The sequence below is a fragment of the Ciconia boyciana genome, chromosome 27, assembly GCF_034638445.1.
Source record: "Ciconia boyciana chromosome 27, ASM3463844v1, whole genome shotgun sequence".
Lineage (NCBI taxonomy): Eukaryota > Metazoa > Chordata > Aves > Ciconiiformes > Ciconiidae > Ciconia > Ciconia boyciana.
The window spans coordinates 1,693,596-1,828,812 of NC_132960.1; the positions used below are offsets into that span (position 1 = coordinate 1,693,596).

Below are 135,217 nucleotides of genomic sequence, written 5' to 3' on the forward strand. Positions count from 1 at the left end.
GCTTGTCACCACCCACGGCCCCGCGCTGCTGCCAGCCCCCGCCCCGTGCCACCTCCCGCCGTGTCCCAGGCCTGCCATGGGGACAACGGTGCCTGCAGAGGCGCTGGCACCCCGCAGCCCCCCAGGGTGGCACCAGCGTCCCCGGGGACACCCCACACCCACAGAAGGGTTCAGGGTTGGCCTCGGGGTGCAGCCAGCGCTGGGGACCCCCCCAGGACTGACACTGCAGCCCCATGCACACCCATGGGTGCCCCGACCCCCCCTCAGCTCCCTCCCCCAGGGTCCCCCGTCCCTGCTGATCCCCACCCCGGGGACCTGCCACCAGTCCCCAGCGCTCGAGGGACCAGGATCCTGCACCCCAGGGACACCTCGCTGCCCCCCTCTCCGTCACCCCAGCTGGGAGCTGGGGACGGTCCCCAGGTCCCCGCTGTCCCCTCGGTGCTGGCAGGGAGGGGGGGACCGGGGGGGGCGGGGGGGGGCACAGGCACGGCGCAGGCAGGGACCCCCCGGCCCCCCGCTCGCCCCCGCAGCGGGGGCGGCTGCCAGCAATTTCGGGGAGGGGAAGGAGCGGGAGCACGACGCAGCCCACGCGCTCGCACACCTGCGCGTGCACACGCTCCCCGGCGCACGCTCAGGTGCGCACCGGCACGCAGGTGTGCACGCCGCGCTCCCGCGGGCGCTCGCTTGCTCCTGTTGCGCGCACACGCGCCGGCACCCCTGCTCCCGCCCGCGCTGGTGTGCTCGCACGCACCTCCGCACACGCGTGTGCACGCTCCCACCGGGCGCTTGCACACCCACAGCAACGCGCGCAGCCGGTTGCACGCTCAGGCTCGCACGCGCGCCCCGAGAGCTCTGGCACCGACGCTTCATGCCCCGGCTGAGTCCTGCCCTGGCCTCGGGCTCGCGTGAAACACGCTCAGCAGCTCGGCTCGCCGGTGAGCGTGCAACACGGGCACCCGGCCCCGCGTCCCCCCTGTCACACCGGAGCCGTGCACACCCCTGCCGGCGCGCACCCGCGCACGAGCGCGCCTTCGCCGGCCACCACGTGCAGGTCGGCCCCGCGCACGTGTGCGCACGCGGCCGCGCACGCCCCTTGCACGCCCACGCCTGCACCCGCTGCACGAGGACGCACACGAGCGCACGTGCCGCAGGTTCACGAGGGGGCACGCGCGCACGTGAGCCCACGCGTGAGCACGACTGCACGCCGGGCGAGGGGTTGGCACCCCCAGGGCCACCGAGAACCCCCCAGCAAGGAGGGGGGCACAGGGTAGCACCCTGGGGTGTCACCCCCTCCCCGGGGCCAGCCAGCACCCTGGCACCCGCTCTGCCCCCCAGATTTGGGGGCACCCCAGCCTTCTGCCCACCCCACGGTGCCACCCGGGGCGAGGGGTGTTGGGGGCTGTGCTGGGGGGGTCCCCTCCCAGCACCCCCAGAGCTGCCCCATCAGACCCACCCCAAGCTTATGGGTGCCCCCAGCCCAAGGGGGTCCCAGTGCCCCCACCCCGAGGGGGTGCAATGCGTGCAGGGGGGTCCCAAGGGTGACGGGGGGTCCTGCATGGGGGTGTGGGGGCAGCACATGGACGGGATGGGGGACACCTGGGGGCCCCCAGGGGCAAAGGGCTCCAGGGGGACCCCGGGGGTCCCACCAGGAGTGGGAGGACACAGGGTGGGGGCACCGGGGGCTTTTAGAGCAGGACGGGGGTCCCCAAAGGGGGTGTCATGGGTTCAGAGGGGTGTGACGCTCAGGTGAGCTTGGGGGTCCCAGTTCGGGGGTCCCAGTTTGAGGGTGGGGGTTCCCCGGTTCGGAGGTCCCAGCTTGAGGGTGGGGGGTCCCCGGTTTGGGGGTCCCAGTTTGAGGGTGGGGGTCCCGGTTCGGGGTCCCAGCTTGAGGGTGGGGGTTCCCCGGTTCGGAGGTCCCAGCTTGAGGGTGGGGGGTCCCGGTTCGGGGGTCCCAGCTTGAGGGTGGGGGTCCCTCGGTTCGGGGGTCCCAGTTCGGGGGTGGGGGAGTCCCGGTTCGGGGGTCCCAGTTTGGGGATGGGGGGTCCCGGTTTGGGGGGGCCGGGGGGGTCACTCACAGCGCCCGGAGCTTGACCCAGATCTTCTTGCTGGGGGCGGACTTGATCTCCAGCGGGGACGGGCAGCCGCCGGCCGGGTCCAGCGCTTCGCGGTCAGGCTCCAGCCCCGGGAGGCTCCGCGGCGGCTCCATGGCCCCTGCGGCGGCGGGGACGCGCCCTCAGCCCCGCGGCCGGTCCCGGGGCCCGGCGGGCCGCACCGAGCAGCCGCCGGTACCGCCCCGCATCCCCGGTAGCAGCCTCCCTCCCCGCCCGGTACCCGGCGGCTGCGCAGGCAGCACCGGCCCGGGCGGCGGAGCTAAGATGGCATCCCGGGCACCGGGGGTGGGAGCACCGGGAGGGGAGGCACCGAGATGGGGGGCACCGGGGATGGGGAGAAGCGGGGATGGGGGAGAAGCGGGGATGGGGGAGAAGCGGGGATGGGGAGAAGCGGGGATGGGGAGAAGCGGGGATGGGGAGAACCGGGGATGGGGGAGAAGCGGGGATGGGGAGAACCGGGGATGGGAGAGAACCGGGGATGGGGAAGCACCGGCGTGCGGCAGGAGGGGACCGGGGATGCTGCGCGCTCCTACCCGGGGATGCTCGGCCGGGAAGCGCCGGTCCTGCCGTGCTCCGGTGCTGCCTGTACCACCCGTGCAGCTGATGCCGCTGTGCCCCGGTCCTGCCGTGCCCCGGTGCCGCCGTGCCCCGGTCCTCCCGCTGCTGCTGGCTCTGCCTCCGCCGACCGGGGCTCGCCGCAACTTTCCCCGAGCCGGCACCGGCGGGAGGGCGGGGAGGGGCGGGGGGAGCCGGGGGAGGGGGCCGGGAACCGGGGCCCGCCCAGCCCCACCGCCCCGCTCAGCCCCGGCGCTGGGGGGCGGGCGCCCCGGGACCCCCACGGGGCGATGGGGAGCGGGGGGAGATGCCCCGGGACCCCCCATATGGGGCTGGGGGGGGGGGCAGGTGCCCCGGGACCCCCATGGGGAGAGAGGTGTCCAGGACCCCCATAAGGGCCGTGCGAGGGGAAGGTCCCCCAGGACCCTATGGGGGTACCCCAGGACCCTATGGGGCTACAGGGGTGGTACCCCAGGACCCCTATGGAGTTGGGGGGTGCAGGTACCCCAGGACCCCCGTAGGGCTATGGGGGTGGTACCCCAGGACCCCTGGGGGGTACCCCAGGACCCTATGGGGCCATAGGGGTTGTACCCCAGGACCTCTGGGGGGTACCCCAGGACCCCTATGGAGCTATGGGGGTGTTACCCCAGGGACCCCTATGGAGCTGGGGGAGTGCAGGTACCCCAGGACCCCCATGGGGCTATGGGGGGTGTCACTGGGTTTGCAGGCCGGGAAGGGGCCAGAGCCCCCGGCCCAGTGCCCCCCACGGAGGGGCCGTGGCCTCCCATGTGCCACGCAGGGGGTCTGCTCCGAGGAGCGGGTTGGGGCGGGGGGCAACACGACCCCCACCTCCCCCAGCCCCTCTCCCTGCCGAGACCTGCCCCGTTCATCACACGTCACCGAGGCCGGTGACACGGACACCAGGGACTGTCCCCACCAACCGGCTGTGGCAGTGGCAGCCCCCAACTTACTGTAGGACCTACCCAAACCCTGGGGGGCTGCTTGGGCCTATTCGGGCTTCTCCCCCCTGGGCTGGGGGATATGGGGGGGGTTGCAAGCAGCCTGAGCTTGAGGGGACCCCATCCTGTGGGCTCACGGACACCCCATCCCCTGCCCCACGGCCCCTGCACCCCATGGCCCCTGCACCCCCTGCCCCACACACACCTTGTCCCCCACCCTGTGGTCCCCCACCCGTGTCCCACCGGGAAACCTCGGGGTGCAGGGGCCAGTGACGAGGACCCGGGGGGGCTCCAGGCACATACACAGGGGGATATCGGGGTGCCAGAGCCCCGAGTGGGTCCCAGCGAGCTGGGGGGGCACGGCAGCACCCACGCTGCCTCCCGCGGCACGCGCCGAGCCCGCAGCCCCCGGGGAATATTAATAAGCCCTTATGTAACGCCGTAGGTGTGCACAGCACCCACCGCCGCGGCACCGGCACCGGGGGGCCAGGTGGGGACCCCCCCTCGGGGCACCATCCCCGAGCCCCCACCTTGGTCCATCGTCCCCGGTGGCTCAGCCAGGTCCCTGCCCACTGGGCCATGTCACCTCCTGGCCTTTGCCGGCTAGCACCCATGGGTGCTGCCCGGGCATGCATCCGTTTAGCCTCCAAAAGGGGGGCTGTGCCCCTTTCCATGGGGGTCCCCCGCTTTGGTGGGGTGTCCCGTGGGTGCAGGGGGCACCCACGGGACCCCCACCTGCATGCCGGGGTCAGCAGGGTGGGCTGCCAGCCCCCGGCACATGGCGTGGGAGCTCCCATACCCCACGCTGGGGACATTTTGGGGTCCCCAAACTTTTGGGGGACTCAGAGCCAGGCTGGGGGCAGCAACTTGAACAAGGGGGGGGGACCCCATGGTGCGGAGGGGGACGCAGGGGGCGGCGGGCACGGGAGAGGCCGTGGGCAGGGATGCGCGCGAGACAAAGCCGTGCTGCCGGCGGGGAGCCTCGGCAGCTCGTTACGGCTTAATATCGTGATTGATGAGCGCGAAAATAGACTTTTGCAGCAATCTGGAATAATCAGCAGGTTCTGGGCGTTAATTCGGGGGAGTTCAGCCCCCCGGGAGCGCAGCCGGAGGGGAGCAGCGGGGGAGTCCAGCCCGCTCCGGAGCGGTTTTTCCCCCCGGGATGAAATAATAAAGCAATTAGTGCCGGACGAGGCGGCCGCACGCTTGGGTTTGGCCACGCGATCGCGGCTGCGGTTCGGTTTGGCTGCCGGGGTGGCACGCTCGGCCTCCCCCAGCCCCGGTACCACCGGGCCCTGCCGAGGGGGTTCTGCCGAGGGGGGCTCACGGCCACGGCAGCCGCCGTCCCCCCCTCCCCGCACGGCCGGTGACTCATCCCGGAGCAGCCGGCCGTGAGCGGAATGGCAACGGCCGCCCTGCCACCTCCTTCCCTCGCCCCATTAATTTTCCCCCAAGATGCTGCACGGGAGAAAAATAAACACCCTGAGACGGGGGAAAGGAGGAGGGGGGAAACGTGACTTGAAACATCCCCAGCCGGGCTGGAGAAGGGAAACTGAGGCACGGGGCCAGCCGGGATCATTGCCACAAAAAGCGGCAGCTTTAATTTAAGCTGGTAAATCCTGCCGGAAGCTCCGGTGCTTCTGTGTCCCAGCCCCCCAAGGCCGCCGGCACCCCCAGACCCTCCCGAACGCCCATGGGGGACCCACAGGAGGTTATTCCTGCTGGAGACACAGGGCTAGGCACCCACCCTGGGGTGCTGGGGCAGAGCCAGCCCCAAATATTACCCGCGTGCCCCCCAGCCATGAGTTGGACACAGCCGTTGGGGGGGAAAAGTGGTTTACTGAAGGCGGCGATGGCCGGAGATGGCCATCGGTGCCCCGCGCAGGATGGGGACAGCTGGGGACACCATGGTGGCATCCAGCAGTCAAGGGAGGACCCAGGGGTCCTGGCATGGGGTGGTTTGAGGGATTTGAGGAGAGGGGGTGACACGGGGGCTGGGCTCAGTGCGAGGGGACCCTGCTGAGCAGGTTTTCCCGGCACACCTCACGGTAGGCGTTGCGGAGCAGGACGTAGGGGAAGCAGGTCTCCAGCATGTCCACCGTCAGGAAGGACGACTCCGCCACGATCTGAAAGCGGGGTCACACAGCGTCAGCAGCCCCCCTACCTCAGTTTCACCCCCGTCGTCGGAGAGGGGAGCTGGACCCCAGCCCCTCCCCAGCAGTGCTGGGTGCTCCCTCCCCAACGGCTCCTGTGCCCCAGCTCCAGATTGAAATATTTGCATTTAAATTGCTTTGCAGCAAGGGCAAGCGCTCCCTGAATATCAATCCCCAGTGATGGGTGCATGGCCCCCACCCAGTCAGCCCAGCCTCTCCCTGGGGGTGTCGGAGCTGGATGTGGCCCCCCACGTTCAACCGGAGCTGGGCAAGGGCTGAGCACCCAGAGCTGGCTGCCGTCTGGGGGCTGGAGCAGCCTGGGCAGAGCTGGAGCCTGGCGGAGACACGGAGCTGGGATGTGCCCACTCAGGACCACCCCACAGCCCACCCAGGGGCACCCCACAGCCCACCCAGCAGCACCCCGGGGCCTTCCTGTCACTCACCAGCTGCATGAGCAGGGAGATGGAGTCGCGGTTCCTGGCACGCAGCTTGTCCGTCTCCTGGCCCAGCTGCAGGAGGCTGACGGAGGCCAGCTGAGGGACAGATCCTGATCAGCACTGGGGACCGTGCCCACCCCAGGAGGGTGCCCACCCCCGGCCAGGCACAGCTGTGACCCCCGTCCTCTCTCACCAGCAGGAACTCCTTGAGGTGGGTCTCGATGTTCTTGTTGTGGACGGTGAAGAGGGCGGCCGACACGTGGATGATGGCCTTGGCCAGGCAGTGGATGTTGTTGTTGTAGCCTGGGGACGCAGGTAGGTTGGGGACACCGGTAGGTTGGGGACACCGGTAGATTGGGGACAGAGGTAGGTTGGGGAGAGCACAGGGTCCCCGCTGTGCCCACCTCCCTCGGCTGCGGTTACGGGGCACTAGCCCTGCCAGTCCTGGGGTCCTGCTGTTCCCACCAACCCTCAGCTGCGGCTATGGGGCACCGATGACCTGGGGGGTCCCAGCACACACAAGGTGTGACACAGGGGAACTGTGGGGTCAGGGTTATGGGGACACAGCCAGGACTGGGGACACAGGGACAAAGCTGCCAGGGACACGGCTAAGCCTCACCGTCCACCTCGGTGTTGTAGATGGATGCCGGGTCGGAGGCCAGCAGGGGCAGAGACACGGCCACAAAGACGAGGAGCAGGCAAGCCACCTTGTAGTCCTCCTCCGGGGATGAGCCGTCTGCCAGGGAGGGAGGTGACACTAGACAGGGGTCCAAGAGGGGACCCCGGGGGTCCCAGGGAGGTGACACAGGGTAGGGGAAGGTGAGCGGGGCTGGGGGTCTGTGGCAGGGTCACGGATCTCAGGGACAGCCCCCCGCGGCCCCAGCAGACCCCCACGGTACCCATCTTGCTGCCAGCGAGGACGTTCACCAGCGCGGGGTCGACCTCACAGGGGATCCCCGCGGCCGAGGCCAGCTCAAAGATGCTCAGGGTGACCTGGGGGAACGGGGACGCGCAGGCTCAGGGCTGGGGACGCGGGGTGCAGCCAGGGGACCGTGCAATGCCACGCAATGCCACACGGTGCCATACAATGCCACGCAGTGCCCCGTAGCACCGTGCAGTGCAGCGGGTACAGGACAGCAGCAACCAGCCCTGCCTGGGGACAGCTGTCCCAAGCACCAGGGGTGCCACCCTGTCCCTGTCCCCCTCCATGCCCACCTGGATGTCGGTGTCAGGGGTGACAACGTCCGTCAGACACTCGATGGGGCCCATCAGGAAGGGGCAGTGGTGGGAGAAGACCTGCAGAGAGAAGGAGCTCACGGGGCTCCTGCTGACCCCTTGGGCTGTGGGGCCTGTGGGTGGGGGTCCCATGCGGTGGGGGACCCGTGGGGTGGGGGGCACCCACCTCCCGCAGGCCCTGCTGGGCCATGGCGCGGAAGCTCAGGATCTCCCCGATGATGGTCATGCGCTTCAGGACGTTTTCAGCCGCTGCGGGAGGAGAAGGGTCAGCGGGGACACGCGTGTGTGTGTGCACACGTACGTGCGTGCGTGCACACCCGCATGTGCCAGCCCCACGCCCCCCCCTCCGTGTCCCCAGTACCCCCAAACTCACAGGTCAGCCGGGGCAGCAGAGCTGCCATCTGCTCGGGCTTGCAGGAGCTGGAGCGCAGCTGGACCAGCGTGTCCATGTTCTCGTTGACCAGCTTCTGCAGGGGACGTGAGGCTCATGGCACCGGGGACACGGCGAGCCCGCAGCTGGCCAGGAGGGACCCGGGCATCCCGGCCCCTCTGCCTCCCCTCCACGCTGGCCGGAAAGCCCAAGGGACAGGCGGGGGACTGGGATGATCCCCGGGGTGGCCCTGCCTGCCCTGTCACACCGTGCTCCAGAACCCGCTCCCAGCAGCCCGACACCGGTCCCCTGATCCTGTTCTTGGTCCCCCAGGCCCGGTCCCAGTCCCCAGCCCTACCTTCAGCTCGGTGACCTGGGAGCCCACGTGCCACATGAGGTTGTCGCTCAGGAACTTCATGCCGTACGGCCCGATGAGCTCGGCCAGCGCCCGCATCTCTGCAGGGAGGGGGACAAGGATGGGGACATGAGCGGGTCGGGGGCGTGATGATTCCCCCCTGCAGCATCCCTGCGTCCCTCACCTGAGACGTCGGAGAACTCGGCGGCACTGAAGGGGGGCTCGCCCTCCCGGGGCACCGTGGTGAAAGCCTGCAGGACGGGGGCCAAGATGATGGCCCCCGTGCTGGCCTGCCGCAGCAGAGCCTCCAGGTACCTGCGGACACCGAGCTGCTGCCACTGCCTGGCACGGCAACCCACGGCACCGCGACCCACGGCATCGCGGGACCACCTCCCACGAGGGAGGGAGAGTGCCAGTCCCATCGTGGCACCCACCAGTTGGTGTAGATGGTGGTGAGCGTCTGCTCGCCGGCGGCGTCGCGGGGTTGCGTCTGCTGCAGGAGGACGCTGCGGATGATGCGCCCTGTGTCCAAGCCCACGAATTGTCCCAGCGACTGGATGAAGGTCGTGTAGGCGTTCAGCCCCACCAGCACCTCCGAGGGCCGGGCCACCTCCTGCGTGGCCTGGCTGTAGCCCGCCATGGCCACAATGGCTCTGCGGGGACAGGAAGGGGCTGTCTGGAGGGCCGTGGCCGAGTGTCCCCTCCCCTGCAGCGCCCACAGCCCACCCTGGCCCCGCCATGTCCCACGTCCCCGGTGGGGTCCCTACTTGGTGAAGCGTGTCTCCAGGTGGCTGCTGAGGTACTCGGCCGGCGTCACCGTGTGCTCAAAGACGGTGAAGTTGGGCACGTGGTTGAGGCTCAGGGACAGCTCGGCCAGCGTCAGGTGCAGCTTGTCCATGCTGGGGTGGGGGGGACAGGTGCCATTAGCCACACCGCAGCCCCATGGGGACAACCCCACGGTCACGCCGTGCCCTCACGTCACACCATGCTCACACTTGACGTCTGGTGGCCACCGCTCCCCGCTAGCCCCCTGCCCACCCTCGCCAGCCCCGGGGTGGCTCTCACTTGGTGGTCAGGGTCCGGTCCTTCCTCTGGCTCTCGGCCCCTGGCTTGTCCCGCTCAGGCTCCCCCTTCTTGGCCGGCTGCTTCAGGGTCTTCTTGTTGCGGGCTTTGCTGACGGTGGAGGCACAGTGCTTGGGCAGCAGCTGCCGGACACGGGCAGCAGGTTACCACAGGCCACGGCACCAAGGGCAGCCCAGCTGGGGCCTCCAGGACCAGAGGTCACCATCCCCAAGGTTGAATTGGGGACATGCCCTGCCAGGTCTTCCCCCCATGGCCTCTGCTGTCCCAGGGCTTTGGAGAACATGGAGGCCATGGAGGTTCTGGAGACCCCGGAGGCTGTGGAGGTCCCAGGGGACAAAGACACCACAGAGATCCTGGAGGCCATGGATACCCCAAAGGCCATGGAGACCCTGGAAGCCACAAAGGCCATGGAGACCACAGAGACCCCAAAGGCCACACAGACCCTGGAGGCCACAGAGGCCATGGAGACCCCAAAGACCACAGAGATCCTGGAGACCATAGAGACCCCAAAGACCCCAGAGATCCTGAAAGTGATGGAGACCTCAAAGGTCATGGAGACCTCGGAGGCCCTGGAGACCCCAAAGGCCACAGATATCCTGAAGGTGATGGAGACCCCAAAGGCCACAGAGACCTTGGAGGCCCTGGAGATGCAACCCTCACCTGCTCGCTGAGGTTGTGCTGCTCGGCGCAGGCATCCATGACACAGGCGCTGGCCTGCCGGGCCATCTCCTCCAGGAACTTGTTGCACAGCCCCAACGCTATGGCCTTCAGGTGGGGATACTGCGGGGAGAAAGCCACGGCACCGTCACGGCACGTGGCATGCAGGTCACGGCCACATCTGCGGCATGCCGCCAGCTTCCTCGAGGCCATGGGGCTGCCATTGTCCCCTACCCACATATGCCTGCCCCAGCCCCTCCATAGCTGGCCGGGCAGCAGCCAGCCACAGTGTCCCTGTGTCCCCTGTGTCCCCCTGGGCAGCAGGACTCACCTCCTCCGGGCACATGGGGTGGACGCAGCAGGAGAAGTGGCTGCAGAGCAGAGGGAAGGCGATGCTGTAGCGCAGCATGGAGGGCTCATCCATTGTCGCCACAAACATCTTCTCCATGGGGCGAGGGTAGAAACTGCAGGGGTGGGGGCAGAGGGGCAGAAGAAGGGGGCAGGGAGGGCAGGAGAGAGGGGCAGGGAGGGCAGGAGAGGAGATTTGTCTTTCTGGACACGCTGCTCCTGTGCCACATGTGTATTGTCCCTGTCCCCATGTCCACGTGTCACCTAACCTTGCCCAACCTCTCCCATGGGTGACATGTCCCCCACGGCCACCTCCGTCCCTTCCCAAACCTGTCACCCAGCACACGTGGGCACCTTTCTATGCGTGCTGGGGTGCAGGACATGGCTCGAAGACCCCCAGCCAGGGTGACCCCCCGTGACTGTGGGGAAACTGAGGCAGAGCGGGTGCTCACCACAGGTCGGAGAGGTCGGAGGCCTCGGCTAGCAGCTCCTCCAGGGAGTCGAGCAGTTTGGTGTGGAAGACGATGAGGTTCATGACGCGACCCACGTCGGGATTGGAGCCCAGCGGCAGCGAGGCCTTGGCCACGCTGGTGTAGGCCTGGGGGGACAGTAGGCTCAGGGGCACAGCAGGGCAGGGGAAGAGGACGAGGACAAGGACAGGGATGGGCACAGTAGCAGGGAAGGGGATGGGAACAAGGATGGAGATTGGGATGGGGACAGGGACAAGGACAGGGACAGCACCTGCAGCCGGAACCAGTCCAGGCGGAGCGGTGTGAAATCAAACTGCTCCTTGTCATCAACTGTGGGGAAGTAGAAACGGGGGGAGATGAGGCCGTGGGGAGGGGGGTGGGGGGAGTATCAGGCTGGGGGTGCTAATCTGGAGGTACTGGTCCTGGGGGTGCCAGTCTGGGGTGGCAGCGCCCACCCCACGGACCCCCAGGAGCTGCCGTCTCCCCATTGCCCCCCAAGCCCATGCCCGGGTGCCCAGCACGGTCCAGGGCTGCTGCAGGGCTCCCGGGGCAGGGGGGACATCGGTCCCCAGGCAGTGCCAGGGACGTGACGGGGGGGACGCTGACCATACCTTCCTTGACAGAGAGAGCTGAGAGGGAGCTGACAAAGGACGACAGGATGATGGACTCCTCTTCAGGGCACACGGAGAGGTTCTGCGGGGCCGGGGATGGGGACAGGGTCAGGGACAGCCAGGATAGGGCACAGGTGACAGGGACAACCCCAACGGGGTCAGAGATCAGCCCCTGCCAGTGCCCCGTGGTACCTGGATGACTTCGCTGAGCACCAGGGCGTCGAAGCGGGCCAGGTACTGGACATGGTAGCGCTGCAGCACCCCGACCTGCCGCCGCACCAGGCTCCGCAGCTGCTCCATGAGAAACAGCAGCTCCGCGACGTGGCTGTCGCCGGAGCCGCCGATCAGAGCCTGTCCCCGTCTAACCGCCCCAGTGCCAGCCGTGCCCACGGCACCCCGGTGTTGCCCCACGGCAAACCCCACCACAAGACCAGCCTGCCCACAGCTGGGGGTGCCCCCCGTAGGCACGGATCCCTGCCCCGCACAGAGCCGGTGCCTGCACACCGTGCCTACCTGTCAGCAAAGTCCTCAGGCGTCTTGGTCTTGGTGACGTGCTCGGCGTGCCGCACCAGCCAGCTCACCTCGTCCCGGCAGAAGGAGAGCGCCATGAAGACGAAGAGGGCCTGGGGAGAGCCGGGGGTTAGAGGGCACCAGGCATGGGGTGCTGCCACCAGGCACTGCCACCAGGCTGGCACCGATGGCCCTGGGCACTGCCACCGCATGGCACCGGCAGTACCCCACCCACAGACCCCACCCGCACCCATTGCACACCCCCATGCACGTGCAGAGCCGCAGCACCCGGCCCCTCGCACCCAAACCCTGCACCCATGCACCCCCTGCACCCAAAACATGCATGCACACATCCCCTGTACCCCAAACCCTGCACCCACGCACCCCTGTACCCCAAACCCTGCTCACCTTGGGTCCCAGCAGCCCGGGCTGGTCCTCCAGCAGCGCCTCCAGCTCCCGCACAGCCCCGCGCAGGTATGCCCGTCGGCCCCGGTGCAGGGAGGCACTGAAGGGGAGGTCGGGGTGGGGGTCAGGGTGGGGGTCAAGGCCGCCCAACCACCCCCCCCAGCCACCCTTCTCACCCAGTGGGGACATCGCAGGCACCACGTGGCAAAGGTGGGTGCTGTGGCATGGGACCAGTGTGGACCCAATTGGGGCACCCCCATCCCCCCCCAGGGTGCTGGCACCTCCAGGAGCCCCTGGGATCCCTCCAACTCCCATGGGACCCCCAGGACCGCCCAATCCTTTGGGACACCCTGGGGCCTCCCAGCTCCCCAAGATCCCTGGGACCTTCCCCAGCCCCCCCAGCCCCACTGTCCCCCCGTCAAGTCCCCAACCTGTGAGCCACGGCGTGTTCCTTGCACTCCTTGAGATCAGCCACCCGCTTCCCATACCTGTGAGAGGGTCACGGCCGGGCAGTGCCAGGCACAGCACCCGGCACAGCACCCAGGAGAACCCCAGGCACCCCACAGAGCCCCTGGCCCGTGGCACCCAGCACAACCCCCTGGCACCCAGCACAATCCCCTGGCACCCAAAACAACCTCCTGGCACCCTGTGAAATCTCCTGGCACCCAATAGAGCCCCTGGCACCCAGCACAATCCCCTGGCACCCAAAACAACCTCCTGGCACCCTGTGAAGTCTCCTGGCACCCAGCACAGCCCCCGGCACCCAGCAGGGCTGCTGGCAGAGCCCCCAGCCCCTGGCACCCACCGCGGCACACCCCTGGCACTCTCCACGGTCCCGGCGCTGGCACGGCCGTTACCCCTTGAGGCTGCTGAGCAGCTCCTCGGTGACCTTATGGACCTGGAGGGCCTCGTCACGGAGGAGGGTGATGTAGAGCGAGCCCTGCAGCGCCAGCCGCCACAGCTCCAGGCACTGCGGGGACGAGCCCAGCGCGCCCGGGCACACCAGGAACCCCACTGCGGGCACAGCCGTCAGGCGGGCAAGGGGCTGCCCGCGCTGCCGGCCCCGCAGCAGGCAGGGGGACAGCCCGAAATGGGGAGCCAGGCTGCCCGCGTGGGGCTGGGGACCCTGTGCCCACGTGGGGCTGGGGACCCGCGGGCACCACAGGGACTCACTGAGGATCCAGCGCTCCATCACCTCCAGGGACAGGTACTCACAGGCCATCTGGGGACACAGGCGTCACCGTGTCACTGCCCTCAGCCCTCCTGCAGCCTCCCCCGGGCCCTGTCCTGGTCCCCACGGTGCGGTGGTACTCACGGTGTCGGAGCTGGCAGGGCTGAGCATGGTGCCGGCGGTGCCGAGCAGGCTGAGGAGCTGGTCGCTGCGCCATTGCTCTGCTCCCTGGTTCCTCCGGGCAAAGAGGAAATGGAGGGACAGGAGGGCGCCGGTGACAGCCTGGGGGACAGGGGGACATCATGGGGGGGCCGTGGGATGGATCGGGGCAGGACGTGGCCCCGCTGGTTGGGGGGACCCCCATCCCACCTTGGTGTGCAGCCCAAATTCCTCCGTCAGCTTCTTGAGGGGGTGGTCGTACTCCAGCACCATCTGTCCCAGGCGGGCGAAGCTGGGGTCACTGCGGGGACAGTGGCACAGGGGTCGGGGACGGTCCTCAGGGCCAGCCCCAAGTGGGGACAGTCCGTGGGGACAGTCCCGGTGGGGACAGCCGACCCACCTGGTGCCATGGCTCATCTCATGGGCACAGTGGTACATGCCGATGAGCAGCCGGCGGTCCTCGATGCGGGCCAGCAGCAGGACGAGGGACACGTAGGTGACAACCAGGTCCAGGTAGCTCTTGGTGAAGTCGTAGTTGATGTGCTGGGGAGGGGACAGCCGTGAGTGCGTGGGCACGGCCGTGGCACCCCCAAAGTACCTCCCGGGCACCCCTTGCACCCCACTCACGATGTTGAAGAAGCACTGGCTGGCATCGATGGTGTTCAGCAGCTCGTAGACATGGTCCTGGAAGGGAGGGGACAGGGACCATGTCACTGCTGTCCCCCCAGGGCTGAAATGCCAGTGCTGCCCCCCAAAACCCTGCTTTGCCCCCCTCCATGTGCCCCAGCTCACCCTGAACTCCAGGACATCCAGGAAGGAGTGGTAGAAGGGTCCCAGCGCCCGGGCAATGTCCCCCTTGTCCTTGTGCACCGGCCCCAGGTGTTGCTGCAAAGGGACAGTGGGGACACCCGGGGTGGGGTGACACAGTGGGGACACCCGGGGAGGGGTGACACAGGGGGGACACCCAGGGAGGGGTGACATGGGGAAGGGGGTGGCAGGATGACCAAGAGAGGGGGATGGAGAGGAAGCCAGGTGGTGGTGACACGAAGTGGGGTGACACGGACCAGGGTGACACGTGGGGGACAATGTGGACACTGGATGGGGGCAACAAGGGGTGGGGATGGTGAGGACACTGGGGGTGGGGTGACACAGGGTGGGGGGCAGGTTGGGCTGGCATGGGGTGGGGGAGACAGGGGGTTGGGGACAGAGGGGACACCCCGGTCCCTCACCGTGCTGCTCCGCACGTCCAGGTGAGGAAACTTCTTGTTGATGAACTTGACGGAGGGCTCCATGGCCTTGTCACCGAGGAATGGTGGCCGTGTCTTGGGGTCGGAGCAGGTCTGCAGGGCCCCCCCAGCATCAGATCCCCCCAAAACCCCTTCCTGGCCTCAGACTCCCCCATCAGACCCCCCTGCCCCAGCGATCCCCCCACCCCCTGTTTCTTCACGACCCTCGTTCCAGGCCGAACGCGGGCTCTTCCCCGTTAGATCGGGGGGTGCACCCCGACGTCCTGTACCCCAACGCGTCCCCCCCCAGGGGACCCAGGCATCTGGGCCCCACCCCGCACCCACCTTCTTGATGTTGTAGATGCGGACGAGGATGCCCCGTCCCCGGTCGTTGAGGATCGTCAGCTTCTCGGCGAACTTGTTCTGGTAGACGGAGGACAGCGACATGGCGGCGATGTGCTTGGGGGGGGGGTTGGCCACCCTGTGTCCCCCGCGTCCCCCGATCGTCCCTGCGGCCCCAACACCCAACTTCCCCTTCCTGGGTTTCCTGGGCTGGGCCCTGAGCTGGGGCCACCGCCACGTGACACCGCCACCGTCCTGTGACACTGCCGTTGCCTGACGCCATGGCTGCGTGACACCACCGATGCCTGATGCCACCATGGCTGTGTGACACCACCACCACGTAGGTCCGGCCGTGGCCATGTCACGCCGCCCGTGGCCCAGTGACACCGTCCACGGCCATAGGACACCAGCTGTGGCAGGTGACACTGCTGACAGCCGGGCAGTGCTGGCTACAGCCATATAACACCAGTCCCAGCTGTGCTATGCTGACCAGGACCGTATAGCATCGCCATGTGACACTGGCCACAGCCATGTCACACCTGCCAGGGCCATGTGGCACCGGCCATGGCCTGACAACAGCACCCAGGGTCCATATAAGACCATCCAGGCCCATATACCACCACCAGGGCACATATACAACTCCTTGGCCCATATAACACCATTCAGAGCCCATATAACACGGCCCAGGCCCATTTAATGCTGCCCAGAGCTCCTATAGCACGGCCCAGGGCCCATATAACATCACCTGGGCTCCTATAGCACGGCCCAGGGCCCATATAACATCACCTGGGCTCATATAGCACAGCCCAGGGCTCCTATAGCACAGCCCAGGGCCCATATAACATCACCTGGGCTCATATAGCACTGCCCAGGGCTCCTATAGCACAGCCCAGGGTCCATATAACGTCACCTGGGTTCATATAGCACTGCTCAGGGCTCCTATAGCACTGTGGCCCACGGCCCATACAACATCACCTGGGCTCATATAGCACTGCCCAGGGCTCCTATAGCACAGCCAAGGGCCCATATAACATCACCAGGGCTCCTATAGCACAGCCCAGGGCCCATATAGCACAGCCCAGGGCCCATATAACATCACCAGGGCTCCTATAGCACTGCCCAGGGCCCATATAACATCACCTGGGCTCCTATAGCACAGCCCAGGGCTCCTATAGCACTGCCCAGGGCCCATATAACATCACCTGGGCTCATATAGCACTGCCCAGGGCTCCTATAGCACAGCCCAGGGCTCCTATAGCACAGCCCAGGGCCCATATAACATCAACAGGGCTCCTATAGCACTGCCCAGGGCCCATATAACATCACCTGGGTTCATATAGCACAGCCCAGGGCTCCTATAGCACAGCCCAGGGCCCATATAACATCACCTGGGCTCATATAGCACTGCCCAGGGCTCCTATAGCACAGCCCAGGGCCCATATATCATCACTTGGGCTCCTATAGCACGGCCCAGGGCCCATATAACATCACCTGGGCTCATATAGCACTGCCCAGGGCTCCTATAGCACAGCCCAGGGCCCATATAACGTCACCTGGGCTCATATAGCACTGCCCAGGGTTCCTATAGCACAGCCCAGGGCCCATATAACATCACCAGGGCTCCTATAGCACTGCCCAGGGCTCCTATAGCACAGCCCAGGGTCCATATAACGTCACCTGGGTTCATATAGCACTGCTCAGGGCTCCTATAGCACTGTGGCCCACGGCCCATACAACACCACCTGGGCTCATATAGCACTGCCCAGGGCTCCTATAGCACAGCCAAGGGCCCATATAACATCACTTGGGCTCATATAGCACAGCCCAGGGCCCATATAACATCACCTGGGCTCCTATAGCACAGCCCAGGGCTCCTATAGCACTGCCCAGGGCCCATATAACATCACCTGGGCTCATATAGCACTGCCCAGGGCTCCTATAGCACAACCCAGGGCTCCTATAGCACAGCCCAGGGCCCATATAACATCACCAGGGCTCCTATAGCACGGCCCAGGGCCCATATAACATCACCTGGGCTCATATAGCACAGCCCAGGGCTCCTATAGCACAGCCCAGGGCTCCTATAGCACAGCACAGGGCCCATATAACATCACCAGGGCTCCTATAGCACGGCCCAGGGCCCAGATAACATCACCTGGGCTCATATAGCACAGCCCAGGGCTCCTATAGCACTGCCCAGGGCCCATATAACGTCACCTGGGCTCCTATAGCACTGCCCAGGGCTCCTATAGCACAGCCCAGGGTCCATATAACGTCACCTGGGTTCATATAGCACTGCCCAGGGCTCCTATAGCACAGCCCAGGGCCCATATAACGTCACCTGGGCTCCTATAGCACAGCCCAGGACTCCTATAGCACTGCCCAGGGCCCATATAACATCACTTGGGCTCCTATAGCACGGCCCAGGGCCCATATAACATCACCTGGGCTCATATAGCACTGCCCAGGGCTCCTATAGCACAGCCCAGGGCCCATATAACGTCACCTGGGCTCATATAGCACAGCCCAGGGCTCCTATAGCACAGCCCAGGGCCCATATAACATCACCAGGGCTCCTATAGCACTGCCCAGGGCTCCTATAGCACAGCCCAGGGTCCATATAACGTCACCTGGGTTCATATAGCACTGCTCAGGGCTCCTATAGCACAGTGGCCCACGGCCCATACAACATCACCTGGGCTCATATAGCACTGCCCAGGGCTCCTATAGCACAGCCCAGGGCCCATATAACGTCACCAGGGCTCCTATAGCACAGCCCAGGGCCCATATAGCACAGCCCAGGGCCCATATAACATCAACAGGGCTCATATAGCACTGCCCAGGACTCCTATAGCACAGCCCAGGGCTCCTATAGCACAGCCCAGGGCCCATATAACATCAACAGGGCTCCTATAGCACGGCCCAGGGCCCATATAACATCACCTGGGCTCATATAGCACAGCCCAGGGCTCCTATAGCACAGCCCAGGGCCCATATAACATCACCTGGGCTCATATAGCACTGCCCAGGGCTCCTATAGCACAGCCCAGGGCCCATATAACGTCACCTGGGCTCATATAGCACTGCCCAGGGTTCCTATAGCACAGCCCAGGGCCCATATAACGTCACCAGGGCTCCTATAGCACTGCCCAGGGCTCCTATAGCACAGCCCAGGGTCCATATAACGTCACCTGGGTTCATATAGCACTGCTCAGGGCTCCTATAGCACTGTGGCCCACGGCCCATACAACACCACCTGGGCTCATATAGCACTGCCCAGGGCTCCTATAGCACAGCCGAGGGCCCATATAACATCACCAGGGCTCCTATAGCACAGCCCAGGGCCCATATAACATCACCAGGGCTCCTATAGCACTGCCCAGGGCCCATATAACATCACCTGGGCTCCTATAGCACAGCCCAGGGCTCCTATAGCACTGCCCAGGGCCCATATAACATCACCTGGGCTCATATAGCACTGCCCAGGGCTCCTATAGCACAACCCAGGGCTCCTATAGCACAGCCCAGGGCCCATATAACATCACCAGGGCTCCTATAGCACGGCCCAGGGCCCATATAACATCACCTGGGCTCATATAGCACAGCCCAGGGCTCCTATAGCACAGCCCAGGGCCCATATAACATCACCAGGGCTCCTATAGCACTGCCCAGGGCTCCTATAGCACAGCCCAGGGTCCATATAACGTCACCTGGCTTCATATAGCACTGCTCAGGGCTCCTATAGCACAGTGGCCCACGGCCCATACAACATCACCTGGGCTCATATAGCACTGCCCAGGGCTCCTATAGCACAGCCAAGGGCCCATATAACGTCACCAGGGCTCCTATAGCACAGCCCAGGGCCCATATAGCACAGCCCAGGGCCCATATAACATCACCAGGGCTCCTATAGCATGGCCCAGGGCCCATATAACATCACCTGGGCTCATATAGCACTGCCCAGGCCTCCTATAGCACAGCCCAGGGCCCATATAACGTCACCAGGGCTCATATAGCACAGCCCCGGGCCCATATAACATCACCAGGGCTCCTATAGCTCAGTCCAGGGCCCATATAGCACAGCCCAGGGCCCATATAACATCACCTGGGCTCCTATAGCACAGCCCAGGGCCCATATAACATCACCTGTGCTCCTATAGCACTGCCCAGGGCTCCTATAGCACAGCCCAGGGCCCATATAACGTCACCTGGGCTCATATAGCACAGCCCAGGGCTCCTATAGCACAGCCCAGGGCCCATATAACATCACCAGGGCTCCTATAGCACTGCCCAGGGCTCCTATAGCACAGCCCAGGGTCCATATAACGTCACCTGGGTTCATATAGCACTGCTCAGGGCTCCTATAGCACAGTGGCCCACGGCCCATACAACATCACCTGGGCTCATATAGCACTGCCCAGGGCTCCTATAGCACAGCCCAGGGCCCATATAACATCACCTGGGCTCCTATAGCACAGCCCAGGGCCCATATAGCACAGCCCAGGGCCCATATAACATCAACAGGGCTCATATAGCACTGCCCAGGACTCCTATAGCACAGCCCAGGGCTCCTATAGCACAGCCCAGGGCCCATATAACATCAACAGGGCTCCTATAGCACGGCCCAGGGCCCATATAACATCACCTGGGCTCATATAGCACAGCCCAGGGCCCCTATAGCACAGCCCAGGGCCCATATAACATCACCTGGGCTCATATAGCACTGCCCAGGGCTCCTATAGCACAGCCCAGGGCCCATATAACGTCACCTGGGCTCATATAGCACTGCCCAGGGTTCCTATAGCACAGCCCAGGGCCCATATAACGTCACCAGGGCTCCTATAGCACTGCCCAGGGCTCCTATAGCACAGCCCAGGGTCCATATAACGTCACCTGGGTTCATATAGCACTGCTCAGGGCTCCTATAGCACTGTGGCCCACGGCCCATACAACACCACCTGGGCTCATATAGCACTGCCCAGGGCTCCTATAGCACAGCCGAGGGCCCATATAACATCACCAGGGCTCCTATAGCACAGCCCAGGGCCCATATAACATCACCAGGGCTCCTATAGCACTGCCCAGGGCCCATATAACATCACCTGGGCTCCTATAGCACAGCCCAGGGCTCCTATAGCACTGCCCAGGGCCCATATAACATCACCTGGGCTCATATAGCACTGCCCAGGGCTCCTATAGCACAACCCAGGGCTCCTATAGCACAGCCCAGGGCCCATATAACATCACCAGGGCTCCTATAGCACGGCCCAGGGCCCATATAACATCACCTGGGCTCATATAGCACAGCCCAGGGCTCCTATAGCACAGCCCAGGGCCCATATAACATCACCAGGGCTCCTATAGCACTGCCCAGGGCTCCTATAGCACAGCCCAGGGTCCATATAACGTCACCTGGCTTCATATAGCACTGCTCAGGGCTCCTATAGCACAGTGGCCCACGGCCCATACAACATCACCTGGGCTCATATAGCACTGCCCAGGGCTCCTATAGCACAGCCAAGGGCCCATATAACGTCACCAGGGCTCCTATAGCACAGCCCAGGGCCCATATAGCACAGCCCAGGGCCCATATAACATCACCAGGGCTCCTATAGCATGGCCCAGGGCCCATATAACATCACCTGGGCTCATATAGCACTGCCCAGGGCTCCTATAGCACAGCCCAGGGCCCATATAACGTCACCAGGGCTCATATAGCACAGCCCCGGGCCCATATAACATCACCTGGGCTCCTATAGCTCAGTCCAGGGCCCATATAGCACAGCCCAGGGCCCATATAACATCACCTGGGCTCCTATAGCACAGCCCAGGGCCCATATAACATCACCTGGGCTCCTATAGCACTGCCCAGGGCTCCTATAGCACAGCCCAGGGCCCATATAACGTCACCAGGGCTCCTATAGCACAGCCCAGGGCCCATATAACATCACCTGGGCTCCTATAGCACAGTCCAGGGCCCATATAGCACAGCCCAGGGCCCATATAACATCACCTGGGCTCCTATAGCACAGCCCAGGGCCCATATAACATCACCTGGGCTCCTATAGCACTGCCCAGGGCTCCTATAGCACAGCCCAGGGCCCATATAACGTCACCAGGGCTCCTATAGCACAGCCCAGGGCCCATATAACATCACCTGGGCTCCTATAGCACAGTCCAGGGCCCATATAGCACAGCCCAGGGCCCATATAACATCACCTGGGCTCCTATAGCACAGTCCAGGGCCCATATAACATCACCTGGGCTCATATAGCACTGCCCAGGGCTCCTATAGCACAGCCCAGGGCCCATATAACGTCACCAGGGCTCCTATAGCACAGCCCAGGGCCCATATAACATCACCTGAGCTCCTATAGAACCGCCCGGGCCTACCCAGCCGCGCTGCGGGCGCCCCGCGGCGGCCGCCGGGCCCCGTTGCCATGGCGACAGCTGAGCGCGGCCGCCCCCGCAGGCCGCACCGGAAGCCAGGCCCCGTCGCCCTGGCGACGCGGCGGCGCGCGCGAGGCCCGTTGGGAGTCCGTTGCGCCGAGGCCCGGCCGGTCCTGGGCCCCGCCATGGACCCCGAGGCGCTCGTCCAGTGTCCCTACGACAAGAGCCACCAGGTCCGGGTGTCCCGGCTGCCCTACCACCTCGTCAAGTGCCAGCGGGTGAGCGGGGCTCGGCGTTGGGGCCTACCGGGGGCCGGGCTTGGGGCCTACGTGGGGCTGGGGCCTGCTGAGGGCCGGGGCTGGGGCCTACTGGGGGCCGAAGTTGGGGCCTACGGGGCCCTGGGGCCTGCTGGGGGCCGGGGCCTGCTGGGGGCCAGGGGTGAGCCAGCTCTGAGGCAGAGGCTCCACGCCCCCCAACCCAGCACCTCTCCCCTCTCCTTGCACCCCCAGAACAACCCGCGGGTGGCCCGCACGCTGGCCACCTGCCCCTTCAACGCCAGGCACAGGGTGCCCCAAGCCAAGCTGCGGAGCCACGTCGCCTCCTGCCCTGACAAGCGCCAGCCTGACCTCCCCCACGGTATAGCGTGGCCCCCCACTACCACCGCGGTGGCTGTGCTCAGCTGTGCCCCCCACAACTGTCCCCTCTGTCCCCACAGAGATGGACACATCCTTCGGCGACGGGATGAAGCGACCGGAGGTCCCCGCGGCCTGGCAGGGCCCCCCGTGCCAGGAGGACTGGGAGGCTGGTGAGTGTCCCTGAGGTGCCAAGCCTCCCCTCCTCGCCGTGTCACCCCAAGGCTGGCACGTCCCCGTCTCGTCACCCTTTGCAGAGCTGGAGGGCCTGGAGGACCCCCCGCCCTTCGTCCTCAACGTCAGGACAAACGACCTGCTCCTCCCGTGCGACAGGTAGGAGCCCGCAGGGCCGGGGACATCCCCTCCCTCAGTGCCCACATTTGGGTGTCGTTCCCCCCTTGGGGTGCTGCCCGCGCCGACCCCCCTGATCCTTTTTTGCCCCCCAGCTCTGCCCCAGCAGCACCCACAAGCCGGAGCCGAGGCAGGGGAGCCACAGGACACCCCGCGGCGGGTGCGGAGTGGGGGGCACAGGAGGGACCGTGGTCGGGGGTGGCAGGACCGGGGCGGTGCCCATCTGTCCCCCAGGACTGCGGAGACCGCGGTGCCGGGGGGGCCGGTGCCCCCTCGGCCGCTGCTGCGGGGGGCAATCGTACCCACAGGTTTTAAATGCATGTTACAAATACGCTGCCTGTGAGTGTGCGTGGTGTCCCGTCACCCGGGGCGGGGGACACTGAGGGGACCCTGTGGGCTGGGGACCGGGCCACCCCCATGGGATGGACGCTGGGGGTACCCATGGGATGGGGACCCAGGGGACCCCCGGGGTGCGCTCCCAGCCGGCCCCGCTCCCCCCCCCCCACCCCGCGCTCCCTTGGCTGCGCTCCCAGCATGCTCCGCGCTGGCCCCGCCCCTTGTGGCACTGACGAGTGGGGGCGGGGCCTGTTCCCCCACTCCCCCTCCGAGGAGGCTCCATGGGGGGGAACGGGGGGGGGCAACAGCTCTAGTGCACAGCGGGGTCTCACTCCCCTGGGCCTGTCCGTGTCCCCGTAACCCCCTCAGTGTGTCCTCGTAACCCCCTGGGCCAGCCCATGTCCCTGTCACCCCCCTGGCGTGTCCCCATACCCCCCCCAGTTTATCCCCATAACCCCCCGGGCCAGCCCATGTCCCTGTCACCCCCCTGGCGTGTCCCCATACCCCCCAGTTTATCCCCATAACCCCCGGGCCAGCCCGTGTCCCTGTCACCCCCTGGCGTGTCCCATAACCCCCCAGTTTATCCCCATAACCCCCTGGGCCAGCCTGTGTCCCTGTCACCCCCCTCCCAGTCTGTCCCCACCACCCCTCGGATCACCCATGTCCCTGTCAGCCCCCCCGGCGTGTCCCTGTAACCCCCTGGGCCAACCCATGTCCCTGTCACCCCCCTCAGCGTGCCCCCATGCCCCCAGTGTGTCCCCGTCACCCCTAGGCTCACCCACATCCTTGTCCCACCTCAGCGTGTCCCTGTATCCCCCACCGTGTCCCCGTAACCCCCTGCCCTGCCCGTGCCTCATCCCCCACCGTGTCCCCGTCCCCCAGGCCCCCAGTGCCCCGCTGTCCCCCTCACCCCGTCCCCAACCACCCCTAAACTTGGGCTCCGGCGGGGACAGTGATGAAGAGGATGACCATGACCGAACCAGCTCAAGGTGACCGTAAACATCCCCCCCGCCTCGGTCCTGGGGCTTGGGGGGCTGCTGTGTCCCCCCCCCAGGCACCAGATCCCCACCCCAGTCCCTCCCCCACCAAAACAGGCGTTTCCCGGCGGGTGCTGCCCAGATTTTGGGCTGGGGGTGGGGGCTATTTTAGAGTCTCTTGCGCAATGCGGGCACCTCGTGTCCCAGGGCATTGGGCCGTGAGTTCCACCCCCCCGCCCCCCGGGGAGGGGGGTGCAGCCGGGAAGACCTCGTAACCCCCCCCACACCCCGAGCAGTCCTCCAAAAAATGTGTCATGCTGTCCCCCCGTCCCCCCCCCCTCCGCCAGCCTGGCGGTGACACACACCCATCGCACCCAGGCTGCGCTCAACCCCGCCGTCGTGCCGGGAATAGGGGGGATCCCCCCAGTCCTCTGCCGCCCCCCCCCCATTCCCTCTCCCCTTCTCCTTCCAGCGGGACGTTTCCGGGGTCCCCACCGAGCCCCCGCCACGCTGGGAGGTGAGGAGAGCTCAGAGGAGGCGTCGGATTTGGGGCGGTACGTGTGGAAATGGGAACACATGTGTCATGCCGCCTTCCCCGGCCGGGCTCCCTGCCCGCCCCGCTGCCGCCGCTCGCTCCCCAGCCTCCTCCAACGTCCAAGGCAGGCAGCGGGGACCCCGCGGGGCTGAGTTTGGGGGGAAAACCTGCTTTTTTTTCTTTCTTTTTTCCAGCGGTTCATGGGAAGGTCAGATATATATCTTTCCCCCCCGTCCGACGGAGGGGAGCACGCGGGCGGGGTCGCGCTGGTTCCTCCTGGCCGGGCAGCGGAGGAGTGATCTGCTGTTGCAATTAATTCCTCCCTCGCCAGTGCCAGAAATGCAGCTGCAGAGCGGTTTTTATGCGACTAATAACTCCCGTTAACGTACATCTGGCAGGAGCCGCACATCCTGGGCTCAGCCCATCTGGGAGACGCTTTTCCTCCCTCCATCTCCAAGCCGGAGGCCGAACACGAATCGTCTTGCGGCAGCCGCTCCTTCCTTGGGCTTTAACCTGCCAAGCGCTAACCTGCGCTTTTTTTAAAAAAAAAAATCCCCCCCCGACATGTTTTAAACCCATTTATTGAGTTTGGGGCGGGGGGGGAGGTTTATCCCCCCACAGCTCGGTGCGGAGAATCGGGACGCGTGCCCGCCGGGGTTTATCTCGGCAAAACACTTTCCCCGTGCATCCTCCCCGGCCGCAAATCTCATCCCCGCACGGAGCCGGTGCTTCCGCAGCGGTGCCCGCTTCCCCTCATCGGAGAGCGGAAACATTTCCCCCCCGCCCTGCGCTGCCCGCAGGTGGAAAGCCATCCCAATCCCTTCCTGCTCCGTAAGGGTTAAGGAGGAATTTCTCCAGCTTTGTTGCCTCGCTTGTTTAAAAGCGTCTGACTGCTTCGGCTTTGCCTGACATCTCTCCCCTGTGGTTTCCAGAGCAGTTTCATGTGTGCTTCGAACCGTGCCAATAACGGCCTTGCAACACTTGCCGGGAGTTTTAGCTCGGAGGGTGGATCCAGCCGGGTAGGTTGGAGGCCTGGCTTATTTTCATCCCCGAGCCGGATGGGAAACGACAGGCGTTTCCCCCCTTTTCCACCTATTTTTGCTGTTATTTTCTCTCGTCGAGAGCAGTCCGCGGATCCCGGAGCCCGCCTCGCGCTGCTCCTCGGTGGGAGCTGTCGGGTTTTCCCCTCGACGGGGACGTGAGGAGGTGGGGAGGGAGAGTCGGGCTGTTTTATTTTTTGGTGGCGGCGCAGATACGTGTCACCTTCGTCGTCCCCCGTGGCGTGCGGCTGCCGCCGTGGAGCGGGGCAAGCCGTGCCGCGGCACAACCGCGCTTCGGGGATGGCAGCTCCCGGCTCCCGCCCTGTTCCCCCCTTCTGGGAGGGTCCCGCCATGTCGCGTGGCTTCCCCACGCTATGGTTTTGGGGAGGTTTTATGCCTTTTTGGCCTTGCCCCACGTGCTTTAACTGCTTCTCCCTTTTCTGTTCCACGCAGCGGTGAAACGCCCCGTGTGTCCCCACCCTCGCACGGCTCCCGCGGTCCCGGGGGTGCCTGCCGAGTCCCCCCCCCCCCGGTATGGGTGACGCGTGGAGATCCGGGGCTGTGAGTACCGGCTCTGCCCGAGCGACCCCGGCCGCATCGCTTTGCCTACACAATTCCCAGGACAAAATTCCCCCTCGTCTTCACCCACGTCGTTCCCCCGCTGTGATTCAGCGCCCGGCATCGCTCTCCGGCTGGTTTCTGCTGGAGTGGGGGACACGTACGCACCAAAAAAAAAAAAAACAAACGAAAAACAACACATTTACTGTCACACTTGTGTCTGAAAGCGTCAGGAAAAGGAAGAAGGCAGGAACCGGTGAGCGTCTGGCGGTTGCAGCACTGAGGCCCCGGCTCACCCGGGGCTTTGAAGTCACCGGGGTTGGGATCCACGGCTGGGGGGTTTGGAGAAGCCCTGTCCCCTCGGTGTGTCCCCCCTGCCCCGTCCACCCCAGCCCTGGGGAAGGGGGATGCCCCGGCAGGGGGAAGTCCTTTGGGGGCATTTTTTTTTTTTTACACCTTTTGGTTTTTATCTCCGCAGCTTGTCCATCCCGCTGAGATTTGGCTCTCGCTACGCGCTCGGGGACGGATCCTGCCCCGGAGCGGGCACCTCCAGGGCTTGGCCCCAGCTCCTCCGGCCGCCGGGCGAGCGGGACTGCAGGAAATGAGGCGGAAAAACAACAAATGCCCAGAAACAGCGGGGCTGGGTGAGGAGGGCTGGGCAGCGTCCGGCCCCTGCCTTGCCGCTCGAGCACTAAAACTGCCCTTTCTGGCCTCAAAACGCCCCGTGCTTGATTCCGGGTTATCGCAGCCGTGTTAGGGGGTGTTTTACCCAATATCGGGGCGCTGAAAAGGGTCAAAAAACAGGGTGGGAGGCGGGGGGGGAGGGGGCTGTCCCCGAGTGACGTCAGGGTGTCCCCACGCTCTGTCAGAGACAGGGTGGCTGGCCAAAAATGGGGGGGGGGGGGTGAAATGGTCACTGTGCCCCCGGCCCTTCCCGGGGAGGGGGTGACCCAAATGGGGGTCGTATGCAGCCCCCTGCCCGAGGGGGGGGGGGGCACGTGTGGGTGCACACGCGTGTGGAGGGCGTGCAAGGGGGTGTGCACAGCACGTGTGTGCCGTAGGTTCCTGCGTTCCTGCGTGTGTCGTCGTCGTGTCCGTCCGTCCGTCCCCCCCCGGGGCTCTCCCCAGGAACTTGCACGCGCTTACACACGCACACCGACACACACGCGTGTGCGTAGCCGGCCTCAACCCTGCCCTGCCCGCGGCAGTGCCGGGGCCAGCGGTGCCACGAGCACACGCGTGTGTCGGCCGCGGCGCTGCCACCTCTGCCCCGTGTCCCTGCCTGTGTGTCCCTGCCGGTGCCCCTGCCCTGCCTGTCCCCCCCCCCCAGGCGCGGGGGCCCCCCGGGGCTGGCCGGCTGCCCGGTTCCCCATCGCCGGCAGCCTCCAGCGCCTTTTTGGGAAGCAGCCGGCACGCGGGGACGCATCCGCGCCCGTCCCCGGGCTCCACGCCAGCCCCGGGGCGACGTGCCAGCACCCGTGCCCCCCACCCGGGGAAACTGAGGCCGGGCACCCACCGGTCACCCAGGACATCCCGCCTGCGCCCCCACCCACGGGCCTGCCCCGAAGTCGCTGGGTGCCTCCCGCACCCATCGGGGTGCCCCGGCGTCACCCTGCCGTCCCCCCCACCCATGGGGGTGCCCCGCTGTAGCCGCCCCTAGGGCCCCCCCCGCGGCCCCAGGCGCTGCCCCAGCCGGGGGGGCCGGGGGTGACGTGGCCCCGCTGTCAGCCCAGGCTATATAGGGGCTGGCGGCGGCGGTGAGTCAGGCCCGGGCCCCCCCGGCCCCCGCGGTGACTCAGGGACGCTCCCCGGCACCGGCACTGGCTATACTTAGCCGGGAGCACCCAAGCCCTGACCCCCGCGCCGGCAGCCCCCACCCAGGGTGGGGCTGGGGGGCTGGGGAGACGTGGGGCGTCCCGGGGACGGAGACCGTGGGGATGGCGCCCATGGGGCCTCCCGGGGACGGAGACCGTGGGGATGGCACCCATGGGGCGTCCCAGGGATGGAGGTCACGAGGACAGCACCCATGGGAATGGGGGTGGCCCCGGATCAGGCTCCCCCATGCCCAGGGTGCGGGACCAGAGCGTGGGGGAAACTGAGGCACGAGTGGGGGGGCGGCTTGTGGCCATGAGCACCCGCGCAGCCCCGGGGACACGGGATGGGACCTGGGGTGGGTGCGCACAAGGGAACGGCGTCAGGACACACGTGTGCACAGGGGATGGTGTCAGGGCACACGCGTGTGCCAGCGCCGCGCCGGCCGTGCGAGGGCAGGAAGGGCCCCGGCGCCAGTGCCATTGTTCACCGCCCGCCCGTCACTTCCCCCCCCAGACGCGGAAACGTCCCCATTGTCCCCACGGGCACCGTGCCCACGGGGGGCACACGCACCCCTGCACCCGCACACGTGTGTGCAAGCTCCCACGCTTCCCCACCCTCCCCTGGCGGGGGGGGACGGGGGGGGGGAGCAGCGGTGGGGGAGCACCCATGGCAGGGTGCCGGGCAGAGGCCTCGGGTGTCCGGGCCCGGGTGGGGGGGACGGGGGAGGCCTCGGCCGCCTGGGTCCCCCCAAGCCCCCCGAGCCCCCGGCCCGGCTGCGGCAGGCGCCATTGCATCAGCGGCGCAGGAATGCGGCCGGCCCCACGGCAGGCGTGCGAGGCCCCGGCCCCCCGCTCGCACCCCCCGGCCCCTCGCACGCCTGGGCACCCGCCTCGCACGGCGGCCTTTTTTGGGGAGGTGCTGGGGGTGTCCCCCCACCCTTTGCACGTGGAAGGGGTGGGCAGCGTTTGCACGCGTGGAGGGGCACAGCGAGCGCGCAGCGTTCGCGCCCAAGGGTGGAGGGAGAGGCCGAGCGTGCACCAGTTGCACGCTCGCGCGGTGGGAGACGGTGGGCGTGCGGTGCTCGCACGCTTGCGGGGGGGTCTGGGGGAGGGGGGGTGCTGAGCGTGCACCGCTTGCACGCTCGTGCGGAGCGAGACCCCGCGCCTGCACCCTTTGCACGCTCGCGTGGCGGCAGCGAAGGCGCCGTGGGGAGCACGTGGGGGGCACCGCCGCCCTTCGCACGCCCTCGCACGCCGGCCCCGCACCGGGGCAGGGTCCCGGCGTGCTGGCGTGCCCCCCCCCGTGTCCCCTCGTGTCCCCCCCGGGGGGGGTCCCGGCCCCCCCCCCCGCGCAGCCGCGTGGGAACGGCTCCAGCTCCGGCTCTGTTTCCGCTGTTTCCTTCCAGGAAGTGGCAGCCGGATCCGGCCCCCGGCCCCCGCCCCGTGTCCCCTTCCTCCCTGCCGCTGTCCCCAGCCCTGCGTCCCCCCTGTCCCTGTCCCACTCCCGTCCCCCACGTGTCTTGTCCTCCCCAGTGTCTTGTTCCCCTCCCACGTCCCACTGGTGTCCTGTGTCCCTCATGTGTCCCCCCATGTCCCCCTGTACCTGTCCCACGGGGGTCCCCTCGTGGTGTCCTGTGTCACTTTGTCCTCTCAGTGTCCCAGTACTCCCAGTGTCCTGTGTCCCAGTGTCCCCTCAGTGTCCCAGTACTCCCAGTGTCCTGTGTCCCAGTGTCCCAGCACCCGCAGTGTCCTGTGTCCCAGTGTCCCAGCATGCCCTGCTGTCCTGCTCCCCCCATGTCCCCCGTGTCCCCTTGTCCCCCCAATGTCCCGGTACCCTCCAGTGTCCTGCCCACCACGTCACCTGGGGTCTCATCCCCTCTGTCCCCGTTCCCTCACTGGTGTCCTGTGTCCCCTCACCCTCCCTGCAGTGTCCCAGTTCCGCCTCCCCCCCCCCCAGTGTTCCAGTCCCCAGTGTCCTTGTCCCGTTGCCACCCAGGCCCCTGTCTCCCCCGGTCTCTCGGTGTCCCCACAGTGTCCCATTCCCCCGGTGTGTCCCCAGTGTCCCAGTTCCTGGTGTCCCAGTCCTCCCCAGTGTCCCAGTCCCCCTCAAATGTCCTGGTCCCCGGTGTCCCTGTTCCCAGTATCCAGGTCCCCTCAGGTGTCCCGATTCCTGGTGTCCTGGTCCCACCAGTGTCCCCCCAGTGTCCCTGGTCCCGGTGTCCTGGTCCCCGCAGTGTCCCCCTTGTGTCCCTGTTCCCAGTGTCCCTGTCCCCCTTGGGTATCCCGGTGCCCAGTGTCCCTGTTCCCGGTGTCCTGGTGCCCCCCAGGTAATCTGGTCCCCAGGACCCGGTGTCCCGGTGCCCCTCGGGTGTCCCTGTCCCGGTGTCCCGGTGCCTTTGGGGTATCCCGGTGCCCTGGGGTGTCCCTGTCCCTGATGTCCCAGTGCCCCTGGGGTGTCCCGGTGCCCCTGGGGTGTCCCCATCCCCGATGTCCTGGTGTCCCAGGGTGTCCGGGTGTCCCTTGGGTGTCCCAGCCCCTGATGTCCCAGTGCCCTCGGGGTGTCGCGGTGCCCCCGGGATGTCCCAGTCCCTGGTGTCCCGGTCTGTCCAAAGCGTCCCGGTGCCCCAGGGGGGTCCCGGTCCCTCACGTCCCCCTCCCCCCGGGATGTCCCGGTGCCCCAGGGGGGTCCCGGTCCCTCACGTCCCCCTCCCCCCGGGATGTCCCGGTGCCCCGTGCCCCCGGCTCCCCCGGCCCGGCCCGGTGCGGTGCCGGTGCCGGTGCCCGGCGGGGCTCTGGCTCCTCCCCGGTGAGTCACGGCGGGGCGGGGCGGGCCGGGCCCCCCCGGGCACTTTCCGAGGGGACTCGGGAGCGGGAGGCAGCGCCGAGCCCGGCCAGCCCCGCTCCGCCATGGCCCCGGCCCCGGCCCCGGCCCCCCCGCGCCGCCCCCGGCCCCGGCCCCGGCCCCGGCCCCGGCCCCGGCCCCGGGCGCTGCTGCCGCTGCTGCTGCCGGTGCTGCTGCCGCTGCTGCTGCCGTCGCTGCCCGTCGCTGCCTTCAACCTGGAGGCGTCGCGGCCCGTCGCCTTCCGCGGGGCCCCCGGGTCCCTCTTCGGCTTCGCGCTGGACTTTTACCTGCCCCGGCCCCGCAGGTACCGGGAACGGCACCGGCACCGGGAACGGCACCGGAACCGGCACCGGGAGCGGCTCCGGAGCGGCACCGGGACGGGACGGGGCGGGAGCGGGAGCGGCACCGGGACGGGTCCGGGCACCGGGAGCGGCCCCGGGAAGTGGGAAGGGGACGGGAACCGGCCCCCGGGCACCGGGCACCGGGCGGGGACGGGGAGCGGGAGCGGGAGCGGGAGCGGGAGGGAGCCCGGGCAGGAGGGAGCGGGATGGGGAGCGGGCGGGACCGGGACCGGCCCGGCGGGATGGGGAGCGGCCCCGGGAGCGGGGCGGGGGCGGGGAGCGGGGCGGTGGGGACCGGGACCGGGAGCGGGTAACGGGAACGGAGAGCGGGGCGGGGGAACGGGAACGGGAACCGGGGCCGAGAATGGGAAACGGGAACCGGGAACGGGGAACGGGGCGGTCCCGGGGGACCGGGGTGGGGTAACGGGAACCGGGAACGGTCCGGCCCCGGGGGTCTCCGGCGGGGCTGAGGGCACCGGGCGGGGGCTGAGCCCCGGTCCCGGTCCCGTCCGTGTCCCCCCCCCCCGCCCCGGCCCCCGCCGGGGGTCCCGGGGCCCCGTTGCCCCCGGCCGGAGCGTTTCCTGTAACCGGAGCCGGGAGCTGCCCCCGGGGGGCGGCGGGGGCTCGGGGGGGACCCAGGCGTCCGGGCACGGCCCTGCATCCCCCCCGCCCACGCGTGACCCGCACCCGGGGGGGACCCAGGCATCCGGGGGCAAACTGGGGGACACCCCCGGTGTGTCCCCCCACCCGGGACCCGGAGGATGGGGGACACAGAGGGGCCGGGGGCACCTGGATGCCCCTGGGTGCCCCCAGCTCCCCCCCCCCCATGGTGGGTGTCGTCGTCCGTCCCCCCCCCACGGCCGTGGGTGGTTGCGGTGCTTCCTCTCCCACGGAGCCGGAAGGGGTCACCCAGGCCCGGCCCCGTGGGCTGAGTCAGAGGGGCCCGTGGGACGCCGGGGGTGGGCAGAGGTTTCCCTCCCCCCGGGACAGCCCCACGCCAGGGCTCCTGGATCCCCTCCATCCTCTACGAGCCCCCGGGTGCCCCGTGGGTGACAGCTACCGTGTCCCCGTGCCCCCCCCCACAGTGTCAGCATCCTGGTGGGTGCCCCCAAGGCCAACACGAGCCAGCCCAATGTCACCCAGGGGGGGGCCGTCTACCACTGCCCCTGGCCCCCCAGTGACGACTGCACCCCCATCGACTTCGACCACATCGGTAAGGGGAGGGGGACATGGGTGGGGACGGGCCCCCGGGGTGTGGGGACAGGGTGGGGACACGGGCAGGGGACAGGGACAAGGACATGGGTGGGGATGAGACCCCCTGCGCATGGGGACAGGGATGGGGGACAGGGATGGGGGACGGGGATGGGGACACGGGTGGGGACAGGACCCCCCAGGCATGGGGACAGGGGTAGAGGACAGGGACAAGGACATGGGTGGGGATGAGACCCCCTGCACATGGGGACAGGGATGGGGGACAGGGATGGGGACACGGGTGGGGACAGGACCCCCCAGGCATGGGGACAGGGTGGGGACATGGGTAGGGGACAGGGACAAGGACATGGGTGGGGATGGGACCCCTGGGCCCGGGGACAGGCACTGCATGGGGACGGGGGTGGGCATGGCCGGCGACAGGGACACAGTCCCCAGCACCCATGGGACCCAGTAGCCCCCCCACGGCCCCTCCAACAGCCCCCCAGCCCAGCCCCACGTCATCACCCCCACAGCCACATTCCCCCCCCCGTGGCCTTGGCACCGCGGCCGGGCTCTTGTCCCGCCTGGTTAATGATAAATCTGGGGGGAGCAGCGGGTGCCGGGGCGGGGGTCCCATGGGTGCTGCGGCAGCGGGTGCTGGCCTGACCCTTACCCCCCGCCCCCGCAGGGACCCGTACCCACGACTTCGGGGGCAACAGCACCGAGACCCCCGACCCCGTCGAGTTCAAGTCCCTGCAGTGGTTCGGGGCCACTGTGCGGGCGCACAACGCCTCCATCCTGGTACGGGGGGCACGGGGGCGGGGGGCACGGGGGGCACCGAGGCGGGTGAGAGGGGGCACGGTGGGAGCAGGAGGCAGGGGTCTGTCTATATGCGGACCCCTGTGCCCCCCACCGACAGCCCCCCCCTTGCCCCCCAGGCCTGTGCCCCACTGTACAGCTGGAGCCCCCCCAAGGAGGAGGGGGGGGGCCGGGAGCCGGTGGGCACTTGCTTCCTCTCCATCGGCAACTTCTCCAAGTTCGTGGAGTACGCGCCCTGCCGCTCAGGTGGGACCCCCCTGCGCCCCGGCCCCCAGACCCCCAGGCAGCCTCCAGGCACGCCCCAGCCTGGCACCCGTGGGTGGCACCACTGGGCTTCCCCCCCTGCCTGGTACCCACGGGTGACACCCCCAGAACCCCCTGCCTGGCACCCCTGGGTCCCTGGGCGTCACCCCCCCGCCATGGCCAGCACCCTCAGGGTGACCCCCTGGACCCTGCCTGGCACCCAGGGACCCCCCAGGCATCCCCCCTGCCTGGCACCTCTGGGGTGTCACCCTCATAGCCCCCCAGCCAGCACCCATGGGCCCCTGGGCATCCCCAGCCCCACACCCTGGGGGCTGACACCCCCGTAGCCCCCCCGCCAGCACCCACCGGCCCCCCAGCCCCCCAACCGCCACCCTCTCTCCCCACAGACCTGAACTCTGCGGCCGGGCAGGGCTACTGCCAGGGGGGCTTCAGCGCCGAGTTCACCCAGGTGGGGGCATGGGGGACACGGGGGGCACAGGGGAGCACGGGGGATATGAGGGGTCATGGGGGGTATCACAGGGATGGGGGGCCAGGACCCATAGGCCGGGGGGCGAGGGTTGGGGGCATGGGGAGGCAGGGGTACGTGGGGGTAATGGGGTATGGGGGCTATATTGGGGGTCACAGGGGGGTATGTGGGGGTGTGGGGGGTATATAGGGGTCTGGGAGCATATAGGGGATGCAGGGGGTCCTGGCGGGTGCCCCAGGCTGAGGGGGGCTCCCCTGGTCTCCCTGCAGACGGGACGGGTGCTTGTGGGGGGGCCCGGCAGCTACTTCTGGCAAGGTGAGACCCCAGCCCCTGCCTGTCCCTGCCTGTCCCTAAACTCCCCTGCCTGTCCCTGATTGTCCCTAAACTCCCCTGATTGTCCCTAAACTCCCCTGATTTGTCCCTAAACTGCCCTGCCTGTCCCTGATTGTCCCTAAACTCCCCTGATTGTCCCTAAACTCCCCTGATTTGTCCCTAAACTCCCCTGATTGTCCCTAAACTCCCCTGATTTGTCCCTAAACTGCCCTGCCTGTCCCTGCCTGCCCCTCAGTACCCCTGCCTGCCTGCCCTGCCTGCCCCTGCCCCCCCGGCCCCCACCCTGGCGCGGTGCGCAGCACCCCTGGGTGCTGAGGGGCCGCCCGTGTCCCCAGGGCAGGTGATGTCGGCGACGCAGGAGCAGATCGCGGCGTCCAGCTACCCCGAGTACTTCATCCAGGAGGTGGCCGGGCAGCTCCAGACGCGCCAGGCGGCCCCCACCTACGATGACAGCTACATGGGTCTGCCTGGGGACAGGGGACAGGGGGGCGTGGGGGACACGGGCATGGGGACACGGGGACACGGGCATGGGGACGTGGGGGACGTGGGGACACAGGAGCAGGGGGACACGACACAGGCGATGGGCATGGGGACATGGGGACAGGGACATGGGGCATGGGGGACACGGGCATGGGGACATGAGGGACATGGGGACGTGGGCATGGGGGTGTGGGGGACGTGACACAGGAGCATGGGGACGTGACACAGGAGATGGGCATGGGGACGTGGGGGACAGGACATGGGGACATGGGGCATGGGGGACATGGGCATGGGGACATGAGGGATGTGGGGACGTGGGCATGGGGACGTGGGGGACATGAGGACACTGGGGACAGGAACATGGGGACATGGGGCATGGAGGGACAGGGGCACAGGGGGCATGGGGGACATGGGCATGGAGACATGAGGGACATGGGGACGTGGGCATGGGGACGTGGGGGACGTGAGGACAGAGGAGCATGGGGACACGACACAGGAGGCGGGCAGGGGGACATGGAGGACATGAGGACACTGGGGACAGGAACATGGGGACATGGGGCATGGAGGGACAGGGGCACAGGGGGCATGGGGGACGGGGGACACGGGCATGGGGACATGAGGGACATGGACATGGGGACATGAGGACACTGGGGACAGGAACATGGGGCATGGAGGGACAGGGGCATGGGGGCATGAGGACACAGGGGACATGGGGGTACAGGGGTCTGGGGACATGGGAGGACAGGGTCAGAGGCATGGGGACAGGGGCATGGGGACATGGGGACAGAGAGCACATGGGGGAATGGGGAACACGGGAGGACAGGGAACAAGGACATGGGGACAGAGGAGACGGGGACGGGCATGGGGACAGAAGGGACAGAGGAGACAGGGGCATGAAGAGACGGGGGACATGAGGACACAGGAGGCAGTGGCATGGGGACACTTGGGGCAGGGGGAGTGGGGGACAGGGTGGGACAGCGACATGGGGACATAGGAGACAGGGACAGGGACGCAGGGACACAGGGTATGGGGACGGGAGAGAGGGATGGGCGTGGGGACAGGGGGACACAGGGGCATGGGGACACAGGACAGGGGCACAGGGAGACACGGGGACATGGGGATGGGGGAGCGGGTCACAGGGGCATGGGGACACGAGGGCATGGAGGAGGGATGGGGACAGGGGACAGGGCACGGGGGTGTGGGGACGTGGGCACAAGAGGCGTGAGGCACAGGGACATGGGGACACAGGGGGCAGGGTGGCATCGGTGGCGTGGGTGACAACGCAGGTGACACCTCTCCCCCCCCCACAGGCTACTCGGTGGCGGTCGGTGAGTTCAGCGGGGACATGATACAAGGTGGGTGCCACCGGGGTGCCGAGGGGGTGACATGGGGGGGGGTGGTCACAGCCCCCCCACCCGGACACCCCCCCTGACAGGGTCACTTTGTCCCTTGCAGACTTCGTGGCCGGTGTCCCCAAGGGCAACCTCACCTATGGCTACGTAAGGCTGCGGGCATGGGGGACAGGGGACACGGGGACAGGGGACGGGAGGACACGGGGGGCACCGGGGGGCCCCGGCTGCCGGGGTTCCCTGGCCGCTGCCGCAGTGTCCCCCGTGTCCCCCCTGTCCCCGTGTCCCCAGGTCACCATCCTCAACGGCACCAACATGAAGTCCCTGTACAACTTCTCAGGGGAGCAGGTGGGGTCGGCAGGGGGTCCCTGGGGGGCAGGGGTGCCCAGGCAGGGTGGGGGTACCCACCCGGGGTGCTGGGTGACCCCCCGGTGTCCCTGGGTGCACCCACAGGGTGCCTGGGTGTGTGGGGGGTGGATGGGGGGTCCCACAGAGGGGGGCACCCGTGGGTGGTGGGGGCACCCGTGCAGGGTTGGGGGTACCTGTGCAGGTTGGGGGGCACCCGTGGATGGGGGGGGCACCCGTGGATGGTGGGAGCACCCGTGCAGGGCAGGGGCACCCACGCATGGTGGGGGCACCTGTAGATGTTGGGGGGCACCCGTGGGTGGTGGGGGCACCCGTGCAGGGTGGGGGGGCACCCATATATATTGGGAGCATCCAGACAGGGTGGGGGCACCCACGCATGTTGGGAGCACCCATGCAGACTGGGGAGCCCACCCAGCACCCCTCACCCCCGCTCCCCCCCATCAGATGGCAGCGTATTTCGGCTACGCCGTGGCAGCCACGGATGTGAACAACGACGGGTGAGTGCCCCCCCCCCGCCGCTACCCTCACGGGTGCTCCCGCTGAGCACCCATGGGTGCCCCCCTACCCCACCCCATGGGTCTGCGGGTGTGGGGGGGCTGACGGCCGCTGCCCGCAGGCTGGCGGATCTGCTGGTGGGGGCCCCCCTCTTCATGGCGCGGACAGGGGAGGGGCGGGTGCAGGAGGTGGGCAGGGTGTACCTGTACCTGCAGCTGCCCGGGGGGGCCCTGCCCGCCCCCGCCATGGCACCCACCCCCGCCATGGCCCTCACCGGGCCCCAGGAGTTTGGGCGCTTCGGCAGCGCCATCGCCCCCCTGGGTGACCTTGACCTGGATGGCTTCAACGGTGGGTGGCCGGGGAGGGGGCGCAGGGGGTGCCCCGGGGGGGGGACACACACGACACACACGGGGCACACACACACACGATGGGACAAGGGGGTGCAGGGGTGCCCAGGGTGGTGGTGGGGGCACGGAGGGGGTGCGGGGGGCCCAGGGCAGGGCACAGGGGTCCCTGGAGGGAGGGGGGCACAGGGGGTGCGGGGGGGCACAGGAGGTGCAGGGGGCCCAGGGCAGGGCACAGGGGGTCCCTGGAGGGAGGGGGTGCAGGGGTGCCCGGGGGGGGCACAGGGGCGCAGGGGGTCCCCGGAGGGAGGGGGGCGCAGGGGTGCCCGGGGGGAGCACAGGCGGTGGCCAGGGCAGGGCGCAGGAGGTGCAGGGGTCCCCGGAGGGAGGGGGTGGCATACGGGGTGCGGGGGGTGCCCAGGCTATAGGGTGGCACGGGGGGTGCATGGGGTGCGGGGGTGCCCAGTATAGGGTGGCACAGGGGGGTGCAGGGGGGGTGCCTGGGCCGTAGGGTGGCACAGGGGGGCGCGGGGGGGCACGGCCCCCGTGCCCCCCCCTGAGCAGCGTGGCGCAGACGTGGCGGTGGGGGCCCCGCTGGGTGCCGAGGGCCGGCAGGGTCTGGTGTACATCTACGGCGGGCGGGGGGCCGGGCTGCACCCCCAGCCCGCCCAGGTGCTGCGGGGGCACTGGGCGCCCGGCCGGCACCCCGACTTCTTCGGAGCCGCCCTGCGAGGGGCCACCGACCTGGACGGCAACGGCTACCCGGGTAAGGGACCCGCCACCGCCCCAGCGGGGACGCCCGCCCCCGGGGGTCCCACCCCAGGGGTGCTCAGTGGCTGGGGACACCCAGCCTGGCCGTGCCACCCCACGGCAGGGGACACCCAGCCCCATCCACGCCACCCTATGGGTGCCCCATGGCAGGGGACACCCAGCCTGGCCGTGCCACCCCATGGCAGGGGACACCCAGACCCGTCCGTGCCACCCTATGGGTGCTCAATGGATGGGGACACCCAGCCTCAGATGTCCCCATAGGTGGGTGGCCCATGGCAGGGGACACCCAGCCCCATCCACGCCACCCTATGGGTGCCCCATGGCAGGGGACACCCAGCCTCAGATGTCCCCATAGGTGGGTGGCCCATGGCAGGGGACACCCAGCCTGGCCGTGCCACCCCATGGCAGGGGACACCCAGACCCGTCCACGCCACCCTATGGGTGCCCCACGGCAAGGGACACCCAGACCCGTCCGTGCCACCCTATGGGTGCTCAATGGTTGGGGACACCCAGCCTCAGATGTCCCCATAGGTGGGTGGCCCATGGCAGAGGACACCCAGCCTGGCCGTGCCACCCCATGGCAGGGGACACCCAGACCCGTCCGTGCCACCCTATGGGTGCTCAATGGTTGGGGACACCCAGCCTGGCCGTGCCACCCCATGGCAGGGGACACCCAGACCCGTCCATGCCACCCTATGGGTGCTCAATGGTTGGGGACACCCAGCCTCAGATGTCCCCATAGGTGGGTGGCCCATGGCAGAGGACACCCAGCCTGGCCGTGCCACCCCACAGCAGGGGACACCCAGACCCATCCACGCCACCCTATGGGTGCCCCACGGCAAGGGACACCCAGACCCGTCCGTGCCACCCTCTGGGTGCTCAATGGTTGGGGACACCCAGCCTGGCCGTGCCACCCCATGGCAGGGGACACCCAGACCCGTCCATGCCACCCTATGGGTGCTCAATGGTTGGGGACACCCAGCCTGGCCGTGCCACCCCACGGCAGGGGACACCCAGCCCCATCCACGCCACCCTATGGGTGCCCCATGGCAGGGGACACCCAGCCCCAGACACCCCCCCACGGGTGCCCCACGGCAGGGGACACCCAGACCCGTCCGTGCTACCCTATGGGTGCTCAATGGTTGGGGACACCCAGCCTGGCCGTGCCACCCCACGGCAGGGGACACCCAGCCCCAGACACCCCCCCACGGGTGCCCCATGGCAGGGGACACCCAGCCTGGCTGTGCCACCCCATGGCAGGGGACACCCAGACCTGGCCGTGCCACCCTATGGGTGCTCAATGGCAGGGGACACCCAGCCTGGCCGTGCCACCCTCTGGGTGCCCAATGGTTGGGGACACCCAGCCTCAGATGTCCCCATAGGTGGGTGGCCCATGGCAGAGGACACCCAGCCTGGCCGTGCCACCCCACGGCAGGGGACACCCAGACCCATCCACGCCACCCTATGGGTGCCCCATGGCAGGGGACACCCAGCCTCAGATGTCCCCATAGGTGGGTGTCCCATGGCAGGGGACACCCAGCCTGGCCGTGCCACCCCACGGCAGGGGACACCCAGACCCGTCCACGCCACCCTATGGGTGCCCCACGGCAAGGGACACCCAGACCCGTCCGTGCCACCCTCTGGGTGCTCAATGGTTGGGGACACCCAGCCTGGCCGTGCCACCCCATGGCAGGGGACACCCAGACCCGTCCATGCCACCCTATGGGTGCTCAATGGTTGGGGACACCCAGCCTGGCCGTGCCACCCCACGGCAGGGGACACCCAGCCCCAGACACCCCCCCACGGGTGCCCCGCCACCACTGCCACCCCTCCTGGCCACGTCCCCCCGCATCTGGTGGCACCGCTGTCCCCTTCTCCCCACAGACCTCCTGGTGGGTGCCTTTGGGGTGGACACGGCCGTGGTGTACAGGTGGGTGCCGCTGGCGGGGGGGGTGTCCCCGGGCTGTCCCCGGGCTGTCCCTGACGCCCTGTCCCCAGGGGCCGCCCCATCGTCCACGCCAGCGCCACGCTCAGCGTCTTCCCCACCATGTTCAACCCCGAGGAGCGCGGCTGCGTCCTGGAGGGCACCGGCCTCCACGTCCCCTGGTGGGTGACACCGTGGGGCACCGTGGGGTGACGGGCACCCCGTGGGGACCGGGGGTTCCTGGGCTGGGGGGGCATGGGGTAAAAGGGGGTACAGAGGGGTTGGGGACAACCAGGGTGTCCCCAGGTTCTCGGGTGGCCTGGGGGACACCAAGGGGTCACGTGGGGGCTTGGGGACAGCAGGGACCTTGGGGTGGGGGTGGGGGTGGGGGGAATTACCAGGGGGCACCCAATGGCTGGGGGGTTTGGGGGGTCCCTGGGGATCACAGGTCCAAGGAGGGACCCTGGGGACATGGGGACACTGGAGGGGACATGGGGACAAGTTGGGCTTGGGGACGCCCCAGGGGAACACGGGGGTGGGAGGGCACAGGTGGGGGGGGTCTCAGGTGGCTTGGGGGCAGCAAAGGGGTCACAGGGGGACATCAGGGGACACCAAGGGGGCACCCAATGTCTGAGGGCATCGGGGGTCCATGGGGGGGGACTCTGAGGAGTGGGGGGGGACACATCCCGGGGTGTTGGGGACAATTAGGGAGGGCACAGGGGGATGGGACACACACACACACACGTGGGTGCTGGTGCACCCATGGGGGTGCGGGGGGGCTGCATGGGTGTCCCCCCTGTGTCCCCCCCCCAGCATCAACGTCAGCTTCTGCCTCAACGCCTCGGGGCGTCACGTCCCCGGCCCCATCGGTGAGTTGGGGGGGGGGACACGGTGGCGGGGGTGGGGGGGACACCCCACATCAAGGACCCCGGACGCCGGGGTCCCTGACGTGGGTGTGTGTGTCCCCCCCCCCGGAGGTTTCGCGGTGGAGCTGAGCGTGGATGGGGCGAAGGCTGCGGGGGGGCGACGGGCGTTGTTCCTCCCGGGGGGGCAACCCACCCGCACCCTCACCCTCCCCGTCCCCAACGGGGCCGGCACCCGCTGTCGCACCATGGCCGTCTTCCTACGGGTACGCCGGGGAGCAGGGGTGGGTGGGGGGAGCACCCAATGGGTGCCCCTCCCCACGCACACGCGCCTTGCTCATCACCCTGTGTCGTTGTGTGCCCCCCCCCGGCAGAATGAGTCGGAGTTCCGGGACAAGCTGTCACCCATCGCTGTGGGGCTGAGCTTTGCCTTGGACCCCCACGCTCCCCCCGACACCCATGGGCTGCACCCAGTCCTGGCCGCCCATATCCGCACCCGACTGGAAGCCAAGGTACCCCCCCCTCCCCCCCCCGGCACCCCGTGGCACCCAATGGCACCCTGTCCCACCCCATGGCACCCAGTGTCACCCCGTGGCACCCAATGGCACCCTGTCCCACCCCATGGCACCCAGTGTCACCCCATAGCACCCAATGGCACCCTGTCCCACCCCATGGCACCCAGTGTCACCCCATTCCTCCCCATGGCACCCTGTGTCACCCCATGTCTCCCTATGGCACCCAGTGTCACCCCGTGGCACCCAATGGCACCCTGTCCCACCCCATGGCACCCAGTGTCACCCCGTGGCACCCAATGGCACCCTGTCCCACCCCATGGCACCCAGTGTCACCCCATAGCACCCAATGGCACCCTGTCCCACCCCATGGCACCCAGTGTCACCCTGTGGCACCCAATGGCACCCTGTCCCACCCCATGGCACCCAGTGTCACCCCATTCCTCCCCATGGCACCCTGTGTCACCCCATGTCTCCCTATGGCACCCAGTGTCACCCGTGGCACCCAATGGCACCCTGTCCCACCCCATGGCACCCAGTGTCACCCCATAGCACCCAATGGCACCCTGTCCCACCCCATGGCACCCCGTGTCACCCTGTGGCACCCAATGGCACCCTGTCCCACCCCATGGCACCCAGTGTCACCCCATTCCTCCCCATGGCACCCTGTGTCACCCCATGTCTCCCTATGGCACCCAGTGTCACCCCGTGGCACCCAATGGCACCCTGTTCCACCCCATGGCACCCAGTGTCACCCCATAGCACCCAATGGCACCCTGTCCCACCCCATGGCACCCAGTGTCACCCTGTGGCACCCAATGGCACCCTGTCCCACCCCATGGCACCCAGTGTCACCCTGTGGCACCCAATGGCACCCTGTCCCACCCCATGGCACCCAGTGTCACCCCATTCCTCCCCATGGCACCCTGTGTCACCCCATGTCTCCCTATGGCACCCAGTGTCACCCCGTGGCACCCAATGGCACCCTGTCCCACCCCATGGCACCCAGTGTCACCCCATAGCACCCAATGGCACCCTGTCCCACCCCATGGCACCCAGTGTCACCCTGTGGCACCCAATGGCACCCTGTCCCACCCCATGGCACCCAGTGTCACCCCATTCCTCCCCATGGCACCCTGTGTCACCCCATGTCTCCCTATGGCACCCAGTGTCACCCCGTGGCACCCAATGGCACCCTGTCCCACCCCATGGCACCCAGTGTCACCCCATAGCACCCAATGGCACCCTGTCCCACCCCATGGCACCCAGTGTCACCCTGTGGCACCCAATGGCACCCTGTCCCACCCCATGGCACCCAGTGTCACCCTGTGGCACCCAATGGCACCCTGTCCCACCCCATGGCACCCAGTGTCACCCCATTCCTCCCCATGGCACCCTGTGTCACCCCATGTCTCCCTATGGCACCCAGTGTCACCCGTGGCACCCAATGGCACCCTGTCCCACCCCATGGCACCCAGTGTCACCCCATAGCACCCAATGGCACCCTGTCCCACCCCATGGCACCCAGTGTCACCCTGTGGCACCCAATGGCACCCTGTCCCACCCCATGGCACCCAGTGTCACCCCATTCCTCCCCATGGCACCCTGTGTCACCCCATGTCTCCCTATGGCACCCAGTGTCACCCCGCGGCACCCCATGGCACCCTGTCCCACCCCATGGCACCCAGTGTCACCCCATAGCACCCAATGGCACCCTGTCCCACCCCATGGCACCCAGTGTCACCCTGTGGCACCCAATGGCACCCTGTCCCACCCCATGGCACCCAGTGTCACCCCATTCCTCCCCATGGCACCCTGTGTCACCCCATGTCTCCCTATGGCATCCAGTGTCACCCCGTGGCACCCAATGGCACCCTGTCCCACCCCATGGCACCCAGTGTCACCCCATAGCACCCAATGGCACCCTGTCCCACCCCATGGCACCCAGTGTCACCCCATTCCTCCCCATGCCACCCAGTGTCACTCAGTGTCACCCTATAGCACCCTGTGTCACCCCATGCCTCCCCATGCCAGCCGGTGTCACCCAATGGCACTCTATAGCACCCTGTCCCACCCCCTGGCACCCAGTGTCACCCTCTGCCACCCCATGGCACCCGATGTCACCCCATGGCACCCAGTAGCACCCTGTGCCACCCATTGTCCCCTGCACCAGCCGTTGTCCCCCATTACCTATTGTCCCCTGCATCATCCATGACCCCGTCACCCGCTGTCCCCTGCATCACTCAATGTCGCTGTGACCCCCATCGCCCCGTGTCCCCATTGCCCCGTGTCCCCATCGCCCCCATGTCCCCATTGCCCCCGTGTCCCCATCGCCCCCATGTCCCCATCGGCCCCGTGTCCCCATCACCCTCATGTCCCCCACTGCCCCTGCGTACCCCTTTGTCCCCGTGTCCCCATCGCCCCGTGTCCCCCATTGCCCCCGTGTCCCCACATCCTTGGGTCCCCATCGCCCCTGTGTCCCCCATCGCCCCCGTGTCCCCCACTGCCCCTGCGTGCCCCTTTGTCCCCGTGTCCCCCATCGCCCCGTGTCCCCATCGCCCCGTGTCCCCATCACCCTCATGTCCCCCACTGCCCCTGCGTGCCCCTTTGTCCCCGTGTCCCCTCACCCCCGTGTCCCCATCGCCCCGTGTCCCCCACTGCCCCTGTGTGCCCCTTTGTCCCCGTGTCCCCATCGCCCCTGTGTTCCCCATTGCCCCCGTGTCCCCATCGCCCCCGTGTCCCCCTCACCCCCGTGTCCCCCATCACCCTCATGTCCCCCACTGCCCCTGTGTGCCCCTTTGTCCCCCTGTCCCCATCACCCCCGTGTCCCCATCACCCCCGTGTCCCCCATTGCCCCCGTGTCCCCACATCCTTGGGTCCCCATCGCCCCTGTGTCCCCCATCGCCCCCATGTCCCCATCACCCTCATGTCCCCCACTGCCCCTGCGTGCCCCATTGCCCCCGTGTCCCCCTCACCCCTGTGTCCCCATCACCCCTGTGTCCCCCATCACCCTCATGTCCCCCACTGGCCCTGTGTGCCCCTTTGTCCCCGTGTCCCCATCACCCCCGTGTCCCCATCACCCCCGTGTCCCCCATTGCCCCCGTGTCCCCACATCCTTGGGTCCCCATCGCCCCCATGTCCCCATCGCCCCTGTGTCCCCCATCACCCCCGTGTCCCCATCACCCTCATGTCCCCCACTGCCCCTGCGTGCCCCTTTGTCCCCGTGTCCCCATCGCCCCGTGTCCCCCATTGCCCCCGTGTCCCCACATCCTTGGGTCCCCATCACCCCCGTGTCCCCATCGCCCCATGTCCCCCACTGCCCCTGCGTGCCCCTTTGTCCCCGTGTCCCCATCGCCCCTGTGTCCCCATCACCCCCGTGTCCCCATCACCCTCATGTCCCCCACTGCCCCTGTGTGCCCCTTTGTCCCCGTGTCCCCATCACCCCCGTGTCCCCCATTGCCCCCGTGTCCCCACATCCTTGGGTCCCCATCACCCCCATGTCCCCATCGCCCCCGTGTCCCCCATCACCCCCATGTCCCCCATCACCCTCATGTCCCCCACTTCCCCTGTGTGCCCCTTTGTCCCCATCTCCCCATCACCCCTGTGTTCCCCATTGCCCCCGTGTCCCCATCGGCCCCGTGTCCCCCTCACCCCCGTGTCCCCATCGCCCCGTGTCCCCCACTGCCCCTGCGTGCCCCTTTGTCCCCGTGTCCCCATCACCCCTGTGTTCCCCATTGCCCCCGTGTCCCCATCGGCCCCGTGTCCCCCTCACCCCCGTGTCCCCATCGCCCCGTGTCCCCCATTGCCCCCGTGTCCCCACATCCTTGGGTCCCCATCGCCCCGTGTCCCCATCGCCCCGTGTCCCCATCGCCCCGTGTCCCCACGTCCTCGTGTCCCCCGCGCAGGCTCACATCCAGCTGGACTGCGGGGAGGACAACGTCTGCGTGCCCGACCTGCAGCTGGAGGCGTCCGTGTAAGGGGGGGACCGGGGGGTCTGGGGGGTCTGGGGTCCCCGGGGACCCAGGGGCCGTGGCCCAGGGTGGCCGTGACGCAGGGTCCCCGCAGGGACCGCCGCGCCGTCTACCTGGGGGACCGCAACAGCCTGAACCTGACCTTCAACGCCCGCAACCAGGGCGAGGGGGGGGCGTACGAGGCCGAGCTGCACGTGCGGCCCCCCCCCCACGCCCAGTACACCGGGGTGCTGCGCCCACACGGGGTGCGTGTGCGGGGGGGGGCACGGGGTGCTGGCTGGGCGTGGGCTGGGTGCCCCCGGCACCCAGGATGGGGTGGGCGCCTGGGGGGTCGGGGGTGCCTGGGGACGTCTCCGGGTATGGGGTGGGTGCACAAGGGGAGCCCAAGTATGGGGTGGGTGCCCCCGGGTATGGGGGGTGCATGGGGGTGTCCCCTGGATATAGGGGGGTGCCCCTGGGTGTCCCCAGGTGTGGGGTGGGTGCCCCTGGGTGCCCCCGGGTATGGGGGAGTGCATGGGGGTGTCCCCTGGATATAGGGCGGGTGCTGGTGCGTGCCCCGGGTATGGGGGGTGCATGGGGTGTCCCCTGGATATAGGGGGGTGCCTCTGGGTGCCCCCAGGTATGGGGGTGCATGGGGTGTCCCCTGGATATAGGGGGGTGCCGGTGGGTGCCCCCAGGTATGGGGGGGTGCATGGGGGTGTCCCCTGGATATAGGGCGGGTGCTGGTGGGTGCCCCCGGGTATGGGGGGTGCATGGGGTGTCCCCTGGATATAGGGGGGGTGCCCCTGGGTGCCCCCTGGTATGGGGGGGTGCATGGAGATGTCCCCTGGATATAGGGTGGGTGCTGGTGGGTGCCCCCAGGTGTGGGGGGTGCATGGAGGTGTCCCCTGGATATAGGGGGCGTGCCCCTGGGTGCCCCCAGGTGTGGGGTGGGTGCCCCTGGGTGCCCCCAGGTATGGGGGGGGTGCATGGGAGTGTCCCCTGGATATAGGGTGGGTGCTGGTGGGTGCCCCCAGGTGTGGGGTGGGTGGATATGGGTGTCCCCTGGATATAGGGGGCGTGCCCCTGGGTGCCCCCAGGTGTGGGGTGGGTGCACAGGGGTGGGTGCCCCTGGCCCCTGCGGGGGCCCGCACCCCCGGCACCCCCCCCCCCCAGAACTTCTCTGCGCTGAGCTGCGAGCTCGGGGTGGGCAACGGCTCGAGCCCCCTCGTCTGTGACCTCGGCAACCCCATGAAGGCGGGCGCCAGCGTGAGTGGGGGGCGCGGGGGGCCGGGGGGCCGGGGGGCCGGGGGCCCGGCGTGACCCCTCCCCTCTGCCCGCAGATCTGGGGGCTGCGCTTCACCATCCCCCACCTCGGCGACAGCAGCAAGAGCATCCGCTTCGAGCTGCAGATCCGCAGGTGGGGGGGCCAGCTGGGGCACCCAGGGGTGGGGGGCCTGGGGGGGCTGGGTGGGAGGGGCCCACCTGGGGCACCCTGGGGTGGGGGGCCTGGGATGGGGGGCCCAGCTGGGGGTCAGGCGAGATCCTACGGGGGGGTGTCTGGAGTGGAGGGACCCCAATGGGGGGCTCTGGGGTGTGGGGGTCCCACCTTGGGCACCCTGGGGTGGGGGGGTCCAGCCTGCTATATCCCATCTGGGGACCTTGGGGGGGTCCCAAAGGTGGGGGGTCCCACCTGGGGCACCCTGGGGTGGGGGTGCTGGGATGGGGGGCCCAGCTAGGGGATCGTGGGGGGTCCTGGTTGGGGGGGCAGGGAGATCCTACGGGGGGTCTGGAGTGGAGGGACCCCAGTGGGGGGGGCTCGGGAGTGGGGGGTCCAGCCTGCTATATCCCATCTGGGGACCTTGGGGGGTCCCAAAGGTGGGGGTCCCACCTGGGGCACCCTGAGGGCTCAGGGTGGGGGGTCCCACCCAGGAGCACCCTGGGGTGAGAGTCCTGGGGTGGGGGTGGGGGGTCCAGCCTGCGACGCCCCATCTGGGGACCTTCCGGGGGTGGTGCGGGGGGCTCCCAAAAGTGAGGGGGTCCCATTGACACAGCCACACTGGGGGGGGTCCCTTGGGGTGCCCCCCGGTGCCAGCAGCCGGGGGGGGGGCTGTGCCGTGACCCCCCCGTGTGCCGGCAGCAAGAACGCCAACAACTCGCAGAGCGAGGTGGTGACGGTGCCGCTGGAGGTGCGGGCGGCCACCCGCCTCTCCGCCTTCGGGTGAGTGCCCCACGCGCCCTGGGGGGGTCCCGGGGGGGCGATGAGCCCTGCCCGACCCCCTCTGTGTCTGTGCCCGTGTCCCCAGGGTGTCACGGCCCGACGTCGTCACCGTCCCCGAGGCCGGCTGGACGCCCGAGCAGCCGCCCCGGCGGCTGCAGGACTTGGGGCCGCCCGTGGAGCACGTCTATGAGGTGGGGGGGGCCCCTGTCCCCGACCCTGGGGGTCCCTGTGTCCCCAACCCCGGTGGTGGCCACGTCCCAAGCTCTGGGGGTGCCCACCTCCCTGACCCCGCGGGTGCCCATGTCCCCAACCCCCGAGGTGCCCACCTCCCTGACCCCGCGGGTGCCCGTGTCCCCGTGCCATGGGTGCCCCCACGGGTACCACGTCCCCATGCCATGGGTGTCATGTGTGTGTCCCCCACCCCGGTGCCATCAGGTGGTGAACGAGGGTCCCAGCGCCATCAGCCATGGCACCCTGGAGCTGAGCTGTCCCCTGAGCTACGGGGGCCACCCCCTCCTCTACGTCGTCAGCCACTCGGGACCCCGCAACTGCACCGCCAGCCACCCCCTGGACAGCCTGCGCCTGGCGGTGCGCCCGCGGGGACGGGGACCGGGGCTGCGGGGACATCGGGTGGCACTGGGAGATGGAGGACTGGGGGGCACTGGGGGCACTGGGGACATTGGGTGGCACTGGGAGATGGGGCACTGGGGGCATTGGAGGGTGCTGGGGACATTGGGTGGCACTGGGTGCTGGGGACGTTGGGTGGCACTGGATGATGGAGGACTGGGGGGCACTGGGGGCACTGGGGACATTGGGTGGCACTGGAAGATGGGGCACTGGGGGCATTGGAGGGTGCTGGGGACATTGGGTGGCACTGGGGACATTGGGTGGCACTGGGAGATGGAGGACTGGGGGGCACTGGGGGCATTGGAGGGCACTGGGGACATTGGGTGGCACTGGGTGCTGGGGACGTTGGGTGGCACTGGATGATGGAGGACTGGGGGGCACTGGGGATATTGAGTGGCACTGGGGACATCAGATGGCACTGGGAGATGGAGCACTGGGGACACTGGAGAGTGCTGGGGTCATTGGGTGGCACTGGGGACATCGGGTGGCACTGGGTAATGGAGGACTGGGGGGCACTGGGGACACTGGAGGGTGCTGGGGACATTGAGTGGCACTGGGGACATCAGATGGCACTGGGAGATGGAGCACTGGGGACACTGGAGAGTGCTGGGTTCATTGGGTGGCACTGGGGACATTGGGTGGCACTGGGTAATGGAGGACTGGGGGGCACTGGGGGCACTGGAGAGTGCTGGGGACATTGGGTGGCACTGGGGACATCAGGTGGCACTGGGTAATGGAGGACTGGGGGGCACTGGGGAGACTGGAGAGTGCTGGGGTCATTGGGTGGCACTGGGTGCTGGGGACATTGGGTGGCACTGGGGACATTGGGTGGCACTGGATGATGGAGGACTGGGGGGCACTGGGGACATTGGGTGGCACTGGGGACATCAGGTGGCACTGGGTAATGGAGGACTGGGGGGCACTGGGGACACTGGAGGGTGCTGGGGACATTGAGTGGCACTGGGAGATGGGGCACTGGGGGGCACTGGGGACACTGGAGAGTGCTGGGGTCATTGGGTGGCACTGGGGACATCGGGTGGCACTGGGAGATGGAGGACTGGGGGGCACTGGGGGCATTGGAGGGCGCTGGGGACATTGGGTGGCACTGGGGACATCAGGTGGCACTGGGAGATGGAGGACTGGGGGGCACTGGGGGGCACTGGGCGGTGGCGGGCAGACTGAGGGCACTGGGTGGCACTAAGGCAGGTGGCACTGGGTGACATGAGGGGCACCGGGGGGGCACTGGGAGTGCTGGGGGACATCTGGAGGCAGCACGGGTGGCACTGGGAGGCGGTGGGGGAAGAGGGCGCAGGGGCAGGGGGTGGTTGGGGGTGGCACCGGGGGACAGGGCTGTCCCCAGAGCTGTCCCCTCCCGCAGGAGCAGGAGCAGAGCCCAGAGACACACGTGCTGCAGCGCCGGGACACGGGGGACACGGTGACGAGGGACACACGGGACACACGGGGCAGCGGCCCCCGCACGCCCCCCCACACCCTGGTCAGTGCCCGCGTGTCCCCATACCCACATGTCCCCGTGCCCGTGTCCCCCCGTGCCCGCACGTCCCTGTTGTCACCCCCCGCCCCACCCCACGGCACCCCCAGGCTGGCGTGTGCCCCCCGTGGGTGCTGTCCCCACGGTGTGGCACTGCTGTGCCGGTGTCCCCAAGGTGGGTGACACCCTGCTGCGGGTGACACCGGGGGTCCCAAGTGTCCCCGTGACGGGTGATGCATGGCAGGGTGTCCCCAAGGCGGGTGACACCAGGGGTCCCAAGCACCCCCGTGACGGGTGATGCGTGGCAGGGTGTCCCCAAGGCGGGTGACACCGGGGGTCCCAAGTGTCCCCATGACGGGTGATGCATGGCGGGATGTCCCCAAGGCGGGTGACACCGGGGGTCCCAAGCACCCCCGTGACGGGTGATGCATGGCAGGGTGTCCCCAAGGCGGGTGACACCGGGGGTCCCAAGTGTCCCCATGACGGGTGATGCATGGCGGGATGTCCCCAAGGGAGGTGACACCGGGGGTCCCAAGTGTCCCCGTGACGGGTGATGCATGGCAGGGTGTCCCCAAGAGAGGTGACACCAGGGGTCCCAAGCACCCCCGTGACGGGTGATGCATGGCAGGGTGTCCCCAAGGCGGGTGACACCGGGGGTCCCAAGTGTCTCCGTGACGGGTGATGCATGGCGGGGTGTCCCCAAGGGAGGTGACACCGGGGGTCCCAAGTGTCCCCGTGACGGGTGATGCATGGCGGGGTGTCCCCAAGGGAGGTGACACCGGGGGTCCCAAGTGTCCCCATGACGGGTGATGCATGGCGGGGTGTCCCCAAGGCGGGTGACACCGGGGGTCCCAAGTGTCCCCGTGACGGGTGATGCATGGCGGGGTGTCCCCAAAGCGGGTGACACCGGGGGGAGGGGGGGGGGCAGATGTCCCTGCTGTGGCTGATGTGGGAGGGTGACCCCGCGGTGGGTGACACTGGGGGCCGGGTGTCCCCGCGCTGGGTGACGTGGGGCGGTGGCAGGGGTGCCCCGAGGCCGAGTGCTTCCAGCTCAGCTGCCCCATGGGGGGGCTGGAGAAGCAGCAGCGGGTGAGCCTGCGCCTGGCCTTCCGCCTCCGGGCCCCCTCCCTGCGGCAGGTGAGACCCCGCGACCCCCCGGGACCCCCCCGGGAACCCCCGAGACCCCCCCCGGGACACCCCAAAACCCCCGAGACCCCCGGGAACCCCGAGACCCCCTCGGACTCCCCGGGACCCCCAGAACCCCCTGGGAACCCCGAGACCCCTGGGACCCCCCAGGAACCCCTGAGACCCCCCCGGGACACCCCAAAACCCCGAGACCCCCGGGAACCCCGAGACCCCCCCGGGACACCCCAAGACCCCCGAGACCCCCGGGAATCCCCGAGACCCCCAGACTCCCCGGGACCCCCAGAACCCCCCGGGAACCCCGAGACCCCCTGGGACCCCCCAGGAACCCCCGAGACCCCCGGGACACCCCAAAACCCCGAGACCCCCGGGAACCCCGAGACCCCCCGGGACACCCCCAGGAACCCCGAGACCCCCCGGGACACCCCAAAACCCCGAGACCCCCGGGAACCCCGAGACCCCCCGGGACACCCGAAGACCCCCGAGACCCCCGGGAACCCCTGGGACCCCCGGACTCCCGGGACCCCCAGAACCCCCGGCAACCCGCGAGACCCCCCGGGACACCCCAAGACCCCGAGACCCCTCCGGACCCCCGGGACCCCCAGAACCCCCCGGGAACCCCGAGACTCCCAGAACCCCCAGGACCCCCAAGACCCCCGGGACACCCCGAGACCCCCCGGGAACCCCAGAATCCCCAGAACCCCCCGGGACCCCCAGAACCCCCAGGATCCCCAGACCCCCCGGGACACCCCGAGACCCACCCGGGGCCCCAGAACCCCCGGGACCCCCTGAGACCCCCCGGGGCCCCAGAACCCCTTCGAGACCCCCTCGGGACCCCCCAGGACCCCCCCGGACCCCCCAGTGTCCCCATCGCCCCCCAGCACCCCAAGAAGCCCCTGGCTCCCCCAGCATCCCGACCCCTCACGGGGACCGACCCCCTCGTGCCCTGGTCCCCGGGGGGGTGGGTGCCCCTGTCACCCATGGTGGGGGGGGTGGCGGGTGCCCCAGTCCCCCGTGGGGGTGGGTCAGTGGGTGCCCTGGCACCACAGTGCCCCGTCTGGGTGCTGGGTGTCCACGGTCCCCTGTGGGTGTTCACGGGTGGCAGTGGGTGCCCGTAGATGTCCGTGGGTGCGTGTGGGTGCCCACTGGTTCATGGGGGGTGTTGGTGGGTGCCTGTGGGTGTCCGTGGGTGCCCCGTGGGTGTCAGTGGGTGCCCATAGGTGTCTGTGGGTGCGGGTGGGTGCCCATGGTCGTCCATAGGTGACCCACAGGTGTTGGTGGGTGCTTGTGGGTGTCTGTGGGTGCCCTTGGGTGCCCCGTGGGTGTGGGTGGGTGCCCATGGTTGTCCATAGGTGACCCACAGGTGTTGGTGGGTGCTTGCGGGTGTCCGTGGGTGCCCCATGGGTGTTGGTGGGTGTCAGTGGGTGCCCTGTGCATGCATGTGGGTGTCCTGTGGGTGGATGCCCTTGGGTGCCCTTGGGTGCCCCGTGGGTGTTGGTTGGTGTCAGTGGGTGCCCATAGGTGTCTGTGGGTGCGGGTGGGTGCCCATGGTTGTCCGTGGGTGTCCCACAGGTGTTGGTGGGTGCTTGTGGGTATTGGTGGGTGTCCGTGGGTGCCCTTGGGTGCCCCGTGGGTGTTGGTGGGTGTCAGTGGGTGCCCATAGGTGTCTGTGGGTGCGGGTGGGTGCCCATGGTCGTCCATAGGTGACCCACAGGTGTTGGTGGGTGCTTGCGGGTGTCCGTGGGTGCCCTGTGGGTGTTGGTGGGTGTCTGTGGGTGCCCCGTGGGTATTGGCGGGTGTCCGTGGGTGCCTTGTGCATCCACGCGGGCGTCCTGCGGGTGTTGGTGGGTGCTTGTGGGTGCCCCACGGGTGTCAGTGGGTGCCCGTGGGTGCCCACGGGTGCTGACGGTGGGTGCCGCAGCGGGAGGTGCGGGCACAGGCGCTGCGCTGTGAGGCCGAGTACCGGGTGCTGCGGCTGCCGTACCGCGTCCGGCCGCAACACTACCCCAGCCAGCGCCTGCAGGTGACAGGGGACAGGGCCGGGGGACGGGGGTCGCCCCGGGGGGGACGGGGGTGACGGGGTTGCGGTGGGCGTGGGGTGACGCCGTGGGGGGACACACACCCTGTGGGTGGCACCATGGAGGATGCTGTGGGTGGCAGGGGGTGACGGGGCTGCAGTGGGTGCGGGGTGACGCCGTGGGTGACGCCGTGGGTGACGCTGTGAGTGGCAGGGGGTGATGGGGCTGCAGTGGGTGCGGGGTCACTCCGTGGGTGACCCCACGGGTGACACTGTGGGTGGCAGGGGGTGACGGGGCTGCAGTGGGGGCGGGGTGATGCTGTGGGTGACACCGTGGGTGACCCCACGGGTGATGCTGCGGGTGGCAGGGGGTGACGGGGCTGCAGTGGGTGCGGGGTGACGCCGTGGGTGACACCGTGGGTGCCGCTGTGGGTGGCCAGCGGTGACGGGGCTGTGGCGGGTGCGGGGTGACGCCGTGGGTGACGCCGTGGGCGACACCGTGGGTGCCGCTGTGGGTGGCCAGCGGTGACAGGGCTGTGGCGGGTGCGGGGTGACGCCGTGGGTGACGCCGTGGGCGGCAGGGGGTGACGGGGCTGCGGCGGGTGCGGGGTCACTCCGTGGGTGACGCCGTGGGTGACCCCGTGGGCGGCAGGTGGTGACGGGGCTGCAGTGGGCGCGCGCCGAGGGCAGCGCGGGGGTGCCGGTGTGGGTGGTGGTGCTGGCGGTGCTGCTGGGGCTGCTGCTGCTCGCCCTGCTCTGCTACGGCCTCTACAAGGTGGGTCTGGGGGCCGGGGGTGGGCACGGGGGTCCGGAGAGTAGGGGGGGGCGGGGGGGCATCTTTGGGGCCACAGGGGACGTGGAGGGCATGGGGGATGCAGGGGACGTGGGCACCATGGCGGGGGCACAGGGGACATGGGGGGCACAGGGGACATTGGCACCATGGGAGGGCACAGGGGACGTGGGCACCATGGGGGGAGAGGGGACGTGGGGGCACAAGGACATGGGCACCATGGGGGGGGAGAGGGGACGTGGGGGCACAAGGACATGGGCACCATGGGGGGGCACAGGGGACATGGGAGGACACAAGGGACGTGGGGGCACAAGGACATGGGGGGCACAGGGGACGTGTGCACCGTGGGGGGCAGAAGGGACATGGGGGACACAAGGGACGTGGGGGGCACAGGGGACATGGGGGGCAGAGGGGACATGGGGGACACAAGGGACGCGGGGGGCACAGGGGACATGGGCACCATGGGGGACACAAGGGACATGGGGGACACAAGGGACATGGGGGGCAGAGGGGACACAAGGGACGTGGGGGGCACAGGGGACATGGGCACCGTGGGGGGCACAGGGGACATGGGGGCAGAGGGGACATGTGGGACACAAGGGACATGGGGGGCACAGGGGACATGGGGGCACAGGGGACATGGGGGACACAAGGGACGTGGGGGGCACAGGGGACATGGGCACCGTGGGGGGGCACAAGGGACATGGGGGGCAGAGGGGACATGGGGGCACAAGGGACGTGGGGGGCACAGGGGACATGGGAGGACACAAGGGACGTGGGGGCACAAGGCCATGGGCACCATGGGGGGCAGAGGGGACATGGGGGGCAGAGGGGACGTGGGGGACCCAAGGGACGGGGGGGTCCCAAGGCCATGGGCACGCGGGGCTCCCCCTGACCCCCCCCCAGCTGGGCTTCTTCAAGCGCTCGGGGCCCTACGGCACGGCCATGGAGAAGGCGCAGCTGAAGCCCCAGGCGGCCTCGGAGGCCTGACGGGGCCCCGCACCGCACCGCGGGCCGCGCGCCGCCGCCACGCCGGGACGGGCACCGCCGCCACGCCGGGACGGGCACCGCCGGGCCGAGCGCCAACGCGCCGGGAACCCCCGCGCCGGGCACCGCCAACACGCTGGACGCCGTCGTGCCGGGCGGCAACGGTCCCGGCACCGCCGCCGGAACGGGTACCGTCGTGCTGGGCGTCACCGCCGGACTGAGTATCGCCGGCACCGGCATCGCCGCCGGACTGGGTACCGCCGGGACGGGCACTGCCGGCACATGGGGTGATGCCGAGCCGGGCACCGACACGCTGGACACCGCCGTGCCAGGCGGCAGCGGCCCAGGCACAACCGCTGTGCCGGGTACGACCGCCATAGCTGGCACAACCTGCATGCTGGGCACCACCGCCGTGCCGGGCACCGCCACACCGGGACACTGCCACCGTGCCGGGTGCCGCCACACCGGGACACCACCGCCGTGCCGGGCGCTGCCACACCGGGACACCACCGCCGTGCCGGGTACCGCCACACCGGGACACCGCCGCCATGCCGGGTACCGCCACACCGGGACACCGCCACCGTGCCGGGTGCCGCCACACCGGGACACCGCCGCTGTGCCGGGTACCACCACACCGGGACATCGCCGTGCCAGGCACCACCACACCAGGACACCACCGCCGTGCCGGGTACCACCGCCATGCTGGTGGCATCGCTGCTGTGACCGGCACTGCCATCCCGGCCACCACCGTGACAGTCAGGACACCGGTGGGATGGACACCACCCTGCCGGACACCGCCGTGCCTACACCGTCACCGCACCGGGCACCGGTGCCAGCCCTGTGACCCCACCTGGCACAGGACCTGGGGACACACACACACACGCCCCGGTGGCACCCGCTCGCGGTGTCACCCCCTCGCGGTGTCACCCTCTCACGGTGTCACCCTCTCATGGTGTCACCCGCTCACGGTGTCACCCGCTCGCAGTGTGACCCACTCACGGTGTCACCCCCTCGCGGTGTCACCCTCTTGCGGTGTCACCACCTCACGGTGTCACCCCCTCGCGGTGTCACCCCCTCGCGGTGTCACCCGGCGCGGCCGACGCGTGCTGCACTGCCCGTGCCCCCCACCGCGGGCCCCTCACTTTGCACTGACCCCGCGCCCAAAGTTTTGGGGGGGGGGGACACACGACACACACGACACCTCACCCCCCCCCCCCCAATGTCCCCGGGGTGTCCCCAGGTGTCCCCGGGTGTCCCGGGCCGCGGGGGGGTGATTGCACTAACGCGGGGGGGGGCCGGGGGCACAGGCGGGTGCTGGGGGGGGGCGGCTTCGGTTTGTATTTAATTTGGGGGGGGCGGCCTCAGGGCCCCCCAATCAACGTGTCCGACCCACAGCTGCGGTGCAAGGGGGCACGGCGGGGGGGAGCACACGCGTGTGCCAGGCCGGGCACGGCTGAGCGCCCACGCGTGTGCGGGGGTGTCGGGTGACGCCATTACCGCGCTCATTAGCAGCCGGGACGCGTCGGGCATCAATTATTCATCCCCCCCCCGGCCGTCGGCGCTGCGAGGGGGGGGGACCCAGCACCCACGGGCGCTGTGCAGGGCACCCCTGGGCCCCGCACCCACGGACCCCACGCACCCCCCACCCCCCCCGCCATCACGTGACGCAGCAGCTGGTGGGTGCGTGGGGATGGGGGGGTGCAGGGCGCATGCGCGGGGTCGGAGTCGGGGGGGGGGCGGGGGACACGACACCTGCCCACTGCGGCCCCACGCGTGTCCCGGACCCCCCGACACACCCCCAGGGTGAGGTCAGGCGAGGGGGGGTCGTGAACGGCGTGGGGGGGACGGGACCCACTCGCCGGGGGCACCCACGGGGGGACGAGCCCCACCCGCACGTCTGGGTGTCGTTCCCCCCCCACACACCCCGGGGCGTGCGTGGGCGGGGGTGGGGCGGGGTGGGGGCCCATCCCCGTGGCAACCGCCCGCCCCCGCCCGGGCCGCACACGCGTGTCCCGACATGTGCGTGTGCACGCCCGCCTGTGCGCCTGCGCTGCGGGCCGGCGGCCGCGAGGCCGGAGCCGTGGGGACGCGCGTGGCGGGGGGACACGCGTGGCCGGGGACGCGCCGGGACACGTGAGTGCCCGCGGACACGCGTGGCGGGGGACACGCGTGTGACACACACACACACACACCCACCCCCACCCCCCGGCCTGCCCCACTTCTGCGCGGCGCCATTGGCTGGGCACGCGGGGGGGGGGGGAACGGACACGCGGGGACAACCCCACCGGGCCGCCGCCACCGGGACCCCCCGGGAGGGGTCGAGGCCGCGGGGGGGGGGGGGAGCGGGCGGCGGGTACCGGTACCCCTTGACCGACAGCCCCCCTCCCCACCCCCCGCCGCCGCAGGCCGGGCCGATGCTGCGGGCCCCGGGGCCGCTGGGGCCGCCCCCCGGCCGCCTCCTCCTGCCCGACGCCGCCGCCGCCGCCGCCGCCGCTGCCCTGCGGCTGCTGCCGCCGCTGCCCGGGGTGAGTCCGGGGGGAGCGGCCGGGGAGCCGCGGTGCGGCGGGCCGGGGGCCGCTACGGCGGCCGGGACGGGCCCTACGGTGGCCCCGCGGGGTCAGTACGGGGTCCCGGAGGGGGCGGCCCGGCCCGGTGCGGAGCGGCGGCGGGGAGCGGGGAAGGCCCACCCCCTCCCGGCCGCCGTACCGGACCCCCCCCCCAACCCCCCCCCACCCCGTACCGGCACCGGGCCGGGCCGCGCCGCCGCGCTCGGGGAAAGGGGGAGCCGGGGGGGGGACCGGGACCGGACCCCGGTCAGGGCCGCCGGGGCTGTGACGGGACCCGGGCGGGCGGGGGGCGGGCCGGCGGGCGGGGCCGGTCCCCGGGGTTTGGGCAGGGAGAGATTCCTGAGGCGCTACGGAACGGGGCGGGGGGGACCCGCGGGGCGCGGGGGGGCCGGGCCGGTTTGGGGGCGGGGGGGGGACACTGGGGGGGTGCGGGTGTTGCCCCCGGGCAGGGTGAGACCCCCCCCGCCCTGCGCCGCAGATGGAGCCGGTACCGAAGGCGGCGCTGGGGGCGGCGCTGGCCAAGCCCCGGCGCCCCGTGATCGCCTGCAGCGTCTGCCAGATCCGCTTCAACTCCGAGGTGGGGACCCCCCCCCGGGTGCCTGGGACCCCCCCCCGGGTGCTTGGGACCCCCCCGGGTTCTTGGGACCCCCCCGGGTGCTTGGGACCACCCCGGGTGCCTGGGACCCCCGTGTTCTTGGGACCCCCCCGGGTGCCTGGGACCCCCGGGTTCTTGGGACCCCCGGGTGCCTGGGACCCCCCGGGTGCCTGGGACCCCCAGGTTCTTGGGACCCCCTGGGTGCTTGTGACCTCCTCCCTGGGTGCTTGGGACCCCCCGGGTTCTTGGGGACCCCCGGGTGCTTGGGAACCCCCGGGTGCCTGGGACCCCCCCGGGTTCTTGGGGACCCCCGGGGCCTGGGACCCTCCCCGAGTTCTTGGCACCCCTCCCCGGGTTCCTGGGACCCTCCCCCAGGTGCTTGGGAACCCCCCGGGTTCTTGGGGACCCCCCCCCGGGTTCTTGGGACCCCCCCGGGGCCTGGGACCCCCCCGGGTGCCTGGGTTCTGCCCCGGTTTGGGGGGGCCGGCTCCGCCGCACCCCGGAGCTGGCTGTGCTTCCCATGGTGGGAGCCATGTTCTTGGGGTGGGGGACCCCAGGGGTGGGGGTCCCCATGGTGTCCCATGTCCCCGGAACTGGGGGTCCCCAGGTTGGGGGTCCTCAGGATGTCCCCTGTCCCCAGGGGTGGGGGCCCCCAGGGTGACCCTTGTCCCCAGGCTGGGGGTCCCCATGGCCCCAGAGTGGGGGTATCCAGGTTGGGGAGCCCTTGGGTGCCATGTCCCCAGGCTTGGGGGTCCCCGTGGTGACCCATGTCCCCAGGCCTGGGGGTCCCCAGGTTGGGGGTCCCCGTGGTGACCCATGTCCCCAGGCTTGGGGGTCTCCAGGATGTCCCATGTCCCCAGGGGTGGGGGCTCCCAGGGTGATGCTTGACCCCAGGTTGGGGGTCCCCATGGTGTCCCATGTCCCCAGGCTTGGGGGTCCCCAGGTTGGGGGTCCTCAGGATGTCCCCTGTCCCCAAGGGGTGGGGGCCCCCAGGGTGACCCTTGTCCCCAGGGTTGGGTGTCCCCAGGACGTCCCCTGTCCCCAGGGGTGGGTGGGGCGTTCACGAGGTGCCACGACCCCAAAGTGTGTGTGTGTGGGGGGGGTGTCTCTGGGGTGCCACAGTGTCCCCGGGGGGGTGACGCGGTGTCCCCGCGGTGTCCCCAGAGCCAGGCGGCAGCACACTACCAGGGCAACCGGCACGCGCGGCGCCTGAAGGGGCTGGAGGCCGCCCGCGCCCGCCGCGGGGGGGACACCGGGGACCCCCAGGACCCCCCCGGCCCCGCGCCCACCCCGGCCGGGGAGACGACCGACCGCACAGGTGGGTGCCAGCACCCTGGGGTGTCCCCGTGACACCCCCGGACGCCTGGGTGTCGTGTGTGTGTCCCCCCCCCGTGCCCCCTGCCGCCCCAGGCAGGGGTCGCGGGGGTTCCCCGTTAACCCCCCTCCGTGGCGGCAGGCGAGCAGCCCCCCGCACCCGCAGCCCCCGGCGCCCCCGGGCCTCCCTCACCCCCCGCTCCCCCCCCGGCTGTGGCCGTGGAGGCAGGGGGGGGGGCGCTGAGGGGGCCGGAGGAGGAGGAGGAGGAGAAGGCGAAGGCCAAGCGGCTGCTGTACTGCGCCCTCTGCAAGGTGGCCGTCAACTCCCTCTCGCAGCTGGAGGCGCACAACAAAGGTGGGGGACGGGGGGGACACGGGGGGGACACAGGGACATGGGGGGCAGGGGGGATGGGGAGGGTCTGGGGGCACGGGGACACGAGGGACGGGGGACACGGGGGTGGGGGGAACATCGAGGGGTACAGGGATGGACATCAAGTGGCGTTGGGGGACACGGGGGGGGGACAGGGGTCCTATGGGTGCAGGGGCACCCGGGGGGGGTCTGGGGGACACGAGGGACGTGGGGACACGAGGGACGTGGGGACACGGGGGGTGGGGACTCTGGGTGACACTGAGAGGGTACAAGGATGGACACCAAGTGGCATTAGGGGACACTGGGGGGGACAGGGGTCCTATGGGTGCAGGGGCACCCGGGGGGGTCTGGGGGACACGAGGGACGTGGGGACACGGGGGGGACACGACACTCTGGGTGACATTGAGGGGGTACAGGGATGGACACCAAGTGGCATTAGGGGACACTGAGGGGGGGACAGGGGTCCTATGGGTGCAGGGGCACCCGGGGGGGGTCTGGGGTGCACACAGGAGGCTCTGTGGGTGCAGGGCGTCCTGGGGGTACCCACGGGGGGGGGGGGGTGTCTCTGGGTGCAGGGGGGGTCGCGGGGCGCAGGGTGACACCCCCCCGCGTGCGCAGGGACGAAGCACAAGACGCTGGTGGAGGCGCGCAGCGGGCTGGGACCCATCCGCGCCTTCCCGCGGCTGGGGGGGGCTGCGGGGACCCCCCCGGCCGAGGCCCCCGAGCGCTCCTTCCACTGCCAGATCTGCAACGTCCGCCTCAACTCCGAGCTGCAGCTCAAGCAGGTACCCGGCCCCCCCAAAGCTCCCCCAGGGACCCCAAAGCTCCCCCGGGACCCCAAACCTTCCCCAATCCCCTTGGGACCTCCAAGGACCTCCTGGGACCCCTCAAACCCTCTTGGGACCCCCAAACCCCTCTGAGATACCTCCAGGACCTTCTAAACCCTCCTGAGACCCCCCAGACCCTCTTGGGACCCCCCAGACCCTCTTGGGACCCCTCAAACCCTCTTGGGACCCCCCAGACCCCCAAACCCCTCTGAGATACCTCCAGGACCTTCTAAACCCTCTTGGGACCCCCCTCAGACCCTCTTGGGACCCCCCAGACCCCCAAACCCCTCTGAGATACCTCTAGGACCTTCTAAACCCTCCTGAGACCCCCCAGACCCTCTTGGGACCCCTCAAACCCTCTTGGGACCCCCCAGACCCCCAAACCCCTCTGAGATACCTCCAGGACCTTCTAAACCCTCCTGAGACCCCCCCCCAGACCCTCTTGGGACCCCTCAAACCCTCTTGGGACCCCCCCAGACCCCCAAACCCCTCTGAGATACCTCCAGGACCTTCTAAACCCTCTTGGGACCCCCCTCAGACCCTCTTGGGACCCCCCAGACCCCCAAACCCCTCTGAGATACCTCCAGGACCTTCTAAACCCTCCCAAGTCGTCCCCCCCAACCCTCATGGGACCCCCAAACCCTCTTGGGACCCCCCAAACCCTTCTGAGATACCTCCAGGACCTTCTAAACCCTCCCGAGACCCCCCCAGACCCTCCTGGGACTCCCCAAACCCTCCTGAGCCCCTTGGGACTCCCAAGGACCCTATGGGACTCCACAAACCATCCTGAGATCCCAGCCCCCCCCCCAAATGCTTTTGGGACCCCCGGAGCCCCCCAGGAGGACACCCCCCACCTCTCCATACGCCTGGGTCCCCGCTCAGCCCCCCCTTGTCCCCCCCCCAGCACATCTCCAGCCGGCGGCACCGGGACGGCGTGGCCGGAAAACCCAACCCGCTGCTGAGCCGCCACAAGAAGCCCCGGACCCCCCCGGAGCTGGTGAGTGGGGGGGGCGGGGGGGGGTCAGGGTGTCTATAGATCTATAGGGTGTCCTGGGGCACCCTATGGGGTAAGGGGGGTGCCTAAGGGCAGCTGTGGGGTGTCCTGGGGTTGCCCTGTGGGGCAGGGGGGGTGACCTGGGGATACCTAGAGGATGCTTGGGGGTGTGCTGTGGGGCAGGGGGAGCTCAGGGGTCTCTATAGGGTGCTCAGGGGTCTCTATAGGGTGTCCTGGCGGCAGGGGGTGCTCCAGGGTGTCTCAGTGGGTGTCTCATGGGACGGGGCAGGGGCGGGGTGTGTGTATAGGGTGCCTGAGCGTATATATGGGGTGCCCCATGGGGCAGGCAGGGTACCTATAGGGTTCTGGAGGGTGCTGTGTGGGGCAGGGGGACACCCAGGGGTCTCTATAGGGTGCTCAGGGGTCTCTATAGGGTGTCCTGGAGGCAGGGGGTTCTCCAGGGTGTCTCAGTGGGTGTCTCATGGGATGGGGTGCAGGCTGGGTGTATCTATAGGGTGCCTGAGCCTATAGATGTGCATACACACATCTATAGGGTGTGTGTATAGGGTGCCTGAGCGTATCTATGGGGTGCTGGATGGGGCAGGGGGGCCCTTGGGGTACCTATAGGGTGCCACGGGGTGCCCTGTGGGGTAGGGGGATGCCCAGGGGTAGCTATGGGGTGCTAAGGGGTCTCTATAGGGTGTCCTGAAGGGACTCTGGAGGCAGGGGCTGCCCCATGGCAGGGGGGGGCCTTGGGGTACCTATAGGGTGCTGGGGGGTTTCTCTGTGGGTGCTCCACAGGGTGGTGGCAGGGCTAGGGGTATCTATAGGGTGCTTGGGGGTCCTATAGGGTGACTGGGGATATCTCAGTGCGTGCTCCATGGGGCAAGGGGCCCGAGGCTGTCTATAGGGAGCCCTATGGGGCAGAGGGGGGGCCCTTGGGGTACCTATAGGTACCTATAGGGCGCTGGGGTGCCACCCCTGTCCCTGCCCCCCCCTCCCCCCCCGCAGGCACCGCTGCCCTTCCCCAAGGAGCTGCCGAAGGCGCGGGGGGGGGGGGGGCTGCTGCCGCCCCCCCTGGCCCTGGCCGCCGCCGCCGCCGCCATGGCCGCCCCCCCGCTGGCCCTGCGCCCCCCCGGCCCCCCTCCTGCCCGGCCCCCCTGGCCCCCGCCCTGCTACGCCCCGCCCCCGGGCCCCTGCGCCCCGCCCACGCCCCCTCCTCTTCTCCCCTACTGACCGACCCCCCCGGCAACCGTCGCCTGGCAACCGTCGCCCGGCAACCACCTGGCAACCGGTACCCAACCATCACCCGGGCCCGCCCGCCGGCGGCTGTTACCTGGCAACCGTTACCCGGCAACTGCAACCAGCAACCACCCGGCAACTCCCCGGCACAACCCAGCGACCGTTGCCGTGGTTACCTGGCAACAGCACCCGCCCACCGCCCCACAATGGTTGCCAGGCAACGGTTGCCTAGCAACCAGCCACCAATGGTTACCCAGCAACGGTTACCCAGCAAAGGAACCCGGCAACACTCCCCTGGCAACGGTTACCTGGCAACGAGACCCTCCCACCCAGCAACCTGCCTGGCAACAGTTACCTGGCAACCCACCTAGCAACCTGCCTGGCAACCCCCCCTAGCAACGGTTACCCAGCAACCTGCCTGACAATGGTTACCTGGCAACAGGACCGGCATCCTGCCTGGCAACAGGCACCCACCCATGGTTACCCCGCAACCCTCTGAGCAGCGGTTGCCTGGCAACCAGGAGATGTTTACCTAGCAACGGGACCCAGCAGCAGTTGCCTGGCAACGGGACTGGGCCCCCCCCACGCCCAGCAACGGTTACCTGGCAACGCAACCCTGCAATTGCACCTGGCAACGGTTACCTAGCAACCGTGCCCATCAGCGATACCTGGCAACGGGACCCAGCAACGATGACCTGACAATGGTTACCCGGCAACGGGACCTGGCAACCGCACACGGCAACGGTACACGGCAACGGGACCCGGTGACGGTTGCCTAGCAACCGTGTCCGGCATCCGCACCTGACAAAGGGACCCGGCAACGGACCCCGGCGACGGTACCCGGCAACAGCGCTCGGCGACGGCACCTAGCAACGGCACCTGGTAACGGCACCTAGCAACCGATTCCGGCAACCATCCCTAGCAACCGGCTGCACCCAGGAGCTGCGCCTAGCAACCGTCCCTGGCAACCGTCTCCTAGCAACAGCCCCCCCACCCCCGCCCCCCCCAGCTGCTTTCTGGGCTCAGCGATTCTTTTTTAACTGGAATTGGGATATTTGGCAGGAAAACGATGAGCCCCCCCACCCCCCGCCCCCACTGCACAACTCCCGTGGGGACGGGGACCCCCAGCACCCTGGGGTGGGGTGGGGGGGTCCGGGGGTGGGGGGGTCCCCAGCACCCACCCACCCACCTCCCGGCACCTCAGGGATCCGCTAAGCAATCAGTGATGGCTCGCAGGGAAGGGAGCCCCCCCCACCCCGGGGGGCGTCACCACCCAAGGGTGTCCACCCCACCCCCAAGGGTGCCCCCCCCCACCCAAGGGTGCCCCCCCAAGCCATGACCTCTTGCACTGAGGGCAGCGAGCCCTGCACACACCCGGGGCGGGGGGGGGAGCACCCATCACCCCCCACCTCGGGGTCCCCATCCGGGCCCAGCCCATTGCAATAATGGGGGGGGGCCGGGGCACCCCCCACCCTGTAAATAGCGCCTGCCCCTCGCCCCACAGCCCCCCCCCCCCCGGTACTGCCCCGTCACTGTGCCCCCCCCGTCCTTAGTGCCCCCACTATCACTGTGCCCCCCCAAACCCAGCCCCCATCACTGTGACCCCCGCAAACCCAGCCCCTCCTCAGTGACCCCCCCCAAACCCAGGCCCCCATCAGTGACCCCCATCCTTATCACCCCCTGCTATCACTGTGCCCCCCAAACCCAGCCCCCCATCACTGTGCCCCCCAAACCCAGCACCCCCATCACTGTGACCCCCCACCCTTATCACCCCCTGCTATCACTGTGCCCCCCCCGTTTATCACTACAGGGCCCCCACACACTTGGCACTGCCCCCATCCCTATCACCCCACAATTTGCACTGTGCCCCCCCCAAAACCCCCTTGCCCTGCCCCCCACTGCACACCCCACCCTCTTTATTGCCCCCCCACTTGACACTGGCCCCCACTTTCTTGGTGCCCCCCCCCGTCAATACTGTGATTTAAGCAAAGCAATAGCAGGCAAGGGGGGGGGCGGGGTTTGGGGGGGGCACGGAGCCCTGGTACCCTCCCCGCATCCGCCTGTCCCCATGTCCCCCCCGGCTTTGCCCCAAAAAATGGCGGGGTTTGAGCCCGGGGTCTCATGTTTGGGGGGGGGGGGCGAGGGGGGGGTGTCCCTGTGTCCCCAGCCCTGTCCCAGCGCACACGCGTGTCCCCATGCGTGTCCCCCCCCACGCACACATCCACGTGTGTCCCTTGTGTGTGCCCCCCCCCGCCGTGTCCCCTCTGTGCCTGTGTCCCTGCGGCCCCCACCCGCGCGTGTGTGTCCCCACGGGTGTCCCTGTCACCCTGGGGACCCCCACACACACACGGGGGGGGACACACACAAGAGACGAGGCGACACACGGGAATTGGGGGGGGTGCTGGCATGTTGGGGGGCCGGGGGGCCGGGGGGCCGCGCTAGCGCAGCAGCGACCACTTGATCTGCTCCTTTGCCGACTGCAGCACCTGTGGAGGGGGGCAGCGTCGGGCACGGGGCACCCATGGGTGGGGGGTCCAGAGGGGCACCCATGGGCACCAAGGTGGGGATGGGAGACGTGGGGAGCTGTCCCGGGGCGGGGGGGGGGGGTCACTGGGCCAGGGGCACCCGTGGGCATGGGGTGGGCACGTGGGGAGGGGTTGGGGGGAGCGCAGGTGGCACCGGGGGTGCAGGGGGACACCCAGGTGGCACTTGGGGACACCCGTGGGCACAGGCAGCTGGCCCAGTTGGGGGCTCAGAGGTGGGGGGGGACACACACGACACCGGTGGGGGGGTCCCGGGGGATGGGGCCCTACCTGCGAGACCGTCTGCTCCGTGAGGGGCACGTCCTCGCCCTGCGACACACGGAGGGAGGTGGGTGCCTGGGTGGGGGGCACCCATGGGCCCCCATCGCCCCCTCCATTCCTCACCCCCCCGCCCCCCAGCACGGCCTCCCCGTGTCCCCCCTGTGCCCGTGTCCCCCCCCGCCCCGTGTCCCCCCCCGTACCCGCACGGCCACGCGATGTACCACTTGCTGGGGGTCGCTCTCCAGGACGACACTGGGGGGGGGGGGGGGGGGAACAGAGACCCATCAGCACCCAGCACCCCCCCCCGTGGGGCCCGTGGGCACCCAGGGTGGGGGACAGACCCCGGGGGGGGACACACGGACACTCACCCACCGTCCACGATCTCGTCCACGGCCAGGAAGAGCCCCTCCATGTTCTCCAGCAGCGCCCGCTTCTCCACGTTCTTCCTGGGGGGGCCCTGCCCGCTCAGCACCCACAGCACCCCCCCCCCCCCACCTCGGCGATGGGACCCCCGCTCCAGGCACCCATGGCCCCCCCCAAGCGGCCCCCGGGATGTGCCTGCTGCGTCCCCCCCACCCGTGCCAGTGCCTGTTGGGGACCCCTGGAACCATGGGTGCCCCCCCCGGACCCTGGGTGCCACCCCCCAAAAATATGGGTGCCCCCAAGAACCACAGGGTGCCACCCCCCCAGGAATATGGGTGCCTCCAGGACCCTGTGTTCCACCCCTCAAAAATATGGGTGCCCCCCGGACCCTGGGTGCCACCCCCAGAAATATGGGTGTCCCCGAGAACCACGGGTGCCACCCCCCAAAAATATGGGTGCCACCCCCCAGAAATTTGGGTGCCCCCAGGACCACGGGTGCCCCCCAGAACTATGGGTGCCCCCAGGACACCGTGTGCCACCCCCCAGAAATATGGGTGCCCCCAGGACCACCCCCCAGAAATACGGGTGCCCCAAGAACCACGGGTGCCACCCCCAAAAATATGAGTGCCCCCAGGACTACAGGTGGCCCCCCAGGACCCACGGGTGCCCCCCCCAGGACCCTGTGTGCCACCCCCAGGAATATGGGTGCCCTCCCCGGACGCACGGGTGGCCCCCAGGACCCACAGGTGCCCCCCAGGACCCTGTGTGTCACCCCCAGGAATATGGGTGCCCCCAGGACCCACGGGTGCCCCCCGGACCCACAGGTGCCCCCAGGACCCACAGGTGCCCCCCAGGACCCTGTGTGCCACCCCCCCAGGAATATGGGTGCCCCCCAGACCACAGGGGGCCCCCAGGACCCACGGGTGCCCCCCGGACCCACAGGTGCCCCCCAGGACCCACGGGTGCCCCCCAGGACCCTGTGTGCCACCCTCCCAGGAATATGGGTGCCCCCAGGACCCACGGGTGCCCCCCAGACCCACAGGTGCCCCCAGGACCCACGGGTGCCCCCCGGACCCACAGGTGCCCCCAGGACCCACGGGTGCCCCCCCAGACCCACAGGGGGCCCCCCAGACCCACGGGTGCCCCCCCAGACCCACAGGGGGCCCCCAGGACCCACGGGTGCCCCCCTGGACCCACAGGTGCCCCCCTGGACCCACAGGTGCCCCCCAGGACCCACAGGTGCCCCCGGACCCACGGGTGCCCCCAGGACCCACGGGTGCCCCCGGACCCGTCGTACCGCAGCATCTGGCTGAGCGAGTCGAAGAGGCAGTTGAGGACGGCCGTGAGCATCAGCTGGGGGACGGCAGGGTCACGCGGTGACACCGCCAGACGGGGCACCCCGCGGTGACACCCCCCCCCCGGGCCTGGTGGCACCTTCTGTGTCCCCTCCCCGTCCTGGGACCTTTCCCTGTGTCCCCCGCTACCCCCGAGGTGCCCCCCCTCCCTCCCCTGTTATCCCTCCACGTCCCTAGCCTGCCGTCCCCTGTTGTCCGCAACCCACCACCCCTGGGTGTCCCCCAATGCACCCCCCCCACCCCGACACCCCCGGGCGTCCCCCTTCTGTCACCCCCGGGTGTCCCCAGCCACCTCGTTCTCGTGGGAGCTGCCGATGACGTAGAAGTAGAGGTCGATGCTGCTCTTGTAGACGACGGTCAGCCCCTCCAGCAGCGCGATCTCGCCTGCGGACACGGCCTGGCGTCACCCCCGCGGGACCCCCCACGGCCCCGCTGCCCCGGGGGGGGTGGCGCCACCCCCCCCTCCGGGTGACACACACACGCACACACGTGTCCCCGTCCCCGAAACACGCACTGTCGGTGCGGTGGGTCTTGTTGAAGATGTTCTTCTCGAAGGCTTTCTGCTCCTTGGCGCTGGGGTACGTGTCGTCGTAGTACTGCGGGGACGGTGGCACTTGGGGACCTGGGCCACCCCCGCCCCCCGGCCCCAAGGAGTCCCCGCGACCCTGCTCCGGGCCACCAACCCTGTCCCCACGCCCCCGTGCCACCGAACGTCCCCTCGTCCACGCCGCGTGCCACCCCAACGTGCCCCTCGTGGCCTCCGTGTCCCTGTCCTGTCTCGTGTCCCAGCCCTCCCGGTGTCACCGAGCGTCCCCACGTCTGTGCCCCCCTGTCCTCACATCTCCCTGGGGCGGTGTCCCCATCCCTGTCCCCGGCACGTCACCGTCACCCCCGCACGCCCCTCACCTTGGCGAAGAGCCGGTCGCCATCGTTGTCCAAGATGATGACGGCTTTGACGGTGTAGAGGGACGGCTCCTGTGGGGACACGGCCACCGTCACCCCGCTGCCACCCCCTTCCCGGGGACAGGGCCACCCCTAGCCCAGCAAGGGGGGACACCCTGTGTCACCGCACCGCGCCCCCGTCACCCAAATACCGCCTCGGTGGCACCGAGGACACCGGGAAGGAGCCTGCGTCCGGCACCCTCGTCCCGGCGAGGGGGTCCTGGGCGGTGGCCGCTGCACGGCCAGGCCGGGGGGGTCCCTGTCCCCGTCCCTGTCCCTGTCCCCATCCCTGTCCCCGTCCCCGTCCCTGTCCCCGTCGATCCGGGTGCTCCCAAGCTCCCGGGACCAAGTTCTGTGATGCACTGACTGCCCGTAGCCACAGCCGGAGTGTAGGACAGAACCTCGCCCCGGGCGCTGCCAGGCCACCGACGGCCACCGACGGCCACCACCGACGGCCACCACCGACGGCCACCACCGACGGCCACCGCCACCCCCAGCCCCAGCAGCGACCCAGCGGGCAGCGCGGGTGGGGACCCTCACCCGCCGCCCTGCGAGCTGTCACCCCGCAGGCAGGGCAAGGCCACCGGGGGGGGGGGGGGGGGGGGCACTGCCACCCCCAAGGGCAGGGAGAAGCCCCCCCACCTACCCCCGTGCACCCTGGCGTGTGCCCCCCCATTGACCCCCCCACTGCCCCCCATTTCCCCCACTGCCCCCCATTTACTCCCTTTGCCCCCATTGACCCCCCACTGCCCCCCATTTACCTCCATGGCACCCTGGCATTTGCCCCCCATTTCCCCCACTGCCCCCATTTACTCCCAGTGCCCCCCTGCCATTCACCCCCCACGCTGCCCCCATTTACCCCCACTGCCCCCCACTTACCCACTGCCCCCCATTTACCCCCTCACTACCCCCCGTTCACCCCATTGCCCCCCATTCCCCCCACTGGCACCCCCCACTCACCCCACTGCCCCCCGCCCCCCATTCCCCCGCCGGCACCCCCTTACCCCACTGCCCCCCTTACCCCCCATTGCCCCCACCTACCCCAGCTGCCGCCCCCATTTACCGCCCCGCTGCCCCCACGTTCCCCCTCGCCCCCATCCGCTCCCGTTTGCCCCCCGCCCCCGCCGCCCCCGGCCCCGCCGCCCCCTACCAGGATCAGCGCCTCCATTTTGCGCTCGCCGCTGCCGACGTGGAGCCGGAAGAGCGGCCGCCGCTCATTGGCTGCTCGGATGCCAATCACGCCGCCGAGCACCGCCCCGCCGGGCTGACTGGACGAGCCCGGGCCAGATCCGACCAATCGCTGCGCGTCAGCGCTCGGAGGGCGGGCCGGCCTTTCCCGCCCTTCTTGAGGCGGACGCTGATTGGAGGCGCGTCCCGTCCGTCATCGCCGCGCCGCACTCCCGGAAGCTTAGGGGCGGTGCAGTTCCCATGGTGACCAGGGAAGCGCTGACGTAACCCCTTTGCCGGTTTCATTCTGTGGTTGGCTGGCTCGCCAACCACATGACCGGAAGCGTTTCCCTTTCAGTGCTTGGCCACACCCCTAGTAGGGTCACGACCCCCTGATGGGCGGGGTTACCGGTGACCTTTGGCTTCTCTGGGTCGGGTCAGGGATCGGGAGGGGACAGGGGGACATGGGGGACACGGGGGACACAAGGGACGTGGGGGGCCATGAGGGACATGGGGGTGTAGGGGACCCGGGGGACGCAGGGGACGGGGGGACTGTAGGGGACACGAGGGGACATGGGGGCCATGGGAGATGTGGGGGCCGTGGCCACGGGGACATGAGGGGACATGGGGGACTGTGGGGACCCGGGGGATGCAGGGGGACGTGGGGGGACACATGAGATATGGGGGGACACGTGGGGGTGTGGGGGGACACGGGAGATGTGGGGGGGACGTGGACACGGGGACATGAGGGGGTGCAGGGGGACACGGGGGACCGTGGGGGCCACGGGGACAGGCAGGGGCAGGGACCCCCGCGAGGGGGGTGACGCCGGCCCTCGGGGTGCCACCGGCGGTGCCACCGGCGGGGGACGGCGCGCCCGGACGCCTGGGTCCCCGCGGCGGCGGTGGCGGCGGATGCCCTGGGCCCCGCTGATAAGGCCTGGGGGGGGGGGGTGGCCCGCGTGTCCCCTCCGTCCCCCCGCGTCCCCCCGAGGGGCCCCGGGCTTGGGCAACCGCCGGTGGCTTCCTGCTGCCCGGAGGGGGCCGGGGGGGGACACACACAGCAGTGTCCCTGTCACCGCCCCCCGCTCCCTGTCCCCTTCCCGTGGCCCCCAACCCTCGTGTCCCCCTGTCCCCGCGACCCCAAGGCACCCCTGTGCCCCGTCCCCATGTCCCCTGGCCACCTTTCCCCTGTCCCTGTGTCCCCCCATCCCCCTGTCCCCTGTGTCCCCCTGTCCCATGTCCCCCTGTCTCCCGTGTCCCCCAGCTGTGTCCCTGTGTCCCCCTGTCCCTGTGTCCCCCTGTCCCCTGTGTCCCCCTGTCCCATGTCCCCCTGTCCCATGTCCCCCAGCTCTGTCCCTGTGTCCCCCTGTCCCCCTGTCCCCCACTTGTGTCCCTGTGTCCCCCTGTCCCCTGTGTCCCCCTGTCCCATGTCCCCCTGTCTCCCGTGTCCCCCAGCTCTGTCCCTGTGTCCCCCTGTCCCCTGTGTCCCCCTGTTCCTGTGGCCCCATAAGTGTCCCCACGTCCCTATTTCCCTGTCCCCATGTCCCCCATGTCCTCACGTCCCTGTGACCCCATGTGTCCCCATGTCCCCCAACCTCCCTTCCCCCGTCCCCCAGTTGTGTCCCCGTGTCCCCCTCCTCCTGTCCCTGTGTCCCCATGACCCCCATCGATGTCCCTGTGCCCCCCTTCCCCTGTCCCTTTGTCCTTTTGACCCACCAGTGTCCCCATGTCCCCACCCCTGTGTCCCCATGTCCCCCTTTTGTGTCCCCATGCCCCCTTCCCCACCCCTGTGTCCCCACGTCCCCATCCCTGTGTCCCCATGTCCTCCCTTCCCTGTCCCCCAGTCTGTCCCCGTGTCCCCCATCCCACCCCCATGTCCCCTCTCCCTGTCCCCCACACTTCCCCCCCCATCCCCGGGTTCCTGTCCTCCCCCCCCGTTGTCCCCAGGGTGTCCCCGGGGCGGGCACCCGGTGGCAGCGGGCGCGGGGCCGCCCTGGGGGCTGGCACTGCTGGGCCTGTCCCCTGTCCCCTGTCCCCTGTCCCCGCGTCCCCAGGCATGGCCCTGCCCTGAGCACGGGGCACCAGGTGGGTCCCGGCACCGGGGGCACACGCGTGTGCAAGGGGGGTGCATGTGTGTGCCGCAGGGGAGGCGTGTGTCGGGACGGGCACACGCGGGTGCCCGGGGATCACGGTATGGGGGCACACGTGTGCCCGGGGATCACGGTATCTGTGCACGCGTGTGCCAGGGGATCGGGGTATCGGTGCACGCGTGTGCCCGGGGATCACGGTATCGGTGCATGCGTGTGCCCGGGGATTGGGGTATTGGTGCAGGCGTGTGCCAGGGGATCACAGTATCGGTGCACGCATGTGCCCAGGGATCATGGTATCGGTGCACGCGTGTGCCCGGGGATCATGGTATCTGTGCACGCGTGTGCCAGGGGATTGGGGTATCGGTGCACGCGTGTGGCCGGGGATCACGGTATTGGTGCATGCGTGTGCCCGGGGATTGGGGTATCGGTGCACGCGTGTGCCCGGGGATCACGGTATCTGTGCACGCGTGTGCCAGGGGATTGGGGTATCGGTGCACGCGTGTGCCCAGGGATCATGGTATCGGTGCACGCGTGTGCCCAGGGATCACGGTATTGGTGCATGCGTGTGCCCGGGGATCACGGTATCGGTGCACGCGTGTGCCCAAGGAGGGAGCATGCGTGTGCCAGGGTGCCAGAGCACGCGTGTGCCCATGGGTTAGTGTGTTCGTGCTTGTATCGGTGCACGCGTGTGCCTGGGGATCGGTGCACGCATGTGCCCTGAGGGGTGTCAGTGCACGTGTGTGCCCAGGGGTCGTTACACAAGCGTGTGCAGGGAGGGTGCACGCGTGTGCCCGTGTGTTAACGTGTTGGTGCTTGTGCTGGTGCACGCGTGTGCCCGGGGATCACGGTATCGGTGCACGCGTGTGCCCAGGTGCATGTGCAGGCGCAGGCAGGGCACGGGCAGGGTGCAGGCAGGCAGGGTGCAGGCAGGGCACGGGCAGGGCGCAGGCAGGGCGCAGGCAGGGTGCAGGCAGGGCAGGGGCAGGGTGCGGGCAGGGCGCGGGCAGGGTGTGGGCAGGGTGCGGGCAGGGTGCAGGCAGGGCGCAGGCAGGGGCAGGGTGCAGGCAGGGCGCAGGCAGGGTGCAGGCAGGGCAGGGGCAGGGTGCAGGCAGGGCGCAGGCAGGGTGCAGGCAGGGTGCAGGCAGGGCAGGGGCAGGGTGCAGGCAGGGCGCAGGCAGGGTGCAGGCAGGGCAGGGGCAGGGCGCAGGCAGGGCGCAGGCAGGGTGCAGGCAGGGCAGGGGCAGGGTGCAGGCAGGGCAGGGGCAGGGTGCAGGCAGGGCGCAGGCAGGGTGCAGGCAGGGCAGGGGCAGGGTGCAGGCAGGGCGCAGGCAGGGTGCAGGCAGGGTGCCCTGGCCGGGCGCCAGCAGCTCGGCGGGGGGTGACAGCGCCGGGGCCCCGGCTCAGCCCCGGGTGGGAACGGGCGGAAACGGCCCCAACGGCTGCGGCGGGCGGGGGAGGGACACGGGGGGGGGCACCCCCTCCCCCACGGGGGCCCGGCTCTGTGTTATTGTAGGGTCTCCTGGCGCTGTTACTGCCGGGACGGGGTGACACGGGGAGGGTGACACGGGGAGGGGGTGACACGGGGAGGGGTGACACGGGGGTGGCAGCCAGGCCGGCCGCGGGTGGGACAAGTCGGTTGGTCCTTGTGCAACGTCCCGGCGTTGGGCAATGGGGTGGCGCAAGGCGGGTGGCACCCGGGGGGCACCCATGGGTGGGGGCACCCCCCCCCCCCCAAAGCAGGGGGACGCCCCACGTCCCCGCCCCGCTCCCCGCTGCACCCCGAAAGCAGAAGCGGGAGCCGGAAGGGACCCAGGCGTCCTGCGGGGGGGGGACGGGGGGTGCCAGTGGGTGCCCCCCACCCCGGGGACGGGCGATAACCCCTTATCTGGGGTGGCAGGAGGAGGCGGCGCCGCGGCTCCGGCATGGGGGACCCCGAGGTGAGCCGGGGGGGCTCGGGGGAGCTGGGGCTGGGGTGGCACTGGGGGGTCTTGGGGAGGGGATCTGGGGGCCCTGGGGGTGTCACCTGGGGCATGGGGAGGGGTCACGCGGGGGCTGGAGGTGTCTTGGTGGGGGCTGAGGGTGTCTCGGGGGGGTCTGGGGGTGTTTCAGGGGACCCCAGGGGCAGGGGGAGGGAGGGGGGGGCTCTAGGGCCCTGGGGGGCCCGAGGGGGGCAATGGGGCGGGGCCAGGGGCTGCCCGCAGCCAATCAGAGCCAACGAGGCGCTTTTGTCCCCCTCAGACGCTGGCGGCGCTCGGGGAGGTGGGGGGGCGGGGCCCGCCCTTGGCCCCGCCTCTAGGCCCGCCCCTGGCCCCGCCCCCGCCGGGCCCCGCCGAGGTGGAGCTCACGTGGCAGGAGATCCTCTCCCTCAGCGAGCTCCAGGTGCGCCACGCCCCCCGCGAGGCCACGCCCCCGCGAGGCCACGCCCCCGCATCCGCTGCACTCTCCTACTGCCCCCTGTCGGCCGCCGCGGCTCCCCCGCGCACGCCCGGGACGCCCCCCATTCTGCCCACCCCCCACTGCACCCACCCCCCGGCACCCCCTCCCTGGGAGACCCCCCACTGGACCCACTTCTCCTTGACCCCTCCTACTGCGCCCCCCGCCGTTGCTCCCACCCCTACGCCCGCTGCCCCGTTCACCCCTCTCTCTCCCCGCAGGGCCTGGACATGGTGGCAGACGCCCCTTCGACCCCCCTTCTGCCCCCTCGCCCCACCCCCCTCCTCCCTACACCCCCTCCCGCCCCCCCTCCAACCCCCTCCCCCAGCCCCCTTCGCTCCCCCTTTCCCTCCTCCCTTCCCCAATCCCCCTCTACCAACACCCTTCCCACCGGAGCCGCCCGCCCACCCAGCCGCTCCCCGGGGAAGCAGCAGCAGCAGCAGCAGCAGCCGGGACGCCCGCCGGGCTCTGGCCTCGGCGTTGCCCATCGGCCCCGAAGCCATCGTCAACCTGCCCGTGGAGGACTTCAACGCGCTGCTGGGGCGAGCGCGGCTGTCGGGGCCGGAGCTGGCGTTGGCCCGGGACATCCGCCGGCGCGGCAAGAACAAAGTGGCGGCGCAAAAATGTCGCCGGCGGAAATTGGAAGCCATCGCTCGGTTGCAGGCCGAGCTGGGGAGGTTGGGACGGGAGCGGGAACGGCTGCTGCGGGCGCGGGGGCAGGCGGAGCGGGCGCTGGGTGCCCTGCGCCGAGACCTGGCCCGCGTTTCGGCCCAGGTGCTGGGGGCCCTGAGGGACGGGGCCGGCAACCCCCTGCCCCCCGAGCGCTTCGGGCTGCGCCTGGCGCCCGACGGGGGGCTCAGCCTGGAGAGCCCGGGGCTGGGGGAGTGAGGGGGGCGGGGGGGGCATCCGGCACCCCACAGAGCCCCACGGCACCCTTGGGGGACCCCTGCACCCCATGGAGCCCCACGGCACCCCTGGGGGACCCCTGCACCCCACGGAGCCCTACGGCACCCTTAAGGGACCCCTGCACCCCATGGAGAGCAATGGGGCCCCTGGGTGCCATCCTGCGCCCCACAGAGCCCCACGGCACCCTTGGGGGACCCCTGCACCCCACGGAGCCCCACGGCACCCTTGGGGGACCCCTGCACCCCATGGGGAGCAATAGGGCCCCTGGGTGCCATCCTGCGCCCCACAGAGCCCCACGGCACCCTTGGGGGACCCCTGCACCCCACGGAGCCCCACGGCACCCTTGGGGGACCCCTGCACCCCATGGGGAGCAATAGGGCCCCTGGGTGCCATCCTGCGCCCCACAGAGCCCTTAAGGGACCCCTGCACCCCATGGGGAGCAATAGGGCCCCTGGGTGCCATCCTGCGCCCCACAGAGCCCCACAGCACCCTTAGGGGACCCCTGTACCCCACAGAGCCCCACGGCACCCTTGGGGGACCCCTGCACCCCATGGGGAGCAATGGGGCCCCTGGGTGCCATCCTGCACCCCACGGAGCCCCATGGCACCCTTAAGGGACCCCTGCACCCCACGGAGCCCCATGGCACCCTTAAGGGACCCCTGCACCCCATGGGGAGCAATGGGGCCCCTGGGTGCCATCCTGCGCCCCACAGAGCCCTTAAGGGACCCCTGCACCCCATGGGGAGCAATAGGGCCCCTGGGTGCCATCCTGCGCCCCACAGAGCCCCACGGCACCCTTGGGGGCCCCCTGTACCCCACAGAGCCCCACGGCACCCTTGGGGGACCCCTGCACCCCATGGGGAGCAATGGGGCCCCTGGGTGCCATCCTGCGCCCCACAGAGCCCCACGGCACCCTTGGGGGACCCCTGCACCCCACGGAGCCCTACGGCACCCTTAAGGGACCCCTGCACCCCATGGAGAGCAATGGGGCCCCTGGGTGCCATCCTGCGCCCCACAGAGCCCTTAAGGGACCCCTGCACCCCATGGGGAGCAATAGGGCCCATGGGTGCCATCCTGCGCCCCACAGAGCCCCATGGCACCCTTGGGGGACCCCTGCACCCCACGGAGAGCAATGGGGCCCTTGGGTGCCATCCTGTGCCCCACAGAACCCTTAAGGGACCCCTGCACCCCATGGGGAGCAATAGGGCCCCTAGGTGCCATCCTGCGCCCCACAGAGCCCCACGGCACCCTTAAGGGACCCCTGTACCCCACAGAGCCCCACAGCACCCTTGGGGGACCCCTGCACCCCATGGAGAGCAATGGGGCCCTTGGGTGCCATCCTGTGCCCCACAGAACCCTTAAGGGACCCCTGCACCCCATGGGGAGCAATAGGGCCCCTGGGTGCCATCCTGCGCCCCACAGAGCCCCATGGCACCCTTGGGGGACCCCTGCACCCCATGGGGAGCAATAGGGCCCCTGGGTGCCATCCTGCGCCCCACAGAGCCCCATGGCACCCTTGGGGGACCCCTGCACCCCAAGTAGCCCCACGGCACCCTTAAGGGACCCCTGCACCCTACAGCACCCCTGGGTGACCCCTGCACCCCATGGGGAGCAATGGGGCCCTTGGGTGCCATCCTGCACCCCACAGCACCCTTGGGGACCCCTGCCCCCCCCCAGAGCCCAAGGGCACCCCTGGGTGCCCCCACACCCCCCAGAGCCCCATGGCGCACCCGGGTGCCTGCAACAGGTCCTGCACCCCGCGGGCGTCCCCCCGTGTCCCCCGCCGCCCAGGGTGCCCTCTTCCCCATGGGGTGTCCCCCGTGTCCCCCAGGGCACCCAGCTCTGTCCCCCAGCTACGGGTGACGGCCTGGGGCCACCCCGTCACTGCCACCCCTGTAAATAGACAATAAACCCTGCCAGAAAGGGCCAGCGCCTGTGTTGCCTGTCACCCGTCACCTCCTGTCCCCTCGCCCAGGGGTGACACATTCCGGACACCTCCCGTCCTTCTCTGTCCCCCCAGGGGGAGGAGGTGTCACCTCCCTCGACCCGAGTGACACATCCCTGGGACTCCGTGCCACCCTGGGGTGCCACGTTCCCGTCAGCCCCACGCTTGCCCGTCACCTCCTGTCCCTGTCACCTCTGGGTGACACATGGCCCTCACTTTCCCTGTTGTCCCCCAGCCCTGGCAACCCTGTCCCACCTTCTCCCCCCTTTTCTGTCCCCATCCTGTCCCCTCCGTCCTCATCCCCGTCACTTTCCCATCCCTGTCCTGCTCCCCAGTGCCACCCTGTCCCCAAACCCTCTATGCCCATCCCTGTCCCCTCCAGGGCTGCTCCATCCCCTCTACCCTTGTCCCCTGTCCCCATCCCTGTCCCCTCCAGGGCTGCTCCATCCCTTCTACCCTTGTCCCCTCTGTCCCCAGCCCCATCCCTGTCCCCTCCATCTCCATCCCTTCCTCATCCCTGTCCTGTCCCAGTGCCACCCTGTCCCCTCGATGGCTGCTCCAACCCCTCTACCCTTGTCCCCTGTCCCCATCCCCGTCCCCTCCAGGGCTGCTCCATCCCCTCTACCCTTGTCCCCTGTCCCCATCCTGTCCCCAGCCCCACCCCTGTCCCCTCCAGGGCTGCTCCATCCCCTCTACCCTTGTCCCTTCTGTCCCCATCCTGTCCCCATCCCTGTCCCCTCTACCCTTGTCCCTTCTGTCCCCATCCCTGTCCCCTCTACCCTTGTCCCCTGTCCCCATCCTGTCCCCAGCCCCACCCCTGTCCCCTCCAGGGCTGCTCCATCCCCTCTACCCTTGTCCCCTGTCCCCATCCCTGTCCCCTCTACCCTTGTCCCTTCTGTCCCCATCCTGTCCCCATCCCTGTCCCCTCTACCCTTGTCCCTTCTGTCCCCATCCCCGTCCCCTCCAGGGCTGCTCCATCCCCTCTACCCTTGTCCCTTCTGTCCCCATCCTGTCCCCATCCCCATCCCGTCCCCTCCAGGGCTGCTCCGTCCCCTCTACCCTTGTCCCCTGTCCCCATCCCTGTCCCCTCCAGGGCTGCTCCGTCCCCTCTACCCTTGTCCCTTCTGTCCCCATCCTGTCCCCATCCCTGTCCCCTCCATCTCCATCCCTTCCTCATCCCCGTCCTGTCCCCAGCCCCATCCCCATCCCCTCCAGGGCTGCTCCATCCCCTCTACCCTTGTCCCCTCTGTCCCCATCCTGTCCCCCAGCCCCGCCTCCATCCCCCGTCCCCATCGCTGCTCCATCCCCTCCATCCTCGCCCCCGTCCCGTGTCCCCCACCCCGTCCCCACAGACGGGACGCGCTTACAAAAATACCCTTTTCTTTATTTACAAGGCCCCCGACCCGCGGCTCCCGCGGCAGCGACACCTCCCAGGCGCTAACGGGCTCCCGCAGGCGCTGCAAGGAAGGGGAGAGCCGTGAGGGGGGGGCGTCCCCACCCCGGGGGTGTCACGCGTGTCCCCCCGCACCCCCCTGGCCCCGCTCACCTCCGCCGGTGGCCCGGGGACTCCTCTCCCTTTGCCGGTGGCTCCTACAAAAGCGAAGGCAGGCGTTAGTGACCCGGCGGGGGTCCCGGGGGGGGGGACGGGGACGTGGGGGACACACACACACACACACGAAGCTGCTCTTACCTACAGCGTCCCTGCCCTGCGCTCTGCGGTGCTGTGAGGGGGGAGAACTTGGGGGGGGCAACGCCAAGGGGACACCCCGGGGACGAGGGGGGGGGTGGCCGAGCCTGAAATGGGAGGGGGTGGTGGCGTGGGGCCCGTGAAGGGCAAAATGGGGCTGGGGGTGGGGGCGGGCATGTGTGGGGAGGGGGAAGAGCCTGAGCTAGTCTGCGCTGGGTGGGGTGGGGGGGGGACATGCTGCGCCCCGCAGCGGCTGACACCAGAGTGGCGTGGAGATCAGAAATATATATATTAAAAAAATAAAAATAATTTTAAAAAAAAATAATAAAAATAATAATTAAAAAAAAAAAAAAAGACACATTTATTCAGCGTCATGTTGTGTTACAGTTAGCGATCGACAGCACGGGCGCGCAAATAAAACCGAGGCTCCGGGGAGGCCTCGTCGGAATGCTTCCACGGCACAGAAAACTAAAATAACCTGTTGTACAATTAGTCACAAACACAGTCCTGTTTCGCAAAGGAGACTTCTGTCTAACACACGTCTTCATGGAGCAGCCACCCCCCGCCACAGCTGTGAGTGGGCCGAGTTCACAACTGGTGTAACCTGCAGCTTCCCTGTCCCTTCTCTGGCTCGCCTCTCCCGCTAAGCTTTGTTTCCTGTTGAATAATACGGAATAACGTTAATCTAAACGGCCCCGGTCCAGCCGCCGCTTTGAGGGCGTTTGGCAGCTTTTTTGTTTTATTTTTTAAATGTATTTAATCTTTTTTTTTTTTTTTCTTCTTCTTTACTTTTTTTTAATTTAAATAAACCGCTGTCGGAATGGCTCTGCTTCGCGGCGGACGGGCTCACCTGGGTGTTAAAACCTCCTGCCGCCGCCGTAGCTGCCGCCGCCGCTCGAGCTGCCGTAGCCGCCTGTGAGATGGAGTGGAGGGGGGGGGGATTAGAGAAACTCTAGGGCTGGAGGGGGGAGCGGATTTGGGGTTCCAGCCAACCCACCCCACCCCCCGGGTCTCACCGCCGCCGTACGGGCCCGAGCTCCTGCCCCCGAAGTTGCCCCCCTTCATGGGGCCGAAATTGGACGACTGGTTGTTGTAACTGCCAAAATCGTTGTAGTTCCCCCCGCCGCCGAAGTTGCTGCCTGGGGAGGGGGGGAAGGAGGGAGAGGGGGTCAGTGAGGGGAAGGGGGAGGCACCTGGGGGTCTCAGGGGGTTTAATGGGGAGCCCGGAGGGACCCAACGGCCGGAGGGGTCTTTAACGGGGAGCCCAGAGGCACTGGAGGAATTGGGGGGGTGTTTAACGGGGAGCCTGGAGGCACTTGGGAGCTTGGGGGGTTTAATGGGGAGCCCAGAGGGACCCAATGGCCAGAGGGGTCTTTAACGGGGAGCCCAGAGGCAAGGGGGTTTAACGGGGAGCCTGGAGGCACCTCAGGAATTGGGGGGGTGTTTAACGGGGAGCCTGGAGGCACTTGGGAGCTTAGGGGGTTTAATGGGGAGCCGGAGGGACCCAACGGCTGGAGGGGTCTTTAACAGGGAGCCCAGAGGCAAGGGGGTTTAACGGGGAGCCTGGAGGCACTGGAGGAATTGCGGGGGGTTTAATGGGGATCCCAAAAGTACCCCATGGCCAGGGGGTTTAACAGGGAGCCTGAAGGCACTTGGGAGCTTGGGGGGGTGGGGGGCGGTTAATGGGGAGCCCAGAGGGACCCAATGGCCAGAGGGGTCTTTAACAGGGAGCCCAGAGGCAAGGGGGTTTAACGGGGAGCCTGGAGGCACCTCAGGAATTGGGGGGCGGGTTTAATGGGGAGCCCAAAGGTACCCCCCATGGCTGGGGGGTGTTTAATGGGGAGCCTGGAGGCACTTGGGAGCTTGGGGGGGGTTTAATCGGGAGCCCAGAGGGACCCAACGGCCGGAGGGGTCTTTAATGGGGAGCCCAGAGGCAAGGGGGGTTTAACGGGGAGCCTGGAGGCACCTCAGGAATTGGGGGGTTTAATGGGGAGCCCAGAAGTGTCCCATGGCCACAGGGGAGTTTAATGGGGAGCCCGGGAGGCACCCAAGGAACTGGGAGAGGGTTTAATGGGGAGCCTGGAGGCACCCCATGGCTGGGGGGGGATTTAACGGGGAGCCACGAGGCACCTGGGGAGAATTTAACAGGGAACCCAGATGCACCCCACGTGCAGGGGGGATTTAGGGGGCCGGGGGGGGTCCTCACCTGTGCCCGCTTCAGAAAGGCCGTTCCGCACGGCCAGCGCGGGTCCCCGGGCGGGACGCCGTCCTCCGCTGCCGCCACCAAAGCCCCCCCCGCCGTTATTATAGCCATCGTAGGTGCTGCTGCCGCCGTAGCCCCGGTTGCCGCCGGAGTAGCCGGGGCCGCTGCCGCCGTAACCTGGGGGAGAGGAAGGAGGGCGCTGAGCTCCGAGGGCCGCCCCGGCGGGCGCGTGGGGGCCGGGCTCCGGGTTCGGCAGGGCGGTGGGCTGCGTCTGCTGTCTGGGCCGGGCCACAGGGCCGGCTGGCGTCCTCGGCGAGCGGCTGGGCGCGTTGGCCGCTGCCCGTCGGAGAAATCCCGCTCTGGCCTTACCGTCATTGCCAAATCCATTATAGCCGTCTCCGCCGCCGCCATAACCGCCACCGCGGCTGCCACCAAACCCACCTGAAAAGAACAAACCGTTGTGGTTCAATCCGTCCACGCGGGGCCGGGCGGTTTAGAGCTGCCGGAGAGAAAAGTTCGGGGTGCCGAAATCCCGGCGTGGAGGGAGGAGGAGCGGCGCTCTGGCCGGGCCGAGGGGGGCCGGGAGCCGGAGCGGTGGCAGCCGGAGCGGCGGCGGCGTTTGGGCTAGGTTTTGAGCTGCGTCTCGAGCCGGCGGTGTCCCTTGCGGCTGGCAGCCGGACGGGTCCCGCCGAACCACTTACCACGGCCGCCGAAGTTGCCGCCGCGACTGAAGTTGTCGTTACCGCCGAATCCGCCTCCGCGGCCGCCGCCAAAATTCCCGGAACCGCTGCGGCCTAGGAGAGGGGGCGGAGGGGGGGGACAGCCTTTAGGAACAGCACAGGCAGCGAGGTCTAGCGGCAGCTCGGGGCGGGGGGGAGCTGGGGGCTGAGCCGTGCGCTCACCTCTCTGGCTGGCTGAGGCGCTGGCCATCTCCTGCTTCGAGAGAGCTTTCCTCACCTCGCAGTTGTGCCCGTTCACAGTGTGGTATTTCTGAACTGCGGGGAGGGGAAAGAGGAGAGATTTAGGGGAGGGGGGCACAAAGCCGGGTGTCCCACTCCCTTTTGGCACACGCCAGACTTACTGACTATCTTGTCGACGGAGTCGTGGTCGTCGAAGGTGACGAAGGCGAAGCCCCTCTTCTTGCCGCTGCCGCGGTCCGTCATGATCTCGATGACTTCGATTTTGCCATATTGGCCAAAATAGTCTCTCAAGTGATGCTCCTCCGTGTCCTCCTTGATGCCGCCCACAAAGATCTTCTTGACTGTGAGGTGGGCTCCGGGCCGCTGGGAGTCCTGTGGGAGTACGGCGGCGTGGGTTTGGGGTCGGGGCAGCCCCCCGTCGTCCCCCAAAACAGCCCTGGGCTCTGCCAGCCCCATCCAGTGGGGTCTGAGCCCCCTCCCGAGCTCCCGGGGACGGTCACGGCTCCTCCTTACCTCTCTGGATACGGCCCTCTTTGGTTCAACGACTCTGCCGTCCACTTTGTGCGGCCGGGCGTTCATGGCGGCGTCGACCTCTTCCACTGAGGAATACGTGACGAAGCCGAAGCCTCGCGAGCGTTTGGTGTTCGGGTCCCTCATCACCTGGGAGGGCAGAGACGCGTCAGGGCACGGTGCGAAGCCCCCCCAAAAGGCAGCAGACCCCCTCCACGGGGACGTGGCTCCTTTCCCTCCGCTCCTCCACCTCCCGCTCCTGCCCTCGCAGCCGCTCTCCTCCGTTACCAACATCGTTATGCCCCAGACCCTGTCAGCGCTAGGTCACCGAGGGCTGACACTCGTCACCTACCCCCCACGGAGGTGCTGGGGGCAGAGAGGAGGCCGGGGAGGAGGTGGGGGGCACAGTGGGAGTTTGGGGGGCCTTACCACGCAGTCGGTCAGGGTGCCCCATTGCTCGAAGTGGCTGCGGAGGCTCTCGTCTGTGGTTTCGAAGCTGAGGCCGCCGATGAAGAGCTTGCGGAGCTGCTCGGGCTCCTTCGGAGACTGCGGGGAGGTGGTGACACGGGGGTGAGGGGCGTTGGACACCCCTGCCTCCCAGATCGAGAGGCCCTGGCACCCCAAGCCCACCTCCATGGGACCGCCTTGGATCCCCCAGCTCCAGGGAGGCTCTGTCACCCCCGGCCCCCCCTCACTGGACCCAGCGCACTCTGTCGTATCCATCTTCAGCCCCAAACAGGCCCCATCACCCCCAAACCCTCTCTATGGGGCCTCCCTGCACTGCTCCAGCCCCAGGGGGGGCCGCTTCCCAGCCAGCCCCCCCTCCCTCAGCCCCCCTCCAGCCCTAGGAAGACCCTGCCACCCCCAGCCCCCATCTATGGGCTGGCCCAGGCCCCAGGGAGACCCCGAGGACCCCAGCCTCCATTTATGGGGCTGACCAGGCCCTGGGAAGGCCCTGTGATCCCCCTGCCCCAATCTCTGACTCTTCAAGGGGCCTGAGACCCCCAATGCCAATCAGTGGGGCTGCCCAGACCCCAAAGGAACCCTGGGCTCCCCCCCAGTCCTAATCTGTGGTGCTGCTCAGGCCTCAAGGAGACCCTAAACCCTCCCAGGCCCCCTCTGTGGGGCCGTCCAGGACCTAAAGGGACCCTGAGCTCACCCAGCCCCCATTTGTGGGGCCCCCAGGCCCCTGAGCCCCCCCAGGGCCCATCTGTGGCCCCCCCCCCGGCCCCTGAGACCCCCCCCCAGGGCCCATCTGTGGGGCTGCCCTGACCCCAGAGGGACCCCCGAGCCCCCCACGGCCCATCCCTGGGGAGGCCCACATCACCATCGGGGCCCGGTCTCCGTCCCCGCCCTGACCTCCCCCCCCCGCCATCCCACCGCCCCCAGGCCCGACCTGCGCCCCGCGCATGCGCGGAGGCGGCGCGGCCGCCATCGCCCACCCGAGCACAAAGGCGCGCACGTGGCCCCGCGCGCGGGGAGCCGCGGCGGGGAGAGGAGGGGGGGGGGGGAGAGCGGGCGCGCGCGGGGCTGCGCATGCGCCGCGGGGGCCCCCCGGCGCGCAGCGGGCCGTCGGCGCCTGCGCAGAGGGCGGCGGGCGGGCGACGCGCGCAGGCGCAGTACGCGCGGCCCGCGCGGCGGCGAGCGGGGCGGCGGGGCGGGGAGGCCGCGGCGGGCGGCGGGGGCCGGCGGCGGGGCGGGGCGGGGCTGGGGGGCGGCGGGGCGCTTACCTCGGACTTGGCCATGGCGGCGGCGCGGGGCTGGGCGGGCTGGTCGGCGGGCGGCTCAGCGCGCGATGCTCCCTCTGCGAGGCGCCGACACAGAAAGGGGCCGAGCGACGCGAGCGCCGCCGCCTCACTCCGCCGCCCCCGCCGTCCGCCCGCCCCCCGGCCGCTCCCATTGGGCGGCACCGCCCGCGCCGCGCCCCCGCGCCGCCTCCCATTGGGCGGCGGGCCCGAGCGACGCGGCCTCATTGGCGGCGCCCAGCCGCTCCGCCCGCGCTGCCGCCGCCGGTTGGCCGCGGCGGGGGAGATCCCGCCTCCGCGCCTCACGGATTGGGCGAGGCCGCCGCGGCCCCGCCCTGCGCCGCTTTTCCCGCTCCGGCCTGGGGACTCCCCGGCTCTCCTCCGATTGGCTCCCTCGCTGGCGATCCCGCCTCACGCCTCTCTCTCATTGGCTAGCGCCGCGGCGCGGCCGTTCCCATTGGCGGGTGCGGGCGTCGCTCAGCGCTGCCGGCGGCGGGCCCGGCGGAGGTCGGCGAGTGCGGCGCGGCGGGCGGCAGCAGCAGGGCGCGGCGGCGCCGCGGCGGCGAGTCCCGGCGGCGGCTCGGAGGGGCCGCCCGCCCGCCGGCGCCCAAGGTGGACCTCGCTCGGCGCATGCGCAACGCGGGGCGGCGGACGGAGGGGGCGGGCGGGCGGACGCATGCGCGGAGCGCGGCCGGCGGCGCCTGCGCGCTGCGGGCGGTTTTGGCGGGCGGAGCGCGGAGCGGCGGCGGCTCGGAGGGGCGGCCAGACCGCGGCGGACGGGCCCGCGCCGGAGCCGCTCCCCGCCCAGGTAGCGGCGGCGGGCGGCGGATGAATGGGGGGCAGGGCGGGGGCGGGCCCCGCCGGCGGGATGGGCAGGCGCGCTGGCCAATGGCGGCGGCAGGGGCGAGCGGCTCCCCGTTCGGCCAATGGCGGCGGCGGAGGGGAGGGACGGCGCGCGGAGTGACGGCCGGCTGGGCCAACGGTGGCTGGTGGGCGGGGCGGGGCGGTGGCGAGCGGCGGCGCGCTCAGCCAATGCGCAGGCGGATGCGGCGGCGCCGCCGGCCAATGGGGAGAGGTGGCGCGCTGCTCGCCCCGCCCTCGCGGCCCGGTCCTCTGTGCAGCGCCTGACACCGGGGCCGGGCCGGGCCCCCGCCGCCCCCGGGACCGGCCCGGCCCCGGGACAAGCCAGGCCGAACCAAACGGGTCCTTTTTTACCTCAAACGGGCCCTTTTTTCCCTCAAAGCGGCTCTTTTTTTGCCTCAAAGGGGTGCTTTTTGCCTCAAACCAGCACTTTTTGCTTCAAACCAGCACTTTTTGCCTCAAAACGGCGCTTTTCTTTTGTTCCTCCAGGGCTCCCACACGCGGCTTTAGAGATGCGATGCCCCGGGGCTCCGTCCCCATCCCTTTTACACCCAAACCTGCCCTTTTTACACCCGAACCTGTCCCTTTTACACCCCAAAACTGCCTTTTTTACACCCAAAACTGCCCTTTTTACACCCAAATCCGCCCCTTTTACACCCAAACCCACCGCCGATAAATCACACTGGTTTGGGCCTTCACCGCCCGGCCCCGTCAGGAAATGCCGCCCAGGGAACGGGGAGGACAAGGAATTTCCTGGCTCCATCGGGTTTTTTTAGGGCTGAATTTAGAAAAACCCGCTAAAACCAGGACTTAAAAAACCCCCACATTTTGGCTGCGTGCCTTAAAACCTGTTTTTTTTTAAACCCCTGGGGTTTTAACTTGTGAGGCTTTGCTGTTAAGCAGCAAACTCACCCCAAAACAGGGGGAGTGTGGGGTTCCCCCTCTTTTTCCCCCCTCACCCCTTTTTAATTCGCCTTTAAACCCCCTGAAAAAGGCGTGATTTTTTTGTTGCCGTGTTATAAATCGGTGGGAAAATGGGCTTTTCCACCAAAGCATTTCCCTGTGCCTAAATGCCCACCCTTTTTGGGGGTTTTAACCCAAATTACATGTCCCTGTGCCTAAATCCCCACCGTTTTTCGGGGTTTTAACCCAAACTACATTTCCCTGTGCCTAAATCCCCACCGTTTTTCAGGGTTTTAACCCAAACTACATTTCCCTGTGCCTAAATCCCCACCGTTTTTCAGGGTTTTAACCCAAACTACATTTCCCTGTGCCTAAATGCCCACCGTTTTTCGGGGTTTTAACCCAAATTACATGTCCCTGTGCCTAAATCCCCACCGTTTTTTGGGGTTTTAACCCAAATTACATGTCCCTGTGCCTAAATCCCCACCGTTTTTCGGGGTTTTAACCCAAATTACATGTCCCTGTGCCTAAATCCCCACCGTTTTTCGGGGTTTTAACCCAAATTACATGTCCCTGTGCCTAAATGCCCACCCTTTTTGGGGGTTTTAACCCAAACTACATTTCCCTGTGCCTAAATGCCCACCATTTTTCGGGGTTTTAACCCAAATTACATGTCCCTGTGCCTAAATGCCCACCCTTTTTGGGGGTTTTAACCCAAATTACATGTCCCTGTGCCTAAATCCCCACCACTTTTAGGGGCTTTAACCCAAACTACATTTCCCTGTGCCTAAATCCCCACCGTTTTTCGGGGTTTTAACCCAAATTGCATTGGGAAGCGCCTGCTCCTTCGCCGCCATCTCCTCTTCTTCTGGATTTGGGGGGCGACGGGTGGCAGGGGGGTCCCCGCTAACCCACCCGTGTCCCCACCCAGGACCCGTGGGCGCTGCGCTATGGGCAAGAGGAGCAAGCGGCCAGCCGACAGCTCGTCCTCGGGAGATGAGGAGGAGTATGTGGTGGAGAAGGTGCTGGACCGGCGCGTGGTGAAGGGCCAGGCCGAGTACCTGCTCAAGTGGAAGGGCTTCTCCGAGTAAGTACCGCCCGGGACGGGGAGGGTGACGATGACGATGATGATGATGGTCATTTGGTGACAGGGAACACAACACTTGGGAGCCGGAGAAGAACCTGGATTGCCCGGAGTTGATTTCGGAGTTTATGAGGAAGTATAAGAAGATGAAGGAGGGCGACGGGAACAAACCGCGGGAGAAGGCGGAGGGTGCCAAGAGGAAAGGAGGGCTGCCCGCCGGCGGGGAGGACGTCAAGGCCAAGAAGAAGAGGGAGGTGAGCGGGGGGGAACACCCCACGACAGGGACGGGCACCCAAGGGTGGGGACAGACACCCAGGGATGGGGACAGACACCCGGCCATTGTTAAGGATTTACGCACGCCGGCCGCCGTAACGGGGTCCCACCCTGGGATCCCGCTGGTTAACGCCAGGTCCGAGGGAAGGTTTTCAATTCCTCTTTAATTAGTTCTCAGGGGCCAGCTCGAGCCGGGTGCCTCCGGAGAGGGGCCCCCACCCTAGATGGTGCCCCCCAATTATACCCGTACCCCCCATCACCCGATCCCCAAGTCCAATCCCTTCATTTCGGTCGGTGGGCTCTTGATTTCTTACTGGTTTTCGCCGTCGCTGGGCTGGCCGCCTTCTGAAGTGATCTCATTCTCTTGGAATTATTTCCTCGGTCCTTATCTTCTCCCTTCCGCTCCCCTCTGCTGGATTCGGCGAGTTTTGGGTTTGCAGCGTTAGTTTTATCAGGAAGTTTACGCTGGTCGGCTCCTGTGGCCGGAGGCTCCGGCTCCTGCAGCTGCTGGCGCTGAACGAGACTGTTCAGGGAGGAGAATACAGTTAATGGAGTTTGTTCTGTAACGCCGTGGGGACGGGCACCCAACGTCCCCGTGATGGGGACAGGCACCCGGTGATGGAGACAGGCACCCAATGTCCCCGTGATGGGGATGGACACTCGGCCATGGGGACAGGCACCGAGCCATGGGGACAGGCACCCAATGTCCCCGTGATGGGGACAGGCACCCGGCGATGGGGACAGGCACCCAGGGATGGGGACAGGCACCCAATGTCCCCGTGATGGGGACAGGCACCCAGCCATGGGGACAGGCACCCAACGTCCCCGTGATGGGGACAGGCACACGGTGATGGGGACAGGCACCCAGCATCCCCACCACAGGGACAGGCATCCAGGGATGGGGACAGGCACCCAACGTCCCCGTGATAGGGACAGGCACCCGGCGATGGGGACAGGCACCCAGGGATGGGGACAGGCACCCAATGTCCCCATGATGGGGACAGGCACCCAGCCATGGGGACAGGCACCCAATGTCCCCGTGATGGGGATGGACACCTGGCCATGGGGACAGGCACCCAACGTCCCCGTGATGGGGACAGGCACCCAGCATCCCCACCACAGGGACAGGCATCCAGGGATGGGGACAGGCACCCAATGTCCCCATGATGGGGACAGGCACCCAGGGATGGGGACAGGCACCCAGCGTCCCCATGATGGGGATGGACACCTGGCCATGGGGACAGGCACCCAACGTCCCCGTGATGGGGACAGGCACACGGTGATGGGGACAGGCACCCAGCATCCCCACCACAGGGACAGGCACCCAGGGATGGGGACAGGCACCCAGCGTCCCCGTGATGGGGATGGACACTTGGCCATGGGGACAGGCACCCAATGTCCCCGTGATGGGGATGGACACTCGTCCATGGGGACAGGCACCCAGTGTCCCCGTGATGGGGATGGACACTTGGCCATGGGGACAGGCACCCAGTGTCCCCGTGATGGGGATGGACACTTGGCCATGGGGACAGGCACCCAGTGTCCCCGTGATGGGGATGGACACTCGGCCATGGGGACAGGCACCCAGGGATAGGGACAGGCATCCAACGTCCCCATCATGGGGACAGGCAGCTGGTGTCCCCATCACAAGGACAGGCACCTGGTGTCTCCATGGTGGGCACAGGCACCTGGCGATGGGGACAGGCACCCGATGTCCCTGTGATGGGGACGGGCACCTAGCTGTGGGGACAGGCACCCAGTGATGGGGACAGGCACCCGATGTCCCTGTGATGGGGACGGGCACCTAGCTGTGGGGACAGGCACCCAGAATCCCCATCATGGGGACAGGCAGCTGGCGTCCCCACCACAGGGACAGGCACCTGGTGTCTCCATGATGGGGACAGGCACCCAATGTCCCCGTGATGGGGACAGGCACCCAGCGATGGGGACAGGCACCCAACGTCCCCACCACAGGGACAGGCACCCAGGGATGGGGACAGGCACCCAGCGTCCCCGTGATGGGGATGGACACTCGGCCATGGGGACAGGCACCCAGTGTCCCCGTGATGGGGATGGACACTCGGCCATGGGGACAGGCACCCAGTGTCCCCGTGATGGGGATGGACACCCAGCCATGGGGACAGGCACCCAGGGATGGGGACAGGCATCCAATGTCCCCATCATGGGGACAGGCAGCTGGTGTCCCCATCACAAGGACAGGCACCTGGTGTCTCCATGGTGGGCACAGGCACCCGGCGATGGGGACAGGCACCCGATGTCCCTGTGATGGGGACGGGCACCTAGCTGTGGGGACAGGCACCCAGTGATGGGGACAGGCACCCGATGTCCCTGTGATGGGGACGGGCACCCAGAATCCCCATCATGGGGACAGGCAGCTGGCGTCCCCACCACAGGGACAGGCACCTGGTGTCTCCATGATGGGGACAGGCACCCAATGTCCCCGTGATGGGGACAGGCACCCAGCGATGGGGACAGGCACCCAACGTCCCCACCACAGGGACAGGCACCCAGGGATGGGGACAGGCACCCAGCGTCCCCGTGATGGGGATGGACACTCGGCCATGGGGACAGGCACCCAGTGTCCCCGTGATGGGGATGGACACTCGGCCATGGGGACAGGCACCCAGTGTCCCCGTGATGGGGATGGACACCCAGCCATGGGGACAGGCACCCAGGGATGGGGACAGGCATCCAATGTCCCCATCATGGGGACAGGCAGCTGGTGTCCCCATCACAAGGACAGGCACCTGGTGTCTCCATGGTGGGCACAGGCACCTGGCGATGGGGACAGGCACCCGATGTCCCTGTGATGGGGACGGGCACCTAGCTGTGGGGACAGGCACCCAGTGATGGGGACAGGCACCCGATGTCCCTGTGATGGGGACGGGCACCCAGAATCCCCATCATGGGGACAGGCAGCTGGCGTCCCCACCACAGGGACAGGCACCTGGTGTCTCCATGATGGGGACAGGCACCCAATGTCCCCGTGATGGGGACAGGCACCCAGCGATGGGGACAGGCACCCAACGTCCCCACCACAGGGACAGGCACCCAGGGATGGGGACAGGCACCCAGCGTCCCCATGGTGGGGATGGACACCTGGCCATGGGGACAGGCACCCAGTGTCCCCGTGATGGGGACAGGCACCCGGCGATGGGGACAGGCACCCAGCGATGACAATGGACACCTGGTGATGGAGATGGGTGCCCAGTGCCACCACGAAAGACCGACACCACCCCCTGACCCCAGCCTGGGGAGAGTGTCCCCAACCCTGTCACCTCCAACCGTCACAAACCGGGGCTGTGACCCCCTCCCCGTCCCCCCCTGCCCCACCCCAAGCGCACCCACGCCGCCTCACCCCCTCCCCCCCAAATCCCCTTTTTCCCCCCCAAATCTGCAGAGCAACGACATCGCCCGGGGCTTCGAGCGGGGGCTGGAGCCCGAGAAGATCATCGGTGCCACCGACTCCTGCGGGGACCTCATGTTCCTCATGAAGTGGTGAGGCCACCCCGCGTGTCCCCAAGGGGGGGTGACTGCCACCTTCTGTGTGTTCCCCAGAGCCCCCTGACCCCCCTGTTTTCTCTCTCTGTCCCCCCCCGCCCCCCTCCCCAGGAAGGACACGGATGAAGCCGACCTGGTGCTGGCCAAGGAGGCGAACCTCAAATGTCCCCAAATTGTCATCGCCTTCTACGAGGAGCGGCTGACCTGGCACGCCTACCCCGAGGACACGGACAGCAAAGAGCGCGAGACCCCCAGGAGCTAAGGCGGCCCCCCCCTCCTGTACATAGCCCCCCCCCCAAAATCATCTCGTCTCGTCTCCCCCCCTCCCCTGCCCCGTGTCCCCAGGGATCACCCTGCCCCTCCCCGCAGCCCCCCTGGGGACAGGGGAGGGGACAGTCCTGCCCCGTGGTGGTGGGGGGGGACCCCCCCCTCCCCTTTTGGGGGTGTCTGAAGGGGGGTCCCCCCCCTCCCCGCGCCCCCCCAGACAAGGGGATGGGGCAGGTTGGGGGGGCTCGGCCCTGGTTTTTTTGCTGTTTTTCTAAGGTCGGTGTTTTTAGCCGGGGTGTCCCTGCGGTGTCCCCGCGGTGTCCCCGTGTGTCCCCCCCCCCTCGTATTTGCTTCCAATAAACGGTCACTTTTCAGGAGCTGCCGCTTCATCCTGGGGGGGGAGGTGACAGGGGGTCCCCCAGTGTCCCCAGTATGGCCCGGTACTGGGTCCCCCCAGCCCGGATAGGGACACACAACCCCGCCCCCCCATTTCAGGGCACCCACCGTATGGAAGGGGCGGGGCCAGCTCTGTCCCCGCCCCCGGTCCCTCGGCTGTGCCTCTGGCGCCACCTGGTGGGCGCGAGGCGGCGCTGCCGCCCGGGGCGGGGCAGGGCCGACACCGGGGGGGGGGGACGGGACGGGGACATTGGGGGGCGGGAGGGATGGGGGACACACACACGCGAGGGGACCCTTGTGGGCGGAGAAAGGGGGTTCGAGGGGGGCGGTTGGGGGCTTGGGGACACCGCGGGGGGTGGGGGACCCTGGTGGCCCCATCCCCGCTCGGGGACACCACCCCCGGCTCGGCCACGCCCCCCGCCGCGACACCGCGCGTCCCCGCTAGGGGTCGCCCTTGTGCCGCCGGAGCCTGCGCGGCACCGCCCCCCCCCGCTGGGGAGGGGCGGGGTCGGGGAGAGGCCACGCCCCCTTTCTCCTCCCCTTTCCCAGCTGCGTGGCCCGGCACTGTGGGGTCACGACCCCCCCCGTGCCCCCCCCTCCATGTTCCCGCCATGTTCCCACGCGTGTGCGCGTCCCCGTGCCGCCCCACGGGGGGGGTGGGGGGGAGGGGGCGTGTCCCGCCGCACGATGGGAAACTCCGCGTGCCGCCCCGTGACGCAGCACCGCCCCGCGCAGACAAAGGGCCCGGCCCCGCCCCCCGCGCGGGGCACGCCGGGAAGGCGGCGGAGTGGGCGGGACCCGCCGGACTCCAGCTCCCGGCAGGCACTGCGCGCGGGGTCGGGGGTGGAGGGGCGGGGCCGGGTCAAGGGGCGGGGCCGTCGGGCGGCAGCGAGGCCCGGCGCTGCGAACAGGTAGGCCCCGAACTGGCGGCGTGACGTTATATGACGTCGCGTGACGTCGTTAGGGAATTTGGGGGGCTGCGGGAGGAGGAGTGATGGCGGGGGGGACTGGGGGGCAGGGCCGGGCCGGCCTGGGGGCAGTGAGGGAGCTCGGGGGGTTAGGCCTGGGGTTGGGGGCTCGCGGGAGGGCAGGGCCGGGGCTGGGAGGCAGCGGGGGGCTCGGGGGTGGGCAGGACGGTGTTAGGGGTCCTGGGGGCACAGAGCCGGGGTAGGGGGGCAGCTGGGGGGCCCTGGGGGCGCAGGGCTGGGGTAAGGGGGCGGTTGGGGGGCTCGGGGGGGTGCAGGGCCGTGCTCTGGGGTACTTGGCGGCCCTGGGGGTGCAGGGGATGGGGCAGAGCGGCGCTGGGGTTCTTCCTTCCCCATTGCAGAGCTGGGGGGGGGACACGACACGGGCCACCCCCTCACCTCCACCCCGGCCACGGGGCCTCCCCCCCCCCGCCCGGCCCGGGGCTGCCCTGTCACCCCCCGGGGCCGCCCTGTCACCCGTCTGTCCCCTCCGCAGGCACCAGGTGATGGCAGCATGGAGGAGAGCGCGGCTGAGACGGCGGGGACGGTGACGGAGCCTGTGCCGGTGGCGGAGGAGGAAGAAGAGGAGGAGGAGGAGGATGAGGATGACCTGGCGGGGCGGTTCCTGCGGCTGGAGCGGGAGCAGAGCGCGCTGCTGCAGGCGCTGCCGCCCTTCGGGGACCCCGTCAGCCACGTCTACCACCCCCTCGACTACGCCTGGGAACCCCACTGCGACTTCGTGCGCCGCTACTGCCGCACCCCGAAACGCGTCCTCTTCCTCGGCATGAACCCCGGCCCTTTCGGCATGGCCCAGACCGGGGTGTGGCACCGGGGAGGGGAAACTGAGGCACGGACTTAGGCCGGGCCTGGGGCTGGGGGTGTTTGTAGGGTGGCTGTGACGGGGGCGGTGGTTGCGCACCCCGCGGAGCGGAAGGAGGGGGGGAAACTGAGGCACGCGGGGGGTGCTCGTGGGGTGCCTGGGGGTTGCCGCGCTCTGTCCCCACGGAGGCGAGGGAAACTGAGGCGCGGAGGCACGTGGTCAACTCCAGGGCTGTTTTGGGGTGACCTTTCCCTGGGGCTGCCCCCAGAACCCCTCCCCAGGGAGGGGAAACTGTGCCCGGGGGGTGTGGGGGTGGGCAGGGAGGGCACGAGCCCCCCCCTGACCCCTCTCCCCGTCTCGCAGGTGCCCTTCGGAGAAGCCTGGCACGTGCGGGAGTGGCTGCAGGTCGCCGGGGGGGTGAAGAAGCCGCCCTCGGAGCACCCCAAGCGCCCGGTGCTGGGCCTGGCCTGCCAACGGGCGGAGGTGAGCGGCGCCCGCTTTTGGGGGCTGGTCCGGACCCTCTGCCCCGACCCCCGCCTCTTTTTCCGTCACTGCTTCGTCCACAACCACTGTCCCCTCCTCTTCCTCGCTTCCAGCGGTCGGAACTTGCCCCCCACCGAGCTGCCCCCCGCCCAACGCGACCGATTGATGGGGCTCTGCGACCGGGCGTTGGCGCGAGCCGTGGGGCTGCTGGGCGTGGGGCTGGTGGTGGGCGTGGGGCGTTACGCCGAGCGGCGGGCGCGACGCGCCTTGGCGGCCTCCGGCCTGGCCGTTCGCGTCGAGGGGTTACCCCATCCCTCGCCCCGAAACCCCCGCGCCAACCGGGGCTGGGAGGAGGTGGCCAAGGCGAGACTGGGAGAACTGGGGGTGCTGGAGTTGTTGGAGAAGGAGGGGGGCGGCGGGGAGGTGAGGGGGGGGCGGGTTGGCATTCGTGCCTCAGTTTCCCCTGCTGAGAGCAAAGTGGGGCCCCGCCTTCCGGGAAAGGGGGACTGACACCCCCCCCCCCGCCCTGTGCCTCAGTTTCCCCTTGCCGCAGGGCAGAACCCCCCCCAAGGGTTAATTCTGCCCGCGACCCACCCAGTCTTCCCAGTTTAACCAGTTTAACACTAAACAGGCCCTCGGGGGCGGAGGGGGGGTTGTGAGGCGCCACATTCCATGGGGGGTGTTGGCCGTGCCCCCCGCCCCGTGCCTCAGTTTCCCCACTGAGCTTTGGGGCTCCTCCCCCTTTTTATTTCCCCTAAAATCTCCCTTTTTGGGGTTTTGGGGGAGTTTTTTAAGCTATTTAACCCGCGGGGGTCAGTGCCCCTGCTTGCTCTTGGCGGGGGAAACTGAGGCACGGGTGCGTCCCCGGGGGCGGGGGATGCGGGCGTGAAGGGGCTCCCCCGGGGGGGGGGGGGAGGCTCTCCTCCGTCCCCGTGCCTCAGTTTCCCCTGCCGGCAATAAACGCTGCGTCCTGCGGGGCCGTGGCCTCCGCGTCGTCCTTTGGGTGCCGTCCCCCGTGGGGGGGGGGGGGTCACCTACCCCTGGAGGGTCCCCGCTGCGGTCCCCCACCCCAGGGCACCCACGGATTTGGGGGTGCAGGTGGGGGGATAACCAGATTTGGGGGGGTGCAGCGTGGGGGTACACCTGGGTTTGGGGGTGTAACCAGATGTGGGGGTGTAGGGTGGGGGTACACCCAAGGGGGTGCAGGGACCCCCAACCCTGCACCCCCCGCCCCCATGTCCCCACCGCCCTCCGAGGGGGCCCGTCACCCCCGGGGGACATCCCCGTCCCCCAGCTTTTGGCGGGGGGGGGGGGGGGTGTCCTGAATTTCTGGGGTTCCCCCCCCCCGCAAAGGGCCCGTCACCAACCTGCCACCAACCGGGCCCGCCCTGATTAATGACGCGGCGTAATTAATTTGCCCCTTAATGAGTCAGCGGCTTTACCGGAAGAGCCCGGTACCGGTACCCGGCACCGCGGGGGGCGGAGGGGACGCAGGGACCCCCCCCGGGGTACGGCCCCCATCCCACCCCACGGGTCTCACCCCACGCCCTCCCCTCCCCCCAATGCGGCAGCGCCTGCCCCACCCCCCATTTCCACCCATTTCCCCCCATTTTCTACCCCATTTCCCCCCATTCCCCCCATTTCCCCCATTTCCCCTCCTCCCGATTTCCCGCACTCCCATTTCTCCCAATTCCTTCCCACTTCCCTCCCCATTTCCCCCTCCGACTTGTCCCCCACCCCACTCCCCCATTTCCCCCTCCCCATTTCCCCCCCTCCATTTCCCCCTCTCATTTCCCCCCTCCTATTTGCCCCCCATTTCTCCCAATTTCCCCCCTCCCATTTGTCCCCCGCTCCCCCACTCCCATTTCTTCCATTTCCCCCATTTGCCCCCCTCCCCATTCCCCCATTTCCCCCTCCTGTTTGCCCCCACCCCATTCCCCCACTCCCATTTCCCCCTCCCCATTTCCCCCTCCCCATTTCCCCTCCCGTTTGCCCCCACCCCATTCCCCCACTCCCATTTCTCCCAATTCCCTCCCCTTTCTCCCTCCCCATTTCTCCCCCCATTTCCCCCATTTCCCCTCCCGTTTGCCCCCACCCCATTCCCCCACTCCCATTTCTCCCAATTCCCTCCCCATTTCTCCCTCCCCATTCCCCCCATTTCTCCCTCCCATTTGCCCCCCCCATTCCCCCCACTCCCATTTCTCCCAATTCCCTCCCCATTTCCCCCTCCCCATTTCTCCCCCCCCATTCCCAGCTCCCGGGACCCCATCCCAGGGACGCCGCCCCCGATTTACCCCCCCGGTGACAGCTTTACGTCCCCACGCCGCCCGCCACCGCCGCGGCAGCCGCTCCCGGTCACCCCGGCTGTGCCGCCCGGGTCGCCGTTCCCGGGGCCGGCAGCGGCCGCCGGCGCTGAGCCCCGAGCGCCGGGAAGTGCCCAGGAAATGCTTTTTCCCGGGGAACTGGGGCCGCCGGCGCGCGGGGCTGGGCGCCGCCGCGTTTCCGGCCCACGGTGGCGTCTGGCCGCCGCGCTTCCCCTGCGCCGCTGCCGCCAGGCCGAGGCTCCGTGGGGAGTCGGGGGTCCGTCGGTTCCCGCAGCCTGGGGAAGGGGAAGGGAAGAAGGAAGGGGAAGGGAAGGAAAGAGGAAGGGGAAGGGAAGAGGGAAGGGAAAAGGGAAGAAGGAAGGGGAAGGGAAGGAAAGAGGGAGGGGAAGGGAAGAGGGAAGGGAAGAAGGAAGGGGAAGGGAAGGAAAGAGGAAGGGGAAGGGAAGGAAAGTGGAAGGGGAAGGGAAGAGGGAAGGGAAGAAGGAAGGGGAAGGGAAGGGAAGGAAAGAGGAAGGGGAAGGGAAGGAAAGAGGAAGGGGAAGGGAAGAGGGAAGGGAAGAAGGAAGGGGAAGGGAAGGGAAGGAAAGAGGAAGGGGAAGGGAAGAGGGAAGGGAAAAGGGAAGAAGGAAGGGGAAGGGAAGGAAAGAAGGAAGGGAAGGGAAGAAGGAAGGGGAAGGGAAGGAAAGAGGAAGGGGAAGGGAAGAAGGAAGGGAAGAAGGAAGGGGAAGAGGGAAGAGGAAAGAAGGAAGGGGAAGGGAAGAGGAAAGAGAGAAGGGAAGAGGGAAGGGGAAGGGAAGGGGGCTCTCGGCTGGCACCCAGTGTCCGAGCCCGGCCGAGGAGCGGCCCCGTGGCGGTGGCGGCTGGGTGGGCCCTGTCCCACCGACGTGGTCACCGGTGGGTGGGTGTCTGCCCCGGAGAGGGAGGGGTGGGGTGGAAGGGTGGGGAGGGGGGATGGGATGAGGGAGGGAGGGGGATGGGATGGGATGGGATGGAAGGAAGAGGCAGGAAGGAGGGAGGGAGGGAAGGGGTGGGATGGAGGGATGGGATGGGATGGGTGGAGGGGTGGGTGAGGCAGGAGGGAGGGATGGAGGGAGGGAGGGGAAGGAGGGATGGGATGGGTGGAGGGGTGGGTGAGGGAGGGAGAAGGGAGGGAGGGGGATGGGATGGAAGGAAGAGGCAGGAAGGAGGGAGGGAGAAGGGAGGGAAGGAAGGAGGGAGGGAAGGGTGAGGCAGGGATGGAGGGATGGGATGAGGGATGGGTGAGGCAGGAAGGAGGGAGGGAGGGAGAAGGGAGGGAAGGTGGGAGGGAGGGGTAAGGGAGGGGTGAGGGAGGGAAGGGGAGGGATGCAGGGAGAGGGATGGGATGGAAGGAAGAGGCAGGGGTGGGAGCAGGGAGGGAGTTGGTGGCTCCCGCTGGGTTCTCCCCGGCTCGGGCGAGGGGAGCAGCGGGGGTTGGCGCTTACCAGCCCCGGAGCTGCAGAAAAGTACAGATGGAGGGGGAGGGACGGACGGACGGACGGACGGACAGAGGGATGGAGGGGCGGAGAGAGGGATGGAGGAGCGGAGAGAGGGACGGAGGGAGGGAGGGACAGATGGAGGGACGGACAGAGGGATGGAGGGGCGGACGGACGGAGGGACGGATGGAGGGAGGGAGGGACGGATCGAGGGACAGAGGGACGGAGGGAGGGACGGACGGAGGAATGGAGGGACGGAGGGAGGGAGGGAGGGACGGAGGGAGGGAGGGACAGACGGATGCAGATAGACAGATGTATAGGTGCGCGGGCGGGCGTGTGGACGGACAGGGGACGCGCAGACAGACGGATGGACGCGTGGGCAGACGGTGACGGGGAAGGCGGGGAGAGGGACGGGGACGGCGCCGGCACCGGCAGCCCCGGGGCGGGGCCGAGGTCCCGCGTCCGCCCGTCTGGCCGTCCGTCTGTCCGTCCGTCTGTCCGTCCGTCTGTCCGTCCGTCCGTCCGTCCGTCCGCCCACGCGCGGGAGCAGCCGTCCGCGTTTGCTCAAGCTTCGCCGTCGAGGAGGACGGCTGGGGGGAGGGCCCGGCCCTCCCGTGGCTCTTCCCGGTGTTTCCCTCTCGGATTTGGGGAGAAAAAGGGAGAAAAAGGGGCCTCGGCTGGTGGGGGCTTCTAATTTGAGTTTAATTACGGGGGTTTGAGGGGATTTGAGACGAGACGGGGGCCGGCTCGGCACCTTTTGGGCCGCCCCGGGGGGGTTTGTCCTCCTCAGCCGCCACATGGGGACGGTTAACGCGGGACAGCCCGAGGGACGGACAGACGGACGGAAAAACAAAGAGCCGCCGAGGCAGGCGGGGGGAGAATCCGGGAGGCGGGGGGACGAACAGCGGGAGAGGACGGACGGACGGACGGACGGACAGAGCAGATACGGCCCCGGGCTCGCCTGGCCGGGTTTGGGTTAAAAAACCCTTTTTTTTTTTTTTCCCTACCTACCGGATGTTCCCGCTGGGAAACAGCCGGTTTATTCCCTTTTTTTTTTTTTTTTTTTTTCAATTTTTTAAGGGGATTACGTTAAATAAAAGGGAAAAACCATGGAGAAGAGGAACGAGGGGAAGCAAAAGGCTCCGGATCCGTGTCCGGGAAGGACGGGGCATCGCCGGCTCGTGGCCTTCCTCCTCCTCCTCCTCCTCCTCCTCCTCCTCCTCCTCCTCCTCCTCCTCCTCCTCCTCCTCCTCCTCTTCCTCCTCTTCCTCCTCTTCCCTCGGCGGTGCCGGTGACCGGTGGAAAGCTCCGGGTGATCCGGGCCCTGCCCGGGAAGGCTCCGCAGGCGGCCGCCTTCTGCCATGAACACCCCCTGAGGAGCATATAGGGGCCCTATAGGTGCCACCGACACCTCGTGAGGAGCATATAGGTGCCTTATAGGTGCCACCGACACCCCGTGAGGAGCATGTACGTGCCCTATAGGTGCCACAAACACCCCATGAGGAGCACGTAGGTGCCCTATAGGTACCGGGAACACCCATGAGGAGCACGTGCGTGCCCTATAGGTGCCACAAACACCCCATGAGGAGCACGTAGGTGCCCTATAGGTACCGGGAACACCCCGTGAGGACCATGTTGGTGCCCCATAGGTACCACAAACACCCTATGAGGACCACGTAGGTGCCCTATAGGTGCCATGAACACCCCGTGAGGAGCATGTAGGTGCCCTATAGGTGCCACAAACACTCGATGAGGAGCACGTAGGTGCCCCATAGGTACCATGAGCGCCCCATGAGGACCATGTAGGTGCCCTATAGGTGCCACCGACACCCCGTGAGGAGCATGTAGGTGCCCTATAGGTACCACAAACACCCCATGAGGAGCACGTAGGTGCCCTATAGGTGCCATGAACACTTGATGAGGACCACGTACGTGCCCTATAGGTGCCACAAACACCCCATGAAGAGCACGTAGGTGCCCTATAGGTACCATGAACACCCCGTGAGGAGCACGTAGGTGCCCTTAGGTGCCACCAACACCCCGTGAGGAGCACGTACGTGCCCCATAGGTGCCACCAACACCCCTCCTACCCTGCAGGTACCACGCGTCCCCCCAGGGACACCCCAATGTACACGGGGGTACTTGGCGAGCACCCCACAGTGAACCCCTAAAACACCCTGCGATACCCGTGGGGCCCCGTGAGCACCCCCCCAGCTCCCTGCCTCAGTTTCCCCTCTGCAGAAGTGTGTGGGGGGGGGAGGGCCGCACCACGAGGCCGCCGGCGTTTGGGGAGGAAGCGAAGAAGAACGGCGAAGCTAATTGAAAACGAAGGGGAAATTTTTAATCAGGGCGAATGTAATTACTGCAGCTGGAGCCGGGCCAGGGCAGCGGCGAATGGCCCTGGGCCTTCAGCTCCATCTTCCCCTCGGCGCAGCCCGGCCTTCCTCCCGCGCTGCCGCCCGCTCCCGGGCGGGAGCTGCTGGTGGATCCCAGGGGTGAACCCTCCGCCTTCCCTCCGGTCTGTCCTCCCTCTGTCCTTCCGTCCCTCTTTCCTTCCCTCCTGCCCTCCGTCCTTCCCTCTATCCCTCCCTCCTTCCTCCCCGTCCTCCCTCTATCCCTCCCTCCCTCCATCCCATCCCCCATCCATCCTTCCATCACTCCACTCCTCCCTCCCTCCATTCCTTCCTCCACTTCTCCCTCCCTCGCTCCTTCCTCCTCTTCATCCCTCCCTCCCTCCTTCCTCCTCTTCATCCCTCCCGCTCTCCTTCCTCCTCTTCATCCCTCCCTTTCTCCTTCCTCCTCTTCATCCCTCCCTCCCTCCTTCCTCCTCTTCATCCCTCCCTCCCTCCTTCCTCCTCTTCATCCCTCCCTCGCTCCTTCCTCCTCTTCATCCCTCCCGCTCTCCTTCCTCCTCTTCATCCCTCCCTTTCTCCTTCCTCCTCTTCATCCCTCCCTCCCTCCTTCCTCCTCTTCATCCCTCCCTCCCTCCTTCCTCCTCTTCATCCCTCCCTCTCTCCTTCCTCCTCTTCATCCCTCCCTTTCTCCTTCCTCCTCTTCATCCCTCCTCCCTCCTTCCTCCTCTTCATCCCTCCCTCCCTCCTTCCTCCTCTTCATCCCTCCCTTTCTCCTTCCTCCTCTTCATCCCTCCCTCCCTCCTTCCTCCTCTTCATCCCTCCCTCCCTCCTTCCTCCCCTTCATCCCTCCCTCTCTCCTTCCTCCCCTTCATCCCTCCCTCCCTCCCACCCTCCCTCCTTCCTCCCTCCTTCCTCCCCTTCATCCGTCCCTCTGTCCATCCCTCCCTCCCTCCCCATCCATCCCTCCTTCCTTCCTTCCCCGCATCGCTCCCCCTCCCTCCCCCCTTCCTTCCTTCCTCCCTCCCCCCTTCCTTCCTCCCTTCCTTCCGGCGCCGGGGCACCGGGCCGAACTGGACTGGGAGGCACCGGGCCGAACTGGGAGGCACTGGGCTGCCCGCGGCCGCCGGAGCCGGTTGTGCGGAGCCGCGGGCCGGGCCGGCTCTGCGGGGAGAAGCCGCTAGAGAGAGGCAGAGAGCTGCGGGGAGCGGCAGCGGCGGCCCCGCCCCGGGGGTCCCCGGAGCCGGAGCTTTGCTGCGGGAGTGGGGTGTGTGGGAGTGGGGTGTGCGGGAGTGGGAGCGGGGCGTGCAGGAGCGGGGCGTGCGGGAGTGGGGTGTGCGGGAGTGGAGTGGGGCGTGCGGGAGTGGGGTGGGGTGTGCGGGAGTGGGAGTGGGGCGTGCAGGAGTGGAGTGGGGCGTGCGGGAGTGGGGCGTGCGGGAGTGGGGTGTGTGGGAGTGGGGCGTGCGGGAGTGGGAGTGGGGCGTGCGGGAGTGGGGCGTGCGGGAGTGGGGCGGGCGGGAGTGGGGTGTGCGGGAGTGGGGTGGGGCGTGCGGCAGTGGGGGCGGGGCGTGCAGGAGCGGGGCGTGCGGGAGTGGGGTGTGCGGGAGTGGAGTGGGGTGTGCGGGAGTGGGAGTGGGGTGTGCGGGACTGGGATGTGTGGGACTGGGGCATGCGGGAGTGGGATGAGCAGGAGTGGGGCGTGCGGGAGTGGGAGTGGGGTGTGTGGGACTGGGATGTGTGGGACTGGGACTTGTGGGACTGCGACGTGCGGGACTGGGATGTGCAGGATTAGGATAAGCGGGACTGGGGTGTGCGGGACTGGGGTGTGCGGGAGTGGGACTGGGGTGTGTGGGACTGGGGTGTGTGGGACTGGGGTGTGTGGGACTGGGGTGTGTGGGACTGGGATGAGCGGGACTGGGATGAGCGGGACTGGGATGTGCGGGACTGGGATGCTGTGGGGTTGGGGATGTCACAGATTCGGGCCCACCACAAATCCGGGGGTGCCCCGAGCCCCCGCAGCTCCGGCACTGCTCCCCCCGGGACCGGGCGGCCTCTGCGCCGGAGCGGAGGGGGGGCCGCTCACCCCGTCCCCCTGGAGCCCCCTCACCGCTCCCCACCCACCCTTCCCAGCCACGTTTTGGGGTGGAAAGAGGCGAAACGTGGGGTTTTGTGCCCAGCAAAGTGTTGGGGACCTGCAGGATCAGGCCGTGCTTCCCACCCGCAGGTAGGATCCCCTCCCTGCCCTCCCCCACCGTCCCTCTGCACAAACCCCTCCCCAATTTTTGGCAAGAGGCTTATTTATTCCACTCTATATTTTATGTCTCTGTTAATTAGATAATTAATCTTTATTGGTTCCTTTTATTTTTTATTACTCGCTGCCCCCCCCCTCCCCGTGCTGTATTCACGCCTCTCTCGGTGCCTGCGTCCCAGCTGCCAGGCAATATTTTTCTAATAGAGTGTTTAAAAAGGAAATGTGGATATGAAAAAGGGGGAAAAAAATAAAAAAAAAAATAAAAACCCTCTTGGAAAAATAATTTCACTTCTGTTACTGGCTAAAATAAAGCTGGAACTGGGTAATAAAAAAAAGAAAATAGCACAATACAAGAGACAATAAAAATGTCATCTTTTCCAATAAAAAACATCTCTTTTTTTTTTCCCTCCCCTCGCTGGCTGCTTTGCATGAGATGGGTTTTGTTCCCCCGTTCTTGACATGGCAGGAGAGGAAGGGGGAGAAGGAGCGAGCGAGCGGCCGTCGGGGCGAGGAAGGAGGAAGGAAAGAGGGGAAAAGCCCTTTTAGAGGGAAAAAAGCCATTTAGACGGGGGGAAAGCCCTTTTAGAGGAAAAAAAAGCCCTTTTTGGGGGAGGGAAGACCTTTAAGAGGGGAAAAGCCATTTAGAGGGGGGGAAAAAGCCCTTTTAGAGGGGAAAAAGGCATTTAGAGGGGGAAAAAGCCCTTTTAGAGGGGAAAAGGCATTTAGAGAGGAAAAAGTCCTTTTAGAGGGGAAAACCAGCCCTTTTCAAGGGGAAAAAGCCCTTTTTGAGGGGGAATAAAGCCCTTTTAGAGGGGAAAAAAGCCCTTTTAGAGGGGAAAAAGCCATTCTAGAGGGGGAAAAGCCCTTCTAGAGGGGAAAAAAAGCCCTTCTAGAGGGGAAAAAAAGCCCTTTTACAGGGAAAAAAGCCCTTTTACAGGGGAAAAAAGCTCTTTTAGGGGGAAAAAGTCATTTTAGGGGGGAAAAAGGCCTTTTAGTGGGAAAAAAAGCCCTTCTTGAGGAGAAAAAAAAGCCCTTCTAGAGGGGAAAAAAGCCCTTTTACAGGGAAAAAAGCCCTTTTACAGGGAAAAAAAAGCTCTTTTAGGGGGAAAAAGTCATTTTAGAGGGGAAAAAAGCCCTTTTAGAGGGAAAAACCTGCCGGTTTGGGGCTGGCAAGGTCACGGCTGGTGCCAGGGGAGCTTCTCCCACGGGCCAGAATGCGGCCGGGTCACTCGGGGGGTGAATCCCCCCCACTCCCGTCCCCGCAGTGGGGGAATGGGGCTGGGGCGCAGCAGCGTCACCCCAAAGGGTTGGCACCCCGGGGGTGGTGACGCTCGGGGGTCAGGCGGGGTGAGGCTGCTTTGGCCTGCGGGCGCCCCAGGGAGGGGGTCGTGGCCGTGGGAGCTGGGATGGGGCTCCCGTGGGGCGGGTGGGGCTGGAGGAGGGAGTGTGGGGCTGGGAAAGGGAATGTGGGGCTGGGAAAGGGAGTGTGGGGCTGGAGGAGGGAGTGTGGGGCTGGGAAAGGGAATGTGGGGCTGGAGGATGGAATGTGGGGCTGGGAAAGGGAATGTGGGGCTGGAGGATGGAATGTGGGGCTGGGAAAGGGAATGTGGGGCTGGAGGAGGGAGTGTGGGGCTGGGAAAGGGAGTGTGGGGCTGGGAAAAGGAATGTGGGGCTGGAGGAGGGAGTGTGGGGCTGGGAAAGGGAATGTGGGGCTGGAGGATGGAATGTGGGGCTGGGAAAGGGAATGTGGGGCTGGAGGATGGAATGTGGGGCTGGGAAAGGGAATGTGGGGCTGGAGGAGGGAGTGTGGGGCTGGGAAAGGGAGTGTGGGGCTGGGAAAAGGAATGTGGGGCTGGAGGAGGGAGTGTGGGGCTGGAGGAGGGAGTGTGGGGCTGGGAAAGGGAATGTGGGGCTGGAGGATGGAATGTGGGGCTGGGAAAGGGAGTGTGGGGCTGGGAAAGGGAGTGTGGGGCTGAGAAAGGGGGTGTGGGGCTGAGAAAGCGGGTGTGGGGCTGGGAAAGGGAATGTGGGGCTGGAGGAGGGAATGTGGGGCTGGGAAAGGGAATGTGGGGCTGGGAAAAGGAACGTGGGGCTGAGAAAGGGGGTGTGGGGCTGGAGGAGGGAATGTGGGGCTGGGAAAGGGAGTGTGGGGCTGGAGGAGGGAATGTGGGGCTGGGAAAGGGAGTGTGGGGCTGGAGGAGGGAATGTGGGGCTGGGAAAAGGAATGTGGGGCTGGGAAAAGGAACGTGGGGCTGAGAAAGGGGGTGTGGGGCTGAGAAAGTGGGTGTGGGGCTGGGAAAGGGAATGTGGGGCTGGAGAAGCAGGGCTAGGGGTTAAGGAAGGGAGCGTGGGGCTGGAGGAGGGAGTTTGGGGTTAGGGAAGGGAATTTGGGGTTTGGGAAGGGAATTTGGGGGCTGGAGGAGGGAACGTGGGGCTGGGGAAGGGAATTTGGGGTGAGGAAAGGGAGTGTGGGGCTGGGGAGGGGAGTTTGGGGCGGGAGGTGGATGCTCCGGCCGCCTGTGGCTCCGTCCAAGCGGCTCCGACGGCTGCAGCCGCTTTGGGACGGGGATGGGGTTCGGTGCCCCAAAGCCGGGGTGGCCCCCCCCCCCCCTCCCCAGGGCCTGGGCGCGGGGATTCGGGGAGAAGCAAAACCCCCAACCCTGAGCTCCCCTGGGGTGGGGTGGGGGGATTCACACCCACCACCCGAAATAACCCAGAAAAAGAGCTTTATTCCACCTGCCTGCAGCCAAGAACACCCCAAAACCCCACTTTTCACCCCAAATCTCCCTCGCGGGGATACAAAAGTGATGTGGGAACAAATCCGGTATCCACCGCGCCCGGATTTACACCCCGTCGACGGAGCTGCTGCGGCTTCGTCCTCCACGGCCATAGGGAGACGCACGGATCCTGCGGCCGGGATTTCCACCAGGATTTATATTTTTTTTTGGGGGGGGGGGGGCTGTCGGCACCTGCTTTTCTGTTTAAAGGAGAAATAATCAGGTGCAGGTGTTTGCGTTTCTGCCTGGGCCGGAGGAAAAAAGGCGGCGGTGATTTATAGGAGCGATCGCACCCGTAAATCTCCCCGCGGTTGGAAAGGAGAAGCCGGGGAGGGAGTTTTGGTGTGAAATTCCCCCTTTTTTGCCCCATTTCCGTGTCTTCTTTTATTTCTTCCATGCAAGAAAAGAAGTCGGAGAGGGAAAGGCCCCCCGGGCTTGGCCACACGTGGCTCCGTAAATGGGGTCGGATCCAGGCCCCGTTTGCACCCCATCACGACCCCCCCAGCCCTGGCAGGATCCGTCCCTGGCGGGGGCAGAGCGGGGGTTACTGGGAGCACTGGGAGCACTGGGAGCGATGGGCAAGCGGGTGGGAGGGTCCCCGCCCCAACCCAGCACCCAGCTGGGGACCCCCGGTATGAGACGCCGCTTCGCTCCCCCAGGGTGCCAAAAAAAAAAAAAAAGGGAAAACCAACCCAAAAATCAGCTGCGGGGGGGGATCGGGCCCGGTTTTTTATTGGGGGAGGGGTGGGGTGCGGGGGGGTGGGCCCCGGGAGGGGGGGGCCGGGGTTTGGCCCCGTTTGGGGATGGGGAAATGGGGGGTGGCACCCCCGGTACCCAGCCCGGGGGCCGGATCCTGCCCCCAGGCCCCATCCCGCAGGGAGGGGGAGGAGGAGGAGGAGGAGGAGGAGGAGGAGGAGGAGGAAGGAGGCAGCTGGCGGGAGACAAAGAGCCGCCGGCGGAGAAACAAAGAGGGACGGAGGGAGCGAGGCCCCAGACAAAGAGAAACGAGGCGGCGGGAGGAGCCCGGGCGCGAAGGCTCCAACCGTCCTCATCCTCTCCTTCGGCCTCATCTGCAGCCTCCCCCGCAGCTGCCTCCGCACGCCGCGGCGAAGCCCGGGAAGGGGCCGAGTGGGAGCCGACCCCCCCCGGCAGCCGCCACCCCCCGTGCCCGTCCTGCGAGGGCCCCCCCCCCCCGGGTTTTAATACCCAAATAATTTTTTCCATCTGTTTGGGTTTTTTGCCTTTTTCCCCCATATCTGAATTTTATACCTGAATATTTCCCATCGGGACATTTCAATACCGAAATATTTTTCTATCTGAGGATTTGCCACCTGATTTTCAGCTGAATTTTTAACACCTGCATTTCTAAATTCCTGAATATTTTCAGATCTGAATTAATTTTTTTTATCTGCAGAGTTTGTAGCTGAACACTTTCCCATCTGAATTTTTTCATCTGAATATTTTCCTATCCGAACATTTTCATAGCTGATTTTTTTTTTGTATCTGAATATTTTTTACATCTGAATTTTTTATATCTTACTGGTTTCATGATTTAATATTTTTATATCTTAAGATTTTTTCCCCTGACATTTTTGTATCCGAATATTTGCATATCTGAATTTTTCATAGCTGAATATTTTGCTATCGTAACGTTTTTCCTCTTAATATTTTTATACCTGAATATTTTTATACCTGAATATTTTTATACCTGAATATTTTAATACCTGAATCTTTTTATACCCGAATATTTTTATACCCGAATAATTTTATACCCAAATATTTTATACCCAAGTATTTTTATACCTGAATAGTTTTATACCTGAATATTTTAATACCTGATTATTTTTATACCCGAATATTTTTATACCCGAATAATTTTTATACCTGAATATTTTTATACCCAAGTATTTTTATACCTGAATATTTTTATACCTGAATATTTTTATACCTGAATTTTTAGTACGCAAATATGTTTATACCTGAATATTTTTATACCCCAATATTTTTATACCCAAATATTTTATACCTCAATATTTTTATACCCAAATACTTGATACCCGAATATTTGATACCTGAATATTTTTATACCCGAATATTTTTATACCCAAATATTTTTATACCGTAATATTTTTATACCCAAATATTTTTATACACGAATATTTTTTATATCTGAATATTTTTATACCCAAATATTTTATACCCAAATGTTTTTATACCCAAATGTTTTAATACCCGAATATTTTTATACCTGAATATTTTTATACCCGAATATTTTTATACCTGAATGTTTTTATACTTGAATATTTTTATACCTGAATTTTTATACCCAAATATTTTTATACCCAAATGTTTTTATATACCTGAATATTTTTATACCTGAATATTTTTATACTTGAATATTTTTATACCTGAATTTTTATATCCGAATATTTTTATACCCAAATATTTTTCATACCTGAATATTTCTATACCTGAATATTTCTAATATTTCTATACCGGAATGTTTTTCATACCTGAATATTTTTCATACCTGAATATTTCTATACCCAAATATTTTTCATACCTGAATATTTCTATACCTGAATATTTCTAATATTTCTATACCTGAATGTTTTTCATACCTGAATATTTCTATACCTGAATATTTCTATACCTGAATATTTTTCATACCTGAATATTTTTCATCAGATTTTTTTTAACATCAGAATATTTCTTCTAGCAGAATCATTTCCCCCCCCCCCCCTTTTCTCTCCCTGAACCCTTTTCCATAGCTGCATCCCCCCCCATATCGCAATAATTAAGTCATCTGGATTCCTATGATTTCCCAGCCCCGATGATAAATCGTCATTCCAGGACGGAGCCGGTTGGCAGATCTTTACCTCCGCGCTCTCATTAATCACCCTGCCACCAGATTCATGCTTTATGCTAATGCCGGCAGACTTATTGACTCGGGGTTAGTCAATGACCGGGTCACGCCTGGCCCCGGGCCAGCCGGGGGTGAAAAGGGCAGGGGGTGAAAGGCAGACGATGGATTTTATAGAAAATACCTTGAGTTTTATCATAATAATTCTATCTTTTTTTTTTTTTTTTTTTCCATCACCAACCCACACGAGGGGACGGACGGCAGCGGGTCGGCGCGGGTACCGAACCGCGCGGTACCGACCCGCTGCCGTCCGTCCCCTCCTGCGTCCCTCAGCATCGAGCGCCAGCTCCTGGAGTCATGGGATTTTCTGTTTTCTCGCCTCATGTCCAGCACTAGGAAGAACTCAGCCCCACAACGGCCTCCAAATGGGCGCCCGGCCGTTTAACCCCTCTACATAGTATTATTTATTCTTTTAGTATTAAGTTATTGTTAGTATTAAATTATTCTCGTTCTCGTTCTTATTCTTATTCTTATTCTTATTCTTATTCTTATTCTTATTCTTATTCTTATTCCTATTCCTATTCCTATTCCTATTCCTATTCTTATTCTTTCTATTTCTATTTCTATTCCTATTCCTATTCCTATTCCTATTCCTACTCCTATTCCTATTTCTTATTAACATTTTTATATCTAACCCCCACCCTAACCCAGCCCCTCCTGCGTCCCTCAGCATCCAGCGCCAGCTCCTGGAGTCATGGGATTTTCTGTTTTCTCGCCTCATGTCCAGCACTAGGAAGAACTCAGCCCCACAACGGCCTCCAAATGGGCGCCCGGCCGTTTAACCCCTCTACATAGTATTATTTATTCTTTTAGTATTAAGTTATTGTCAGTATTAATTTATTCTCGTTCTCGTTCTCGTTCTTGTTCTCGTTCTTATTCTTATTCTTATTCTTGTTCTTATTCTTATTCTTTCTATTTCTATTTCTATTTCTATTTCTATTTCTATTTCTATTTCTATTTCTATTTCTATTTCTATTTCTATTTCTATTTCTATTTCTATTTCTATTTCTATTTCTATTTCTATTTCTTTCTATTCCTATTCCTATTCCTATTCCTATTCCTATTCCTATTTCTTATTAACATTATTCTATCTAACCCCTCCCCTAACCCAGCCCCTCCTGCACCCCTCAGCATCCAGCGCCAGCTCCTGGAGTCATGGGATTTCCCGTTTTTCTCTCCTCATTTCCAGCCCTATAAAGAGAACTCTTTTTTGGAGTTAAAAAAGGATGTTTTGAGGTTTTTTTCTCCCCATATTGATGTAAGCGTTTTAGCGCCTATGGATACGTAGGGGACACATCTGCAGGGATGTCCCTATGTGCGTCTGTAGGATTGTGGGGGTAAGACTATAGCTCTGTCTATAAGCACCCAATATCCCGATCTCTGTGCATCGCAGAGCAGCAGGACAGTATATGGGTCTATATGCAAGGCCCTTACCTAGCTCTGTGCGTCACTAGCTGCAGAAGTGTATGTATACATATATATATATGCACATATATATAGATGCACCCCATGTATCCAGCTCTGCACACATCATTATAGGAATAGCACTTATATATGCCTATATGTGCCCCATAGATGCTGCCCTACATGTGTCATTATAACCGCAGGACCGTATACATCTATGGGGGGACGAGTGTATGTGCTTCTATACGTACCCCATAGGTCCTGCTCTATGTGTATAGGAGCAATAGGGCCCTATAGGTGCCTGTGCAGTGCCAGCACGCTGCTGTGTGTCCCTCTATAGGTGCATATAGGCACTGACAGGGGTCGGAGGTGCTGCCTGGGCTGGGGGGGCTCAGCCTGGTCCCGGGGGCTCAGCCCTGTCCAGGGCGGGGGATCAGGCAGGGGGCTCCGTAGGGGGCTCGGGGAGCTCCGGGGGGATCACGGGGGCCCGGGGGGTCCCGGGGCTCTCCTTGGGAGGGAGGTCCCGGGGGTTCCCACGGAGGGTCCCACTCGGGCGTCCCGGGGGTGCGGGGAGGAGCCTCGGGGCGAGAACGGCGGGGCTGGGGGTGGAGGAGGGGGGGCGGGGAAAAAAGGCAGAAAAAGCAAAATCTCCCCCCCGGGGCAGGGCTGGGGGCGGTGCCGGGGGCGGCGCGGGCCGGGGCCGCCTCGACGGGACGGGCCCCGGGGGCGGCGGCGGGTTCGGGGCGGGCGGAGCGGCCGGAGGGAGACGGGGATGCTGCGGCGGCCGGCCCGGCCCCCGGCCCCCCCCGGGACGGGACCCCCGAGCCGGGACCCCCGGAGCTCCCCCGGGACCCCCCGAGTCCTCCCGGACCCCCGGGACCCCCCGGCCCGTCCGCCCCGTCGGGGAGCTGCGCCCGGAGCAGGTAAGCGGGGTCCGGCCCCTCTGCCTTCCCTTTCCTCTTTCCTCTCCCTTTTTCTTCCTTTCCCTCCTTTTCTTTCCCTTTTTCTTCCTTTTTTCTTTCCCCTTTTGTCCTTGTTTCCTTTCCCTTCTTTGCATTTTTATTTCTCTTTTTTCCTATTTCCCTTTTTCTTCCCTTTTCTTCACTTTTTCTTTCTTTTTCTTCTCTTTTCTTCCTTTCCCCCCCCTTTTCTTCCTTTTCCTCTCCTTCTTCTTACTTTTTCTTTCCTTTTTTCCTTTTTCTTCCCGTTTTTCTGCCTCTCCTTCTCTCTTTCTCTTTTCCTTCCTTCCTCTCATTTTCTTTTCCTCCTCTCTTTTCTTCCCTCCATTTCCTCCCTTTTTCCCTCTCCCCCCCCCGCAGGGAAGGGGCAGCAGCAAACTTTGCCCACCCCCCATCCAGCCCCTCTCCCCCGCTCCCTCCCCTCCAGCTGTCTCGAGAAAACAGCCTGAAAAAGTCTATTTTTGGGGTATTCCCCCCTTCCTCCATTCCCCTCCCCCCCGAGATGCCGGTTGCGGTGGGGGGGGGGGGGGGGCTCCCACTTGGGGGGATTGGGGGGCAGCTTTTCCCCTCGACACAACGAGGGTCCTGCAATGGGATGCTTGGGCCAAGCTGGGAAATCTGATTTTTATGGGATATTCAGCAAGTCTCCCAAACGGGACCCCCTTTTGCCTCGGCCCCCCCCCACTAAGAAAAGACCTTGCAGCCCAATTTTGGGTTGAAAAAGTGAGAATTCAGCTCAAAAAATAAATAAGGGCTCTGCCACGCTCTGGTATTCCAATCACGTAGCCCCCAGCCCAGCGTTCCCGCTTCCAAGAAATATTAATCTAAATTACTATTAATAAGGGACAGCTACAAGTTAATTGGCATTAAAATAATTCATTTCAATTTGTTAATATTAAATGAGCAGATAGCGCCTTCACTCCGGACGCGCTTGCGATGCTGGGGGGGGTCCTGTCCGTGGGACCCCCAAAAACGCTCGTGGGACTTCCCAGCGCTGGGTGCAGGATCCTGCTTTTTCCCTTTTCTTTTCCCCTCCTTTTTTCCCCCTTTTTTTTCCAGCTTTCCCAGGAAAATACCCCCCCCCCCCCCCCCGCCGAGCATCGAGGCCTCTGCTCCCACCCCACGCGATTCCCCCCCCCCCCGGTAGAGCCTCACCATCCGCTCCAGCCCCTAATAAAATATTTACACCCTCGTATCCTGCTATTGATTTTATGGAAAATCGCTCCGCCGCTGGAATTCATTAGGTTTGAGTTACCCCGCTCCTCGGCTGGGTAAAAAGCCCTCTCGTCTCCCATCTGTTTGCATCCCGCGGAGCTAAATAGAGCAAAAAAAAAAGCGATTTGATTAATATTTACAGGGCTCCGGCGCCTGCATCCGCGCGGCAGCTCGCTCCGGGTGCGGATGGGGCCGAGCCAGCGGGGAAAAAGAGGGAAAAAGGTGGGAAAAGGGTTGGGTTTTTTTGCATCGCCAGGGATTGGGAGATAATATTTTTAAAGGGGTGTTGGTGGGGGACGGTGGTTTTGCTCTGAGCCTGAACATCCCCTTTCCGATGGAAAAAAGTCTTGGGGGGGATGTGGTGCTGATCCCACTCTTTCTGGGGGATGGGAAGGGTGAAGGCAGGAGGATGGGGGGGTCGGGGGCTGGGGGGAGTGGGATGCGATATTTTTTTCGTCTCATTTTCAGCCGGATCAGCTCCTGGATCAGCCGGGCAGGGAGGGGGGGACGAGCCTGTGGGCAGGGCTGGGGAGGGAAAAGGGCCCAAAATAACCAGTTAACCCAAGAGGCAACGGTCCCAGTCCACCCAGTTCAGGCCAGTGTGCCGCCTCCGGCAGGAGCTACGCCCTGCCCTCCCCGGGGGGGAGCGAGGTGAGTGCTGCGTGTAGGGACACGTGTAGGGACAAGGACGATCACACCCCCCAGCTTGCAGTTGCACCCCCCAGCTTGCAATCGCATCCCCCAAATTGCAGTCGCATCCCACGATTGCAGTCGCGTCCCCCAGCTTGTAGTTGCCTCCCCCGAAACGCAATCGCATCCCCCAAATTGCGTCCCCCAGCTTGCAGTTGCCTCCCCCGAAACGCAATCGCATCCGCAAAATGCGGCTGCACCCCAAAATGCAGTTGCATCTCCAAAGCGCAGTCGCGTCCCCCCAGATTGCAATCGCGTGCCCCACGTTGCATCCCCCAGGTTGCGGGAGCATCCCCCAAATTGCAGTTACATCCCCCCGCCCCGGTTGCAAACGCGGCCCCCAGATTCCAGTAGCGTCCCCCAAATTGCAGAAGCGTCCCCCAAATTGCAATCTGGGGCAGCTCTAACCCAGCAGTGCTCCGCGGGGGGCCCTGCCGATGCATTTCCCTTTGCTCGTGCCGAGGCCAGGGGTACAAGGGTGGGAAGGGGATGGGGTTTTGCCTCTCCCTACGTGGTCCTGGCACCTCCGCGCTTGGCCCAGGCCGGGCTGCGGCTCCCCGAAGGGAAACCCCCCCTTGGCCGGGGCTCAGAGGCGAGGGAGCACGGAGGAGACGGTTGCGGAGGCTGCAGGGGCTGAGATCAGAGGTGGAAAGAGCCGGGCGTGGGGCGAGGGCAGGGGTTTGGCTGCTGAAGGACAGGTTGGAGCATCCCCCCACCTCGTCAGAGCATCCCCCCACCTCCTCGAAGTATCCCCCCACCTCCTTGGAGCATCCCCCCACCTCCTCGAAGCATCCCCCCACCTCCTCGGAGCATCCCCCCACCTCCTCAGAGCATCCCCCCACCTCCTCGAAGCATCCCCCACCTCCTCAGAGCATCCCCCACCTTGTTGGAGCATCCCCCACCTCCTCGGAGCATCCCCCACCTCCTCAGAGCATCCCCCACCTTGTTGGAGCATCCCCCCACCTCCTCGAAGCATCCCCCCACCTCTTTGGAGCATCCCCCCACCTCCTCAGAGCATCCCCCCACCTCCTTGGAGCATCCCCCCACCTCCTCAGAGCATCCCCCACCTCTTTGGAGCATCCCCCACCTCCTCGGAGCATCCCCCCACCTCTTTGGAGCATCCCTCTACCACATCCCAGCCGAGGGCCTGAGATGCCAGAATTGGGGAGAGGATGTGGGATGGGGGGAGCCACCGTGCACCCCCTCGGCACAGCAGGTTTTTAGGGAGAAAAAGCTCAAATATAACTCAGCAATGGGTGCCTGAAAACACCTTTTCCACTAAAAAAAACCCCCAAATACCCCATTCAAGGCTCCAACATCCCTCCAAACTCCCGGACGGCAGCATCCCAGCCCCTGCCCCACGGATGGGGTTGCACCCTCACCGAGGCCGATTCCCTCCCCTGCAAACGGCCCATGGGGTCACGGGGGCGGGGCACAAACCCTCTGTGGAGAGGTCTGGGGTGCCCCTGTCCCCAAAATCCCCACGGCCGGGCTCCTGGTGTGAGCTACAGCAGCGCTTCCCCGATCACTCCCCTCCTGCCTTTGCATAACTCACGGCACTTGGCACCGGGCTCTTTAGGAGAAGGATGCTCCGGTCAGCTGCAATAATAAATAGATAAATAAACCCCTGGAAAGTCTCCGGCTGGCCGCTTAAATACATTTTATGGGGTGATTAGAACAAGAGCCGTCCGTTTGAGTGGTTTATTTGTAGCCTCGCTTTGTGCCGGCGAAGGTGTTGGAAGCATTTCTCGTCCTCGTTCGGTGTTGGGGGCTCGATGGGCACCGCAGCCCCCAGGAAATGTCACTTTCCCCACCCAAACTTCTTGGGGTTTTTTTGCTTTCTGAGCCCGGGAGGCTCTGGGGAGGAAAGCAAGGGCATTTTGGGGGCTGGGCGTGTAAAAAAAATGATAATTCCCCCCTTCTGAAAAAATAACTTGCAAATAGACATTTTCACCCATAACCAGCTAATTTTAGGATGCAAAAATGGCACCAACATGCCCTGATGTCTTTGCTCCCCCCAGAGAGGATGGTTTAGGGGGTTCAGGGCAAAAAAAACCCCTCAGCCACCCGCAGACCCGGAGCCAGCCGCTTTCCCAGTCCGGCTCCATTACCCCTAAACCATCCTCGACGAATGGGTCCCCCGCCGGGAGCGTCTCCCCCGCCCGCACCCCCCAAACAGCTTCCAGCCGCCTGTTCCTGCCTCCCAACAGCCTTTCCAGCGCCGAAGTCACGCCTAATGTTTCGCTTAATTTTTCCCCGCTGCAGCATCAGTCCCTGCTCCTCTCGCTCTTCCCAGTTGCTAATGAGTGTAACGAGTTGCCGGCCTCGTTATAACAAGCTTTGCCATATTAGCGGGCTCCGCTCTGCTGGCTTCCCTTGAATCAGAGCATCCTTGCTTTTCCCAGCAAAACCGGGCTTTAGTGAGATTCCGGCCGTGGTTATATAGCGACCACCTGCATTTTGGTGCTGGTTTTTCTCCTCTCTGCAGCTGGAGGAAAGGTGAGGATTGAGCGTGGACATCTCCACCGGCAAAGTCCACCTGGAAGACCACAGCCCTTTGCACAAGGGACCTTTTTGCTCGCTTTGCTTCAGTGTCCTTAAGGGCTGAGCATCGTGTTCGGGCACCAAATAAAAAGCTCTTGAGACCTTGAGGTCTGAACCCCAGACCTTTGAGAGTGAGGAGCAAGTCCCTCACGGTGTGCTGGAACGAAGTCACTGCCATTGGGCAGCCTTGGGGCGTCTTTCACCTTGACTTTGGCGTTGAGTCGGCACTCAACTCAATGGTTGGGTCGGGCCACGGCACGATAGGATGATGTCACTGCCATTGGGTGGCCTTGGGGTGTCTTTCACCTTGACTTTGTCATTGAGTTGGCACTAAACTCAATGGTTGGGTTGGGCCACGGCACGATAAGTGATGTCACTGCCATTGGGTGGCCTTGGGGCGTCTTTCACCTTGACTTTGTCGTTGAGTTGGCACTAAACTCAATGGTTGGGTCGGGCCATGGCACGATAAGTGATGTCACTGCCATTGGGTGGCTTTGGGGCACCTCTCACCTTGACTTTGCCGTTGAGTTGGGACCCAACTCATGTTGGGTTGGGCCACCGCTCTGCCAGACCCAAGTTGGTCACTTTAATGGGAAAAGTCTCACTAATTTTTCTTCCAAGCTTGAATTTTGGTGACAGAAACGATGAAATGGTGTGGCTGGAAGGAGGATTTGGGGCTGGAGGTGTCGGGGAGAGCAGGGGGCTCTAGGGATGAACTGCCCCAGGGCAGCCCTGGGGTTTGGCCACCCTGGAGCACGAAACTGCGCTGCCAAAATTTACCATTTCTTAAGGATTTTGACCACCTTGCTTAACAGGTTTTGTTAGGTGCTGACCCTGGAGTAAACCCAAGCTCTTTCCCAACTCCCCTCATTTCTTTATCGCTTTTGTTTATCTTTATTTCTTTGCTGGAGGCATGCAGAGGAGCCGTCTGCCGGCGGTGATCCCGAACCCGCTCCCGGCAGCGCCCGGGAAAGATGCGGTTAAACTCCTGCTGGAGTTCAGGGGGATGCAAAGAGGCGGTTGCAGGGCGAGACAGGGAGAAGGAGCCATAAATTCCCGGTATTTACCCAGGGCTGTGTGGCCATGATGCATTTTACACAGGGTGAGAAGATCGCCTTTGTGCTCCCGGGGCCGCCCGGCGTGGGCTGGGCTCCCTCCGGGACTCTTTGTCAGCTCCGTCTTTCTCTCTTTGCCTTATTTATTTGTTTGGCATCGGAAAGGGCGGCCGGCGGGACTGGGAATTGTCTGGATCCGGTGGCTCCTCGCGTCCCCTCCCGCCTCCCCATGGCAGCGGCGTGGGGAGCCGGATCTCAGGGCATCGGAGAGGGTTTGGAGTGGGTTTTGGTCCTTTTCTTCCTATTTCCAAGGTTCGGGAATGCACCCGAATGGAAGATTTCCATGCACATGCCGCCACGGTGCTGGCTGGGGCAGAGGGAGGGTGGGGACAGGCTCATGCGGGGCTTAAAAATGAACAAAAACCCCCAAAATATACAACAATCAGAAGGGAAAATGAGGTGGCACCGGCCACCCTGCACCCACGGAACTGGGTCTGCCTGGAGCTGGCAATGCCGGCAGCCCCACGGCAAGAAGGGCAAGTCCCCGGTGTTGGGACCCACATATGGCATTTTATGGTCCGCTGGAAAAAACCAAGGTGAGGGCTGTCCCTCTTGGGATGCTCCTCTCCTTTCCCATTTATTTCCCAGGGGGAAGTTGAACCCAGCGGCATCAGGGTGACGTTTCCCACCTCTGCTTTCCCGTTTCCCCCCCGTTACATCCTCAAACTGAAGCAGGGCTCCGCAGCGCGGACGGTGACTCCTGAAAACACCCATCCCGCCCTCGAAATTTATGACCGTGTTTATCGGGGGGGTGAAATTTCCAGCCAGGGCTGCTCGTGCTGGGCTAAAAAGCTCCTTAGGGAAAGATGGTCGCAGGTTCAGGATCAAGGACGCAGCGCTTGTGCTCAATCACTTGCTGGTACAAGCAAGAAACGCTGCGATAAGCGTGCGAAGGGCTCGCTGTGCCTCCCCCTCCCCAATTTCCTCTGACCCTTTTATTTAATATTGTTTTCCAAAGGGAATTCCTAAGCTGGACTCTTTCCCATAGGATTTCCCCCATCCAGCATCGCTCCGGATGGTCCGGCTGGTCCCACCCCCCCGTTCCCAAAGGGATGCTGAGAAAATGGTACCCGCGATGCAGCAGCATCACCTTGGCCGTACGTTTGGTACCTCCAGGTTCACGGGGACGCTCAGGGGGACGTTTTCCCCCGCAGACAAGGGATTTGCAGAGCGTCCCACATTAGGGGGGGCTCTGCCCCATAATCATCCTTCCAGCCGGGTAGGAAACCTTAAGGAAACAAGTCAAGCGTAGTCAGAGCACCGGTGCCGGAGGCAGGAGGCCGTGGATCAGTGTATTTATGGCTGCAGGCAGTCCATTCATCTGCAAAAGCCTTATAAAGAATCCCTTGCAATCACCTACAAGCAGCGTTGCTTGTTAATGGGTATTAGCTCTGACCTCTAGATTTATGTCCCGCTCCCCGCAGGATTGCCGAGCCTTTGCCAACCAGGGCAGGGAGACACGGAGAGCCGGGGCCAGGAGTTGGCGGCAGCTGGAAATCACTGCCCGGGGCAGCCCTGGCTGCTCAGCTCTCCTCCGCGGCGGCTCCAGCCCGGCCGAGCTGGGGGGGGCTCCCGGCTTTGGGGCTGGATGAGATTTACACCTCCCTTAGCGTCATGAATTTCACGCGGGCAGCAGGAGACAGCGATAGAGAGAGGGAGTGAGGCAGGGACGGATAGATGGCTGGACGGACGGGTGGGTGGGTGGACAGATGGAGAAGCCACCAGTCACCGTCCTCCATGGGGTGCTGGAGGAAGAGCATCCCACCAACCCACCAGCAGCATCCTCCAGCGAGGAGCCCCAGGGGGTTTCCATGGGTGGAGCGTTTGGGGGTTGCCCCTCGCTCCTGGGCTGCCCCATCCCCGGTCCCCCCACCCCAAAACAGCCCGGTCCCACCCGTGGGGACTCACAGGTCCCCCCCTCATCCCTGGGGGCCGGCACCCATGGGAGCACATCCCAAGGACGGGCGTTTGGGAGAGATATTTTGCCGAGCGAGGCGGGAGGGGAGGAAGACGCCGAATACAAGTTCTGCTGCACGGGCCATTGCTCAGGGCTGGCGTCTGCCCGGCGGAGGGAAAGCAAATTGCAAAGCAGCAGCAGAAAAAAAAAATATACTGCAGTCTTCTCATCTGTCCATTTACGGAGCAAACCGACTCTCGGCATATTAATATCAGCCAGCCCGGGAAGAGGAGAGGGAACATCTTGATCTTTTCCATTAGGTGATACCTTGTCCTCTCTCTCTTTTATGGCTCACGACTGGTTTGCTCCTCTCCGCAATTCCCCCCTTTGTTCAGCTCCGCGTGCAGGAAAAGCCACTGAAGCATCTCGAAATATAATTAGAAATCTAAATATGACATCGCTGTTACACTCTGAGACCCGGCACCATAAAACACCCGGGCTGTGATTTGTAAAAGCCGTAGCGAGTCGGCCGGAGCAGTATATACACCCGAGCATCCCGACGGATGAAGTTCATGATCGCTTAAAGATTACCCATGAGTTTTCAATTACCTCCTATTAATGTATTTACTCTCTGTATCTTTTATCAAGCTAAAAGTTGTTTTATTTTTTGCACGGGGATGGCTTCAGTTTCCTAAATGGCACATATTTCAATATTAAAGCCGCTTACTATCATCGTGGGCATGAGCGATGCCTCCGGGGACGGAGCTGGAGCCGGCTGCGTCTCCATCCTCTCCCGGAGTTTAATTAAGTGGGTGTTTGGCTTCACCCGGAGTTGGACATTATGGATGGTCAGTGCAGACGCCAGCGAGGCACGGACTTCCCGAAGCCCGGTGGGATTCATATCCAGGCGAGCCGGACCCGTTCTCCTGCTTCTCCTCCTCGCTGGGAAGATGCTGGCGGGCAGGGACGGGCAGCGGAGCGGGGGGAGATGCCTCCTTCCCCTCCCCAGCAGTCAGCTCCCTGCCTCAGTTTCCCTCGGGAAGCGGAGCTGAGCCGATCCGTCGCCTTTTTCAGGAGCGAGTCCCGCTTGGGTGCAGTCCACGCAAGGCCAGAGACTCTCTGCTTTGAACTGAATTAAGCTGAATTCTTCCCAAAACAGAGGAGCCCGTGCCCCCACCCTGATGTCTTGTGGGGCAACGGCCGCTCTTCAGGGCTCGCCGGGAGGGCGATGGGTGGGGTGGTGGGTGAAGGGAGAAGGTTCTGGGAGGTCTCCAGAGATGCTTCCATGGCTCTCCCAGCCCAGGATGCTCCCTGTGCCACCTTGAGGCCCATTCACGTCATCCCGATGGGTGAATCTCGTGATTCCTCCTGAAAACCAGGAATTTTCAATTACCTCCTTCTTGTGCATGATGCTACTCCTGCACGAGAGCTTCCCCCCCTTTAGAGCCTCTTATTTTTGAGCTGAAATCAAGCGATTTCACTAACATCAGCATGGTCTGGGGACAAGCCCAGCCCCAAAATCACCTCCCACCCTCTCCCCGCTTGGAGGGAAGGTCCCAAGGAGGGGTTTTCCATCCCTCCCCAACCCAAGGCTCAACGCTGAATCACTGGTGGCTACACAGACGTTTTTGGGACAATTCTCCAAAGAAAGGGGCTGAGGACCACATGTGGTTGGCAGCAACATCTGGAGCCATTGGGAAATGACGTGCTGAAAACCCAAAATGGTTCTGGTGCAAATTCCTGGAGAAAGAGCGAACGTCTGGGACAGGGCCAGGAGTGGTTTCCATTTCCAACCATGGGAGGTGGTTCTGTGTGTCCCCATCCTGTTGGGTTTCTTCTTCAGGGTTTTGTTCACAAATCAGTGACTTGGTTTTTTTCTGTGTTTGCTCCACTTCTTTATTTTTTGAAGCTGGCTCAAAATGTAGAGGTGAAGAGCTGCTTGGCCACCGTGGGGAATTGTGGCCCTTGCTGAAGCCCAGCCATCATGCCCAAGGTGACCTTCAGGAGAGGCTCATTTTGGGGCTCAGCAGGGCAGTCGGGCACTGCCTGGGAGCCGCACGATGCTTTTCTTGAGCCAGCTGGAAAAAAAAATGCTTTTCTTTGGATGCAGCAAGAAACAAAGAGATGTTTCCTCCAGGACATAGCATGCCATCCCATCCCTTTCTTCCTTGGCCAAGCGACTGCTGAGTCCTGCCGTGCTTCTGCCACACTCATCCGTTGGCCAAGTCTTCATGGAGGTCTCTACGTCGGTGCCTCGGTGCAGGTTTATATCTATAGATAGTTGCCTACGTAGGTGCCAGGCTCCTCGTAGAGCCCATAGGGACTTAGCCAAGCTGTTGACTTCCCTAGTGGTCAGAAGATCCCAGCACCATTGGATATGCTCTGGAGCTTCAAACATCTGCAGAAGGCTGGCAGATGTGAGCTGCCGACAGGGAGCGGCTGGGAGAGCCAGGCGGGTGCCAGCAGCATCTTGGATGGCACCGGACACCCTGTGTGGCACCGGCACGGACCCCGGCATCTCTGAGGACATCGCCATCCAAGGCGGGCTGGCTTGGAGATGAATTGCTGAATTCCCCCGCCGAGATGTCCCCAGGCTCATCTGGTCCATGGTATTTAATTGAATGAGCTGGGGGTTTTTTTTCTAGGTGCTGTTTGAAGCCATTGTGAGACGTCACTGGAAAGTGGCATTTTCTTGGGTTTGCCTAAAATCTGCCTCCCACTGAGGAGGAACCCAGAAATGCCGCCAGGGTTTGGTCCGGCTCAGGCGTAGCCGTCCCAGGGGAGGTCCATGTGCTGGCGTGTCTGCCTCGGCCTCCCCGGCCACGCAGGGTGGTGGGACCCGTCCTGGCGTGGGACACCCACCCCAGCCCTCTCGTGGGTGCCAGGTGGGTCCCTGCCCCAAAAGCCCTGAGCAACCTTCAGCATCACCTTTCATTCCTCTCCTTTATTCCTGGAGAGGGAACAAACCCTTCCCAAAACGAAGGGAAAAAACAGAAAGTTGGGTTGTTGATTGGTTTTGGTTTTTTTTAATGGCATGAAATTAAACAAAAGGGAGATTTTTCTCTCTTATTTCTGTATGGTGAATCAGACAGAGAAGTGACCTCTGAGACTGGGAATCGCATTGTTGCTTCCAAGCAAAGTCTTGCTTGGAAAATCAAAATTTTTCTTTTCTTTTCTTTTCTTTTCTTTTCTTTTCTTTTCTTTTCTTTTCTTTTCTTTTCTTTTCTTTTCTTTTCTTTTCTTTTCTTTTCTTTTCTTTTCTTTTCTTTTCTTTTCTTTTCTTTTCTTTTCTTTTCTTTTCTTTTCTTTTCTTTTCTTTTCTTTTCTTTTCCTCTCTTCTCTTCTCTTCTCTTCTCTTCTCTTCTCTTCTCTTCTCTTCTCTTCTCTTCTCTTCTCTTCTCTTCTCTTCTCTTTCCTTTCCTTTCTTCTGTTCTTTTCCATTCTGTTCTTTTTTCTTTTCTCTTTTTGTTTCTGTTCTTTTCTTTTCTGTTCTTTTTTCATCTCCTCTCCTCTCCTCTCCTCTCCTCTCCTCTCCTCTCCTCTCCTCTCCTCTCCTCTCCTCTCCTCTCCTCTCCTCTCCTCTCCTCTCCTCTCCTCTCCTCTCTCCTCTCCTCTCCTTTTTTCTTTCTTTCTTCTTTCTCTCCTTTTTCTTTCTCTCCTTTTTCTTTCCTTTTTTCCCTCTCCCCTTTCCCTCTTTTCCCTCCCTCTCTTCCTCCAAGGCCCCACCTCCCAGCACCCTTGTCCCCCGTGCCCCCGCTGTTCCTCACTCCAGCCCCACAGCTGGGTCCCTGCCCGGGCGCTCCCCTCCCGTGCGGGAGCGGCTCGTGGGGCGCGGGGACCCTCCTCCCACCGGCACCGGGGCTCCTCCAGGCCGACAGCCAACCCTCTGATGTGGCGGGACCCGACGTCTCCCCGATGGGTTGGGAATGTTGCATTGGCCCCTTTCCTTTCTTTTTTTGCCTTATTTTTCCTTTGCTTGTCCCTCTTGGATGGGGCTCAGAGGCTCGGCTCGCCCCGAGGAGCCGCTCCAGAGGGGGATGCTGCAGCCAGACCCTGTTCCAGTGGGGTCATCCATGGGGAACAGCCCCCCTTTCAGTTGGGTGGGTCCTTCCATTTTATATCCCAAAATCGCCTGGACGGGGATGAATCAGCCCGGAGAGCCCTGGCCCCTGTCCCAGCTTGAAGACCAGGTCAAGGCGCGGAGCCATGGCCGAGTCCTTGGAGCTCCTGGATGAGTTCAGCATCCCAGCATCTCCCCAAAAAACAGAGCGGCCACCAAACTCCCAGCTCCACGACTGCACAGGGGTGGGGGTCGGGTAGTGCCCCTCGTTTAGGGGGTGCTTCCCTGCTCCCAACATCTCATGGAGTTTCCTCAAGCCCAGGAAAGGTCACTCAGAGCCCTGGGGTCCTGCTGCTGGTCCCACACTTGCTCCAGCCCTGGGGAAAAGATCACCAGCAGAAATAAGGGTTTTCCCCCCCATTTGAGGGTCTGGTGGGGGCCATCGGGGGCAGCACGTAGGCTCTGGGGCGAGGTCAGCAGCTCCAGGGGCTGGGTTGTCCTGCCGGGGAGTCATACACGGGGTGTGGATGAACTGTCCCTGGAGGCACCAGCTTTCTTCTCAAGGTGCCCAAATCAGCAGGGGACACCCCTCTGTGCCCCCAAAGTGCTCTCGCAGCATCTCCCCTTTGGAAACCCACACCCTGGACCTGATCCAGCCAATACTTCACTCCCATGAGGGTAAAAAAAACCCAATTTTTAGTCTCTGGAGAGTCACGGTTCTGACCTGCTCCCAAAATAGGGGCTTTAAGGGCTCAGCATCACCCCAGGGCTGGATTTTAGGTGCTTGAAATGCCTAAAAGGGGGGTAGGATTTCTGAAAGACTGGAGGTGGCAACTTGTCCTGGTGTCCCTGCGTACACGTGTCCCTGTCCCTGGATCCGAGCGAGGCTGTGAGGGCTCCTCCGTCCACCTTTATGGGGCTGGAGCTCAGAAGTTACGGGAAGAGCATCTTCCACATCCCTGCTCCTTCCCAAGCTCGCTGCCAAAGCCTTTCCTCCAGCCAAGGAAAATCCATTAATGTCTCCAGGAAAATGAATCTGGGATCTGTGAAGGATCTGTCAGACTTTCATGCTCCTCAGCTTTTGGCCAGGTTTCATATTCATCAAAAAGACGGAGCAAGGGGGGGACAGGGAAAGCACATCAGAGGGAGCTGTTTGGAGCCAAATTCAATAAGTGTTGCTCAAACAGCCTTGAAGGATGTAAAATATCATTCGTTCGGAGAAGTTTGGGAAATGAGGAGGTAGCATCTGCCTCCAAGGACAAACAGCTTTCGGCTGCCTCCCACGCCCAGGCAGCGAGCGGCCAGAGGATGCCGGAGCATCCGAGACATCTGGGGATGCTGAGGGGTGAAGCCAACCTGGGTTTTGGGGCTCAGGGAGGGAGGAGGGCAGGATGGGGCCACGGGCAGGGTGGGGAGGGCTGGGGACTGCAGGGTGGCAGCCGGCGGATGCCTTGGCACGGGCACGGGGAGGCGAGGACTGACAGAATCACAGAATCACAGAATCGCAGAATCGTATAGGTTGGAAAAGGCCTTTAAGATCATCGAGTCCAACCGTAAACCTAACGCTGCCAAGCCCACCACTACACCATGTCCCCAAGCACCTCATCCAAACGGCTTTTAAATACCCCCAGGGATGGGGACTCAACCCCTTCCCCGGGCAGCCTGTTCCAATGCTGGACAACCCTTTCAGTGAAGTAAAATTTCCTAATATCCAGTCTAAACCTCCCCTGGCACAACTGGAGGCCGTTTGCTCTCATCCTATCCCTTGTGACCTGGGAGAAGAGACCGACCCCACCTCTCTACACCCTCCTTTCAGGGCATTGTAGAGAGCGATGAGGTCTCCCCTCAGCCTCCTTCTCTCCAGGCTGAACAACCCCAGGTCCCTCAGCCGCTCCCCATCAGCCTTGTGCTCCAGACCCTTCCCCAGCTCCGTTGCCCTTCTCTGGACACGCTCCAGCCCCTCCATGTCTCTCTTGGAGTGAGGGGCCCAACCCTGAACACAGCAGTCGAGGTGCGGCCTCACCAGTGCCGAGCACAGGGGACGATCGCTGCCCTGCTCCTGCTGGCCACGCTATTCCTGATACAAGCCAGGACGCTGTTGGCTTTCTTGGCCAACGTCTCCTGGCTTCAGCATTGCGCCCGCCCGCTGCCGGGCTTGGATGCCAGGGCTCAGATCCCGCAGCGGCTGTCACAGCCTGCTGCAAAGGCTCTTCCTATAGGGTCAAGTCCTATAGGATCTGCTCCTATAGCATCCATTCCTGCCAGATGCATTACTACAGGATCTGTTCCTATAGGACCTGTTCCTATAGGATCTGTTCCTACTGGATCCATTTCTCTAGGACGCATCCCTACAGGTTCTGTACCTCTAGGATCCATTCCTATAGGACCTATCCCTACAGCATCCCTGTCTCTAGGATACACTCCTACAGCATCTGTTCCTATAGGACACATTCCCATGGGATCTGTTCCTGTGGCATCTGCTCCTATAGGATCCAGGATGCATTTCCCTGGGATCCATTCTTATGGGATATGTTCTTAGGGGATTTCTTCCTATAGGATCTCTTCCTATAGGATCCATTTCAATAGGAGCTATTCCTACAGGATCCATTCCTATAGGATCTGTTCCTACAGGAGCCATTCCTATCAGGTGCATTCCTATAGGATCTATCCTCCCTTCCCGTACTTGTCCTCGGGGTCTTTTATTCCTGCCCACCCCAGGGAGGCGACAACAGCCGGGGATGGGTCTGGGAGCCAGCGGGACCCCCAGGAGAGGGGGAAAAGCAGGGTTTCACCCCAGTTTTCCCAGGAGACCGGCACGCTCCTACCCCCAGCTTCCCCTGTGTCCGAGGAACGCGGCCAGGTCTGCCGGCAGAAAGCTCCGTCAAGATCCACACATTATTGCTGCTGGTGTTATTACTTTTATTTAAGGGCCGCGGACACCACGAGGGAATAACGTCGTCCCGGTGCCATAATATGTAAAAAAAACCGCCTCGGTGTTTACAGCACAATAGTGTTGACTCTTCAGCTGAGAGTAACTTCCATGGCTAAATGAGAACCTTGCTTTTTATGGCAACAATTATGCTAACGATAACATTATTAAACTGCATGGGAATGACCCTTAAATCAACGCAGAAAGTTGTCCCTTCATGAAAATCGGATAATTCAGTCCCCGGATAAATTGATCGGTTGAAGAAGTCCCCCAACCACTGCAAATTTGGCAGATATCTTTTTTCTTTTTTTTTTTAAAGAAGATTATTTATGGTTTATTTTAGACACCAGATCATTTGGCGCTTGTTTCATCAATTTGTCACTGTTTTTATTGTCACCAATTGCCCATAACTGGAGTGCATTTAAAATGTCATTGATCTTGATATTATGGTGTCATAATATGACAGTAATAGTTGTATCTTGTACAGAAAGCCCACTTCCTAAGATTGATGGCTTTCACCGTACCAATTATATTCTGTCCATCTAAGTGATAAAGAGAGCGTTGGAGGCATTCAATAGATAAATTAGATATCTTTTCAATTATTCCCTTTATTTTATAGGGTCACGTGCCTGATTAACAACTTTTTACTTCTGTTATTAGCCGGCGAATTTTCGATGCTCAACTCCCCGCGTTTTAATTTTGCCGATATAATGAAAGATGTTGAGGGCTTTGTGCCGGGCTCTGTAATTGTCTCCAATCTTTCTTGCTCTCCCTGGAAGTACGTGAGGGTTTCTCTCTTTTTTTTTTTCCCCAGGATTCAAGGAAAGAAAATTCACACCCCTTTTTCCTGGAATCTGTCCTGATCTGTGAGCTCAGCCCAGTTTTCCACTGAGGCTTTGCTCTGTGTTATCTTAATGAGAGGGAGAGTTCTGGTATGCAAAGCGTCCCGTGTCAGGGAGGGGACGAGCCTTGGGGGAGCTCCGAGATGAGTGTGGGGGTCTCCAAACCTCCTCCGAAATCAAGTCCTCAGCCAAAGAGTGGTCACCAGCCCCACGTTGCTGCTCCTGACCCATTTCGGGGGGACATGAAGTGGGTCAGCTCAAGCCCTTGCTGGGATGGAGCCACCCTGATCCATGACTGGCCCTTTCTGGGTGGTTTCAGGTGGAATTTGGTCAACTCTCTTTGGCTGGGGGTACTTGGACACTGCCAGGGAGACGTTGCTGCTGCCGGAGAGAAAACAACCCGGTTATGCCCACCCGAGGATGCACCCACCCGCCCAGGGGATCCTCCCGTCTCTCTCCCTTGGCCTCCAAGCGAGCCTTGGGGACCGGTTGAGGCCAAGTGCTGCCTCCTACATGGTCACAGTGGGGTGAGACGGCTCCAGGCTGAGTTCAGCTCCCAAGGGCGATGCATCGGGCTCGGACACAGCTCTCCAGTGGAAGGAGTCGGGCTCTGGATGTGCCAAGCTCCCTCTGCTGACTTTGGGGTCCATGAGCCGATGGAGCTCATCTTCCGGGCAGGCAAAAGGACTCAAGGTGATGGTTGGGCTAACAGCAAAGGGAAAGGGACATCTGACCCCACTTCAGCCCAGCTCCAACACCACGCTGACCACCTTCCTGCTCCCAGCCTAGACCCCGGGCCCTCAGGTTCTTGTTCCCAGGGTAGGACAACAAAGTCCATGGTTTATAACACATCAAATCACCAAAAAGCACTTTTTTTCTTTCTCTGAGTTCTGCACCGGAGATGCTGGACCAGCCCAAGGGCGATCCCATCCACCCCACCGAAGACGTCAGCCTGTGCACGTGCTGGGAAATATTTCGCCGGTGGGTGGCAGGGGGGTCTGCAGCTCCCCCCGCGCCGTCGTTCTTCATCCTGATCCGAGAAACACACAAAGAACAATTCAGGTGGAGTTACCGTAAAGAGATTTATTGCGTACGGGGAAGCACATGTGATTTGATACCAAAGCATGAATCAAAGCGGGACAGCCTGGATGTATTTACATTTCTACCCTACGCGCATGAATATTGCAAGGAGAATACAAAGTCACAGAGGCAACGGCTGTCGGTGTGTAGGTTCGGGGGGGGCTTTGTGGGTTACAGGGGGGGCAGCTGTAAATTTGTGGGTGCACAGGGAATAAAAGGGGTGACTGTGAGTGTAAGCTTGGTCTGTATTTATGCTGCGAGGATTCTCCTTTCTTATAGTTAAGAGGAAAGCACTGGGCTTTAATAGTTGCTGTGGATGAAGAGTCCATCACAAGGGCTGGTTGCACGTGTTGGTGGAGACCTTTTTTCTGGTCCTACCGCAGTACCCTAAAGCTCAATGTAAAACCCAGCAGCAGGAGCCGACACCATTTCAGGTTCTGCCACGCTGACCCCATTGCCTGGCTTTGCTCCTTGCTGCCCAGCTCTTCTCCAAGGTGAGGTGTGGTCCTTCTCCATGTTCCATGCTGAAGTGGATGCTCAATGGTGGCCTTTGGCCCCAGGTTGTCCCCATCAGACGTTCTCCTCCGTCTCACCACGGGGCGACCATGGGGGCTGATTGTCTTGGCAGGGGAATAATTTGGGAGTCTCCAGCTGAAAGAAGGGGAATGGGAGAAAGAAAAGGGTCCAGGGTATGCATCAGACCACCAGAGCCAAGAGCATCCATGCCAGCCACAGTGCGTGGGAGGATGGAGGTTGCACCATTGCCTCTTGGCTGATTTTAGGCCCGTTCTGCCAAGAAATGGTCCACCCCTGCATGGAAACAGCCAAACCATGGCCATGACCTAGCGTGGATGTTTTTCTTCTCCATCGGGGCTTCATGGAAAGATTCATCCCCACTTGTGATGAATGAAGTTTTAATGGAGAAAAATGGATCATCCTATTTAAGTGAGACGTTTAAGTGAAGCTGATGATTTAAACAACTTAAAGTCCATTAAACAAAGGGGGATCCTGGATCTTAAAGTCTCATTTATTTTGAGAAGCGTCTGGCCTGGGATAAACATGACATTAAGTAGCCATCTGAGCATTGCTAAAACATACATTTGCCTTTGTAATAAAATGTTTTTAAGATCTAGTAATGGTTACCTGGAGAGCGGTTCATGTTAAAATCCCTCTGCTGAGATACTTCGGTAGCTGCCCATCAACTAATGGAAACAAGACATTTAGGAGATGTGAAGACACCAGGAATATTTTGGCCTTATTTAGAGGGGAAGGGGGATGGCGCAGGGAGCTGTGCCAGCTCCATGTCTCTTCCAAACCCCAGACCTTCCTCTGCTTTTGGTCCTGGGTGGATGAGACGGAGTTGTGGTGGGTGGATGGAGATCAAAGCCAATTGCACCATAAGAAAGAGTTGATCAGAGATGTCTAGCAGACCTCTGCATCCAGCGAGGGCTTTGCTTCTGACAAGCAAAAGGAGAGAGGTTAGACTGGAGATCGCTGGGTTTCCATCAACCGCATCTGAAGACGGTCCGTCAAAGTTAGCGGAGACGCTGAGGTTAATACTAAAATGTTCATAACTCCTCCCAAGTTCTCTATTTTGGGGCTTCTTGACAAGTTATCAGGAGCCTTGTGATAAAGACACCAGGTCCTGCCTAGATGCAGAGCAGGAGCCTCAATTTTCCCTGAAAAGATAAAATTTCCCCTCCTCTCATCCGCAGAAAACCCACCTCCAAATCCTCAAAATCAAAGAACCTCTGGAGGCACCAGGAAATTCATCTCAGGAATTTAAAGCAAACCTTGGGATTTTAGTGTCTGGGCTCAGCAGAGCACGGAAATGTTTGCTTAACTTTAAGCATGTGCTTAACACCCGCGGGAGCTTGGTGCTGCCAGGCAGTTTTCCTCCCTGGTTTGTCCGTCGTGGGAGCGGAGCTGGGAAGCAGCGTGAGCAAAGGCTTGGACAAACAGGGCTGACGCCACCGCAAGATTTATGGGAGGGGAAGGGACCTGCTTTCTTTTCCGTGATTAATAAGCAGAAGACAAGAAACCTCCTCAAAGCCTTGGTGGAGGCATTTCCCCTCCCGGTGCCCAGCTTGACAGGGTCATTTGCAGCCAAATTCCAGCGTGATCTCCGCCGTAGATATCGTTTCCTCGGAGGATTGGAGGGTCCCATCCTGCTCGTGATCTCCTGTGCCTGGAGTGCTCCGAATCCCGCCCCGACAGCCACATCTCAGGGGCTGCAGGAGACACCCAGACTGGGAAAGTCTTCTCCCTCCAGCCTGATCCAAAGTTTGGTGACCCTGCTGAGATGTCTGGGGGATCAGGCTGTAGATGGAGGTAGTGAAATGATGTGGCTGGTGAGGAAGCCTGATGACATCAGGGTCTGACCTCTGGAAAGCACCTGGGAGATGGTTGGTGCCTGCAGAGGGGGTGTAGATACCTGGAGACCCATCCTCCAGGGCTGTTGCATCCTCTTCTCACCCCTGCCAAGTGATGGTGACCATGGCCAGGCGTCCCATCAACCCCACGTGCGACCCCAACCTCTCCAAACATCTCCCCATTCTCAGGGCTGGAAAATTCCACCCCAAGGGATTTGCATCCCGTTATATGCCTCTCTCTGACAGGGTAAAAGTCCCTCAGGATCCCATTTACCACCATCAGGACCTTCTCCCCTCCGTCCACGGGGTGCGTGATGGTCCCGGTTGCCGTCAGAGACAGGCGGATGCTCCAAGAGTGATTTTCCGTGTTGCTCCACCTGGAGCGGAGCCGCATCACTCACAGCTCTGTCCTTGCATATCATTTGGTCTCGCATCACGCTGCTGGATGTGTCGTGAAAGACCTCTCGGAGCGGCCACAACTCAGGCGGGTGGCAGGCTGGCAGCCCAGCATATGGCTCTGACAGGGAAAGGATGATTCGCCCAGAACAAGCAGAGCAAAGCCCTAACGCAGACAAGACGCTGTAATTTTTACCTTGAGGTTACCTGCCAAGCTGCTTCCCCGGGGGCGTATAGATCAACTAAGGGTGTGAATTTAAAGCGGGCCGGCTAAATTGTATTAAACCCGCGCGTGGACCTTCTCGTTCAAAATGCAGCCTGCCTTAATTCGGTTTAGCTTTGCGAATTAAGCTAAACTGAATTAAACCAACTGTAATTCTGAATAAGTGTCCGGAAAGGGGCTTCATGTGCTCTAGATAATCCACTTTAGAAGTTGATTTGGATTAATGTTGATGGATGTCCCCTTATAGATATGTCTCGGTGCTGCTGGGCTCGCCGGCTCTGCCAACACACCATGCAGCGAGGATTTACGGCGTACCAGCCCCCCCGTACCCACCTCCCTTGTGGACCCGCTCCAAGATCATGAGCTGTCTCCTCCTTCCAGGGGATGCTGAGGCTGGGGTTCAACCACCTTCTTGAAGGACAGGATCCGTCCCGCTTCACCAACTAACTGGCGTTGGGTTTAGCTGGGTGTTCGGTTCCTGTCCAGTCAATGGAAGGAGGCAAGACACTTATTTTGGGCGTATTTTGGGAGATTCCTGGTGGGTTTGCAATGAGCACCTGAATTTAGCCCTTCCTTAAGACTTGCGAGTGCTGGTCTCTCTGCATGGACTTTATAGAGGAGTTTGAGCATGAAGCTCCTCATTTAGGCACATCTATTAAATTACTAACTTTATGCAGATGAAACATGTCCACACAGCTAATTAATACAACAAAATCACACACCCCAATCCAAAATGAAAGCAGGCACAGCAAGGACCCAACCTTTGCAATGCCACGGCCGCTTGTGCAAGGACGTACTGAGAGGAACCTGCAAAAATTCCCACGCTGTTAGGGTTGTCCACCCCCATCCCACCGCCCGCGTGAGGCCATGGAGGCACCGGACCCCAAATATCTTCACCCCATTCCAAAAACAGCTTGGCAAAATCCCTCTGTCGCAGAGGAAGACCGTATCCCCTTGACTTTGTCCTTTCTAGAGTCTGCTGACGTGTTAACAGCTTACACTGTGGCTGTCGGCTTCATTTCTCTTGCAGAACAGCCAATTGGCAATGGATCAATACAGGGGAAAGTTAGTAGGACAGGAGCTAAATAAATTATTTCCCTTTGGGAGGCAACGTGGAGACGACAGAGAGCAGAGCACCTCGCTGCCCCGCAGATGGGGCTGGTCTAGAGCAGCTTTTTGGATGGTGGATCCTGCTAGGTTGCGTTTGCATCCCATGGCCTTGGCACGGGGCTACACAGTGAGCGGATCGGGAGAAAAACTGGGATAGAAATTAGCTCAGCAAATCCCTGTCCCTGCAAACCTCTCCGTCCCCAAGTCCGTGTCTTCTGCACACCCTCACGCAGGTTGGGCCAGCTCCGCTTCGTTCCTTGAAGTGAAGGAAAGCCTGGGAAGGGCTGAATAGTTTCTTCCAGCACTAGTTGTGGGGTTTGCTTATTTAGATAGAAAATGTTGGCCTGGATGGGTTATCTCAGCTCCTTCCAGGGTCAATGGAGAAATGTGGACCACTAGATGTGGGTTGTCTCTCCTGTCCTACTCGTCCCTTCGGAAGGTGAATGTGCGAGCGCACATCTCTCTCCAGGGATACAAGAAGGAGATCAGACCAGACGCTACTTTTTTAGCTGTGGGACACGAGGTGAAGCCAACCTGAAGACCCTTCTCCCAGCTACGAAGGGCGCTGGACTGGGTCCTGCAGCGGGGACGGGTCTGCAGGGGAACGCTCAGGCAGGCGAATCTGAATTAACTAAGGGTTTGAGTTTAAAGTGCATTAATTTAAAGTGCATTTAAAGACCATGCAAAATGCATGCAAAGTGCACTTTGGTCCAAATGAAAGTGCTCCTCTGTCGATGGAAGGTAATTTACTGCCCGTCCCCTGGCATTTCGGTCAGGATCCATCTCTCTTTACCGTAGATGCCCTCAGGTTCGTTAGCGAAGATGGGCTTCTCAGCTCAGCTCCTCCTGAAGAGCATCCCCCTCGGCATGGGCAATTCCCCACCGTGAACCGCGGCTTACGGGATGCAGCAAATCGCTTCCCGCAGTTACCCCTCTTTCCCGGCTGGGGTTGGGAAGAAGATGGACAACGCCTTGCAGGGGAATGGGTAACCAAGAGCTGGGGGATCATCCGACCCTTAGGCTGATTGCCCACTCTTTCCCGTATGGAAATATGCCCTGGGAGAGGTCTCAAGTCCCTGGTTGACTTCCAGGATGAGGAAAGCAGGATCCATCTCTTTGGAAGATGAACTTGAATGAGGAGCGACCTCCAGAAGGCCAACACTGCTCTGGATTGCAACCCGGAGCGTGTCCAAAGGAGACGCATCCCTCGTGGATGGACAGGAGGGGCAGGGGCAGAGCATCCCTTCGCAGCCCATTTTATAATGCCACCTCCGTCTCTCCCCACGTGGGTGATGAGCTGCTGAGAGACGGCCAGGAGACGGCTGAGCCCCTGCCCTCGACCCGGAGGCTCTGCCAGCACCGCTGCCGTATTTACAGCAACAAAATAAACAACTCGCCGGCTTGGAAAAAAAAAAAAATGCACAGCATCCTCCCTCCATCCCTCCCTCCCTTCCTCCAGCCTCTCCCCTGCAAACGGCTGGCAACAGCTTTGTTTAGAAAAGAAAACTGATGTTTTTATGGGTCCCATGAATCTTACCGGGAAGCCAACAAGCCCGGACAGGCGGCTCCGAGAAGCTCAGCCAGCGCCATGAAGCATTGCCTTGCAAAATAAAGGTCAACTCAAGCCGCTGAACACCATTAAAGCCAAGGGCTGGGTGCCAAAGTCCAGGCTTTTAAGCCCAAAGAGCTGAGCTTGAAGCAAGTTCTCTCCTAAAAGCTTGGAGTGAGCTGAAATCCCCCGGCTCAGGGCTGTTTTCATAGCAAATTGGGGTGAAACCACCTCTTTCCAATTTTTGCGAGGGATTTTCAAGACAAATTTGGCCCTTTGAAGAGAAAAGCTAGGAATACTGCAGGAGCATCCCAAATATTCAGGCAAAGCCCTGGCGTTGACATGCAAAGCCAGCGGGCTTTAAAAAGATGAGCAAAAACGAGGCGCGAGGGGTAAATCAGCGGGGGCGAGACGCTTCCCGCAGCGATGTAACTGAAACTCCCGGTTTTCCGGGGCGAGAAAAAGGGTGGAAAATAGTTGAGCTCTCCTAAACCCGAGCGCGTTTAACGTGAAGTTCAGCGTGAAACTCAATAATCCTCGAGCGGGGCCGAGTACTCGAAGGAGCTGCAGGGATGAGCCGGGGTCTTGCAAACGAAGCGAGCAAAACCAATTACCCTAACGAGCAGCAACACGTTTTTTAAGAAGGACTTTTCGACTTTAAGCTCCAGATTTTAAATCAATCTCTTCCTAGTAAAGGCCGGACAGATGAGCATGACCGGGAAAGCCGTCACCATTAATGAGCGATTCCCCGGCGGCTGGGCCGTGGTACCCGGCCACCCGCTCCCGGCGGTGATTCAAGTGCGATGATGGGTGATGGGGATGGCCACGGCCTCGGTGATCAGCCTGCCCTCGTGGTTAAGCCTCGCCTTTCCCCTTCCATCTTGGCTTATCGAAAAGTTAGGCCAGTTCCTCGAGTGGGAAGGGATGGGGTCACTTTGGGGTGTTTTCCTGTAAATAGCTGATTTGTGCCGATTCTCTCCACTGACTCCAGAGGGAGCCTGGACTAGCGATGACGAGGGATTTATATCCCAAACATAAAAGCCACATGAAGGGAATTAAGCTTCTCCACCAAGGCCAGGACTAAACTTCCCCGGTACGCACAGGATTTCCCACATCAGCTTCCCAAACCATTCCCCTCCGGCCGTAGCTTAAGTCAGGATTTATCAGCAGTTTATACCCCATCCCCGACCACGTGTAATTACAAGTCCCGACCTCGTTAGCAGGCCACAGTCACCTCCTTGGGATGCTGATTATTTCCCCCCAACAGCAGCAGGAGGGGATGACCCCCACCCTCCTCTTCCTCCTTGCTTCGTCAGAGGGTCTGTCCCAGATGAGAGCTCGGGGACCAAGGCAGGGGGGTGACAGCGGGTGCCCCCAGCTCTGCCAGCACCCGCATCCCCACCTCGAGCACCCTGAAGTCTATTTATTACTCGCAGCGATTAATAAGCAAGAAAAAAAGGGGAGGCGGGAGGGCATCGCTCCTGCCTGTTGCTAATTAGTGCTGCTCAGAGGACGGGAGGCTGCAGGGAGCTCGTTTGCCCACAACACTTCATGAAAGCAACACAAGCCTTCACGTTATTTAATTTAATAGGAAAATTAATATCGGGATGGAGGGTGATCGCCTCTGCTCCGCAGGCTGGGGGAAGGATGCTCCATCCATCTTGCTTTACTCCGAAGAGCGTCTCAAAGGCGATTTGATTACAGGGTAATAAGTGGGTTTTGAGGGCGGTTGGTTTTTTTGGTCTTTCTTTTGGGTTCGACGGGGTGGGAGCCTCCGTCCCTCCGTCGCTGAACAAATGAAACCCGCGCGTAACCCTTCACCCGGCTCCATCCGCTGATAAAGTCCCCCAATCTTAATTCAATCTGTAAAGATTAAGCCAGCAATAAGGAGCATCGGAGGGCTGACGTCCGCTCAGTCTCCCCGGGGCGGGTGACAAATGACTTTGTGACAGTAATCGCCAAATTAGAATCTGCATCGCGAGCCCCCGCGCTCGCCAGCGCAGCCGCCGCGCCGGGCTCCTCCCCGGCACCGGGTGCAAGGAAAGGTCACGCAGCGGCACCGAGCGCCCGCTCCCGACGCCTCTCATGCTAATGCACCACCGGGGTTTCCGATAAAAAATATTTTAAAAATTTAAAATCGGATGTTTATTTGTTTATCATCCATTGTTTGCTCGGTGGCGTGGGAGAGGGCACCCGACACGTTGCAAAAAATGCGGGTGAACGTCCGTTGCGTGAAGATAGAGTGGGAATGGGGGGGTTTGCAGCCGAGGGTTTCCCAAATTCACAGCCCCACTGCTGGGGGAAGCCGAGCCCCGTGCCTCTCCCGGCGGCGTTTCCAATTAAATTAATAAGGAAGGCAAACGTCGCGCGCTCCCGGCCGGCTGCCTCCCTTTCTCTGCGTGCTGACCTGCGCTGGGGTGACATATATCCCTGCCTATATGGGTCCACGTACAGCTGGAGACGGATTTGTGCAATTTTCTTGGATTTTCGACAACACCCCATGGGTCTGCTGTGGGCTGGGGTGCGGGGATGCTCTGGAAACCCTCCAGCAGCTTCAGCCGCCCGCACCCATCTGCGGGAGGGTGGGCTCTGCCTGAATGAGGAGGAATTTAGGGGGAGTCGAGGTTAACCCTGCCCAACTCACAAGGGGTCCCAGCCCCGCTTTGACCCCGCACCCCCAAATGATGCCTTTGGGGGTGGCTGGTGCGTGGGTGGGCGTGCGAAGGGAGGCGAGCCGGGGCGATGCTTTGGCACTGAGCCACCTGCATCGCCCCCGGCCACGCTATACCCGTGCAAAGCCACGTGGCCTTTGCCTTGCACGCGGCCACGTCTCGCGTGCGAGCTTTGTCTCGCGTGTGCCCTTCATCTTGCACGTGGCCTTTGCCTTGCACGCGGCCATCGTCTTGCACGTGCACACGTGTGTATGCCTGCAAGCACCGGGAGCTCTGCCCCATCCTCCCCACCGCCGCAGGGTTTGCACGCCTGGGCACGAGGGTGCCCGGGAAGGGGCTGGTGGGTGCAAATTCGGGGCCGTGGCAGGGCTGCGGGCAACGCGGTGCCCTGCAAACCCCGCCGCCGGGCTCGTTAGCGCGGGGAGAAGCTGCCTGGGAGCGTTCGTTACCGTCAGACAGCGGCGAGGAGCTAGCGTGAGTCCCGTTTGACCTTTCCGCCATACGAGGTGCAATCGAGTTAGCGCCGAGTTGTGATTTAATTCCCGGGATGGAGCTGTAATTCGCTTACAGCAGCCATTTTCCGGCAGCGCTGGAGCGGCCAGCTCTGCTGGGGTGCCGGGATTTCGTGCCGTCAAGTTGGGGTGCTCACCCCCGGGCAGCTCTTATCCCACCGGCCGGGGTAAAAGCACAAGATGGTGCAAATCCTCCTGCCCCAGGCAAAAATCCATGTTGCACGCTGCCTGGACACACTCACGAGGGTGAAAACACGTGCACGTGGGAAAACACACCCCTGCCCAGCGCCAGGGCACGCGCACCCCGTATCCCACACGGCAGGATACAGGCGGGAGATGGATGCTCATCTCCTAAAGGAGAGAAAAATGCAACGGGAGGGGATTTACGCTTTTTCTCCTCGTTTTCCCCCCTTGCAGCGGTTGGTTTTATTTGCAGAGGGTTCCTCTAAACGAACCTCACGGTCCAGGCTGGGATGTCTTTGCTCAGGAGAGCCGGGGACCCAAAGGAGCAGCTCTCCCCCCGATGAAATATTAATCAGCCCGTTGCAATAGGGAGATTTGCTCATTTTGGAGGGGGTAATAAAATATATATGGGAGTTGGGTTATCACGTCCCCTGCCCAGGGAAGGGTCTCCATCCTCC

At 64.8% G+C, this 135,217-nt stretch overlaps 9 protein-coding genes and 1 long non-coding RNA gene across 31 annotated transcripts; 7 read left to right on the forward strand and 3 right to left on the reverse strand.

Moving 5' to 3' along the window:
* Window positions 1-5,444: 5,444 nt before the first annotated feature.
* Window positions 5,445-15,314, reverse strand: NCKAP1L (NCK associated protein 1 like). Its single transcript, XM_072847241.1, has 31 exons — window positions 15,162-15,314; window positions 14,820-14,930; window positions 14,383-14,475; window positions 14,218-14,274; window positions 13,991-14,133; window positions 13,801-13,891; window positions 13,576-13,713; window positions 13,434-13,482; window positions 13,118-13,274; window positions 12,692-12,748; window positions 12,264-12,360; window positions 11,859-11,968; window positions 11,538-11,670; window positions 11,346-11,427; window positions 11,006-11,064; window positions 10,717-10,862; window positions 10,248-10,380; window positions 9,920-10,039; window positions 9,242-9,381; window positions 8,944-9,075; window positions 8,611-8,829; window positions 8,361-8,491; window positions 8,180-8,277; window positions 7,825-7,918; window positions 7,618-7,700; window positions 7,431-7,511; window positions 7,115-7,208; window positions 6,835-6,951; window positions 6,409-6,518; window positions 6,222-6,311; window positions 5,445-5,751 (listed from the first exon to the last, which is right to left on the reverse strand). The coding sequence occupies exons 1-31, from the start codon at window positions 15,261-15,263 to the stop codon at window positions 5,626-5,628; spliced, it is 3,393 nt and encodes a 1,130-aa protein (XP_072703342.1). The 5' UTR covers window positions 15,264-15,314; the 3' UTR covers window positions 5,445-5,625.
* Window positions 15,315-21,638: 6,324 nt separating this feature from the next.
* Window positions 21,639-26,682, forward strand: GTSF1 (gametocyte specific factor 1). 15 transcript variants are annotated; one of them, XM_072847403.1, is made up of 11 exons: window positions 21,639-21,826; window positions 22,058-22,184; window positions 22,264-22,353; window positions 22,438-22,513; window positions 22,627-22,691; window positions 23,821-23,856; window positions 24,317-24,398; window positions 24,574-24,587; window positions 25,312-25,398; window positions 25,873-26,233; window positions 26,456-26,682. In XM_072847403.1, the coding sequence occupies exons 1-9, from the start codon at window positions 21,734-21,736 to the stop codon at window positions 25,344-25,346; spliced, it is 618 nt and encodes a 205-aa protein (XP_072703504.1). In that variant the 5' UTR covers window positions 21,639-21,733; the 3' UTR covers window positions 25,347-25,398; window positions 25,873-26,233; window positions 26,456-26,682. The 15 variants fall into 15 exon arrangements, with proteins under 15 accessions (XP_072703504.1, XP_072703495.1, XP_072703496.1 ...); XM_072847394.1 differs by lacking the exon at window positions 24,574-24,587 and having other exon boundaries at window positions 24,317-24,503; XM_072847396.1 differs by lacking the exon at window positions 24,574-24,587 and having other exon boundaries at window positions 21,640-21,826.
* A 986-nt stretch (window positions 26,683-27,668) lies between these two features.
* On the reverse strand, window positions 27,669-69,024 carry COPZ1 (COPI coat complex subunit zeta 1). 3 transcript variants are annotated; one of them, XM_072847198.1, is made up of 10 exons: window positions 68,899-69,024; window positions 67,713-67,781; window positions 67,321-67,402; window positions 67,099-67,190; window positions 66,749-66,804; window positions 65,457-65,534; window positions 65,289-65,340; window positions 65,098-65,136; window positions 64,712-64,770; window positions 27,669-27,682 (listed from the first exon to the last, which is right to left on the reverse strand). In XM_072847198.1, exons 1-9 carry the CDS (start codon window positions 68,914-68,916, stop codon window positions 64,723-64,725), a joined length of 534 nt encoding a protein of 177 aa, XP_072703299.1. In that variant the 5' UTR covers window positions 68,917-69,024; the 3' UTR covers window positions 27,669-27,682; window positions 64,712-64,722. The 3 variants fall into 3 exon arrangements, with proteins under 3 accessions (XP_072703299.1, XP_072703300.1, XP_072703298.1); XM_072847199.1 differs by lacking the exon at window positions 27,669-27,682 and adding an exon at window positions 57,323-57,334; XM_072847197.1 differs by lacking the exon at window positions 27,669-27,682 and having other exon boundaries at window positions 64,674-64,770.
* ITGA5 (integrin subunit alpha 5) lies at window positions 30,654-55,684 on the forward strand. Its single transcript, XM_072847233.1, has 30 exons — window positions 30,654-30,937; window positions 32,060-32,187; window positions 32,854-32,966; window positions 33,104-33,230; window positions 33,635-33,696; window positions 33,984-34,029; window positions 34,383-34,508; window positions 35,838-35,882; window positions 35,983-36,026; window positions 36,168-36,224; window positions 36,687-36,739; window positions 36,859-37,085; window positions 37,656-37,847; window positions 39,737-39,782; window positions 39,851-39,958; window positions 40,590-40,645; window positions 40,754-40,905; window positions 41,014-41,151; window positions 45,057-45,124; window positions 45,217-45,367; window positions 46,278-46,370; window positions 46,445-46,521; window positions 47,242-47,322; window positions 47,408-47,513; window positions 47,758-47,910; window positions 49,328-49,444; window positions 50,462-50,575; window positions 52,503-52,604; window positions 53,251-53,373; window positions 54,295-55,684. Exons 1-30 carry the CDS (start codon window positions 30,699-30,701, stop codon window positions 54,376-54,378), a joined length of 3,228 nt encoding a protein of 1,075 aa, XP_072703334.1. The 5' UTR covers window positions 30,654-30,698; the 3' UTR covers window positions 54,379-55,684.
* On the forward strand, window positions 56,413-61,099 carry ZNF385A (zinc finger protein 385A). Its single transcript, XM_072847195.1, has 7 exons — window positions 56,413-56,508; window positions 56,781-56,900; window positions 57,421-57,519; window positions 58,702-58,855; window positions 58,994-59,206; window positions 59,840-60,006; window positions 60,953-61,099. The coding sequence occupies exons 2-7, from the start codon at window positions 56,790-56,792 to the stop codon at window positions 61,082-61,084; spliced, it is 876 nt and encodes a 291-aa protein (XP_072703296.1). The 5' UTR covers window positions 56,413-56,508; window positions 56,781-56,789; the 3' UTR covers window positions 61,085-61,099.
* A 1,830-nt stretch (window positions 69,025-70,854) lies between the features above and the next one.
* On the forward strand, window positions 70,855-73,720 carry LOC140644488 (uncharacterized). The gene is made up of 4 exons (XR_012039791.1): window positions 70,855-71,000; window positions 72,903-72,942; window positions 73,244-73,384; window positions 73,660-73,720. It is a non-coding gene; the product is annotated as an uncharacterized lncRNA (long non-coding RNA).
* Window positions 73,721-73,786: 66 nt separating this feature from the next.
* NFE2 (nuclear factor, erythroid 2) lies at window positions 73,787-76,690 on the forward strand (the record flags this gene model as incomplete). Its single annotated transcript, XM_072847081.1, has 1 exon — window positions 73,787-76,690. A coding segment is annotated over one exon (540 nt), but the record flags the coding sequence as incomplete, so codon positions are not given.
* Window positions 76,691-77,651: 961 nt separating this feature from the next.
* On the reverse strand, window positions 77,652-83,500 carry HNRNPA1 (heterogeneous nuclear ribonucleoprotein A1). Of its 5 annotated transcripts, XR_012039777.1 has the most exons (12): window positions 83,339-83,500; window positions 82,038-82,154; window positions 81,612-81,758; window positions 81,260-81,470; window positions 81,081-81,173; window positions 80,880-81,002; window positions 80,548-80,619; window positions 80,182-80,355; window positions 78,992-79,114; window positions 78,826-78,888; window positions 77,835-77,878; window positions 77,652-77,745 (listed from the first exon to the last, which is right to left on the reverse strand). XR_012039777.1 is itself a non-coding variant. In XM_072847127.1 (11 exons), exons 1-10 carry the CDS (start codon window positions 83,351-83,353, stop codon window positions 78,833-78,835), a joined length of 1,101 nt encoding a protein of 366 aa, XP_072703228.1. In that variant the 5' UTR covers window positions 83,354-83,500; the 3' UTR covers window positions 78,315-78,632; window positions 78,826-78,832. The 5 variants fall into 5 exon arrangements, 4 of the variants coding, with proteins under 4 accessions (XP_072703228.1, XP_072703227.1, XP_072703230.1 ...); XM_072847127.1 differs by lacking the exons at window positions 77,652-77,745; window positions 77,835-77,878 and adding an exon at window positions 78,315-78,632 and having other exon boundaries at window positions 80,880-80,972; XM_072847126.1 differs by lacking the exons at window positions 77,652-77,745; window positions 77,835-77,878 and adding an exon at window positions 78,315-78,632.
* A 529-nt stretch (window positions 83,501-84,029) lies between these two features.
* Window positions 84,030-90,287, forward strand: CBX5 (chromobox 5). The gene is given in 6 exon segments (XM_072847134.1): window positions 84,030-84,080; window positions 84,082-84,161; window positions 86,049-86,204; window positions 86,269-86,455; window positions 89,896-89,993; window positions 90,108-90,287. Coding segments are annotated over 6 exon segments (723 nt in total). The 3' UTR covers window positions 90,259-90,287.
* A 959-nt stretch (window positions 90,288-91,246) lies between these two features.
* On the forward strand, window positions 91,247-93,798 carry SMUG1 (single-strand-selective monofunctional uracil-DNA glycosylase 1). 2 transcript variants are annotated; one of them, XM_072847130.1, is made up of 3 exons: window positions 91,247-91,570; window positions 92,121-92,471; window positions 92,808-93,798. In XM_072847130.1, exons 1-3 carry the CDS (start codon window positions 91,271-91,273, stop codon window positions 93,435-93,437), a joined length of 1,281 nt encoding a protein of 426 aa, XP_072703231.1. In that variant the 5' UTR covers window positions 91,247-91,270; the 3' UTR covers window positions 93,438-93,798. The 2 variants fall into 2 exon arrangements, with proteins under 2 accessions (XP_072703231.1, XP_072703232.1); XM_072847131.1 differs by having other exon boundaries at window positions 92,121-92,444.
* Window positions 93,799-135,217: the final 41,419 nt, after the last annotated feature.

Coding starts and splice junctions, on each gene's coding strand:
- NCKAP1L (XM_072847241.1), bottom strand. CDS start 15,263: ATGTCGCTGTCCTCCGTCTACCAGAACAAGTTCGCCGAGAAGCTGACG. Junction 11,065..11,345: donor AGCTCTCTCTGTCAAGGAAG/GTATGGTCAGCG, acceptor ACTTCCCCACAG/TTGATGACAAGGAGCAGTTT. Junction 6,312..6,408: donor ACCTCAAGGAGTTCCTGCTG/GTGAGAGAGGAC, acceptor TCTGTCCCTCAG/CTGGCCTCCGTCAGCCTCCT.
- GTSF1 (XM_072847394.1), top strand. CDS start 21,734: ATGGACCCCGAGGCGCTCGTCCAGTGTCCCTACGACAAGAGCCACCAG. Junction 22,354..22,437: donor CCAGGAGGACTGGGAGGCTG/GTGAGTGTCCCT, acceptor CACCCTTTGCAG/AGCTGGAGGGCCTGGAGGAC. Junction 22,514..22,626: donor CTGCTCCTCCCGTGCGACAG/GTAGGAGCCCGC, acceptor TTTGCCCCCCAG/CTCTGCCCCAGCAGCACCCA.
- ITGA5 (XM_072847233.1), top strand. CDS start 30,699: ATGGCCCCGGCCCCGGCCCCGGCCCCCCCGCGCCGCCCCCGGCCCCGG. Junction 46,522..47,241: donor TTCGAGCTGCAGATCCGCAG/GTGGGGGGGCCA, acceptor GTGTGCCGGCAG/CAAGAACGCCAACAACTCGC. Junction 47,514..47,757: donor CCGTGGAGCACGTCTATGAG/GTGGGGGGGGCC, acceptor CGGTGCCATCAG/GTGGTGAACGAGGGTCCCAG.
- ZNF385A (XM_072847195.1), top strand. CDS start 56,790: ATGCTGCGGGCCCCGGGGCCGCTGGGGCCGCCCCCCGGCCGCCTCCTC. Junction 56,901..57,420: donor TGCTGCCGCCGCTGCCCGGG/GTGAGTCCGGGG, acceptor CCTGCGCCGCAG/ATGGAGCCGGTACCGAAGGC. Junction 58,856..58,993: donor GGAGACGACCGACCGCACAG/GTGGGTGCCAGC, acceptor CCGTGGCGGCAG/GCGAGCAGCCCCCCGCACCC.
- COPZ1 (XM_072847198.1), bottom strand. Junction 67,403..67,712: donor GCGACCGGCTCTTCGCCAAG/GTGAGGGGCGTG, acceptor CCGTCCCCGCAG/TACTACGACGACACGTACCC. Junction 67,191..67,320: donor CAAGACCCACCGCACCGACA/GTGCGTGTTTCG, acceptor CCGTGTCCGCAG/GCGAGATCGCGCTGCTGGAG.
- HNRNPA1 (XM_072847126.1), bottom strand. Junction 81,174..81,259: donor CTCCGTCGACAAGATAGTCA/GTAAGTCTGGCG, acceptor CCCTCCCCGCAG/TTCAGAAATACCACACTGTG. Junction 81,003..81,080: donor CGCCTCAGCCAGCCAGAGAG/GTGAGCGCACGG, acceptor CTGTTCCTAAAG/GCTGTCCCCCCCCTCCGCCC.
- SMUG1 (XM_072847130.1), top strand. CDS start 91,271: ATGTTCCCACGCGTGTGCGCGTCCCCGTGCCGCCCCACGGGGGGGGTG. Junction 91,571..92,120: donor AGGCCCGGCGCTGCGAACAG/GTAGGCCCCGAA, acceptor TCCCCTCCGCAG/GCACCAGGTGATGGCAGCAT. Junction 92,472..92,807: donor ACCGGGGAGGGGAAACTGAG/GCACGGACTTAG, acceptor CCCGTCTCGCAG/GTGCCCTTCGGAGAAGCCTG.